The sequence below is a fragment of the Anoplopoma fimbria genome, chromosome 12, assembly GCF_027596085.1.
Source record: "Anoplopoma fimbria isolate UVic2021 breed Golden Eagle Sablefish chromosome 12, Afim_UVic_2022, whole genome shotgun sequence".
Taxonomy (NCBI): domain Eukaryota; kingdom Metazoa; phylum Chordata; class Actinopteri; order Perciformes; family Anoplopomatidae; genus Anoplopoma; species Anoplopoma fimbria.
Genome location: NC_072460.1, coordinates 10,441,558 through 10,585,736, shown reverse-complemented (window position 1 = coordinate 10,585,736; position 144,179 = coordinate 10,441,558). Strand labels below are relative to the sequence as shown.

The window sequence follows — 144,179 nt, the reverse complement described above, 5'->3', positions numbered from 1 at the left end:
TCTTTTAGGTCAACATGTCCTTAGTTTGATTCAGCAAAGGATTACATTTTGCTGGAGGATTAGATAAGAGACTTGTAAGTGGTGTGTGTGGGTGGAATAATTCTCACCTTCCTATCTTAGCCCGGGGCCGACAAAGCAACAACTTGGCACAAACCACACAATCCACACATAATACGAAGTCAGCTCAAAGTCCCTGCGACAGAGCCATCTGAAAAATTGGCATCCTTAACTTGCACACAGCTAAAGGAAAGTAATCAAAAATGACTTTCCTGTTTGTTCACGTTTGAACATCGCACCTGCTCTTCCGCAGTGATGTTTTTAATGTTATTTTTAGTGCATCAAAAATTACAATTTTCAAACATTTAAATTGGTCTATTTAAAAAACAAATGTCAGAAGACAAACTGCTGCAGAGTGTGTTCCTTTAATAATTTGTCTGTGTTGTCACTAATCAGACTCTGGTATTGTACAGACAACCAACCCCACCAAAAAGACCAACCTTACCGTGATATTCAGTTTTAGTCTTATTAAAGTACAAAAAGGCTGGCGGCGGCGGCGAGAGAGAAGTGGACACAGACTGAATGCATCTCCTGTGCCTCACAAACTAATCAAATGGGTTATTTCAGTTTGCGGATGTTTGTTAATGAGCAAGTTATGAGCAGTCCTAGATATCAAACAGAGGAGAGAGACACTCTAATGTCAATTTTTATTTTTCCAAAGCAATTCTTTTTCTATGAATTTGTTCCTGCGGTGCGTTTCTCGTCAACCACAACTCCTGAATTATTCATTGCGCCTTCATTAAAACACCTCCATTTGCATAACACACAGGGCCGCATAAGATGCATTAAGGCTTTTGATCCTAGTGTACATGTCAAATAATTTAACACAAAACCGGACCACCAGAAAGCCCAGCAACACGGACGACTTCAATGTCTCAAAATAAATGAATAAACCTATACTACCTATCACGTATAGGTAGTATAGGTTTATTCATTTAGTGCAATAACCCACTTGAAGAAGTAAATGACATTTGATAAGGTATAATTCTGGAGGACATTAGTGTATCTCTGGAGAAGCTCCAGCCTTGTGATTCATTGCAATAATTATTTTGAAGGGGGCAATGACAGTTTTTTGTCAAATGCTGGTTTCCAGATCTATCTAGAGCAATTGTTTGTTCAATTTTAATTTCAGTCACATCAGTTTGCAAATCCTACACTGACTCAACACACACCCATCTGAACATCCATCATTTTTTAAATGCTTTCCTGGTCGTTCCTCCTCGATTGCATCAATCAGGCTAATGAGCACAGATTGAATGATAAAAGCTGCATTGGAAAGACAGGTGTAACCACCCACCTCTGTGTCCAAAACACAGTTACAGCTGAACTTCATTAATACTGGTAGCTCCAACTGGGGACATGTCAAGTGTAAATTCAGTTACTACACGCACACACAAAGAGCCATCTTCTAAACAAGAGCCATGTTCACTTGTGTGTGTCTGTGTAGTATGCATCACTGATTCCACATGTATCTAATAAGAGTAGGTTTAGTGGTTAACGGGGGGCTGTAAACTGGGAAACTTTATGCTTTTTTACGAGGTATGTTAAGCACACCGCACAAATGTAGCAAGTTCACATCAACATACTGTATGTGTGAACATGTTTTGCATTGTGATTCATTGATATGCTAAGGAGCATAACGTGTTGATGTAATACAATTTAGAGCGTTAAGTCGGTCATATGCAGTCATGTGAAATAGTGAACTTGAAAAACAAGCCGACGTGCCAAAGTAACTTGTTGATCTTATGTTGTGTGTGCTGCTGTGTGAGCTGAAGAGCAACTGTCAGTGGATCACCAGATAAAAATCTATTCAATAGTAATAGTCCAGCGAACACCCAACATTACCACCCCTAAAGCCAGTCTCTACAGTATTGATACAAGAAAATGCATCACTAACTGACGAGCAATACAATTGGGAATGGTAGTTATTTCGACAGTCCAACATCAAAATAATTGATTCATAACCAATGTAATGTGTTAAACTAAATACTTTGATACACCCTGAAGCAGTCAACTACAACAATGGGGAGAAAAATATTTTGCATGAAAAAGAGCTTTAATTTTGATATCCCAGCCAGATTCCCCTGTGGTCTGAATTATTTCTTCTTTCAAACACACTGATGATGTGATTTTGTGTTCTGCTGGTTAACACTAACAAAATGTTTCTGGTCCAACATCTCACTGTCCTTGTGCTGAACTCTGTTATAGTGGAGAGATTGCATTGCTACGACTGCGAACAAAGTTGCCCACGGACGTCAGATTCGTCACACTCTGAGATCCGAATTATGAGAAAAACAACGTCTGATTTGGACCACTTTCACCCGCAGTGTGACCATATACAAATATTTCTTTGTCAGATTTGTTTACTAGTGATTCCTCCCCGGGCGGTCCTTCTTTGGCTGTTTGCAAAGCAGAAATGTTACAGCCATGGGCGATACCAAATGTGCTTTTGTGAGGTTTTAATGTTTTCCCTCCCTTTTGTTGTCCTTTTTACATCAGCGTTTGTTGTAAAATGTTGAGAGGGAGTAATGGATGAAAATGGCAAGTAGAACTGGTGCAAAAGGCATAATTTGGCCAGAAGTAATCACACAATCAACTCTTAAATCCTGGTGATGACATGAAAACATGAAAGCCTGCATATTTGGTTCTTTCAATTCCACTCAACGCAGACTGATTACTGTAATGGCTTTGTCCTGCTCTACACCATGAAAATACTTGATCCTTTTGCATGCTGTGTACCATTACTGCTGAGCATTCCTACACAAACACAAGCGCATGCACACACTACAGCAATAAGCGCAGATGGGAATTATGTGTTTAGTGGGGGTTTCTATCTCTCACTGTCTTTCTTTATTACTATCTTTATTATAATCATGATGTCCCCTGAAGGCACAGTTCAAATACTTTTATCTCTTAATAGCTCAATCTGATAGTGGTAGCAGTAGCCTGAACAATGTTGTGCTGCAGCACAACAGCATGGATGTTATTGCATTGATGATACCGTGGTGACGCCAACTCGGACGGCGAGGAATCTGGGTGTGACCCTGGACGACCAACTGTCGCTCTCAGCAAACATTGCATCGGTTACACGCTCCTGCAGATTCCTCCTCTACAACATCAGGAGGATTCGCCCCTTCCTCACTGACCAGGCTCTTGTCATCTCCCGCCTGGACTACTGCAACTCACTACTTGCCGGAGCCCCGGCGTCGGCCATCAGACCTCTGGAGCTTGTCCAGAAAGCTGCAGCTCGTCTGGTGTTCAATCGCCCCAAGTTCTCCCACACAACTTCCCTTCTCCGTTCTCTACACTGGCTCCCTGTAAGAGCTCGCATCCAGTTTAAGACTCTGGTGCTAGCCTACAGGGCAGTGAAAGGAACAGCTCCTTCCTATCTCCAGGCCATGGTCAAGCCCTACACCCCCGCCCGACCACTTCACTCTGCTGCCTCGGGGCGACTGGTTGCCCCGTTGCTCAGAGGTCCCTGTGGCCGATTGACCTGGTCACAGCTTTTTTCTGTCCTGGCCCCTCAGTGGTGGAATGAACTCCCCACTAACGTCAGGACAGCAGAGTCGCTACCCATCTTTCGGCGCAGGCTGAAAACTCACCTCTTCAAGAAGTACTACCCTGAGCCTTCCGCTTAGCATTTATTGTATTCGTATGAGTTTGTTGCACTTATTGTATTCGTATTAGTTTGTTTCTGCACTGCGCTTTTGCTCTGGTTTATGCTCTTAGATGCTTGTTTAAGAAAGGAGATGCACTTATGACTTCTGGTGACTAGTAGTTCTCTTGAATACCTATGTTGAATACACTTATTGTAAGTAGCTTTGGATAAAAGTGTCGCTAAAAGACTGTAATGTAATGTAATGCATAGACAAACGTGTGTCTTTGGTTGATTTCTCTCTAAAATGCTGCTGCACTGCTGCGACATGTTGACAATAATTACCAGCTGTGACAGCGTGTGGCTGCTATTGTTTTCACCTTGTGAGTCCATGCGTGTGTTTGTGTTTCATCATGGCTTAATGTGGTCCTTGAGACATCTACTGTAGCAGGAACTACAACAGTAGCAGTTTTGAGTACTTTCCCAGACAGATTATGTGACCGTGATAGCGTCACAAACGTACAGAATACCAGTAACGAAACTTTTGTTACTTCCGTTGACATCAAAATGAAGGTTGGGTTTGAAGATAAAGGCCATGGTCCAAGCAAGGGTGCGAGAAGTAAAGGGGTAGGAAGTAGGAAAGGGGCCACTTCCCCCCTCCCCTCCTCCCACACCATCACTACTTTAAGCCCCCTGGTCCGATGTGGCAAGCATGATGCCATTGCAAGATGGTCTCACTGAATGAACTCTCATATAAATGGCAGCAACAGTTATAGTAATTGGGATTAGTTTCAGAGATAATTTGTTGTTTAGCAAAGCACTGGGGGATCGGGGATACACTTGTGTCAAAATGTTCTGTTACAGATCATGTATATAATTCAAATTAGTATGTTTTTATTAACCAATTGGCAAAATGTTACACTACAGAACAGAAGTATCTTCTCTACATCCGGGATTCTCTGCATCTTTTCTCTCTGTTGGCTTCATATAGGCTATTGTTTGTGTTTCCATTCACCTGTTTTAATAGTCATTTTTATTGTGGCCCTGGTAGCTCAACGCACTGCAAATAAGAAAAACACATGCAGATAAACAAACACGAGCAAATTAAGAAAACATCTTTACAAATTTGACAGTTCATCACTGCAATTACCAAAACACAAACACACTGTTTCCAGGGGTAACTTGAAAGTGATGCATGTCCCTTTGACAGGCGTGCTGTTGTGCTGTTTTTGCTTATGATGTTGGAAAACATTGGATAAACACATTTCGTTGTCTGTATTTTTCACAATAAAAGTCCGCCGTTATTTTTTGGCGCAGATTGTGGCCGACTATGCAGTGCACATGCCTGGTTCAGACAGGTGAGTACCACAACAAACTGACAGTTGTAGCTCAATGTACTCAGTCAACCATGAGTACATTGACAACCATGCCTGTCCATCAGTCTGTGTTCTCTGTTTTGTTGATGTTTTGTTCTGCTGTTGATTCTATATGAACTGTCAGGCTATTTACTTTATGTGTGTCCACAGCTCTTTTTATTTATTGTCTGCCATTTTTGTTTTACTGTCTGAGTTTTGGTCCTCTTCTCTGATTGATTCTTGTGAAGATATAACGAGGAAGGTTTGTAGATTTCAAATTGATAGTCAGGATATGCTCAGTGCCTCAATAGACATGGAATTATTTGTTGGTTTGGATATTGACCCTCGCTGGTATGGGGGTTTTTCATGCCATTTTTATGTCTAAATCTAACAAAACCTTATCATAGCTGTGTATCATAAGAAAAGTGTTTCATATTTGCAAAGGTTTGGAAGGCACCAACAAGGATCTTATTCTCTGAATTTCTTATGCTGGTTTTATTTGGTTGGTTTTAACTTTGAACTATTATCATCCTCTGTGATAGGCTGGCGACCTGTCCAGGGTGTACCCTGCCCTTCGCCCATTGACAGCTGAGATCGGCTCCATTACATTACATTACATTACAGTCATTTAGCAGACGCTCTTATCCAAAGCGACTTACAGGAAGTGTATTCAACATAGGTATTCAAGAGAACTACTAGTCACCAGAAGTCATAAGTGCATCTCCTTTCTTAAACAAGCATCCAGCATCCCCGCGACCCTTAACTGGATAAGCGGTTACGGAAGATGAATGAATGAATGAATATTATCATCCTGTTTTTGGATTATAATAAAAAAGAATGTTGTATTTCTCCTTATTGTTTAAATTATCTCTTAATTTTTCATATTTTCTATTTCCCCAACTATTGCTGCCCCAGAGTGAAAAAGAACATTTTCTGTCTTTGCATTTATTTTCACAAGGTTTTTTCATTTTTCCTCCCTCATGTGTTTTTGTGGTCAGGATCTGTTGCCGTTTGAACCTATAACGCCCACTGAGACATTTTGGGACTTTAGAACTAAACCTGACTTGACATTAATATGCGCTAAACACACACACACACACACACACACATTCAATGACATATTCATGTCATGGCTCACCCAACACTGTTGACATTGCGTGAACTTGGTGGAACTGGCTTACTTGTCCAACTTTACCTGTAATGTTAGATTTGACATCTCAACTGTCCATGATAAGAAGTTAGGGACACAGAGTTTGACTTGTCGGAGCCCATAATACCTAAGTTCTTATAACTTTTCACACTCCAGTGGTTGCAAGCCGCGCTAAGGAGCTGTGTCCTCCGCATCTTTCAGTCTAAATCACCTCATTTCATTTGCCTCCATTATACTCCATCACACCTTATATCTCCCGTATGGCTTCAAGAAACCTCATTTGCCCTCCATTGTCTTGGCGACATGTCGTGAGACAGAGCAGGGGCGCCTCTTCCTCAATTAGCGGTCAGTCATCCTCCTCTGGAATCCATCACGTCCTGCCTACCTCGTTTATTCGCACATCACCCTTCTTCTTAACTCATAGACATTTTCTGCCTGAGAGAAATCTCTCCTGACATGCACGATTACTAGAAAGCCTCTCACCGTCCTTCCCCATCATACTTATTCAGCTGTGATGGAGCCTAATTCTGCTCCATAGAAGGCGGAGTGTGAAATTCACTCTTTTTCTATATGTCATTTGCTGTACGTAGATGGACATATTTGCACGCCCGAGACAGCAATTTTCACTCAGTCAATCATTTCCTCCTCACTCTTTATTCATCGGCGCGTAGAAAAAAGGGCCCCGAAGAAGACTGATGAGTGTGTATAAACAGTACACTTAATGAACATGATATTTTTTTTGTGGCTCGGCATTGGTTGACACACATAAACTTTCATGCAAGACAAACAAACCTTCCCATAACGTGAAGGAAGAATCATGAGGTCACTTGCTCCAGTAAAGAACTCTACTCTCACACCTCGTTGGTGTAATCTTTTTCCAATGTAATTTTTGATGATTCCTGCTTGGAGGGAGCGCATTCAGACACCATTCAAAGCTCCAGGAGAAAAAAAGGCACTCGCTTGGCATTTATGTGTCAGTTGCTACCAGCACCTCCACAGGGTCATGTCTTTGGAAGGAAACTTCACTGTACTCTCCACCTTTTTTTTTTTTAGTAACAGTACATTAATGTTGCTTTTTTCCCTCCGAGACCAATTTTCTCCTGTTTGCCGTTGAGTGCTGTAGGAGACAAGAAGGGCTACTGTGGTGGCATTGCTCTCTGGAACCGCACACTGAGACAGAGAAATAAGCCCAGTTTGCAAAATATATTGAAGTGCCTATTTTGTTTTATTGTGTAAGCAAGCTGTATGTTTGATTTATTGTACAACAGGAATATTTGTTATACAGGAGCTTTGTTTCAGAGGAGTTCTTCAGAGATTTTTGCTGTATAAAACTCACAGAGGAACTCATAAGGAGTATATTTTATAACTCTTCAAAGACTGAATAAGTAGTAGCCTTGAAGTACAACTGCAGTGTAGCATCCTATTAAATGTAATGAATTACGAGCTGCCTTACGTAACCAGTATTCCACTAGACCTGGTGGGCTGGTGAGGCTTTTGGGTTTGCTTATTCCCAGTATCTTGAGGATGGTAATGAAGAAGATGAATGAAGATGGTAAATCTTATTGTCATTTCTATTATATTTTATTGAAGGACCATGTGTTTCTCTCTCTCCAGACAGTAGGTAGCTCAGCGGTTTATACAGTTTTTGGAAAGCGTCCATGCTACTGAATGGAGTATAATCAGAAAGGAACACAGCAGGTCATAAAACCACAACGCTATCACAGAGAAATGTGTACTGTACTGTGGTGCTATCTTTTCTGTTCTACAGAGTAGAGAGCAAACTTTCCAAAGCCTTCAATACAATTCCATTTTCATGACTACTTTCGTCACAGGGGCATTCACGAAGTCCTGCACATACAGTGACAACAAATTATATTGTTAGTGCAGTAATTTCAAAATTATACGCTGAACAATTGACACATTGTTTATGACACAAAGGTCTTTATTTCTTTCCATCTTATTACATTTCTCCCTGCAATATTTTAAATGCTCAGCAGTCAATAATTTCACATATGAAAATTCATATTCATATATCATAATTCATATCACTGTCAGTGCTAATCTATGTGACAAATGCACTGCTTGAAAAAAAACAGACTGCAAATAATATAAAAAAACAGAGTTTGATTTTATGAAAATACAACAAAAAATATCATTTTAAGTCTGTTCTGCATCTGTTAACAATCAGGCTTTCTGAATCTGATGATTGTACTCAACATATAAAGCTGATTTCTTAACTTTAGGTCGAAGACTACTTACTGCAAATAAGATTTGTTAGAAATAACTGTTTGCTTATATCAAAGGGAAGAGAAGCAAAACATTTTAAATATAATGTTAGGAGAAATCTTATTGAAGATGAAAGTAAAATATTATCTTCACCCAAACTAAGTATGCTCTTTTTCACTTTTGAAGTGTAAATTAAAAATGAAAGAGAAAATAAAGTAATAAGAAGAATCAATACCACAAGCTATAATGTAATCCATGTCAGTTGTTCTGCTTACACTCAATTATAGACTACAACTAAAGTTGGCTGCCAACATTGCTCATTATCTGCCCTTATGTGGTAAGTTATTGGTTTGTTTATGGTCTATATCCTGCGGTAAATTGTGGAATTACCTGTAGAAAAAAGCCTCTGGTTGATCAATCTTTTAGTAAACAAAGCAAACAAGTAGGTTAAATAAAGAGGAAATGCCCTGCAGCAACAGTATGTATTTATTCTGAGTTGTTATTTCAGGCTTTTCCAAAGGCATTATTTCCAAACCTCACACTCTTGGATTGGTGGAGTGTGCAATTTCCGCTTGCAGTGCGACCGCAGATAGGGGGACCTTTTTCAAAGGGTGACAAAGCACAAATTTCTTATCTGAGTCCTCTCTGTGACATCCCACTTTTTAGACAGAGGGAATTATGGGTTGTGATCAATCGCAGAAAGAGAAAGAGAGAGGATGCCCTGATACAACAGAGGCGACTATCAGAGCAACTGTAATTTCAAGCATGCATTATTCAACAACGCTGTAAGATCTGTGAAGCCTCAAGATTATTTACACTTTGAACAGCATTGGCAGGGCAATTGGAGGCATGTCCTGTGGAGCCCAGAAGTAATATTTCAGCATTTACATATATATCTATATATATATATATATATATATATATATATATATATATATATATATATTAATTATAGAGCTTTTCCAACATTATTTCTTTAAAACACTGGCCATGAATAATATTCAAAATGTAAATAAGATGGCAAAATTGAGAATAAATCTCTGTATGCCACATATACACAAACCTGACTTGTCTCATGTTTATTTCAAGAAGACAGCAGTCAGTATGATTCTTTCGGAAATGATTGTGGGCTATTTTTTTCCGTAGTCTGTGTGTCCAGGCCTTTACATTCATTATGGTAATTATCCATGGCAGCCAGCGATGACTCCTGCATTCTGTGTGTCCACTGAGCTGGCGTCACAAGAGTGCATGGCCCAGGCACTGTGGCTTGCATTAACGCACACTCGGCTGTCTGTGTGTGTCTGCGCCCGTGTTTATTTGTGTCAATGTGCCCCTGCTACAGGCATTGCTTACGAATATAACTCAAGCCTTCTGTCCTTCCATTTCTGAGTATTTCTCTCGCTCTCTTTATCCTCTCTGCCTCTCGTCTGTGTCAGGGTGCTGGGTGTGATGCTCGGGCTCTGTAGCTGTGAGCGTAAACATCTCTCCATCACCACATGAAGACAAACAGGGCGGCATTATCAGGCAGAGGGACAGACCCTGCATTCAATCTTCAACTAAAAAATAACCTCCTACCACCTCCTCATTGATATTCATGAGGAGACAGCACCTTGGAAAAAGAACAGGCAGGCTGTTTGCAGTCTTATTCGTCTCATTTGTTTAATCAAACATCACTGCATAGAATTTATCACACTTTGTCATTCTTCCTCTCCCCTCCTCATTCGAGCTTCTTTGCACTGGACAATTCAAACTGCACCTGTTGACTTTAATTCTTCACATGCTTTTTCACTATAAACCGCATGAAGATTGTCAACTCAAAGAAATAGTTTGACATTTTGTCATATCTGTATGATAAATACAAAGCGATACAGCAAAAGACCTGTTAACTGAGCACAACCACTGGAAATGATGGAAAACCGTTTGCCTGGCTCTGTCCAAAGGGATCAAACCATTTAGCATCCATTCATAGTAGAAGCCTGACGCTGACATACATATATTTGTGCAGTGGAAACAAAAGGGTGACTTCTCAGGAGGAACATATGGCAAGCCTGGATCTATGTTTGTTAGCTGGAATGTTGGTTTGTGCATGACTCCTTATGCAATGCACATGTCTGAGAGATAACAACTTTGGGCCAAAGCACAAAGGAAATACAGCGTGCACTCTACTCGCAGGTAGAAGTCACATTTATGATATGTGGTTATTAAATGCTCAGGGATTCTCTTTTTGTTACAACAAATGTGTGGTATCACATCTCTTTCTGTGGTGTTAAACAGGCCCTATTATGCTATTTTCGGGGTGCATATTTTTATCTCAAGTTACAGTTACAACATGTTTACATGCGTTAATGCTCATAATCCGCCTTGTTTTTCTCATCCTGGCTGTCCTGCAGACCTCTTCTCACCCTCTCCCTGAAATGCTCCCTTGTAGCGTTTGCTCCTCGTCGGCTCTGATTGGTCAGCTAGCCCGCTATGTTGTGATTGGTCAACATTTCACATTTCAAAAAACTCTTCCTCTGGAGCTTCAGCTCCAGCTCTCTCTTTTGTTGTTTAAGGGCGAGTCAAAGTAGCCGGAAGGAGTTTTAAGTCACTTCCGTAACATTATGACCTCAGGAGCTTCTGAGGGGGAGGGTAACTCCTTTTAGGCGTGGACCTCAGGTTTTACTCTATGGACCTTTTAAGTGATCAAAAATATATATAACACACTAAAGAAGAGGGAAAAAGTGCTGGAAAAGCATAATAGGGCCACTTTAAAGGGAGTTTAATAGTTCTAGTCACACTGAATATGAATCCTAATAATAATCTAAATCCATGCACACACTAGATATGGAAATCTAAGCCAGAAGCGCAGAAGACAATAAGAAAAACTAACCTGCAGAAAGTAACTTCTTGGAAAATAAAGCAAAATGACATGTTTATGATATTTATATTTGTATTATATTTCTGAATTATTGTGTCCCCTTTGATGTCTTTTTTTTAATTGTTTTTTTATTCAATGTTTGCATTGTACAGCACCTTGTAACTCTGGTTTCAAAAGGTCTACTTATATTTTATCACCCCCCCCCCCCCCGAAAAAGTCATATTTTCGACACAAACAATCAAAGATGTGTTGCTGTGGAAACTGTGAATGTCAGTGTGTGTGTGTGTGTGTGTGTGTGTGTGTGTGTGTGTGTGTGTGTGTGTGTGTGTGTGTGTGTGTGTGTGTGTGTGTGTGTGTGTGTGTGTGTGTGTGTGTGTGTGTGTGACTGAAAGTCTGTCTTGCGTGGTCTTGCAGGCACGATGGTTCAAACATCATTCTGGAGCTACGTCTTATCAAACCAGTCGCTTGTTAAAAGTTTGTGCCACTTTTGTGCCTGATCTCCATTCTTCTTCTCACTTCAAATCAATGTGCTTTGACATTTCTTTTTTACCCACTGTGGAACTCATAGACACATACGATTCTTAAAGGTCCGGGGAAAAATGTGTCAATTACCCATTTTCCAGGTCGTGCACATAAATTGTCTCTACAATTCCTGCTGTTGCATAGATGGCTTACTTGTTTTTGTTGATTGGATTGGTGATGCAACAGTTGTTTTTTATTCTGCTTAGCCTCTAGACAAATTCACTTATTTTACTGTTGCACTTTCTGTATGTCCACAAAAGAGTCTGCCTTAATTCAGATTTGATGTACGCCAGAGAGTTTAGTTTACTCACATAATACAGGATAGTTATAGAGCTGATGCATAGCTGCCTCCGCAGCTCAAGTGAAGCTGCTGCACATGCTTTCATTAGAGTGTGACTATTAACGGCATCTAAAACGACAGCAGTTATTTGATATTTCACAGATACTGGCATGTCATCTTGATATGGTTTAGGATGACCCTAAGTTAATTAGCTCTGATATTACCAGCCGTGTATATATCATCTCAGAGATATATACAGTGCTGGGAAGTTTTCTGCTCTCCTCAGCAAAGGAAACCTTGACTGTTGGCGCACAGAGATTTGTCTGACAGTGAATCAAGCCAGCTGCACCATGAGCTTCGGAGTGAGAAATCACACAGAGGTCTGATAGATAACAACATCCCAGGATGTTGCAGCAAATCTTTTTTTTTTTTTTTTTTTTTTTCTGTATCAGCACACAGTCCTCAGTATTGGCTATTCGCCCGCATACATCACTCAACTTTCATGTGGCTTATGAATCTGTTTAGCGGATCCTCGCCGCGTTGAGAACACAAAGTCTGACCCCAAGACACAAAAAAGCCACAGCATTTTATCATTATTAACCTCGGTTTACCCCAGAGGAGATCACATCTCTTCAGGGCTATTGTGTTTCCTGCTAACTCCTGCTTGAAACACAATCTTCGCAATGATAAGCTGTGAAATTTGCTACCTGTGAATCCTTGGTCATGCAAAATTAATAGGGGATAGTATTGACCTAGGTAGCATCTGACTTTGGAGCATGAAGGAATGATTCAGTATGTAAAGATGTAATTAGATCGCTAAACCTCGAGTGTTTTGCTCACACTTTTATTTTTTTGACATTCTCATTTTCATTGTTGCTCTGCATATGTTGGGGAAGAAAAGCTCCTTTTGTTGTTTTTCTCACACAAAAATAGCAGTTCTCATGAATAAGAAAAAAACACATTTTTCATGAATACATCGTATTCATTATGAGTACCCCGTTTTGCTCTGCAGAAATAACTCAAACATGAAAACTAACAACAGGAAACAGAAACAGAACTTAGAACAGACAAAACTGGTATGAGGATAGGAGCAAAACGCCTTTACGCTGTCTGCTTTTCAATCTAAGCCACTTTGTTCGTCTGATTTTGTGAGAAGCAAGGTCAGAATTCCAGAGAATTCTCTCTCCTCTATTTGTGCGTTTGTATTTTTGTCAGGTCTTTGAGAGTGGATGACTAACAACACAGAAGGATCGACAAGCCGCAGCCCCAAGCTATGAGAAATGTATGATTTATCCCTGTTATTAACCTGTGCCATTTTCCTGAACACTTATTCAAATTCATGACTAAATCCATCTCTTTCCCTTTGCCATTTTTTCATCAGTGTGCGTTTGCATTCTTCCTGTTTTTGATCTATATTCCAGGATAAAGATTTGCTGTTTATACAAAAGAGCCATTTAGATAGCACCTGGTAGCGTTGGAAGGGGAATGGATATGAATCTCAAATGACAATGTATTCGATTAAAAGCAGCATGAGGTGTGGGCTGGAGAAATGCATGCACACAGGCAAGTCTGCTCTAGTTAGGAAGCTTACGTCTGGCAAGCCCCAAACCACACAAATATTAAATAATCCCTTTTCACAGCAGCCATTTTGACTTGTCAATGCAGGGTAAACACAAGTGTAATAAATAACATTAATAATGGCCCTGTTCCATTTAGGTAGGCCAGGGCCGGTATTCTACATGCAGGCTCACTGGAATGACTGTGACACACTAAATGGGAACCAAATGGGACCACAACACATATGATCAATTACACCTGTGTTAACCCTGCGATGGCATGTCGAAATGGCTGCTGGGAAAAGGGCGTTTTGGCTCACACAAAAAGCCACAGTTTTGTTTAAATTGATTTCAAGTCTTTATTGCTATGATTCTCCGCAAAAGCCTGTGTCAGTGGAAAGACAAGCATTTCTGTTTTGACAGGTACAGCAGGTCAAGATTTATTGTAGCTCTCGCTGGGAGGCGTATCAATACCTTTAACGGTCTGTCACTCTCACTACTGTTTTTTCCACACTATACTTTCCCCTTACTAGGAGCGATCGGCTCTTGGATGCATTCAAACCTTTGCTTAGAGGTGTCCACTTGTGATCTGATCACCAAAGATGCTTGTTAATGCCCGGTCTAAACATGGCCTAAGTAATGTAATGTACTGTGTACACTATGGGAAAGCAAGTTTATTTGTAGAGCACCTTAGAGGCAATTCAAAGTGCTTTACATGAGGAGAGGAAATGCATCACAACAACATTCAAAAACGAAAAACTAGGCCAATTAAAATGGAGTACTAAAAGACAAAAAGTATATGCAGTTATAATGCAGTTACACTGCAGTAATAAGTTGAATCAATTAAGGGGAATAAAAGTACAGTAGAGAAATAATTTAATCAGAAGCGCTCAAGTATCAATAGCTGCTTCGTATTTCCATACTGAAAATTCTGGATTTTAATCACAAGGCATTACATATTCATAGTTTAAATATCCTATATCATATTTATCATATCATGATTTCCAAAGCCTGTTAAAAAGAGACCAATGGAGAATGTATTCACATCCTTTACTTAAATTGAAGTACAAATACCATAATGTCAAAAAAGTTCTTTACAATAAAAGTCATGCATTGTAAAGATAATTAGGAAAATGCACTTTAAGTGTTAACGTTCAAGTACTCAATGCAGGGAAAAGGGTTACTGCTATAAACAACTAATCAGCATCTGCATACCCCTTCTTTATTAATCTGTTGTCATATTATTTTGTTTGTAAAACTTGTAAATAGTGAGGAATGCTCATCACAATTACCTAGTGCCAAAAGTGACACCTTCACATTGCTTGTGAACTTAAACGGACAAAAGTAGACTAAAACTATAAAAAATAATTACAAGGGAAAGCAGCAAACCCTCACATTTGAGAAGGTAGAACAGGTTAATGTTAAGCATTTTTTGCATAAAAAAAATAATTTTCTGTTAAACAACTTATAGATCAAATAACTAATTGTTTTAGCTCTAGTCGTGTCTTCTGTTGGATCATATGTTTTTACCTTAATTCATGAAGTAAGTAGTAGCTAATGCTGTCAGAAAAATGGAAATGGAGTAAAATTGCACATGTAGTGTGAATAAATGTTGAGTACATGTACTCTGTTACATTCTGCCACTGAAAGAGAAAAAGCATGAGTAGTTATAGTAGTGAGAGAGTCATTGTATAGCCATGCAGCTCAGAAATTATTACTGACATTAGGAAATACTAATATGCATATTTTATTGAAGATAAAACTGTAATGAACACATTTAAGCTACACTATCAATAGATTAGCTGACAGCAGACTGCTAAAGACTGTTAAAGTGTATGTACTTTTTATCCCTTCCCATCCCCAACTTTAGAGAATCCGACAGCGTATAATGTGTTTTTACAATGTCTGGGCTTTTGGAGAGACAGGTTAAAAGAATCATAAATCCAGCTGTGAAACCAGTGGTGATATCATACATAGTTGTTTTCTGCTGTTGTAGGTGAAACAGCTCCATTTCTCATCCAGCTCTTGGCAGTTGAAGTATGGTCTCAGTGACTGTAACAGCCAGAAAAATCCATTGCAAGCATGACCTGAAACCAAAACAAGTCATTCAGTGCCCCTAAAAGATCCTGGAGAAACTATATTCGGTTTGGGACTTTATTATTTGAGTTGCACCTCTCTGTGTGGGTTTATTTTTCACAGTTTTTCTCCTACCTTTTTTCCCCCGTCACCGCAGGGAAAAAGGTCAAAACGCGACTGTCCAAGTCCAATGGGTATGAGGGCAAAGCACAGACGTTAGCTAATAATGCTGACTTTCACAAGTGGCCTAGATGGGTCGTGTGATTACGTCCATATATGAGAGGAAAAACAATGTGGGGGGGGAAGTCAACCACAAAGGAAACATGACCTTGCCACAGTTATATTTATAAATGATGCAATTTCTCACTGGAAACCTTTTCAAAGACTGTTTTTGAAGCCACTGTATACATGCAGTTTAAAGCACGGTCTGCTGAAAAAAACTCTTGAATCTTTTATTAGCCGCAGAGATATTGAGTAATTACTGTGCACCTTCTTTAATACGAGTGCCCGAGGACACAGCTGGACGCCTGAGGAGTCTACTGAGTGAAAGTTTACTGAAGGTGAAGCTGCAAGTTCACAGCAGGGGCTTTCTCCAAACCCATGTGCTCATATAAAAACAAGACACTTGTTTTATATGCATCCTGCAGGGTTATGCAAAATCAACTGTGAGCATACTGATTTCTAACCTAAATTATAAATTCTGTTTTTAATCATTCAAAAGTATTTCATTAAAAAAATAAAGGCACAGCAAAGAGTAAATGCTCCACACACAGTGAGCAAAACTAACAATGCAGAACAAATTTAAGTTTCCAAGATCAACCCCTTAGAAATTATTTTAAACTCTTTGGAGCTCGGAGGTTTGAAAGGGGTTTTGACAGGCATGGTGCGTTTGCAGAGGAAGCTAATTGACTTGCAGCAACTAATTAATTCAAAGGTTGCAAGGTTGTGATAACAGTGTAATGAGGGAAGGGGATGTCAACACCAGTTGATATTATCCCTGCTAACTGTAGGAGAGATAATGTTCGACAGCTTTTCCAATGGGAAATGGCGTTCCAGATGTAAAAACAGATGGCGGTGACACAATGTGGAGGCAACAGATATCTACATGCTGTAGCGCTACGACAGGTTACAGGGTGGTGTTAGAATAGATCCACAAAATACAGGTTCATGGGACGTTAAATCAAAGATTAGTAGCAGTATTTATACACAAACATTTGGAAAGTGCTGTAAAGAAATAAAGGCTCACTATTACAAAAATATATTGCAAACTTGTCATTTATTTACTTTTTAATTAAGTAAAGACATAATTGAGGCTCAAACCCATCTCTTGATAAACAGGTCTTGTTTACCTCAATGAAATTTAAAGTTACTAATACAGAAAGTTGTGTCACTACTTTTCTTCAACAAACACTAAATTAAAACCCAGAATTCTGCCATCTGGAGTTTGTCACCCTGACTTGACATGCAGTAGGTGGATGTGGCTCTAACATTGGTTGTAATAATACCACCTCTCTGCATGGACTACACCCACCCATTGTAATCCAAACTGTCAAAACCCCTGCTGGCTTGTCTCAGTGCAGAGGCAGGCATTTCTACCTGAAAGGCAGCGAGCCTTTTAATAATCCCTTCCACTGAAACCTGACTATTCAACAGTCAACTTGTATTTGAGAGTTGGAAGATCATGGAGATTCACCAAGTAGGATGATGACCAAAGAAAATTGTTAAAATTGTGACACTTAATTTGAATAATTCCTTGTTGTTACTGCATCATTAACTGGTTCAAGATCTCCCCTGAGAATTTGAACGTGATGAAAATAAATTTCACATTATTGTCAGAAGCAATTAGGCTGTTTATATGCAATTAGACTTAATATTATATTTTACTCTATACCGCATATAGAAAACAGAGAAATGATGGCCAGTGGTATGAGATAGATTACTGCCTTTGGTGTCTGAAAACAACAACAACAACAAACTTAATTGGTCTTTCTACTCAGCCAAACAGGAATCAATCCATTGTAATAGGGACAGTTTGGGCCCATTTGGGTGACCATGCAGCAAAGCTGACCTAATTGGCATGTCAATGTACGTTACTAAGAAAACCACAACTTGTCTCACTTTAAGCCAAGAGAAATACTCAATGGTAATAAACTATGGCATGTTTTTAAAATGGGAAAAAAAGCTAATAAAAAAGAAACCAGATGAACTACCCCCCCCAAATTAACTGCTGCTTAATAGATATTGTTCCCTGACTGTGTCTTGGAAAACAAGTGAAGCTGAAAACCTCGAGAGGCATCTTAGCTCAATCATGTTTTCCTGAGCTTGAACATATTTTCTAATTATGCCATGTCCCCTTTGGCTGCCAGAAATGTTTTGTGTGCAATAAAGTTGTGACATTTTAATTTGAGGGAAGTCAGACAATTAAGGGTTATAGTAGTTTTGCGTCCTCATGTTTGACCCTGAGTTGCATGATGGAAGGAAAGCTGTGCTCACATTAAAAATGATACTCTTAATTCATGCCTCATATGTTTTTTCTTTTTTTTTCTTGTGCTAATGTCACATCAGGTGGGGATTAATTTTTTTGTCAGAGAGTACTGGGGTGAAAGTGGCATATCACGAGTCTTAGGCCACATGACAAAATGTCAAGTTTCATGGCGAGTTGAAAAATACCATACAAAATTGTGATAAAATGACATAAATCGATATTTTCACAGTTGTTGGATTTTTTATTTTTTGACATTTTGGACATATGTGGATGTAAACTGAAAAATAACAGTTTGGAGGGAATCGCGAGGCATACATTCTAGATTCAATTAGCTGTCATATGCCTTTCTTAATGTGGAAAGAAACTGCAATCTTCTTATTCCACTTAGTCCTAATTGCCAAATCTCCTACAAGAAAACGTGGAGGAGAACTATGGACAAAAAAACAGACAATCTATCATCCCATCTTGAGACGGTGTCAGAAAGTAACACCCATCCGCTGCCTCCTTTTCAGCGGCTGCATAAATAGCTGCTGAGATTGCTGATTGATAATTATCCTTATCTCCAAATGTCTCCTGTTACAAGGAAACAAATAAGGGGGAGAGCTGGCAGGCAGAGGTCAACGGGAGGACTTCTACATTTCATCCGGCAAACATTGAGAGATGGAGGTGCCACAGAGTGACAGTCTCCGACCCCTAGGTGAGATCTGAAAGGGATGATAAAGGCAACTGACGGAGAGAAAATTGGCAGATAATTACAAAGGCTAGAGGGGGACATTTTGTCTCCTCCTGTCCCTTTCTCTCTGTCATATAACACACACACACACACACCACACACACACACACACACACACACACACACACACACACACACACACACACACACACACACACACACACACACACACACACACACACACACACACACACACACACACACACACACACAGACAAACAATGCAACAACAGTGACAACTCAGTGTGAACACTGTGCAACATCCACAGGTGGCCACTGAAATTACCCGTAACTCCTCTTACACCACCAGCTTGTTGTTTACTTTGGCTTGTTTTTAGGAAACACAGGAAAAATGTTTTATTTCATCATCTCTCAGAGGAGATATCCTCCATTAAAAGCATATTCTGTGTATCTATGCTGGAGGTGTTGACAAATTGGCTCTCTTTATGTGGGGGCTGCTGGTTCAGATTACATCAAGGATAGCGGTGCATTTGATTTGATGTCATGTTTGTGAGTTTGTTTCACCTCATTTTGATCTGCTGAGCATGTAAGGTGAACTCAGACGTGTTATTTACTGAAGTAAGAAAGATAGACCGCAGTGCCATTGTCGGACAGGTGCAACACAACACGGCAAAGTGTTATACTTTTAACAAAAGCAGATAGCAGCTCCATACCAGACCTGTATCCCCATAAGAATGAAGTCCATAATGGATTATTCCACACCTGATCTACATTCAATGCAAACACTAAGTACCAATCCAGGTCCACCGCCTTGTACGTGTAACCTCTCGGACCGGGGTTCACGTCCACCGCAGACCAGCATGTTATGATCATGTTTTTATCAACTGTATTTGATTAGCCCTAACCATACTTAAGAATAGTACTTTACTGATGTAGCATTGAACTACAACAATATAACATCGTCTCTTAATGGACAGTTAAAAAAAAAAAAAAAAAAAAGAATCAAAGTATATGCAGCAGAGCCAGAGATATTGCCTTTTTTTTATCCACACAATCTTCTTTCTTGTCAAAACCTGACACCTACATAACCCATAATGCAACTCAGCCATGCTAGTAGTGGTTAATGTAACCTTGAGCTGCAACCCTTATGCAGAGATGAGAAGTGGACTACAGAGGACCCCCTAGTACTCTTCAGTGCCAACCGATGCTGACTTAAGTGACATTTATCAAATATAGCGTAGGTACCACAAATAGCTTTATACAACTAATTTCTTATTTGCAGCAGTACTCTCCAAGACCTGTCTGCCATATTGCCATTTGCAGATATTATTATTACTATTATTATACCCACTCAAAGAACCAACCATTTATGAGTAAAAGACCACATTTATTTATTACAAAGTATTACAGTAAAAAGATACATTTTAAAATAAACTAGAATTAGAAATCTTTCTTAGAGGTCATCGTGCAAATCTGCTGAGGGACATTTTCACCTGTACTGACATTCACACCTGTTCATTTAGCCTCATTTATTATTTCTTCTAATGCGGTGTTTCCTTTTCTCCCATCAACCACCTCTGTTGCCCATTAATCATGTCATGCGTCTCTCACTGGATGAACCCTGAGGAGGGCTGAGGGGATAAGGGGACTGAACTGCACTTGAACTGGAAAAAATGCACCATAGCAACGACCAGCTGAACCAAAACATGTGTTAAGAAAAACGTGTGTGTGTGTGTGTGTGCGTGTGTGCATGCGTGTGTGCATGCGTGTGTGTGTGAGAGAGAGACATTAAAGTGCTGTGCTGTTGGCTCACTAGCAATACAGACCAAAAGGATATGACTGCGTTTTTAGTATTGTTATTCTTTCTGAACTAATTCTTAATCCCAAACATTTTTTTCGTCTTCACAGCCACCCTCGCTGATTCAACCTGACAGACGCAAAGTGGGCGCAGATTTATCACATTCTGTTTCAGAAGTGATGCTTTGCTACATGCAGTCTTCAACCAAAATGTGAGAAAACTGGCAGAAGGCATTGTTCTTTTTAAACTTAACGACATGTAGCAGAATAAATTGGAGGCATGTGATCTGTGGGTGCCTGAGCTGTAAATCTTTACTGACTCAAGAGCTGAGTCGTCTCACTGGACTGCTGGGAGTTAAATTTATTGTTTCGTCTCTCTGTGCTGTTTCATGGAGGGAAACAAATGAGGGATTCTCTACTTGTTTACATGATCAGATTAAGATATGAGAGTCATTGCCATACTCAATTCCCAATTCTGAATGAGATGCAAAACTCACACAATGAAGACTTACACTAACATTTTGGAAAATGTGTAATTTCGCTCTCTTGTCAAAAGTGAGATTAGAGGATCTGCACCAGTTGTGTATCTGTCTGCTGTAATATGATGCTACAGGCAACAGGCTGCATGCAGCTGGTTAGTTTATTTTAGCCTTTGAGTGGAGCTCAAAGGATTAAAAGATACAGATTCAGTAAATGTCAGTGGTGTTTCAGTACATTAACTTTAAAGATTAAGTACTGAACACCTTATGAGAACATGAAGAATGGTCAAAAACAGTGGATAGTATTGTAATCCACCCTGTTTTATGGCATAGATCAGCTAACTATAGAAGGCAGGATCTCTTAGCATTTTAATAAGCAGCTTAAAGGACTAGTGTGCAGTTTTGTTTTGGCAGAAATTGAATGTAATATTCATAACTATGTTTTAGTAGTTAGTTAGTGTATAATCAAGAATCGTCAGGATTTGTAAGCTCAGAATGGGTCCTTCATATCTACATAGTGATTGGGTCCACTTCATGGTGTCCGCCCTGTTTCACTGCCACGTTTCTACAGGAGCCCAGAAGGGACAAACTAAACCCTGGCTCTAGAGAGAACCTATTGTGTTTTTAAGTTTTGTCTTCTAAACGCTCGGAGAGGGAAGGGTGAGTGGAGGGGTATTCAGTTGAAAGCAATCTGCAACCTCACCATTAGATGCCACTAAATCGCAAACACTGCTCCTTTTAAGTTTTAATGCTCAATTTCACTTTAAATAAATCATGTTTAGAAACTTACATTTTTAGAAATGAGAATTTTCACCCTTCCACCAGTAATTCCTGGATTCATGGCATGGTATGCAAAATATCTGGTCCATAATTCAGTCCATAAATACAATCATTTGACACTGATCCATCACCACATCAAAAGCCTCCAGGTGAGCCAGCATTGCTGTAGCGACAGAGGGCTTGCTCCATTATTCTAAACCAAGGACGAGGGAGGGGGAGCCCTAATTGTCTAAACAACACACACCACATTCCTCATTTGATGTTGCATTGACATCTAACATATTAGATTCCATGCTGGAGCAATCAGACCAGGATTTCAGCATTGGGGCACTCCTAGACATGACCAGGAGCCAGGATAATTAACATTTATTGATACATGACTGCTGTAAGCCTGTTTGCCCAGTGAATTAAACCAGCTCATTACAGGCTTAATGGTGGGTAGGGGAGATAAATAATAGATGCCAGTCCACTCACAGGCACTTTAGCATGCATCAGGAGACCCCCTACCACTGCCCCCCCCCCCCTTCCACCATTCCTGACATCAATTTGCCCTACACAAAGTCAAGACATCCTCCCTAGAAACCAAAACTGACATCACCACTTCAATCCAATCAAGTGGTCTCATGTGGGCTCAGTTGGAGGTTTTAATGATAGCAGTTGTGGCTAAAGATTAGGTTGAGTTGGGTACTAAATCAGAAATATGCACGAGTGCAGATACATTTTCAATAAAGTGAGAGTGTGATAATAGCAGCGTAAATGTTTATGTTGCAACTCATGGGTGTTTTTTGTTGCACCCCCGGGAGTGTTTCATGGTAAAATCACAGACGTCAAGACAGAGAGAAAAAGTTATTTGTAGATGTCAACACCACAACCGGGTGTTGCTCTATTTCGCCCTCCCGCTCTGCTGCCTTACTTCTGCAAGAAATGAAACATGAGAAAAACCCATCCATTTCAGTGGAGCGCTACAGCGAGGCATCCTGACAAACACATGATGCTTTTTGTTGTGCTTCTTATCTTCCGTGCCTCCCATGTCCTTTCCAATTGCCCCCCCCCCTGACAACATAACTTTCACACCCCTGTTCTCCAACCTCTCTCCTGTAACCCCACATGAAATGCTGCCTTATCGAGCTTTAACCCAAAGCACAGTGCATTTTCATCTGCCGCTCTGCCTTGTTAAAATCCCAATTCAAAGGCTCACAAACACTCAGTGCTTAGTGCAAGGATGTACTTTGAAAGGAACTAGTCATGGTGGGAACAGTGTTTTATTCCTCCATACCACTGCCAGATCCAGCCGCATCTTTTTTGCAATAGTTCAGACCATCATTGGCAAATGTAACAGTAAAAAGGTACTATGCTTGTTGAAAATATCATGCAAATTTTTTTGGCATGAAGAATTTTCACCCTCAAGGAATAAAACTTCTGTTGATGAATACATTTTAACATTATATTTGTATTACACTAAGATTTTCTCAATATACACTATCTTGTACATTGTAACACAATAAGTTACAATGGGAAGTTTTAATAGTGATGTCGGAACATTTTGTCTTGGCAATGTAAGATATGCATTTGCATTAAACTGAACTAACAAGACAAACATTTTTTAAAAAGACATCTGAAAATGACAATCTACAGTCATTAATTGCATTTTCATTAAGAGGGGAGGGTAATGGAAATCAGAGAATGTAGACACTTTCCTATTTTATATTGTAATAGCTATACTTCGTTTGTTGCTCTTTCTTTATTTAGTTTGGCAACATTTCAGCAAATATACACTTTTGATTCGTCCTACAAGACAAATTGATTTCAATTACGTTAATTTATACGACCTGAAACTTATTTTGAAGTTTGCCCATTGTTTATCCTTTCATTGAAACACATGTTGCCCATTTTGCTTGAATATATAAAAGTTCAAATGTAGCCCTTTACTGGCATCTGGCCCGGTCTAATGTGACGGAGGCTGTCTGGGTCGGTGAGTGAATTGTGATGATATTGCAGCTGCTGTGTGGGAGAAGACTCTCTGTCTGCTGAACAATTGCTTCTGTTACTGTATGACAAGGTCCCTACTCATTTTTGCTGGGGGTCATTATTACTCCATAAATTTTAATAAAGGCCTAGTTGTTTGATTCATGCGCTGTTGCCCTTATGCACTTTAACATTTCAATCTTTGGAGTAGCTATTTGAAAGCTGTGCTGAGAATATATTTTATTTTGTCGATACATCAAGTATTCTAAAAAGAAATGGAGCTAAAATCCACCCCCTAGCATTGGTTTATATGCAAACTGTATATGCTCCATAATAATATGCTGCATAACAATTAACCCTTGGGTACAATTACAACTTTGTTGCATGAGAGAGGTGCATTTGTTTTAAATTATTGTATCACAGTAGACATAACATATGCCAAAAGAGTTTACAAACAAGAAAAGGATTTTGATGAAATTTTACATGCAGTATGTTTTCTAGTCATTGTGAGCAGCTTCAAATGGTAAACATGAAGACATTTTTCAGATGCTAGAACCAAACAGGACCGATGAGTGATAAAGACACACACAGGAGCTGTTCCCCAGACTATGAACGTCTGACTTTGTAGACTTGTGGAATGTTTTGAGCGTTTATACCATGGGAATCCTATTTCAAAACAGCATACAGGAGCGCTGTGGCAGCACCTTAATGGAGTCATCTTCCACATGAATTGTAATTAAATTGGCGCTGGAGCAGGTCCAGGTTGTAATTATCCATCATGGCTAAGATGCACTTGGTTCGATTTTATATAAAGATCTGAACCAGGAATCTGTCATTACACTTTGTTTTGTTCCCTTTGCTACAAAGTTGCACAGGTGAGGGGATGAAATTCTAACTCTCCGACCATGTCTCATGGACACAGACAGCATTCAATGGATCAGTTGTAAGAGACGTGCTCTCATTGTCCTCATTATGTCACTTCTGTCATTTGCGATGCTTTTGCTAGTTTGTTTGTTGTGGCTTGTAGGAGGACTCCTCCGGTGCCACCCATGAGGGTCTGTCAGAATCAAAGCAACACATCAGGAACCTGACACACATCACAAGGCTTTCTCCAACACTGCCAGGGCTGTGCTTGGAGTACACTGAAGTCTATGTGAAGCAGCCTCTGGTGAATCATATCCGAGGGATCTCAGAGCCCTCTTCACATACACAGTTATATGGTGCAAGTGATCATATATATGTGAAGGTACAAACAACTGTAGGGAGTCAGTTAAGAGAATAGAAATAAAAATACAGTTGGCATTTTGTGAGTATGCAGCTGATATAGCCAACGTTTTAGAAATGTTAGAACTTTTTTTTCTATACACATATGGCAACCTTTTTAACAATGCAAATTAATTAAATTGCTACTTTATTTAAAATCCAATAGAACAGATTGCAGGATATATTTGACTTCAAAGTCCATGCTTATAAGGTTTCTTGAAGACTGCAGCTACAACAGCTGTCGGTTTATTAATTAAATATATACATAAGGAGCCCTTCTGTAAAGTCTACTTTGTTATGCAGGTCTACTGTAAGACATCGTTTTCAATTTGTGCTTAATGTGCAAAGTCAACAAAAAGTGGAAATATTGAGACAACAGTGAGGTCGAGAAGTTGGTGTATCTAAGAAGCAAAGTGTGTCTCAAAGTTATCTCACTGTGCCGTCGTCTTCTTCCAACTTCTTGAAGGGAGAAAATTAGCTTCACTTTAGTTTTTTGGAGGCATTAGAAGGCTAATCATCAAAAATATTTCGGGAGTGGGGGATAATGTTGGTAGTGAACATTCCCTTGTTTTTCCTAAAACTCTTCTTGAATATTTGCACAACCGCCCAAATTTGGATGGAAACATGGCTTAAGAGTGGTACACTGGCCAAAGTACACTGCCATTTGTATGATATCATGATGGTGGTTTTTGGTAGTACTGTGATCAAACACTTGACTGTTTTTGTACAGCTTGAAAGGTGCTTTTTTAGAGCCACTATTAAGATTAGAACCATTCAACCCCTTCAAATGGATCTGTTCTGCTATCTGAAGTATCAGCACTCAGCTATAGGGAGCATTACAGGACCATGAGGCTCCTCAGTGGTTGTGACTTTGACAAATCCCAACTCTGACAGGCCAAGATGACTTTTAGAACTTGCAGCACAGTGGTATCACCTCAATGTTTGGAGCAATTTAGCCATTCCAAGCTCTATTGGAACCATCACTGCTGAGTCTCTGTAATATTGCCTATGGGTGCATGTCTGACTAATGCTTCCTCCCTTTTTCTTTCTGTCAGTACTATAACTTTTTTTGTGACCTGCACACAGATGCTTTCCCTATATTACCATCTGTCCTAGTAATCTAAGAGGTAAAATAAGATGCTTCTCTGTTGCCATAGCAGTTTCTTCAAAGGGAATATAGGGAGTTTTTTTTATGCCAGGCCCCCATCCACATCCACAAATACCTGGCTCCTTCCATATAGATTTTAAATTGACACCAGCAATAAGCCTAAATTATTTACTTGCAGAAATATAGGAAGTTTAAAATGAAAGGTGCTTGTATCGAGGGAAATAATAAATTTCAAGAGTGGATATTTGCTTCTCTATTTATTTGCGTATCAGTCCCCCCCGAAGAAAAATAAAAGCACAGTCAGAACCAAAAAATCAAGCAACACATACAGTATTAAGCTATTTTACATTAGTTATTTATGTTCAGCGGCAGCTGTCAAACCCAATGTAGGAAGTTGCTCGATACTCGTAGTACAGTGAAAATAAGGGTGTAAAAGTCAAGGTGGTGGAATGGCCAATTAGCATTTACTTTTAAACCTGGCAGCCCACTTTTGTGTCTCATCATATAATAGTATAACCTCTGAAATCATCACATTAAAATCTCCCATTAATTTCAGTGATGATTTAACACTGAAATTAATGGTAATGTTGGTAGTGAACATTCTCTTGTTTTTCCTATAACTCGAAAATCCTTTTTAAATTGTATATTATTTGTGGGACACAAAGCTGATCTAGATGAGTCTGTAGAATATACCGCCTTTCAACATTTAACCTCTCTTTCCTTCTTATAAACAATAATAACATACAATCCTTGTCATTCACACACTGTACAGATTGGCCAGAACCCATTAAGCCCCGGGACTGGCTGCAGAGCTAAAGAATTTGTTATTATTTAGATTTAGATTTCTGTTGTGTAAATAACTATTCCTGCTCACAGGAAATCACATAATTATGGTATACTGCTTTGCTTATAAATTATTTTAACTCAGATTTTTCCACTGAATTAAGAATCAATTGATACTGCAATGTTAATTTACAAAGCAGCATGTGCAGCAAAGGTAATAAGTGCATAGCATAAATACACTTTAATCAAGACAAACACATTCAAATTCAGTATAAGCATTTAATTAGCTAGCAATTATCACTACATAATGCCACGATATGGTGTCATTCTATTATCGTCCCATTCCTAGTTAAATGTGTTCAAAGCATTCAAGTACAAATTGACTGATTACTTATTAATAGCTAATTGCGTGAATATCAACAGTTCAAACACATTTAATCCTTACACCCCTGTTTTTGAAGAATTAGCTACGGTTGTTTGTCATGGAATTATAAATTAAAGGGAGGGAATTGCTCTTAACTATAGCAAGGAAACACTCAAACACAGCATGAAAGTAGAATACGTTGTTGCCGCCTACTGTCCCAGACTGCACTACTAGTTTTACCCATGAGGCTAAATTATTCTTGATTAAGCTGATGGTGGTTACAGACAAAGGTAAAGTCCCAGAATAAATTAATTTCACCTTAACCAATGAGCTTCACCTCATTTAGCCAACGTTAACAGCCACGATTATTGCTTGCAGAAGAACAAATGTAAATTATAATCAAATCCCGCATTAGCCATGCTTCACTGATTTTTAACCGCACAGAGGAACAGATGGAAACTGGCAGCCGCGTTGAATCAAACTGTTGTAAAGTCATTTTCAAGAGAAACACTGGTCAATCTGTGGTGAACAGCAAAACAACATGTGTCCAACAGCTTTCCATTTGGAAACTAATGGAGCTGTTGGTTAGAGATGTTGGAAACAAGTATACCTGAATGACACCGAAAAACAGCTGGTGAGGTGTGATGATGGTTAACAACATGACACACATACAAGCGTACAGACTCTTGGACAATACACACACAAGTACAACTTACTTGCCTCTCAAGGGAGCAACTCCACAACCTTCTGTGATGTTTTTATCATTCGGTGTTTGATCCTACTCTCCTTCTCCGTGTGTCTTCCCCTCAAGCCCGGCCAATTCAAGTGGCCAGGTGCAGCAACTTCAGAGTAGCTAACACAACAGCCCTCCAACCACCACAATCATATGCGACAAGTTTTTCCGCTTTTTCACACTACAGGGTTGAAAACATCAAATCAGCAATCCAATTTTTCCTCTTTGAAATTTTTGGGACCGGCTACTGCAGCAGTCACACCGACATGCAAGAGACCCTTTTCCTCTCAATCCTCTCTGAGAAGATATTTAACGAGGCTTTATACGTCAGGTAATTTGATACACTTATGAAGAAACCTTTTTTGCAGCAAGCTTAGGGCGGCTGTAATCCATATTTTTTATAATAATGTATCCAATGTCAGGGGTTGTTTGTAGTGATGCTGAACCTTCAGCTCACCTTGGATTTACAGAGCTTCATCGTGGCTTCCAGCTCATTGTTTCTCTGATGTTTTGAGGTTAGGGCTAAGGTGTGGTCAGAGGATTTTCAGTGGGTCAGAAAAAGCATTGTTCACCATGATATTGTTGGGTCGAGCCACTGACCCACAACAATGCCTTGGGGCTATCCATCCCCAAGTCTGGGTTAGCTAACAGTTGATGAGACTGAATGGGGTCAAAAAGTGAGGTTATTGGGATGAACACCAAATCAAAGTCAAGCTGCGGCCTTTTGTCTGCGCCGTAGTGTGACCTATGACTACGCTGTAGCTGCGGCTGAACAGAAAACATAATAGGATGCATCTGACATTTCCAACAGCCAGACACAAATCCAGTAACAACCAGTATGCCACGACATCGCTGGAGTCTCCAGCCAATGCATTATACAATCACAAACATCTGTTTAATTGCATACCATTAAATCATTAGCTGATGTTCATATAATGAGGTCATCAGCAGAGATTGTAACTGCATAATACATACCTTCTATCACCACGCACTCGCACTTCACAGCCAGCGTTGGCCCGGCTCATTGTACCACCCTATCTAATCAACCCCCCCCACACACACACACACACCACCACCACCTCTCTCAGCCATTCTTCTGCTCCATTGGGTACAAAACCACTCGCACCCCTCTTGTTCTCTACTCGAGCAGAATCATTGGCAGTGACAAACATCATTATAATGTTCCTCAATGAGCGCTCTACCTTTGGCTGCATGTTGTAGCCCGCGGGGGGCTCTTCTCCTGAGTGGATCTATGTGCTGACCCGTGTTTGCATGCTCGCAGTTTGAATGTCCACTCCAGTGAATAACACACCCAATTCACTTCCCCGTCCTCTCTGCTTTTCAGAATAGTATGCATTAGCTGGATGTTTTTTAGGGAAAGAGGACTGACATCATGTGGCATTTATTTTTTTTAGAAGTTAGTGAGGCTCTGGTTACACTGACATGACTTGCTGATTGCTGGGAACACAAGTTACATTTTTTTTATAAATAGATCATTGTTTCTCCTATCACATTTTTAGAAAGGCACTCCGTAGTGAGAAATAGTTTACATTTTACATTTACAGCGGGGGCATTGATGCCAGAATACCTGATAAGTCAAGATGAATGGGATGACTGGTACTCTCGAGATGTAGCTCAATGCTCTACTCATATAAAGTAGGCTAATTATATGAATGAATGCATATTTTTGAATTACACATATTTGTCAATAGATGATGGGCAGTGGCATGTCTTGCCAGCAGAAAAGAGGATTTAGGGAGTAAGCATTACATTATGTGGAATCAAAGCGTTGAACACCTTCTGCTGCTTATTCATCTTCTACCCATGTGGTCTCTGCAATTTTTGCTGATATGATAAACTAGTGGGTGAACTGCCTTTCCAACATATTCTAATATTATTTTAATGCAGAGGCAATAACTGCAGTATTTACATAGTATGTGCTTACAGTGTGTGATTATGTTAACTCAATCGCATTTCTCATCTCATTTATTGGTGTTCTGCTTAATGTAAATTACAAAGACTTTATAATTTAAGGATCCTAATATGCATGAATTATTAATCCATAGTCTATTAGTGACATGCTGTCATAGAATCTGGTGAGGGCTTAAGTGTTCAAGTATTAACGCTTTGTGTCTTTTGTGAATTTGTCATCATACTGAGCTATCAGGAAAAATCAGACATGTCCATGGGCAGGGTGTTTTTGTATGCTAACACTTTTATTTTCTTGATGATTTGTAAAATATTACTACACATGTAATTCTGACATCCCCATTAATGTATCTTAAATTCCAGATATGAAATTTACATTGAGTCTCAACAACAGAAACACAACATGTCCTTCTTTTTGTTTATGCATCTAATAAGAGGTACATCAGTAATCTGGCCCTGGTTAGGAGGCATGTGGTGACTTTGACCTTTCCTAACCTTGGCAAGATGATGCTGTGACCAACTGTGAGGCCGGCTGTCCGTCTCTCACTGGGCCCTTTTCTTTAAGAGACAGGCCTTGAAATGTTGCCAACACATTCCCTTTTTTCCCTTAAAAAAGTCTTTAAAAATTGGGCAATGCAGTCATTTAGTTATTATGTCAACATCTTTGTTGCCAATTTAAACCAAATGTTTTAAGACCCACAAGAAAATGAAGACCTGCGGAAAAAAAACTTGTTTATGCTGACGTTGTAACTACCTTGTTAGTGCCATCAAATGTTGTGGTTCTGCTGGTCCTTTCTGGGACAAATCATGAGGAACAGATGTACCTGTTGTCAGGGATGGTAGCCCCTGCAGGGCGGTGCTAGCTCTGTGCTCTGGGATCATGTGTCCTCTCTGTTACCGCGTCCAAAAGGTGTGTGTCACATTTGTGTCAGCTGGATTGCCAGGTGTCCCAGTTGGTGGCCAGGCTTTCATGTGCTCAGGCCCAGAGATGTTTCCAAGCAAATGCTAAAGTGGCCATTAAAGTGTGGATGCAGATTTGAATTGACCAGTGGTAACCGGTGCAATTGTCTGGTTGTGTGTGTGTTTTCAAACCCCTCACCACAATGCTTATGCTCATTTTGGCTTTTATCATATTCAGCTCATTGATTTTCCTCCCAGAAAATGATTACACTAAATTATATGAAATGTGACCAATGGCATCACTTCAGTGAAATCACAAACAGTATGGTGCATGTTTCTGTAGTTCCTGAAAAGTAGCTGCATTTGAAAGGTTCATTCTGATTATTAATGTGAAAACAGCTCCCCATTAGAGGCAGGGACAAACTAAGAGGCATGCAAAGTAGAAAGGTGAGTTGACTCCTGAAATCTAATGTTACCCTGAGTGTGTGTGTGTGTGTGTGTGTGTGTGTGTGTGTGTGTGTGTGTGTGTGTGTGTGTGTGTGTGTGTGTGTGTGTGTGTGTGTGTGTGTGTGTGTGTGTGTGTGTGTGTGTGTGTGTCGGTATAGGAGGCAGTACACCTGTAAGCCCAGCACTCACTGGAGCAAAGCCTATTAGAACAAGCATAAGACATATCCCTCAGAATGTGAACACAGACACACACACACACACACACACACACACACCCTTTTCAGGCAGACAAGATATTGTACAACGCAGGCATGAATTACCATCTTGATCATACCCACAGCAGCCGCAATGTCATGCAAATGTATTGTTCAGTCTAATGCTGAGGTCACCTTCAATAAGACAACAAGTCTCGGTGTCTGCCACAGTGATGCTTTGTTCTAGCCACGAAATGAATTTTTCTTTTCCACTGCAAATGCTTATTCATCAATTGACAGCGGAGAATCCAATGACTGTCAAGGGTAAACTTATTCTGCCCCCTTAGGTTGTTGGGTTCGACTGTAAACACAAGGTGTCACACTCTAAAGTCTATTTAATGCAACAGCGATCCACGTCCAAAATTTATATCTAATCCATTCTGAAAGATTAGTCATTCCATTGACAGTCTTGCTTTTAGTATCTCAGGCTGTTTTGTTCATTTTCCAATATTTGGTGCAGATTAAATATTGATTTCTATGCATTTTGGAACACAGTGAAAAATGTTCCCTTGAGTTGGATTATATGAGGCGTTCATTTCTCTGATTCCTGTATTTTTGACTCAAGAGGTAAGATCATACCATATACTTTGCACTGGTGGCCTTTCAGTAGTCAAGTTATTTGAGTATTCTGCAAGCCTTTGTGAAACCACTTAGTCCATTGCAGTGATGAGACTCCACTAAAGTTACTTTCCAGTGTGCTAAGTCCTTTAAGCAATCAAGGAAGGGGAGAAAATAGACAATCTCCAAGAGAGTTTCTCATGCTGATTTGCTCGCCATGCTTATCCAAATAGTCCTTATCAAATTGAATTGGTTCATTTAAATGAGAGTGAAGTCCCTTTCGGTCAGCAGAAGATTAATATTGATTTAATCTGTAATTGTTAAATATGGGACAGATGGCGACAGTAGAAAGACCTTGAATTCTGAAACCGTTGTCTATAATGTACTGTTTCTTTTTTTGGTGTCTGTCTTCTTTTTTGCATAGAGACATGGCATGCGGAGACTAAAGCATGTTCTTAAGCGAGACTCTAGTGAGAAATAACCATAGTCGAACACCTTTTGTAGCTCTTAACACTGTGTGACCAATCATTTTTCATGCAACATTGAAACTGGAAAATATGTATGCTGCGCCTGCAAAATGTACCATAATAAGAAACTGCTAGCACCCAGGGGACTCCAGTAAAAGGTGTACGACTTGATGATCTAAAATAAATGTCTGTGTGAATACATGTTGTTTTCCTGACTCTAATATTTTACAAATTAATAAACCATTACTGCTCTCATCCTTACTAATATGCTGCGATGATTACAATAGAAGCATATAATCATTTCTCATGGGTGAGTGATGTTACCGATTGTGAAAAATGAGAATTGGTTGGTTCCACTGTAGTACAGAGGCTGTTTCAGCATCCTTGTCCGCCGCTCATTAAAAGCTCTCTCCTCGTGCCAGTAGATATTTACAAAGGATTTACTGCGAGCCCTCGCCACGAAATAGGGTAAGTCTCATCAGGGCAAAGTGTCGGCTACCTGTTCTGTAGGTGATCACAGCGAAGTTGATACAGTCTCCACAGATCAGGTTCAACTGAATATCTAATTACAGATATCATAAGCACCGTGATGACGTGGCCTCTGCTTTCATCTGAGCGCCAGGTAGTGAACTCCAGAGTATCCACGAGTGCACTACAAGCTTGATGCCTGCCTTGTTGTTATTCTTTTATCCCCCTACCACACACACAGGAGCAGCCTTTGAGCCTCTGCAGATGCTGGTGAGAGCTAGGAAATCAATGCACTCAAACAGGGATAAGAGGGACTTGGTTTTAGATAACTCAGGATGTCATAGTGTGCATTATTCATTAGGCAGGAGAGACACAGTTGCTGCCACTGCAGAGGTGTACTGGAGACAAAGCATATGAAAGCTTAACCATATCATTCCCTGAATCTCATAGCACAAGTGCTGCAATTCCCGATGTTTAGCTTTCTCTCGCCTCCTCTGTGTTAGCAGGTACAATACAGCCTGTGATGGTAAGGTAAACCTGCATGAAATGGAAAAAAAGGGCAAAGACCTTTTCTGTGGCAGGCATGCAGCACTTTGTGGTTTGCTAATGTGTTACTATAAACACCGTACACATAATCTTAATACTAATTACTGCATGACCAAATGTCGACAAGTGAAAAAGTGGACAGGCAATCACTAGCATAACGTGGTTTCCACATGAATCATTACAAACAATTAAGTCTCTAATTTACATCTGCCACTGCTGATATACTGTTTTCAAAGCATCTTTTATGTGAGGAACTGCAGCATGTGTGAAACACTATAACACTAAATTAATTTGTTATAAATTCTCCTTACAATGTTACACTAGCTGAGATAAAGGGAGGGGAAGTTGCCCTTGATTTTAAACCCCTCTGCAGTTAGGTAACTTGGCTATTCCAAGGTTTTGCTGGTTCTGTGCTTACTTTTAGTCAGACTTAGAGGCAAGAGTTTGAAATAATTCATTCACAATTCATAGTTTTTTTGCAGGTGCAATTATATACAAATGTTTTCTCTAATGTCTGCATGTTCTTTGATTTTTCACTGAATGTAGGTGTCATCACAGCAAATTTCAATTTGCATTTCACTCAAAAAATAAATTATTTTCAAGCTCTGAGATGAGAGCGATGTATCTAATGAAAAGCAATGTATAAAAGGATATTCATCACTGATCATCACAACAGTAGAATAACGTAATGACATTCATTTTTAAATTACCCAAGCTCAGTGTATATATTAATCATGTTGCTAAACAAATTGTACCCACAATTAGGTGGCCTTCGTATGCTCTAAAGGATTGACATACATCCATAAGAATATATGAAAAGAAATACAGAATAGCAAAATAATAGCAAATCTCCCATACAGCTCTCGTATACAAATTAGTGAAAAGTCCTCAAGGGCATGCATTTACACACACATTCACACACCCACACTGCAACACACAACACACACACACACACACACACACACACACACACACACACACACACACACACACACACACACACACACACACACACACACACACACACACACACACACACACACACACACACAACACGCGCAAATTCACAAATCAAAATTCAGAGGGAACTTCTTCATGCAGGTTTTGCTTTGATTGTGTTACATTAAGTGGGTGATTTGCACATTCCTTCATCCCCTTTCACATTGCGCTCTGGTTGCATTGAGACAGCTGGGTACATAGGCACTAAATCATACCCACAGTTTTATAAATACATTTACTGGCAGCAGAAGTTTACTTTGGATCAGGAATAGTTTGACAAATTAATTATGCTTATTTGTAATCACATCTGCTGTGTTTGGACAGGTATGCCATCCTGGTGTCTTTTTTATAACGCCCATATATCGTGTGTCCAGTGTTTTAAAATGATATGTTGGGAATTTATTGTGACACTTCACAATAATGACAACTTCGACGACTTCATTAAATGGCATTAATTGATTAATCCTGAAGTAGTCTGGGTTGTAACCTCCTTTCAGAGGGACAAGTAGCTCCATTTCATGGTTCAAGAACTCAGCTTTTCTAAGTGAGAAGACAGATTGGCTCAAGGTTAAATGCTTTGGCTAGACAGTAATTAGTGTGCAGCAAGTGAAGGCTTGTGGAAAGAAAAAAAACCTCTTGATTTTTCCGTGAGATATCTCCTACACAGATAATTTGGCCTGTAGAGCCAGAGTCACAAGTCAATATAAAAGCCCGGAAGTTGTGACTATTTCAAACTAACATGAGTAATTAGAAAAAAAATCTAAATAATCTGTGAAAATATTTCTGAAAGCTTACTTGGTATAACACCTGTGTCATTAGATAATGGGTACCTCTGTCAAAATACTTGTTTTGCTTAATTAAGCTCATGTCAGTTAAGCTGCTTTCGTGAAAACTGCTACTGAGCTGAAGATACTTTTTTTGCTGACAGCTGGCAGAATCTATGATATTTCAGTATGTAAATATAATTATTGCACACAGCAAGAATGTCCAGATCAACTTAATTATTAAGTATATTGTGCAAATGTGCAAACATTGTGGATTCTTCATGTATGCTCATCACATGATCAGCTGCATGGTAGAATTGTAGAAGCTGACATAGTTAGTGCAGTTACAAAATATAGAATCTTATCCAAATATAATAGGCAGAAGACATGACAGTATCAGGCATATGAATTAAATGTCATACTGACAAAATATGGGGAGGGTGGGCAAGGGAGATCTTTGTGTCTCAACTCATACTAAATTAAGCACAATTTCATGCAAATACAAAAAAAGAGACGTATTATTTTATCATAAAAATTGACAGAAATCTATTACCTCCCTTTGACCATTTGTCTCTACATTATTGAAGGTGTACATAAATCCATTATATGTTTCTCTTTTCATTAGCAGTTTAATGATGCTGCCTCAACTTTGGGAAGATAAGACTATTTTAAACCAAGAAATTGAGAGTTGTGGCTGACCCAAATTTCTAACCATGTCTAAATTATGTTAAACAAACTTCTGTCAGCAAATGTGGTTTATAGGAAAATGTACTGCCACCCAGATTATGCTCATTATCAACATAATGAGGAAACATTTGGAGTAGAACACAAATGGAAACTGGTCACAGCTATCACAAGATGTTCCTACTGAATTTTTATGCAAAGAATTGTATTTTTTGTTCCCCAAGAATATCCCTTTTTTGAACTCATAATGGGAAGTTTTTCGAGAAATGACACCATTTTTATTCCACGTCATGCAACTTGACAGCCGACAGTTTGGTTGGAGATTCATGTGTGTTAGGCTACAGTAGTAGGTAGCAACGATTGTAGCTTTGAAGCATGGTAACCTCACCTCTTTATAGCTCCTTTATACCTCCAATGAACCTAAACAGCGCTTAAGCTTCCCTCAAATATATTTGGTGATGGCATAACCAACATTTCTATTTCTTATATCTGCTTTATATCATCACCTCTGCTTTCAACACTATTATCCTGGACCTGCCACACAGCAATGTGTTGAAGCTCGACACTGCTCCCTCAGTGAGTGGGTGGATATCGGACTTTCTGACAGACGGAAGGCAGCTACCTGTCAAATCCAAGGCTTCAAGCTCAAATGTACTACACACACTGAACATCTGTGATTGTATGTCCTAACGTGTCCATCAAGCTTTTTTAGTTTATGAACAACACTTGTCTTGTGAGCTTCAGCTCCGTGAATCTATCACTCAACACCCTTGAGATGAACACACTCGTATGTAAGCTGTGGAGAAGAGAATTCACTCTATAGGGACAATAGAGTTACAACTAACGATTACTGAATTGTTATTAGTGATTCATTTACTAATCAGTGAGTAATTAAATGTCCATCACACGCTCCCAGGGCCCAAGTTGATGTCTTTGGATTGTTAATGCTGTCCAACCAGCAGCCCAAAACCCTGAGGCATGGAATTTACTATGCTATAAAAGTGTTATAAAGCCGCAAATAACCACATTTCAGAAGATGGAAAGAGCAACTAATGAATTAATCGACAAATCATTTCAGCACCCAAACCTTGGCAAAATGCCTGCTCCACTTTGATATTAAATGGGCACTGTGGATGTAAACATATTACTCCTACTCCTCCTTAGTCCATTACATGGATTCATTTCAATGTCAGCCATAAAACATGCCAGAACCCCACACTTTCAATTTGGCTTTGTTGTTTCTTTTTCATGCTTTTGACAATTTTTGGTAGAGAGGAATCAATCATGAGTTTAATCATTGAAATTAGCAGGTCAGTGCAAAAGGGGGATCTCAATCTCATGTATTTTTCCTGTATATATTTATACAAACAGCTTAAACCAAGTGTGGCATTAAGTCACAGTTTTGCTCCATTTTTGACAAAATAGCATGTCCTTATCAGGCTCTAAGGTTCAAGTAGTGGATGAAAAAAACCGTAATGTCATTCCTGGTCCAGGTTTGCAGGTCAGAAACCACAGGCATCAGCCACTGGTTTGGCGCCATATCCTCCTGTCCTAAGGATAAGCTCCAGTGTGCTGTCTGCATTGCTGAGTAGGCTACTGAGCTGCCGACTGTCCTTCATTTGATTAAAACTGAATGACACCATGCAGAGACAAGGGCAGGGAAGATTGCCCTAACTCAGTCAATGCACACCCAGGGTACCATCTGTGCCAAAAAACTGTGCTCGAACAGACCATTCAGGTCCAGTTTATTATCAGACGCATCTCACAAGCACCAATTAAACCAGTCCCACCAAAAATGGGGAAAGAAAAATGTAAAATTCAGTAGTAAAAAAAAACGTTTTATCTTACTGTACATGTTTAGGATTTAGGATTAATCTTAAATTCAACATGTTAATTCAGCTACTATACAGTGGAGAAGCAGCTACTGAGTCAAGATCAGGGTATTTGAAGGCTAGTTAGCTTTTTGGCTAATAACTAGTTCTTGCCTCCTCTACAAAGAAGCTACCTATTAATCGCAACAAGCACATAGGTAATATGTCAACAGGACTGACAAATTCTGAAATGAAAAAGTCAGTCAGTCCATTTTTAGTTGAAAATTAAATTATGAGATATATAAATAGAGGATTACAAACTATATATTTCTCTTAGACCTACCAACAGTATGATATAAACAAGTTAGGGGAAATGTTTGAGATTAAAGACAACATTTTATTTAAGATCATCGATTTAAATGTGTCTAAAAGAGCGTGTGGCAGTGTGACACCTCTGCAGAGTACCCTCTCTTGCTCTCAGAGAGAAATGCTTGTTTTTCTGACTGTAGGTGACCATTGCTCATTTCAGCATCTCATTTACAGCCTAAGGACAAACGTAATTCATGTATTTAAATGACGTCTTCCAAACAACAATCAAAAGCTCTTTGTTGCATAGGGATGATTGCATGCAGCTTCTGCAGAGCAGAGGAAATGAGCAAAGCTGCATGAGGCAAAATTCTGTTAGTTTTCCTTTTGGTTGAAATCATCACAGTAAAATGATAAGAAAACTTCCCTCCAGTGTTCAGCGTTAAAAAATTCATGAAATATTCAAACCCAGTGGCAGTTATTTGTGTTTAGGATGGCTATAATATTAAGTGTTCCTGAGAGCTTTGATGTGCCATTATTAGCTGTGTGTTTGGGTGACTATATAAAATGTTCATTCAATAGGTTAATCCAAATACTCTTTTTTCCCCCCCTTAGCCTTTCCAAGGCTCAGCGGGGCATTCAGTGATTTCTGCTGTAATTATCACTCTCCCATTGGCTCAAACATGTAGATTCTCTTAAATCCCACTCAACATTATGAATGGATTATGAGCCACAGGCACAGTGCATATAACAAGTTCTCACTCTTTAAACTTCATGAGCTGGCAATTTCGTTGAGTAGAAGAGGGAAATTATTGAAACAAATGCTTGATCACATTCACCCATTATACAGATCTGTTTCTTTCTAATTTTGTGGTAATATGCCATACCACATGCAGTGGGTGGGCAAGAATTGTTAACACCGCATGATAAATTGCTGTGAGTAATTTTTGCTACAAAGGTACAAGTTATTTAAATTGTTAATACCTTAATCATCACTTTTTTGTGTGACTTTTAAAGCAGCAGGAGGCAAACAACCAGGAGGCCTATGTTACCAAAAAAAGCAACAAATAGGCAAGCAGACAAAATATAACTTGAGTAACTAAAACTATAGCTGTCAAGCATAGTGTAGTATATGTAAGTATACTTAGTTACTTTCCATAACAATAATAAGGTGCACAGTGTAAAGATGTGAGATTACTGTATAGAGGCTACTGCTACATCTGTGACGAAGATTTGGTTACTTCAGTTTTAGGTCTTTTGAATATGTTTTTGGGGCAATTTGCTTATGCAAGTATTGCTTACATTTTTTGACAGTGGCATTAGACTGACTGGTGTATATTGTTGAGTCACATTATGTCACTAAACTCTATATATTGTTAGCTTGATAGCTTAGTACAGATACAGTACAAGGGCAAGGAATATGTCAATCACATACACCGGCCTACACACTCCTGAGAAGAGCTCTAATCAGACAACATCATTGAAAACACCTGTGCGTGTGTGTGCGTGTGTGTGTGTGTGTGTGTGTGTGTGTGTGTGTGTGTGTGTGTGTGTGTGTGTGTGTGTGAGTTGCCTATGGGTGTGTAAGCAATAACGTTTACTTTTTGACATTTTAGACCACATGACACATGACAATAAAAACATGACAATAAAAACCTGTGCAATACATTACACTGTGCAATAATAGTTAAAATAGTTTTTTCTGTCTGTAAATATTATATTTCAGTTATTGTTGTTTTTCTACTGTTTTTATTGCTTATTTATAATACTTGTTTTTGTTTATTTTTCATTTTTTATTTTTATCTTGTCTTTCTTTACTATGTCTCTTGTGTGCACTTTACTCTACGCTGCTGTAAGCCTGCAAATTCCCCCGCTGCGGGACTAATAAAGGATTATCTTATCTTATCTTATCTTATCTTATCTTATCTTATATAATGATGATTACTTTTTTTTTTTTACTTTTTACGCGATTTGTATTTTAAATGCAGGGCTTTTACTTGTACCATATTTATCCACATTGTAATTTCTACTTCAGGTAAAAACATCCTAATATTCTAAGAAAATAAAACATGTTTAATGCTTATAGTGAATATCCTTATGAAGAAAAGAAACAAATCAAACAACATCAACACACATTTCAGATACGGAAGCTCGTGTATAGCCTCGTTAAGTCTTCGCGTCATCTTGATGATGGGACAGTGAGGAGCGCGTGCTGTGCACCTGCTCCTACTGTACACCAATCTCTGATGCCCCACGTGCCACTGCCGGTCCTCATCCTACGGACTAACCGGACGCTCGGACAGACACTTTTTGCTCCTTTAAAAAAAAAAAAGAAAAAAAAAATCATCATACACCGTCAATTAAAAGAAAAAAAAAAAAACCCTCCACACTGCAGAGCTCCTTTGCTGTAAGCCACAGCTGCGGGGCTTAGTTCGGATCAGCCTGGCGGCGGTGCGAGCGCGGCTGCCGGGGTGCCCTACATGAATGTGCCGGGGACTGGAGTGTGGAGAGCAGAGGACCGAGCTGCTAGCGACTACCCGGACTCTTAAAGGGGTTGGAAAGAGTGATCGCTGAGTGTTTAGGGTAGTCTGCCTTCCGAAGAGGTGAGAGGAGGAGAGGAGAGTTTAGGGGATCCATTTCTGCGAGAGCACCATACCCCCCCCCCCTTTGAAGAGACGAACTTCAGTGTCGCCGTGGACTCGACGCCGGGAGCTGCCGGGGCTGAAGGAGTGAATAGATGCGCGGTATAACATGGATATCCGAGGAGGGGTGAACAGCCGAAAACACCGCAGGGAGCGTAGCCTACTCGGGTAAATAACTACAGCTATAGAGCTTTTCTCTATTTTCTGTGTAAACTCTCATTTTCAATATTCCATCACAACACATTATTGCTTATTTTACGGTCTGTGCGATCATCAGGCGGCTCTTAACCCTCAGTCTACTGAAACTTCTGGCATCGAAGATAAACAAGTAGAATTGTGTAAAACCTTTTTATATTTTAAATATTTACTGCAAAATATCAGCATACAGCCTGTCATGTCCTTGGTTTTCTTTATTTATTTCTCACACCCTGGACATGCTGTAATATGTGTATGCTGCCTACTATTCACTATAGTCATATTGACAAGACTAACAGCTTTGACATCTCAATTAAGTTGTACAATTTCCATACAACCTAATAGATATAATACCGTTTTGTGTGTCCTCTAATTGCCGTGGCCATCATTTATACCATGCATGTTTTCTGTAGGAGGGCTCCAATCCACCTATTAATTCATCCTAGTTTGAAACCTCTGGCAGTACTCATTCGTTGTCAGCGATCAACAGGGAATTGGACTCAGTCCAGTCTCATCATCTCATCCCTTTCTTTGATTGCATCCAACTCCGTGCCTGATTGCAGTTCAGATTGTCTAAAGTCCTTTTAGTGTGGGACTCCGTTGAAAATAACTCTTCTTGCAATCAAGTGTCCATATGCTTGAGAGGGGCACATTATGATTCTGCTATTTAGTAAATTAGAGGTGTCTGGGGTTACTCCTCTCTGTTCCAGAATGTTTACAGTTTGTGTCATTCCCCCCTTTGTTTGCGGGAAAGTCTCTGTGTTGTGAGCACTTTCTTTTGTTTCATGCTGACATAATGCCAGCCGGATGTGCCCTGCAAACTGTTTCTACCGAAAGCTGTGGTTTAATTCCCTACACAAATACTGCTTGGGACAGCAGTTACTCTTCTTACCTTTAGTATCCAAGTGGTTAGAATAGTAGATCTACTACAGTTCTCCTTGGGGAAGTGTGCTTATGGCTGGACACATTTGTGGTGATGTCACTGGCTCAGAAAGAGGAGGAGGGTGGAACATGAAGTTCATAGTACCCCACTGAGCGGAGCCTGGTCTGCATAAGAAGTATAAAACAGCACATAGGCTGACGAAGGTTGATGCAGGCAAAATGATTTGCATTCTGATAGGTGAAAGGAGGGTTTGCCATTTTTCCAATGTGTCTTTGTGACTCTTTACAGTGATTCTATACAACAAGTAAGTGGAACAGTTTCAGCGCTTAACTGAACCCATTGCTTACCTTTTACCTTAAAATGTTAAAACCCCATTTGTGAAAATCAGATTGCAGATCCTGTTCCTTGCACCAGATATCAGTCCATACTCAGTCTTTTGCTATGTGTTGTCTTTTTTTCAATTTCTCATGCAGACCAGCTCAGTTGGGTAGTAAAAAAGTCTCTAAAGTCCACGTTCCAACCTCCTCCACCTTTTAAGTCAGTGAAATCTTCAAACCATCCATAAATGTAATTTTCTGCTTGGAAATAAATATAGTGTAAATCATAGATAAACGATGACCTCTCCTCACACGTGTATATTGTGTTAAGCTGCTGTTCAAGTGATGTTAAATCTATTTATATATAGAAATGACAGCACACAAAAGACGAAATCTCTCAATTTTTTAATGTAGTGTTGATGGACACTACAGCTGGAAGTTTTCAGGGAGAGCACAGAAAACATTAAAGTAAGGGAGTAAACATAGGAAAAGCATTGTTGCTTGTTACTTGTGAATTTTTCCCTTTTGAAATTGAAAGTAGCATTCTCAAGTTGCAGTTTGATTAATGTGCACGTCTGGTATTATTATTTTTTTCACATTAAAAAAAAGGAAATTAAAATATGAATGAACTTCTTGTGTTGTAACTGCAAAACAAATATTACGTAAAAACATCAGACCATATATACTATGTTGTTATGAATTGGGCCACAGTTTATATGATTTCCCGTATCAACCTTCAATTTCTTTGTGATCAGCATTCTCCCAGATTTGCTCACAGTTGCTCGAAGTTTGTCAGTGAAAGGATCTTTCCTTCCTCACAGTGATAACAGATTACCCTCTCTTTGTCAAGGGCTTAAAATTACTTCCCATGATAACTGCTGGCTTCCACCAAACAAAGTGTTTGACCAAAGATCTAAATCTGTGTATTTAAGGAACTATTAATTCGGCAGGCTTTTAAAACCTAATGGGATTCTTAATTAGTACCTTAGCAAAGGCAGGTGCACTGGAATCATCAACCACTTTTAATCAGAGCTAGCATCAATTGTAAGACAATTTATACACACTATGTTTGCTGCAGGTGCATAATTAGAGTAATTAAAATCTAGGCCACTCCAGTCACATTTAGTTTATTTCCAATAAAATAAAAAGTCACAGTAATTTATCAGTTCACTTACATCTATTAGATATTTTAGGGTATTTACAATGAGTGAATGGCTTTAGGCTTAACCATTCTATGGATAATACTTAAATAAAGGATTTACAGAAACTTTGATGAAGTTAAATTATTACCATATTCTGTGCTCATTATGTAAAAACTTGGGCATGGAGCATGCGTGCAAGCAGGGAGAACCTTTCAACAAGCTCGGCTGCTCGTGTCACAGGGGAGATGGGATGACTGCTTTCGTGGAGCGCCCCTGGTGTGGTCTGGAGGAGTGAAGAAGCTGGCATGTGTTATGTCATGCCTGCGGCTTGTGTGCTTAGATCAAAACACCATTAGTCTCTTTGTCTTGTGCCACTATTTGAGGTAGAATCTTGGCTTGGGAATAAATTGGCGCTTGCTTGACTCCCGCGGTGTGCCATTTGTGAGTGAAAAAAAAAAAATGGCACGCATAAAAGCTTCGAGGAAGCTTTGAGCTTATTGGTTATACGCGCATAGATTCTTGAAGAGCGAGATTGGCAGAGGGAAGTTTACCCCATTGAGCTCTAGAAGAAGGGAGCACCTTTTGAAATACCTTGGGAAGTTCTGTCTTATTTTTCTTGTTAAAAGCGGGAAGCAGTTTTGGGTTCAACAGATATAAGGCCGACACATAACAAGAACCATGTCAGTATGATGAGGACGAATTAAAAAATTTCTAAACCTTCAAAACAAAAGCCGTGTAGCCTTAGTCACTTTATATATAACTCCCACGTTCAGGAGAATATGACTATATAGTACTACTTCAATAATTGAATATCTAGTGAAAAAAAAACAACTACTAAACTACTAATATTTGATTAGGACTCAATATCATTATCACCGCCACTCCTCCACAGAGCTGCCTGGTAAATCTTTGACTCATGTGTGCAGTGAATCAAAAGTGTGCAGGATTAGGAAGGAATTTCACGTTCCCTACTACGAGTCTCAACTCGAGCACCAGCAGAAAATGAATTTTAAATGACTAAAGGCACTCAGAGCTATGAGATGAGCCTCGCATGCAGGAAAACACTGATCGAGCTGGTGTCTGCAGTTCAAGTGAAGTCACAGCTCAGGTGATTAAAGATGCAGCATTGTATGCTATTTTTCCTGGTCTTGTCTCGTTCCTGCAGAGTGTGAGAGTCTGGTCTCATTCATGATTCAGAGCTTGGGGTGTGTGTGTGTGTGTGTGTGTGTGTGTGTGTGTGTGTGTGTGTGTGTGTGTGTGTGTGTGTGTGTGTGTGTGTGTGTGTGTGTGTGTGTGTGTGTGTGTGTGTGTGTGTGTGTGTGTGTGTGTGTGTGTGTGTGTGTGTGTGTGTGTGTTGGGGGGACGCTCATGTATTTTTGTGTGAGTTTTATCTTCATCTGGATTCTTCAACCAAAGGGACCTGGAGTACCCCTCTATTAATACATTTTTGAGCCCTGAAAAATTGATGGCAGCGGAAAGATCGACTATAGTGGAGAGGGTTGAATCAACTGACATCGCTGTCAGCTTCTCTGGCTGACTGAACTGCAATCTGTGGTTTATCAACTCCAGCTTGTGCTGTCAGAGAAGAACAGGAAAAGAGGTGTCACTTTGACAACACGGAAATTTGGAGGAGCGCTTTGTCTCCACAAATCTGAGGCTCCCCCCAAAGCAGCTGCATTTCCTCAAAAGTCATATTAATTTAGTATATCCAAGCTTTTTGCTGTGTCAATACATGGTATTGATTCAGTATGATTAGATGAAGTCCAAGTAGTACACTGATAAAATGAACCGTGACTGCCTCTCTGACATACAGTGCAGTCTACAAGGAACTGATTTATCAATAATTTGTTGAGTATGAAATTTCTGAAAATGGTGAAAAAAGCACATAAAAGTTTCCCAAAGCAAGACTAACCTAAAGTGAGGTCCTCTTATTGCTTGTTTGGTCTGACCAACAGTGCAAATCCATAACATATTACATTTACAATAAATAAACCGAGGGAAATAGCAAATCCTCCATTTAACAAGCGCAAATGAGAGACTGCTTGGCATTTTGACCGCTTGATAAACAACTTAAATTATCAATTCATCATCAAAATTGTTGTTGAGGAAAATGTGCTGTAATATTGATGTCTTCGTATAAGACACAACATCATCTGGGATGTTGGGTATTATGAAAACGTGACATTTGGGCATTTCCCATAATAATTATTATGGGAAACGTCATCCACAGTTCATCGAGTGAGAGATGAGATCTCTGAGCTGCCCCTGACATATTGCAGATCTCCGCTCATCATCATGTGTTGCTTCTAATTAAAATGTTTAGACCTCCCAACACCAATCACCAGCCGTCCGGCCCACTTTCAGTAAACCAATGTGAAAGCTTTTGAATTTGGAAGATACCGTTTACATTTCCTCAAGAAATTAACCAGTTTGTGTAAGTACTTTAGCGGAAATGTCAGTTCCATAGGTAGGAATATATATGAAGCACTTGACAGGGATAATGCATTGTAATATGTAATCTGCATTTGTTAAATGGGAGGCTGAATTCCTCGCCGTTTAAATGCAGCTGAGTTTGTGCAAATTGGGACAGGAAATGTTTAGGCCAGGACTGTCATTCCAGCCTTGATCTTATTCCACTTTTCAGCTACTGGCTTTTTCCAGATACATGAAAGAGAGTGGAACTTGAAAGGCAAAGTTTGAACGCCATCCCTATCATTAACTTTCATCTCATACAGCAAACAAATGAGAGAATCAATTTGGGATGAAAGTAAGTCATTGGCCTTGTCACTACCACTTAAGGTCACAAGGGTAATTAATTTGTACTGAAGAGGAAGTCAAATACTGCTTTGGACACTTCCCGACTCCCCCAGCCATCATCTGAGTGCTGCGTTTCTTTGGATCAAAAGGCTGTCTTTTATCCCCCACGAACCCGTTGTCTGATGTCTCGTGTCTCATGGTTTGCTGAGTAATAGAGATCAAGAGATCGCTGTTAGAGGCCAACAGATACCTGCTTTTATGAATGGGGTGTCTCAGGGGTTCACGTCCTGGTTGTGTTCGCTTGCGGTGGTGTCAAGGCAGATAAATTCATTTAAGATGACCCGATAGTCAAACATTAACACAATTATGAAGAAAAAAGTAGGGAGTGCTGCACTGGGTCGAGAAACTTAGTTTTGGTTATCCATGGATCAATAAAGCATTTTTAGCTTACAATCAGTGTCATTGATGCTTTCTAGACTGCCAACCAACACCAAGGACTCTCATCAAGCTTTAATAGCTTAGGTGACAACATTTTTTGAAAACATAAAGCAGTGATTGTGGAATTGCAGCAACAGCATTTTAGTCAAATTAAAACTAGAATTTTCTAATTTAGTGTAGTGGAAATTTTAGATGTTAACCATACATTTATACAACATAGTAAACGTGTGATGTTGAAATCTAAACTTTTGTTGAATTTCCAGGCTCCTCTTTTTTTTTTTCTGTTAAAGACATTTTTTGGAATAATTTATTCAGCGCATCTCTCACAATTATTTCCTCAAAGAAGAAGCACTCCAAAAATTTCCAGGAGCACAAGAAGGGATTCAAAGTCACTCTGTTTTATTGTTAAAAGCCAACGTTTACTCATGACATTTGCATCCTAATAAATGCAAGATAAGCTGCTAACTAAGATGACACTCTAGACCAAATCTCTATGATGAGATTTATCGGGGGAAGTGTTTCCTTTAAGTGGTTTAGTACACGCAGAAGGACGAGGAGAGTAGGCGAATGTGTCAGGGTAGTTGATATATTCACATAAGCATCAGTATGCTCTGTCATGCCTTTCAATGGTGCAAAGATAAGAGGCGCAAAGATAACTGGGAAACTATGAAAGTGTAATCTCTCAGTTGTCTCTCCTTTTTTTTTTTTGGCACTTGCCTCTTGATAGACTATACTGTATGTTGTTAGCCATTTTTTCCTCATTAATTTCAGCATGCTGATGGTGTGTAGTCAGAGGAAACTGTGCCATCAGTCAGTTAAATGTACCAGAGTCAGTTTGAGCAAAGACGATGGCTAATTTCCTCTCTTCATCCTGTCTCACTCCATAACCAGCCTATCACACGCAAACATTTATCTGCTGCTTCATCAGAAAGGATCATAGCCATCAACATGTCGGAGGGCGTTCGAGTATTCAGACAAATAAATACATCACGGTTCATCAGTGACGGGAGGAATCCGTCTCATTATCATTTCACAACTTTTCTTTTTTTTGGGACTTCATTTGAGTCTAAGCAGGGATAAATTACGCTTCAGTCCTTGAGAAAATCAATTGTGTGAGTCTCCTGGGGGACTGAAAATGGGTTTGCCCTGCCTACAGTCATCTCTTCATGTCAGAAATACATAATCCCTCCAGCTCAGATGAATTCGAGGAGCCAGGACAGTGCTTTATTACATGCCAGGGAAGTGTCTGACAACCAGCTTGCTTTTTGTTTTGTCTCAGCAGGTTTGAGTACAAGCAATCCCTTTACGTTTCTCTTGCAGACATGATCCCTATTATGCAATGTTAAGCACACTTAAGCAAGCCCTGCTGCACAAGTGTTTTGTAAGTGCTTTGCTTGGACAAATCATTTTCAGTGTCTGCAATTCAAAAAAGAGCTGCTATTGTCAACTGTCACCCTGACCTGAAAAGTGTTCGCAAAGATAAGATGTTATTAGACAATATATTTTCTTTTTTTTTACCATCCTCTTGTGTTTTATATCATAAAAGTAATTGCCTAGCAAACACGGACAATTACCATCAACAACTGTTGTGTCTAATGTCTTCCCCCTCCCTTTCTTTTCATTTGACAGAAGAACGGGGAAAGTGCTGGAAAAGACAAAGCCAGGATTCTACACACCTGTGATTTGATGTGAGCTTGTATTGACCTGAGACTATTAAAATGGAGTTGCTATGGAAACTTATACTTCTGCTGTCATTGGTGGAGTGCCTGGCAGGTAAGCCCCCCTAAACAAGCATTTTTTTCATGTCGTTAGCATAGGAGTTATGAATTGTTATTTATAGATTTTTATTTTGCGAGGCATACAGAACAGATGGCACTTAAAAGTAACATGGAAAACGAAAAATATTTTATGGCAAAGAGCGCCCAAAGCTCTCCTCCAATTTTTACAAATGGTAGGAAAGGTTCACCTTGTTGTCAGCTCAAGGCAGCAAATCAACATTCCTTCAGTTCTGCATAGCAATGATCTCTTTTTTTTCTTCTTTCCCACCGTCAGTGCATCCTGTTGAAAGAAGAATACGCTTTCTATCTCTGAAAGACAGTCCCTATCTAGCCGTTGAATGTGTAGTCATTCATTTTAAGGAGACCCTCAATTGTTACTCTAATTGAGATTGCACTGGCAGTAGTGCAGAAATCTTGTCATTGATCTTGCTTTTAATGAGAGACCTAATTTTCCTTCCTTACAAAACATTAAGGGTCAAATGCTAGTTCTCTTCACAATGTCAGAGTCTGAAGATGAGAACAAGATGAATAAGGGCTTTGTCGCATGAGCACAGTATCTTGAGGAATGAGTAATCTTTCATGTTGCCTTGCTCCAAATCAGCAGCCCCTCCTCACAGCTGGGACCTAAAATAATCAGTGGATGTCTAACAAGGCCTTCCTCATGGAACTGTAACTCACCATAGGATTAGCATCTACACCACGAGTCTGGATCACATATCATGTCCAACGTTAGCGTTCTGTTAAATATACAGACAAGAGAATGTCCTCAACATCGGTGGAATCCTGCCATAAACCTGACAGTCTTGATCTCAGACGGACAGCTTCAAGGACACAATTCAAATCTGCAATCTGAACAAAAGATCCCAGTCACAAAATGTACTCTTGCAGCCATGAGGTGCAGAAACCACATTCAGGGTTATTTATTCAATGCAAATTAGTGCTTAACTGAGGGGCGGAGGGAAAATGGTTTGTGAAAAGCATTGTGTTGCACAGCCCTTGCCTCACTCTTGAGGCTCACACTAACAGTTGGTATAACAGAGTAAGTTAGCATTAATATTTAGTAAGGGGTTACATTACATATGCTCTGCTTGCAAGACAAGCATGGCGCAATATAACGATAGACCTCGAAAGCCTCTGTGTTCTTGATAAGCATTTTAGTATGCAGAACTGCCATACTGGGGGGCGAGAGCTAGTGTGAGGAAGTTAGATCTGTGCTTCTAGGTAGTTTATTTATCCGGACTCAGACACGTTTTTGTTTTCTTTCAGTAGGCATCGACTGTGTGGGAGAGCAATAGGGCCAAGAGGAAGTCACTCCCATAGCGAGTTCATCTGAAGTTAACCAGCTCTCCCCCCATTGCTCCCACAGGGTCTGAACGGCCCGAGGCAGGGGCGTGCTCTGGATGTATGTTAGTGTGAATGAGTGGGTAAGGGAGAGAGAGAGCGAGGGAGCAAAGAAGACACATGTACAGCTAACCTTCACACAGAAAGCCAATTCCAGCATTGGGTCAACAGTCAGAAGGGGTTTTGTCAACCTGGTTTGTAGAACTTGCTCACAAAGATGTATAACCAAGAAGGCTGCTTTTATTCTTAGAGAGTGACTCATTGTCTGTAAAGACTGGAGAATGGAGATTGAATTTCTGTTAACAAACTGCAATATTGAAAAAAATAAACTCTATATATATATATATATATATATATATATATATATATATAAAATACAGTTTACAGCAATAGGTCATAAAGGGAAAAAAAACCCTGCTGTTAAGCTTGCTGTACATATTCCATTTTACTACACAACCACTTGCTAAAAACTTAAATCAGTTGATGCAAAGATTTTGATTTCAAAACATTTTACAACAAGCTCTCTGAATTTAATAGCAGCTGCAGGAGTGCAGTCCAAGAAACATCTGTAGTTTGCATCCAAGGGCTAAAATTTAGCGACACTGGAAACAGAAATTATTAAACAATTCCAGTAAGATTCCTGCTAAGGGTCTAAACATGCAATCAAATGTTTTGTGCTTTGAGAACAATTCAGAATTAATATGGGAAAAATCTACCATGGTTAGTTAAGTGGTTGTCAACAGTTTTAGTAGAGAGTAGATGTTCTTATTGGCCAATCAGAACTAATTATTCAACAAGTCACAAAAACAAAACAATAAAATGCTGGTGTGACAGTTTCATTTCATCATGAGTTGAGTTTTTGGTTGTGCAACTGGAATCCTGTATGCCTTAAAGGATAAATCCACATTTTATAAGTCTACCTTAATACAATACTGACATGACTACATGCACACTATATGCCTTATTTGTCACTCTTCGCTGTAGGCGACCATACAGGTTGTGAAGATATCCTTTCCTAATGTAATACAAATTAATGGAGGACAAAATCCCAAGTCTTTGTTCTGATTAAAATGGATTTTGAAAACTGTACTTATGGTGGTGCAAGTATATTTTTAGGTATGACTTGTATAAATGTGAACCTGTCCTTTTTTAATATGACACAGCCAGTGGTCACCCCAAATAAATACTCACAAGACATTACTTAGAATTTTCCATCCCTAAATTCATTTTAATGAAGGGCTGCTTCTGGCCAGCATTATAGTTTCCTGGAACTACTTTTTACTTTTTCTGTGTGCATCCCAGAGACGATGGGCGTTTTCAAATATTGACTTACTTGATTCATCAGAACATGGCAAAGCCTTTTAGGAATCCTTAAGCAAGGATTTTATTGCGCCTTTGAAGTTCTGTATATGTGAAGATGTGGAATATTCCCCAGTGAATCTTCCTCCCATAGCTGGCTGTGTTTTTGCCTTTTCATCCAGGGTTGAAAAATCCTCCAATTTAAATGTGTTTGTGTAGAGTATTAATTATAGAGCTTTAGTAATGAATCTGTACTGTGTAGTTTTTCTTGTAAATACATCACTATCAATTAAACAGCAGTATATACAGTATTAGTATCAGGATACATCCCTATAGACTGGAGAACTGCTGTGAGCTGCTTTTACTGGCATATGTCAGTGTCTTCTGATGTTGACCTTATTATTCTGTAAAGATTACTTAACGATAATTGACTCACAGTAGCTTAATAAGAGAGGGTAAAAGTGTGTGTTGTGGTGGTTGACAAAATAAAATGATATTTTGGATAGTATTTATGGGATCTATGTTACATTGGATAAGAGATATTTTTAGTGTGAGAACGATTAGCTGACTAATTGATTAGTCAATCAACACCTTTTTTTGATTAATCGTTACTGAGAAACTTTTGGTGCAAAAATAGCAGAAAATGCTGTTTTCAGCCTCTCAAAATTGGAGATTCACAGTTTTTTTTTCTGTCTTACATGATATTAAACTGAAAGCTTGGGGTTCTGGCCTGACAAAACAACATCACTTTGCATTGAAAACCGGAATGGACATTTTTCAAAGTTTTCTGACATTTTATACCAATTGATTAATCAATTAATTTAGAGATTAATCGGCAGATTAATCAAAAAAATTCGTAAATTGCAGCCCTAGTACAGGAATCCAAACTGCATTTTCAAGGCAGGAACTACTAATGGTCAAATAAAGCATTTTGTAAGTTACTATAGTTGGAAACATGTTACAGTTCTAAACCATGATGAATGTTTCCATTAGTGCAGACCATAGCAGTAGGTAAGTGATAAATAACCTTCTAACAAATCTTGAGGAGGAAACGGTTGCAATATTACTACAATTAGAAGACGAATGGCATTCTCAGAAGCAATATGTTTCTGGGTTTATGTAGACATTCAACAAGAAATAGCTTTAATTTGCCTTTCCCACAAATGGAGTTGAATCAGTTATGTGTTTCCCCAGTGAACATGGGATTGGATACCTTGGATACAAGAGTGTTATTGAATTTCAGATGCACTAGCTTTGATTAGCTTGAGAATGGTGTGACACGGTTGGGAATGTGTTGGCCACATTCCTCTCCTTACAGACTGTGGCGCTGAAAATGTAATTAATTTAATTAACGAGAGTCTGCAGTACTGTACAGTACACCCTAGCTGATAGTCATAGCAGTAAAGAATGGGATAAAACATTTTGTATTAGTTGTGCTATTTTTTTATTATGTGTTTCTAACATATCTTCTCACGACTTCTTAAGTACTGGAATCTCAATAATGTGTCCACAAATCATTATTTAACCTTTTTCTTTTTTTTTTTTTTTTTTTTTTTTTTACAACATATTAATGGTTTTATTGCTTATAGTTCAATTTTGCTATATTTCAAGGGCCTTCAAAAAAAGGCTCCACACATATTTCAAATATTTGGAGGATTGTGATTGAATCCATACTTTGCTCAAAACAACCCAAACATTCCTTCTGCTCTGGAGTAACATTTTCTGCCCCTGAATGAGAGACCTTAAAGGTGCACCTTATCGGCCTGGACAGAAGGGAAAGATGCTTTAAAAAGCAAGATTGGCTTTTTTTTTATTTGATGCATAAAACCCTGAGCTGAAACGAATGGATTTGGGACCTCACAAACGACCGATACCTCCCCCACAGCCGACTCCCCATGTGCCTGTTTATTCATGCTGAGGTAAGCTGGAGGAATTCATTTGCTGTCAGCTAGTATTGAATTTGAGATTAGTTTTTATTTCAGCCTCCTAAACAGCTCCCTCTGCCTTGCACTTGTGCTCCGATGCTGAGTCTTGTGTTGTCTGAAGAGCCTTCAAAAAAACGGCTGCATCTGGCAGCAGGTGACAGATATGAGTGCAGGCGGCCCACTTTCTTTAAAGACCCTTTCATTATGACCTCCATCTCTGCCCTGCGCCATTGTGCAGTCAACTTTCTGTTCGGATTCTCGATCAGTATACTTCTCTGAACTTTCTTATCATTATTTTGCTGTCTGTGCTCTGGGGTGCTCAGTGTTGGATCTGCCATCAGATTCTGATATTCTGATTTCAACATAATTTCTTGATTCCCCCCAATCTGTCAATTGGAGTGTCCATGTTGATTTAAAATTGTAAACGTTTACCAGATGTCTTTCCAGTATGCATCTACTGTCTGGTTAAGGTGACGGTAAAGCCACCAAAATTTGAAAATTCCTGTAAAAAGAAAAATCCCTCAATGTCCCAGACCTGTAGATCTCAGTCTGACGTAGTGTGTTGCACTGTAACCACAAAAGCAAGCAAGAAAATTATTCTGCTTTTTTTTACTGCATCTTACGTTCCCTCCTGTGAAGGCAACGAAAGAGTTTCAGAGAGTTTGCATCAGTTTGAGCTGAGCCCCCAGGCACAGCCTCCAGAGCTCAATCCCTTCTCATTATTCTGACACTTAGTCACCATTATTATAGGCTAACAGTTGCCATGGTTCTAACCAAAGATCAGGTCAGTTCAGTGCTGCCATAACCAGGAGTATTGGCTGCAAGCAAATATCTATGTTGATTACATTTGTATTACAGCCTGGGGAGAGGTTATGTCTTCGGTTGCTGTGTTTGCCTGTGTGCGTCTGTACGTCTGTAACGGAATCAGTGTGCACCTTTTTTATCTCTGTTCAAGGCTATTCTTGCAAGCTGCACAATATTTGGAATGGCAAGTTACGGCTGCATGCTCAAGGACCTCTCTTGGTTGGGGTAACTCACACCTTCTCAGAACAGCTTTTATAGCCTGTTATATACTGCCATTGACTGCCTGCTTACGCCTCACTCACAACTATTAACTGACCCCTGGCCAGTAGGGGCCTCTAGTGTTAACACAGCTCAGTGCTTCTACGACCCCCAACCGCTACACTGTCCCCTGAGACACAGTGGGGTGAAAACAGTTTGAACACTGTTATTGTTTTGGAGGATGTGTTTGGCTAGCATCTAATGGAACTACCAGTTAACACTACTGAGTACCTCTCAGCTGCTGCACTGCATTGGTTAACCGCTAACAGCTAATGGAGCTACCACTGCAGTGTTTTATACTACAATTGTGGTTGCAGACACACCTGGTGGAGATCTGCACTCTACTCAATGCACCTTTCTAGTTGAAAGGTGCATTGAGTTAATAATAATAATAATAATAATCAATCCTTTATTAGTCCCACAATGGGGAAATTATTTCTCTGCTTTTAACCCATCCCGGAGGAGCAGTGGGCTGCAATGAAGCGCCCGGGGAGCAACTTGGGGTTAGGTGTCTTGCTCAAGGACACCTCAGCATGTTGCCGGTAGAGGGGTTTGAACCACCAACCTTGTGGTTACGGGACAAGCGCTCTACCTCATGTGCCACAGCCGCCCCGAGTTAGGTTTCTGCAATGCAGTCGTTTTAGGGATTGATTGTTAGTGCAATGCACACCAAGGCAAAAATGTTCTGACAGACATGGTTCAGCATGATTAGGGTGTTTGCTTGTGGTTGTATATATAGTAATGCAAGTGGTTGTGTTGAGTGGTTGTTTGTGCTTTAAGCATAGCAACAGCAGGGCGCAAGTGATAAGTGTGAGGTCCAACACATTAAATAAGCACCATGAATCACTCACTGCTCTTAAACACTATTTTTGCCATATTCTTAATCAGTTGGTCATAAAAATAAGTTGAGGATGAGCCAGAGCAGTTCATTTTCTTTTCAGTTTCCATGCATTCATTGAGTTGCCACAAAACTGCTGTAATAACCCTGAATAATACAGCAACTATTCATAAAACAACAACAGTATGGCAATTGTTTACAATAGAAAACAAACCCATTTATTAAAATATTATTACTTTTTCAACCAAAGTTGTTACTTTTATTATTGCTACACTTGAACAGTGAATTGCAACAATTGTGCCATATATACAGTAACAATGCAATACAATGCAACGCAACTCCTTCAAATATGTGAATAAATACCTTTTTTAAAGATCTCATTGGGTTAGAGACATCATCAGTCTTATTCTCTGTAGTAAACCCCTTCCTTACATGATTAATGAAACCTTTACTGTTTAACAGGGTTATCCAAACACTGAATTGCAGGGAAGGCAAGATCACCGTTTGGGTTATATGCACATGGGAGATCAAACTCACAAGATAGAATGGACACACAAATACTGATCTGTTTGTGTAAAATTGATTAGTTAATATGATTAGTTAAAAATCTATAGTTATTTGGAATATGAAACATACATTTTGAATCGAATGATTTGTCTTTGGGTTCTAGCTTTTGAATTGTTGTGACTTAAAGTGCTAATTAATAACTAAAAGGCTGGATAATGTTTGAGGGTTCCCAGCTGAATTTAAGCATGTTTAAAAAAATACATACAATGCAGTATGCAAATGTTTGTGATTTGATGACTGGACTCATTTATCAACGTAATAAGGCACAGCAATTCATCTCATGTTTATTGCAGGCTTAATCATCCAAGTTTGTGGACAACAAGTGTGAAGATTTGTGTTTGAGTATGGAAGAGGTGTCTTCTGATAATCAATCATCTTTCAAAGCTGCTTCGAGGGACATGCTTCATCTAACAAAGATTATAATTAGGCGGCCTTTTATTCTGTGTAACTTTCTGAGAGGTTTATCCTTGCGGAGAGGAACAATCAGCGTACAAGGTCCCTTGTCAAACATCCCCACCCTCTCCGAGAGTTATTTTCAGTCTTGAGGATAAACCTGTACTCCCATGGCGCCACAGACTTGAAAAGGATACCTGCCTCTCATATACATTTGTTACCCTACCTACAGAATCTTCCCACTTCTTTGTCATTACAGAAATGCAAATGCATTCTGACAAATCCATATTAATTCTCTTCCCTCTCAGTAAGAAATGTTTACTTCAGCGAAGAGTTGACTTCCCCATGGGTCACTGTTACTGTGGGCTTTGCTTTCACAACAGACATTCTTTATTGTACCTTGGTAATTAACAAGGAAACAAATGTCACACTTGACATGCTGCTGTCTTTTTTTTTGTTCTTACAAAGACAATGAATCAACAATGCTATATATCACTCATAGTTAGAGTTATGGTACTAGTCTATTTGCTGTGCTATATTGTATTTCTAAAAGTATTTCTTCCTTGCAGAACATCACATGATTGTGAGTTGTTAATAATCTCCTGTATTGCACTGTATAATTCACTGTATTATTGAATTTGTAAGTACTCAGTAATATTCATAATGACTTGTAACAATAATCACATTAGAAAACATTTTATATGACTAATTATTAGCTGGTCACTCACTGACATTTTTGTTGATGCAAGGATCATAGTGTATTATAATTCCTATAGCTTTAATACATTATATTAATTTTATAATGCATTATAATAATTGCTTTAATGCATTATATCGGATCAAAAGTCGTCATTGTAAAATAATGTTAAATCTATGCAAGAACAACACACGTTTTGCTTTACGTTTAACATAAAATTACCACGTATAGTGACTTATTATCACATTATAATCACATTGTAATCACATTATAACAGTGATTATAATGCATATACAACTATGGGAAATATAATATATGATTCTTGCAACGACAAAAAATGTCAGTGAATGACCAGCAATTATGAAGTTGTGGTTGTGTTGTGTGCTGATTTTATAAATATTGTTATAAAGCATTGTGCATATTTATGAGTGCTTCTAACTAAAATGATAACGTGCTATAGGTAGATTATAACATATTATAATTGTGTGTTTTTATTTAATTATAGACATGGCCTTCAGAGAATGTGTTCCCCAAACGTGCACAAAAACAATAAGTAGTAGGATGAAATTTAGAATAAAGGGAGTTTGTTTTTGTTCTGAGGCAGTGGAATACAAACTATTTGGAAAAAGCACAATATTTATATTTTTGTATTTCAGGAATGATAACAACCCTTCTCTCAAGCATTTTTCCTCCAATCTAGGAAATCATTGGCTTTTCTCCATCTGAGTCACACAGGGCACCATGTAGATGGCTCAAATGAGAGGGGCCGATTTAAAATGAGACCCTAATACTATCAGCATTTGTTGTGGCATTTAATTTCAAATTTCCTATTGGATGACATCCCCTGGGAAAGTGGTGATAAGTTTGAAGGGTTTAAATTAAATTTTGCTGAAGCGCGGTGTGCCTTTGACAAGTCTGTACATTCAGATGTTTGCATTAAAGTTTTATGAAGGTTACCAGCTGATTATGCAGTTCTTGGGGGATCTCACAGCTCTTTTACGACTAATATGAAAAATGCTCATGGGCTCTGCTCACATGGATCCACACTGTACAGAGATGTTATAGTGATTCAACCATATCTTGTGCTGCACTGTTTTTCAACTTGCTTCCTTCCTGTCTAAGCCTGAGATATCTGCTTGCCAGCAGAAAAATGTAAAAAGAAAGAAGGTTTTCATGCTCACAAGGACATCAAAGCTGATGTAGTTTTTGTTGGTTTCCCCATCCAGGAAGCGGAGTCTTGCTGAGGCCTGTGTTCACCAAACAACCTGGCAGTGTGGTCTTTCCCCTTCAACCTGGTGAGAATCGAAGAGAGGTGGTGTTTAGCTGTGAGGCCCAGGGACACCCACCGCCCTTCTACAGGTAATACCTCCAGGCATTGCTTTATGCACACAGGTTATGTTTTGCAGAACTCTCTCAGAGCTTTCAAGTGCAGAATTTTTACTAAAAACAAAGTGGATTTGTAGGATTTATTGCCTTGGGAAAACTGGAGATTTGTGGACCTTATGGCTCGCTGCTGCTCACTGCCTGCAGCACTTGGCATCCCTGTCAGTCATGCTTAATTTGACAATGATGAATTAATTGGCCTCAATTGTTGGTCTATTGTATATTCGCCTTGGCGGGTGGACATTGATCTGCTGTAGAATTCCCTTTTATAGCTTCCTGTCATCAGTATCACTGACCATTGGAAAGATCAAGTGACCCAAGAGAATCTTGCACCAAAACTCTGCTGCTATCATGACATAGATCGAGTGGGGAGGAAAAACACTAGTGGAGTGTATTTCACATACCAGAAATGATGTGGCAGAAGATGCCCTTCCATATCATAGCCTTGGGACAGCTATTGTTACATTTTATGTGCGGCATCACTGCCCACGGCTGCACCCACATTGCCAAAAGGGCATCTGATTTGGAGGTTATCACAACACATGATTCAAATCACTTGATGGACTGAGGTGCAGAGGAACTGCTGCTCGTCATTGTTCTTGCTCAGTACTCTGGCCCTACAAGGCTGAGCGGCAATGTGTCAGAAACGAGTTGCTTAGCAGTTCCTCTGCTGCTGCAAAAAAAGATAACAAATGAAAACAAACGACAAACAATGATTCGCTTTAAAGTGCATCAAGCGCATAAGCTATTAGTTTATAATCTATCAAATGAGGCCACATAGCTGTTGTACTCCTGTCAGTGTAATTAAATGCAAATTGGAAAGCCAAGCATTTAATGTGTAATAGGTTGAAACGATCCTTCATAATATCAGCATATGCAGCCGTTAATGTAGCTTGAAGATCCTTGGTGTTATGCCTAATGGGCACAAATTGAAATGAATGTTCAAGATCTTATCACTGGGATCGACTGGAATACTTATTAAGCAATCAGTCGCTATTTCACCATCTGGATAGTCCTACTTTTTCAAATGAAAACCAATTCACAAGTTCATATCTGCAAGTTTTTTTCCCCCTTCTGAGTTCAAATTCTGAGAGCATGTCCGACTCCTTATCAAATCAAATTTTGCTTTAATGAGCTCTTTAATTACTGCGAGTGCCAGTTGATATAGCACATTAAGAAGGGGTTTTCAGATTTATCACAAGCTGTTATTATATCATACTTTTATCCCTTTTAATGATGGGCCTGATATTCAGATGGACATACTGCAGTGTTGTTAGTTCCGTCAGCATACATCATAGGCCTGTCATCAACTTTGCAATTTCCTTTATTCTAACCAAAGGTCACTTGTGCCAGATTTGTAAAAGAGTTTAGGGTCTTTATGAGGTCCAGCAGCGGGACAGGAGGAGTGGCTCCTCACTGCTCCGACGAAGGTAGGTCTATTTCAGGGTTGCCAAGGACAAATTAATTTGCCCAAGACTACCCAATGACTGCTACCGCATAAAGCCCCCACTCCAAGTTGTCACCATGCATCCTTGATTTGTCTCATCTGGAGCTCTTGGACCAGTTCCAGCTGCAACACCAAATCACTAAATCAATCTAATCAGCCAATCTGCCGTTGAGCACCGCTCTGCTGCATATATCCCTCCATTCCCTCCCTTCAACCCTGCCTGCCGCTGTCTTTGTCTTAATCCTTCCCACTGAAGAGAGAAGACGAAGGTCAGAAATAGGAACCCAGAGCCTGCTTTTTCTCTGAGAGCTTTCAAAATCTAATCAAGACCAAGGAGCTAACATTCAACTAAATTGTGCCTTATTTCCCCGATGAAAAGCTGCTTCTTGAGTGTCTCCTTTTGTCAGTGACACTTTTCTTGTTTGTCTTCTTTTCTCTCTTCTTTGTTTCTGCTCATTTTCTTTCCTCCCATTGACTGTTATTGGGTTTGAGAAGAGTTTCATTTGCCATTCTCCTGGGTATAATACAGACAATTTCAACAACCTATTAAATTGATGAAATCTATCTGAATACATTTAGAAAGTTGTCTGCAAAACAGGTTTTATTCTTTGCGGTTTTTGTCTTGACAGTGACTAGAAACAGTCTTGCAGTCTACATAATAGGAGGTTAATATAATCACATGCTGCATTCGGTTGAACTGACATCAACAACTCAGCAGGTTTTCTTGGACCATAAGTGTTAATTATGCAAAGTGAACAACATTAAATCTCCTAAATCAAGCCACCACAGACATCTTGAACAGTAAAAAAAACTGATTGCTGGCAATTTGCATCTTCCCGTTCTCTCTCTCTCTCCGTCACAAACTTGCTGGACTCCCATATTATTCAAAACAAGAGGTTTAATCAAAAAGTATGTATATATATATATATATATGTGTATATGTATATACATTTTGTTGGAGCAGTCCTTGTGCCAGATGTATAACGATGTGTACGCACAAAAAACAAGCCTTTTCCCCACACAAACGGGTATTTACAGGGGAAGAATTAGCATACCTATCACATACTTCAGACCAGGCATCAACAAGGCTAAGCTGAGATAGCAGTGGGTGATATGATAAGGAGGGGATTAAATATCATTGAGAGACCGGTACCAATGTTTATAGGTTATTTGAACAAATTTACTGATAGCGTGATTATCGCAGGCAATGCAACCTTCTGTACAATGTCAATCTAAGGTGCATTTATAAACTTGATTTTAAACTATTTATGAGTAATGAATTTCAATATTTTTTTTATTTTACATTTGAGCCATCATCTCCCTGTTAATGGTTGTTTCATTTTATCCTGAAATGTGAAGCAATAAGTAAAATCTGTTTCAATATGAGCCCTAAGAATGAATCATTGATCATCGTAGACGTGTAATAATATTGATGATTGAGAATTTACTACAATGATGGTTTGCAGAAATGTGATGAATAAGCAGTATTGACGCTACAAATAGCCACAGTCGTGTGTAATAAGCTATTGGAGAAACTCACCAATGCGACACAGTCGGTGAAATTGCACTCTCGTTGCCGTATTTCTCATCGACAGGTCTAATTATTGATATGCAAATGGCTGTTTCTACATCCATTTCTGGCTAACTGTGAGTGTGGAAATGAGGCTCGTGCAAGTGCACCCAGTTCCACAACTATTGAGATTTATAATGCAGGAGCATGCAGCTTTCTGAATCTGATGAAAGGAACGCATATACATATTTCTGTCTTCGTGCATACACACAGTTTTAGTCGTGAATCTGCACAGAGTTGGATGAATCTGCCCCCTGGTGCTTGGCCCCCCTGTCTGATAATCACTATGATTGGAGGGGAGGATTTTGATAGTCATTAATGGACAAACAGGCTGAAAAGACAAAGGAAATGTCAGAAGAATGTGGAGCATTTGACTGGTGAGTAAGAGATGTGTTTGAAGTGAGAAAAAGCCTGAAAAGAAATGAACAGTCTTTGGAAATGACTGCTGCTGATTACTTATCCTTTTTAGTTTTATTAATTTGGGTTTTGCTGCAAAACACATCAGACTGCGTTACTTTTGTCTGCTTTATCCAGAATAGGGCTGTTTGATCACAGCTTCTGGGTTTTCTTTATTTTACATTAATTGGACTTTTTGCAACAGCATCAGTTAGTCTGAACAATAGGTAAGGCAAAATACAGGGCATCTTTACTCTCTGTATTAAATATTTTTTATTGTGTATCTTATGCTTACATTCACAGGTGGAAGCTCAATGGCTCTTTCGTCCTGCCCGGGCCAGGGTCACGTTACTCTCTCATGGGAGGAAACTTACACATCAGCCATCTGAATAAAGAGGAAGATGTTGGCATCTATCAGTGCCTGGCATCAAACTCTTTTGGCACCATTGTCAGCAGGGAGGCCAGTCTGCACATTGCATGTAAGTCCAATCTATTTTTTACCAAACAGTGTGTAGTATCAAAATGATTTGTAACATGGACGGATGATCATGACCACAGGCCCAGGACACAAAGTCACAGCGGACTACTATCTACATATGCACTGCGTGTGCCCTCCCCAAGCAGCAAAAGTTTGCGGCCCGTAGTTCTATACTTGCCATGTACAGCAAAGAATATTTTTACATGTGAAAACACACCTTGATTTAAATAGAACTCACACAACAAACCACAGTGAAGGAAACCACCGGCTTTCTTCTGGCCTTCTTTGAAGAAAAGTCATTGATCAAGTCGTCTCTACTTCATTACGTGAGCTAATCAACTAATTTACAAAACATTCAAACTATTTCATAATCGTACTACCTTTTTAAAACAATGGTTGCTCCAGTATCTTAAAACAAAAATACTTTACATTATTAAATAAATAAATAATATATCTTAAGGCCAATTAAGTGCCCCTCAAGGCCCTGCGCAGATTCCCACTTTGTTCATGCGGTAAGGCGTCTATGGTTTTTAATAACCAAAAGCAAAAATACAACACTGTAATAGTTTTGTTTGATTGTCTTGAGCAAATTGTGTTATTTTTAGTTTTGTTATTTCACTTCAGTTGGGTCTAGTTCACCTCAATTCAACCACAGTTCTTTTGAGATCATGTCAGTCTTTGTTTGCCTTTGAAAGTAAAAGTTTCATTAAACATCAGACGTTCTGCTTCACTGAAAGTATAATGACCCAGTAGGATTCTCTGGAAATTGTTTGTCAGACCTGATCTTCACTAACAAAAAAAAGAACCAGCAACTAGAGACTCTTACAGTAGGCTGATACTGTTAAAGTTACTAATGAGAAAACACAAATTAACCGGACATGTTCCTGTCATGCTTTTATTCTTTAACCCTGATTAAAGCTCCTGTGCTGGTGTTTACTTTATTAAGCTTCTCACACCCCTGTGATGTTTGCGTGGTGGGCCTTGACAGACCAGTATAGTTGATGCTTTACAGCCTTCATCCATCACATTTTTTAAGACCAGAGTCTAAGCCATCTCTGATGGCAAGGTGAACTTGAGGCCTCCACTCTTGATGGGCAGCCCATATCAAATGACAGCCCTGATATCTGTGAACAGATGGTGCAGCTAGATTGAATTTTGATGTCTGTTTCTCTGCCATAGCAGGCACAGAGATGATCCTTGCCAGGGAGAGCACAGAGGTATCCATCTACTCGTGATTGGGTGCTTCTTTGTCACAAAGCAGCATTAAATATTTGCAATATAGTGTAAATCGATGCCCTGAGTTGCCAGCAAGCTGTTGATCATATTCACATCCATCAATTTTCGAGGCCTGACCTGCACTGTATGTCATTGTGATTGGTCTCATCCATTGCCTGGGCCTGACCTGGGATAAGCTGCTTTTGTCAACAGATGAGGACAAACATCAGTGTTGATGTGTCATACATCTTATTTATTGCTCTTGTTTAATTTAATTAAGTCTTCTCTATGATTGAGCGGGTCTCAGGTCAAGGGAATAATTCATGGAGGAGCAGCCTGTTATAAAAGTCAGTATTGTGTCATTTGTAACAGACTGTGACTCAGAGAAGCTCAGTACGCTCTTTCAAACACTAAGGAGCTTGCACCTCTCACTCTGTGAGACAAAGACCAAATCAAAGGCCTTTAATAAAGAAAACACAAGGATCTACTATAATGTGTAGCAGCTAATCTTATTAGGTCTGGTAGTCTAAAGCCAAGGCTTTTGGGCACTGCTGCTAAAAAAAAAAGCAGAACAATGAATACAGCATTGTCATTAACAAACAATACTGTTCTGCCTTCTTTACCAGTGTTATCTATATTTGGGGATTTATTCATGGTGTCCTTGCTGATATGGCGAACGAGATCAATGTCTAAGATTTGCACCAACTAATGATGTCACATAACATCAGATTTGTATTGCATTGATGTGTAATGCATAGCCTACATGTTTAATCCTCTGGAGGATGGATGATATAACAGTGTCTGTTGCCATCTGGTAGGAGTTTAAAGCTCTAAAAGTATAAAGGTTCTTGATCCTGTTGACAATATAGACTTAAATGTTTAAAAGGTTGCCCTTGCCTGCTGGGAGTGCAGGAAGGAATAATCTAGTTAGTTATGAAGCCAGATTGAATTTCCTAATCTCCAAGGGATATTTTTGGTGTAAATTTAAGGATTTTCACTGACGCAAGATGCAACATTATACAACAGATCCAAAGGCCTGCAATATGAACAAAGTGTACAGGACGCCTGACCTGAAGAGGGAACATGCTGCATTCTAAATACTGTGCTGCTTATAGAGCCACAAGGGTAACGAAGTGTTTAATGAAGGGTGAAATAGCTGTATTTATGAAACGAATGGGGGGTGTGACTCCCTTGTACCTTGGTTCTCATGATTTCTTCTATCAAATTCAGTCCTGTAATTGCACATAATTTGCATTTTTTTTCTTACTGACTCTAGTCTAACCTAACTGCCTTATCTGTGTAATTACTTTGCAAGATTTCTATCAGGTTTTTTTTTTCTTACCACTCTCATTTTCATCAGCTCTGTGCTCTTTATCCATTGCTTTTGCCTTGGGTGACAATTAAGTCTGTTTTGAGCTGGAGAGCATCTGAGCAAGGGACAATACCATTTATCATCAGCACTGTGATGCAAGGTGCTCACTCTGGACTTCAAATCCTCTTTAAGGGAGGGTGGCAGTAGGCATATCCTGAATGCAGCACTTAACAACAGTGCTATAATTGTCAGGAGACATCAGCAGTAGCGCTCTGTAAGTATTAGGCCCCTTTGATGCTTATCATTCCTCAAATGTCATGCGTCACTCACTGTTAGGGGTTCGCTGCATGATGCTTCTCTGACAAAAGAGGAGAAGTGAGTTGAGGGGAGACGAGAAGCAGACATAGACACAATTATCCATTTATTTTTTGATCTTCATGAATACAACATATGACAATTTATTGATTTCAGCTTTTTTGGTGACTTGCATTTGACTTTAATTATTTATGTCACCGGTTAGCTTTACTTAGTGATTAGTATCCAGTCCCCCTTCACTCTACAACCACAGTCAGTTTTTCCAGTAGTCAAGAAAAGACTAGATTCTACATGGTAAGAATAGTGATTTACCACTCTATATAACTGTTTAATAAGTATAGCATGTAAAACAGTTAGCTGTAAATTGCAGCTTTGAAAAATAGAGAAATGCTTCCAGAAGTAGCCACACAACTCTCAGCATGGTAAAGCAGAATTCAACTGGCTAAACATTTACGCTGTCAATCAGTTCCACAAAGTATCTTGTACATTGTGAGGTTTCAATGCAACATCACACAGATATTGTGTACTTTATGGGAATTTTCTTCTCAAATTCGAATTTTTGAAGGTTTACCCATTAAAAGAAATAATTAAACATGCTTCAATGAAAACGTGTTTTTTTGTTTTTGAGTTGTCAGAGTTATCTTTTAGGACTGCATGAACATTTTTTGCTGTTCCCCCCCTAACCACGTTCTGTCTCTTAGATGTTAAATATTTAATGACAAATCCAATGTGTGTTTTTTTTCAACGAAATGGCAGAAATATTATAGATGAATAAAGTTCAGCAAAATCTTGCAAAATGTAGATAAATCATGATCTTGCCTAATTAAAAGACATAAAAACGTGATCAAGGCATGATTATGACAATATTGATAATATTTATATCATTTGCATACAAAAACACCATCCAAAGGTGATAAAAACAATAACAAAAAAACTAAGAACAAGGGTAAAATCCAACATAAAATCTGGTGGTAGCGTGACAGAGCTGATGTATTAGACACAACAGTTGGACAAGAGATCCAAGATGTCCTTGGCAAAACACATAACTACCCCATGCCTTTGCACCAATTCAATTAAATTAAATTCAATTCAATTCAATTCAATTCAGTTTATTTTGTATAGCCCAGAATCACAAATTACAAATTTGCCTCAGAGGGCTTTACAATCTGTGCACATGCGACATCCTCTGTCCTTCCCTCACATCGGCACAGGAAAAACTCCCCTAAAAAACCCCTTTAACAGGGAGAAAAAAGGAAGAAACCTCTGGGAGAACGACAGAGGAGGGATCCTTCTCCCAGGATGGACAGAATGCAATAGATGTCATGTGTACAGAATGAGCAGCATAACAGAGATACAACACATTCAATGTATATGACATAAATGATTCATATAATAAGACTACTTATAATAACAGCAGCAATTATTACAGTAGAATTATAGCCATGAAAATAGGGATAGTAATGTGACTAATAATAATAATCGAAGTAGCAGTGGGTGTCAGTCGGCTCACAGCAGGAGGCACGACTACGGTCCAGGTACCACAACGATTCATGGAAACCTGCAGAACGAGAAAGCAAAAGGGCTTCAGGGTGGAAGTAAAGCTAAAATGCTTAATGGTACAGGTAATAGTAATAGTAATGTGACTAGTAATAATAATAATGGTGGTAGCAGTCGGTGTCAGCAGGGCCGTAGCAGGATGCACGTCCACGGTCCAGGTACAGCCACGATTTATAGAAGCCTGCGAAGCGAGAAAGCACAAAGACTCCAGGGTACAAGCAAGTCAATAAGCGTAATCGTACAGGCAATAATAATAGTAATGTGACTAATAATGATAGTGGTAGTAGTAGTGGGTGTCAGCAGGGCCTCAGTAGGTGGCACGACACCTTTATCATTTGATTAGGTGGATTGGCACTTCATGTTTTTTTTTAGTAATTCAGGAAAAGTAGTAGGTTAGGTAGAATGCTTTATAGAATGATCGCATTAGATGTTGACGATGAAAAATCTATGAATGTCATGACATTAGAATTTTCTCCAAGGCTCTTCCCATTTGTTGTTTGTCATCAGCTAGGTGGGAGGTGACTAACTCACTGGCAACTCACAGACAGCCTTCAACTTTTCAACTTGAAAATGACAAGAATGTGGGAGATGGCTCTTTTAAATACTACACTACTATGTTTTTTACATTATTTGTGTTTCCTTTTATTTCATTAATGTATGGATGGCAATGTTAGTTTGCCATCCAATTCAACACTTTGGTCCAGTGTCAAATATTTTCATAGGTTTTAATAATACCCTTATATTTCAACCTGAACCCCCACCTGGTTGCGTTTCTACTTAATCACAAAATGCATTAGAAACCAATGACCAAATTCCTGTCAGCTTAGGTTGTTATTACAGTCTTATTAGACTGTGGGGATGAAAGTAGTGATAAAGACATCCTCTCACAGTAATTAGACAAGTTTCTACTCTATATTTTCTGAATATCTAAATATTTTTTAACTAATCTTACATAAACAAGTAAACAACTTATTTGATTTTATGAATGAAAGCCTAAAGGTTTGTATTTCATAATTTTGTTTATTTAGCTATCTGTATATTATATCCAAACTGGTCAGCTCACATCAGAAATACTGAATAACCACTGAATGGAGGCAAATTATACCATAGCTGGAGAACTTTAAATAAAGGCCACTTCTGGAAAGTTTTTAAAGCTCTTTATGTCTTTTGTCCAATGGTTCGGTGACAAATGTTACCATATCACAAATTGCCCTCGAGCTCACACTCCAGCAGAAAGGCTTACATTTTTCTTCTCTACAATCACCTCTCATTCATTACAATGGGTCACATTGATGAAGCTAACACAGAAATGCAAATTCACATCCAATTTCATGGATCTGAAAGCACTCAAAATAGGCTGAACCCTGCCATGGAAAAGCACATGGAGGTGCAGAGCCGTGATGGGCTTGATAAGATGATCCACGGGGTGCAGAACAGCTTGGGTTGTCAGGCATTGTTGGCTTTCAGTGTGTCTACCTCATTTACGCTCTGCCATACTCGAAAGGAATATTGATCAGGAGAGCTTCACTCTCAGTGTGAGTTGAGCAACTCTGCTATGTTCTAATGTATAAGTCTGATTTTAGAAAGGAGTTAAATCTAGTCCTGTATGTTGTGCCTACTGATGGACAGGGAATGATGAGCAAAAGGCCCCATACATCTGGCCCTGTATTTCTCTGTACTTGATAGATACAGTATTTGATTTGATACAATGTTGCTCCCTACAGCAACCACGCACGCACGCACGCACGCACGCACACACACACACACACACACACACACACACACACACACACACACACACACACACACACACACACACACACACACACACACACACACACACACACACACAGATGCTTGTTTGGAGCAGATGGCTCATGTGAGCTGTTTCACTTAGTGGTAAAGAGTGGATAAGAGGAGTTGTTGCATTTATATTGTGCAAACAGTTCAATCAGAGAAGACTGTTTCATCTGTGAATGAAGCTGAGAACCGTCTTTAACTGTGCAGCTGGTAAACTGACATGAAATGAAAAGTCTAATGTATTCATGATTTAGGATTTCTCTAATGCACTTGTAATATGTCTTCCTTTTAGCGACGTTTGATTGCTAAAACTGCCTTATTGACGATTACGACCAATTAAAACATGTTATCCCCACATGGCACCCAGTATGTCCCAACTCATGTAAATGTGGTGGCCGGTCTAGCAACAACCTTGCATTTAAAAAGATCAGCAGACATAAAGTAGGCGGTGATCTCTGATCGTCTGGTATTGCGAGAATAGAACTGCATATTGTTAAATATATGGGAATATATTTATACATATTTGTTATTTTATTTTGTCCCTCATCATTATTTGATCAAACTATTTCACTTGAATTATTATATTGCCTTATGCCTGCCCTTTGTAAAGCACTTTGTTATTTTATTAAATTCAAATTTGTTATAAAAACCATAAACTCTGCAGACTCCTGAAGCCAGCAGACAAACACAGGGCTAGGAACCACACATATCATACACACAAGAAAATAGCATAACATTTTTGGCAGCAAATCTGAAACCACAGACAACCAACAGTGGCTAGTGTATTATTTCTAATCAGCATTCAGATGACAACACTGTGGAGAATATTAACTCAAACAATATAATACATAACATCAAACCATTCAGAGGTAGTGATACTGCAGCTGCTGGGACATACCGTCTGACTCAGCAGGTAGTGGCCCTTCCAGAGCAGCTATAGTTTAATATGTTATCAGATAGCTTGTTTGCCCGCTCACAAAGCCAAAAGAGTATGTTGAGGCAGTGAAAAAATGGAGCCACTTAAAAAGACTCCCTCATTTTGAGACCCGCTAGTGGCGTGGCTTTATGGCAATGTCGATGTGTAAGTAATGTTGGCTGTTTCACCATTTAATGGACTGTTTTGATATTTTGAACAGAAAGTCATGGTCCCCAGAGGATGATACTTACAGACTTTAGTGATCCCTTGCATTTTTCTCCAGCGCCACATGGAATTTAACATTTGTGATTTTAAGCGCAATGTCCCAACAACTATGGGATTTTTTCACAGCGGGCATTTTGACATGTCACAGTAAGAAAAACACAGATTTAAATAATACAATTAATGATGGCTGAATTCAATTCAGCTGCCTCAGTTTCAGGGTCCTGGTATTTTGCATGCTAGCTAAATATAAGTATGATCGTTAAAGGTATTTAGGGACCCATGACGAGAAGATAAAATAGATGCATGCAGAATGTTTGATTGAAATAGCCAATAGCCAATACAATTCATTTGAATGGAATAAATTAATTGAGATGTTATTTAATTAACTATATGTATACTAAAATGACTAGAAATAACTAATGTTTGTAGGTAAAAACACAATAACACAACCTGGACTAAAGATCTATTGTGCTGGCAGAACGGAATAGATAATAGAACTGCTGAAACTAGAATGTATCTGACTAGTGTGCAACCTACTGTTATAGGGCATGGGTTAGCACTACGACAATGACTGTGGTAAACATTTTACCCACCAAACATCATCATGTTAGCATTCATCACAAAGCACTCAAAGTGCAGAATCACATAGATGCAATTGTGGCTGTAGACTCTTTAGTATTATTTTTAATCTGTTTGTTAGTCACAATATATTAAAATAAAACAGATGAAATAAGATGAAACTAAAATGTTTTGATCAGGCAACGGAAAGACAATGTTATCTCTGCCGCTCGGGGATTCAAATGCTGGTTGTGGATATCTGTGAGTGATGGCTTTTACTAAGCGTTGGATATTCTGACAGTCTCAGCTTCAATTTGATTTCAGTTGGAAGTTTGGCTTTGAAAGCTAGATTCAATTAAACATTGAATTGATTGATTAAACAAATGTATAGTTAATTTTAAATTAATACTTTTTCACACATTCACTTTATTCAGTTTATCATAGGGATCTTCTGTAAAGATGGGTTTCTGGTCCTGAGGGACCCTAACTCTGCTCAGTCTGTTCATCCACTGAGAGGCTTCATGCTATTGTTACCCATGGATCAGCCATAGATTTAGAATTGGCCACTGAGCCGTCCGCACAATCTGTCTGCACCAAACGATCTACTTGTTAATTTGTGAAGTCATACAGAAGCTTTCCGCTAAATCATTTGTGAAGCCCCCAAAAAACTGCTTTCAATTTCTATAATGTACATGCTGTTCTGCTGGATGCAGTTTTCCATTACTCACAAGGTCTGCAAGGATCACGTACTGTATTTGTTATGCGGCGGCTCATCCTGCTGTGCTTGTACACAGGAGGTGTCAGTTTTGCATTCATTCTCCCTGTTTTTGAATTCAGTCTTGATTATGTCATTATATGGCAGCCGCATATTTGGCTGCACTGCTTGCGATATCTCCAAGAGCCACAGCAGGCAAGAAAAGGCAGAATGTTCAAGGATTGCTGTCTCTATTTGCTTTTTCTCAGCAGGTTGTCAACAAGTAATCGGTCTCCATACAAATGATGTTTCAGTCTTAGTCATTTAATTGTTACTGGTCCGTGTGCAGTGGATGAAAAACAGAAAGTGATAACAATTCACAGTTCCAATTAAATTCACTCATGTGTGACTTATACTTGAGGAATTGCTTTCTGCTCCAGTCAGAAGTGTTTAGGCCTTTACAGCACTTTGTCTGCATATATGCAAACATATAGCGTGCTTCATGGAAATATGCAAAAGTTTTGCATCATATGGCACTGTTGAACTCTGGTCTGTAGCTTTGTTCTCACAAGGTATGAAATTATTGAGCAGCCACAGATTTGACCCGTAGTGCATTTTTACCTCTTTAAACAACTCGGCATGTCTTGTCTGCTTACGGCTTTAGAGAAGAATTAATTTATTATTTTGCTGTATTGCTTTTGTGGTGTTGTTAACAGACCTGGAGAACTTCAAGACACAGAGGCGAAGTCCAGTGAGGGTTCGTGAAGGTCAAGGAGTGGTCCTACTGTGTGGCCCTCCACACCACTCTGGAGGTAAGACAGCCTTATCATTTTATTTACTACCTTACACATTCATTTGCGCTGCTCCTCAACAACAACTTAGCACCAGTGAGGACTGATCTACTCCGTGTTTATCTGGACAAAGTGGAATACCTGTACATTTGTGATCTCACCCTTGGATCTTCCTGCTGTTTGTTTGTGTTGTTGAGGTCAGTGGAGTGAGTAATTTTTACTTTGGGACACTCACTTTGGCATGCAGACTGGAGAGGCGGTCTGTGGCTGGGGCCCTGCCAGGCTGAGTAATAGAGCTTCTCTCTGAAGGTGCTTTGTGTGCTTCACATCAGCCCTTTGCCTCCATGACATTATCATTGGGAGTTAGCATCCAGTTCTATTAACTCCTACACAGGGGTCTGGAGATGGGGCTCTATTCTACCAGAGAGCAAAGCTGAATGAAATTCTCCACTGTTGTAAAATCCAGATGGTGAGGTGCCATTATTTCTAAAGATCAGTGTAAGATAGTTTAGTGATAGTGTTTTTACTGTGGCTTAGTCCAAAGTATCCTTCTCAAGTAAATTTTTCTTTTAAAAAACAGTGACTCCTATATATCTTTTGGCAATCTCTAATGGGATTTGAAAAGGAAATGGTGTTAAAACTCAACATACTGGTATTTCCAGTTGACTTTAATCAGATTTTTTATATTGTGTCAAGAAGCTGTAGTTACTATTATTGGTATACTATTATTAAGGCTTGGAAATTATTAAATATTATCTTGTACAAAGTTTGTTGAAATCCTATCACGCTGATTTGATCCCATAATCTCATTCATTATATTGCCCAATTGAATCTTGATTTTATCACCTTTATCACCTGTGATGTTGATTTTTCCACAAGGCCCAGCCCAATAAGGACATGCCGTAAACAATACTATACAGTATGCAATTTATGGGCAGCTAACAAACTGAAAAACAAGTATTTAAAGCTTCTGCTGCTGGATGTGATTTGTAACATAATGAAATTATTGTTGGTGTCATTTCGGGAAACTTAAATCCACTAATTTAGACTGTGTGCTACTGTGCAAAGCGAATGCTGTTTGTTTGACAATAGGATGAGATGCTTTTGTTTTTATCATTATCACACAGTCACTTGAAACCCTATGACACTCACAGGCTCACATTTGTAGTGCTTTGTTCAGTATATGTTATAATGAGACATCTCACCTTGTGTTTAAAAGAAAAGCTGGGACAATGAGCCACATGCTTTCATTTGGCAGCCTCGTAGTATAATGTTGTTGTTTTTTAGACACATCTTTCGGTGGAAAGTGTCCAAATGCCAACACGCGCTCCAGCCAGCTAAAAACAAAACAGCAGCCTTGTCAGGAGTGTTAGGCTGTAGTAGCAGTATCACGACAGTGTCCAAAAAGATTTTGAAAGATTTTGGCAACAACAATTCAAATGTAGGAGTTAATTCATTATTCTTAAGGAAACAGCACAAGTTTAGTCTTGGCACTGTCACATATGCAGAATTCCGTCTCATTTATTTTTAGAAACTCAATGCACGGCTGTGAAGGCAGAGTGTTGCACTCCCTGGCCAACCTTTTGGGGTTTAGTGATGAGCTCAGAAATGATTCGACGTTGACTGACTTATCCTTGGAAACATTTCATGTTCCAAAATGTTTTGGGTTATTTGCACACATACACAAACTTGCTGGAAGCAATGATGGCAAGCCAGTCTGAAATAGGGGAGATATATTCGGTAACCAAGCATTCATTTATTTGCTTAAAAATGTAGTGATGTAGGGCGGCTGTGGCACATGAGGTAGAGCGCTTGTCCCGTAACCACAAGGTTGGTGGTTCAAGCCCCTCTACCGGCAACATGCCGAGGTGTCCTTGAAACACCTAACCCCAAGTTGCTCCCCGGGCGCTTCATTGCAGCCCACTGCTCCTCCGGGATGGGTTAAATGCAGAGAAATAATTTCTCCATTGTGGGACTAATAAAGGATTGATTATTATTATTATTATTGAGTCTCTTAACTGCGTGTTTTAATGAATGCTGAAGTCAGCGTACTATATACATACTGTATATTGTAAACATTGTTTATATATATATATATATATATATATATATATAATATATATATATATGTAACCTACAAAATAAATAGGGAAAGTGCAAAGTGGAGTTACAGGTGTAAAAGCTTATATTTTCAATATCTACTGCTGTTAATTGTTTCTAATCAGAGTTAATTTCATGTTCTTATTGTGTGAGAACAATCCTTGTATCTTTTCTAAACTGAGGCCAGAATTAAAATGATGATGATTTAATCTTAATTCAAATGTCATTTTTACAGGGTATGCCAGCTTCAGATTGTCCAGCAGACAATGTCAGTTTCGATTTTTTTCCTAATGGCATTTATGTGAGGAAACAATGGCAACTACGTTTAAGAACATATAAGTATGGCACTAGTACAACACATTTTTATTTAAAGATTTTGCATTGCATTCAACAGCAGTACCAAGAGGCACTCGCATCAAACCTCAAGAATTATTCAGGAGTGCTGCTCCTCTGCTCTGGAAAGACTGGAAGTGTAAATGGAGTAAAGATCACACCTGTAGTTCATAGCATAGAAACACGTCTGATGATGAATCTCATTTTATTCATGTAACAGCAGGTAGGAGCTTCACCCCTGTGAGAAACATCACACCTTTGAAACTCACCTCCTCTAATCATGTGAATCTGACTAATAAAGGATTATCTTATCTTATCTTATCTTATCATCTCCATGCTATTATTTTTTCCCACACATACTATAGTGTGTTACTCCGTCAATGTGACAGCTTCTTCCTTTTTGTTTTATTTGTGATGAAATGTATTGTTTGACCTTTTAACCAGCAGATGGTTCAACCAGCAGCTGTTTCTATCTTTAATTGCTATACTTTCATGCAATAAGGGGATGTCAGGACACCATTTTATTTAAATTAGCATTAAAAATGTAACAACTCTCTTTATAAACTAATTTTCACAACATTCAGAAGTCCCCCAATTTCTGCTGCTGTACTTTGCTCAAGATCTCCAGCTGCTTTGTTGTGACTGCGATCTTGAATATTTGACAGCATCACACTTCACAGATGTTTACTAAGATGTATGCCAAAGTGTGTTTGGGTAAAAAAATGACTAAATCATTGGAGGTCTTGATGTTTTTGTCTGCAGGGAAATGTAAATAGACTTATTCAATAATTCTCTTCAATAATTCATGTTCATCTTGTCTGTCATTTGTTACGAAAATGTACTACTTTCTTATTTAGACTCCAAACTCCCTCTGGACCTCCCTCCAACATGACACTAATCATATGGGACTAGAGTACTGGAGGGGTTGTTGTCAGCAACCAACACTGTTACATTGCACCTGGCCCATATCTGTCACACCCAGTATCATACAAAGCCTTTACCTGCTCTTAAAAAGGAATGATAACTACATCGACGCTGATATAAAATCTGTAGGATTGAAGGTTTCACACAAAGGGCAATCGAGAGTAATCAATTAACCGAACCTGCATATCTTTGGACTGTGGGAGGAAGCCTGGAGAAAGTGGAGAAAACCTACGCTAACATGAGGGCAGGACAAACTAGCCGGAAGGAGTTTTACGTCACTTCTGTAACATTATGACCTCATAAAGTTACGGAAGTGACGGAGATAATTCAATGGAGCCGTTTCAGGCAGCTCAGGAGCTTCTGAGGGGGAGGGTAACTCCTTTTAGGCGTGGACCTCAGGTTTTACTCTACAGATCTTTTACGTGTACAAAAATATAACACACTAAAGAAGAGGGAGAAAGTGGAAAAGCATAATAGGGCCACTTTAAGAGCTATTTATTTACACAGAGCTTAACAAAGGGAAATCAACCCTAATCAACTCACTAAAACCATCAATAATCCTAAACACAAACAAAGCTGAGATAGTACTGTCAGTCATTAGGTTTGCACTGCTACAGATTAAAGTGTAAATATGACAAATGTTGTAGTGTCACCCTCTTTCTCACAGACATAAAGTTGTTCTTATAATAATATTCTTATTTTTTTCAACATTAACCAAAATAAGTATGGCAGTTTAATGAACATTTAAATGCATCCATCTGTCTTTTTCCAGGAACAATCGGTCACAACAAACCACTAACAGACTCCTTGATCATAAAAACAAATTCTTCTAAATTTTCCTTGGAAATATTTTGTAGATTATAATAAATCTTCTCGGTCGAATTCATTCAAACTAGGTCAGTTTGCTCCCCTGCTGCTTTTCTAATAACAAATAAACACATACAGAGCATATGCTTTTGTCTGACCGTCTATTAACGAACAGACAGCTTTTGTTTACACCAAGCACCTGTCAGTTCCTTCTTGTGGATCATAGCTCTTCTCTGGAAACCCTGCACAGTGCTTGCAATGATCCATTTTCTGACAATATTTTTGGCAGCTGTCATCATAGATTATGTTTATTGATGGAGATGTTGAGGCTGCTGAAATGGGCTGTAGGATGAATTATCTCAAATTTTCTAACATCTTTGCTGAGTGGCTATAGCCTGACCATATCTGCTATGGTAATAATGTCTAGTCTAGTTTTATATACCCACACACTTAACAATCACATCATATTGTCCTAAAGCCCCTTCCTTAGACTACATATATGAATGGCTAAACTGCACCTGGTCACTTTAATCCACAGAGTTATTTTTAAGAAAATCAAGCTGACGATTATTTTCATTATTGATTCATATACATACTATTTTTCTTGATTAATTGATCGATCATTTGGTCCCTAGAATTTAAGCAAATTGCTAAAAAAAATGTTCCGATACCAAATTATGACATTTCATTATTTAATTGTTTTGTCCAAACAACAGTCCAAAAAAAAATGTGTATTATCATAGAAGAGTAATACAATGTCTGTTGATCAACTAAACAAAAATATGGACTTATAGTTGCAGCCCTGTAAAAACTGTCAAGAAAAGTAAAATGTATATGTAATGTTATAATGATGCAATTATAAATGAAAAACAATTCTGAACAAGCTTCATACCTTGAAGCTTAAGTATCAATTGGCAGCCAAATTTGTTTTCATCTGTCTTTTAGTGTAACAGCCAAGTTTGATCTTTTATACATTCATGAAACAAATATGGATACATAAGAAAGTTGTGGCAAATAAATGACAAATGTTCTACTCTATTTACAGCACTATTAATGTATTGTTGCACATTTGAAACACAGAAAGGCCTGACTGTCATTTAAATAGACTCTCACAGTGTTGGAAAAGTGAGAAACGTGCTCTCATGAAGTAAAGTGTGACGGGACATAATTCATGATCAGCGTAATACTGCCTTAGACATGGATCTGCCTCATCTCCCATTTAAAGGGTTTCAGGATACCATGCATGATTCAGGAAGCCATTATTTCACTTTAACGATGCCTTGAAACCCTCAAGACAGCTGCAGGAAGTAGTTTGTTGTAGCCAGGATGCTTTGAAACTGTAAGGCAGTGTGAAGTTGCACTTAAAGACTGACCAAAATATTGTCAAGTGCCAAGAGGAGCTGCAGCGGTTTTGTTCCACTGCAATGTACTGTATTTGCATGAGATGTCATTTTGTGTCAAAATCTGCTTTGAGAACCTGAATGACTGTGGTTAGTCCGGGACCTAATGCATCTGACCTCCTTTCACTAATGGAAACGGGCCTTTTAGATTTACTCAAGGCTGAAATCACTTGTTCTCTCTTTCCTGCGCATATACCTCAAAACAAAGGCTGCTCGCTGGCCAGCACAACACATAGCTTGCAGGGATTTTGCCCATGTGCGTGACCTAAGCCATTTCATAGAGCGAACTTGTTGTGTTATGAATACAGATAGGTAGCCTTGGTTTATGGCTGTTACTTTCTAGGGAACAGACTTGCGAGTATAACTTTGACACAAATTGCGCATATACTTTTCTTTGATACAATACACACTCGTACAAATACCCACTCTGGATCCAGTATGTCCTTGGCCTGTCATGTTGCATTTCTCTTCCCTCCTCTCAGATCATTAAGGGGGAATTGATGCTGCCTGTTCATTATACAAGGGCTAAATGGAACCACAATGAAAATATGCCACTCACTGTCAGTCATGATTGCATTATTCCATTACCGCCCATCCGCAGGAGGCTCTCAAGTCAAATCATCAAATACAACCATTGGTACTTTCCGCTTCCTATTTCCTGCTTCCTGTTTCCCACCATGAATCTTTAACTGACCAATTAGTAACCTCTTATTTGCTTATTGTTCCAGTTTGTCATGCCCTGCACCTTTGGAGGATATTGTTTCAAAAACAGGCATTAAATATACATGACCTTGTGATGATGAGGATTGGGATATATAATTTAGGGGAGAGAGGATATTACAGCTGTTTACATCCTTGATGGATTGAACCAAGAAGTTGATACAAATGAAGGAGGCTAAGATCAACTTCAAAGCAGTAGAAACCACAAGAGATTAACACTGAAATTGAAATGCCACTCTTCTTATACTTATCGCACATCAGTCTATGCAAGTCACTAAAGGAAACTTTTTGGAAAACACATATTTGCCTCCTTGCAGATAATTAGAAGACAAGATTAATACCACTCTCATTTTATTAAAGCCAGGAGACTGTTAGCTTAGCTTAGCATATAGACTGCTAGCCTTGCCCTGTCCAAAGGTAAAGATAAAAAAAACTTTGAAAGTTTATTAATGAAAGCTCACCAATTAATTCATTTTGTTTTGTTTGTTACATTGGTATAATGGCTAAAGTGAAAAAATAAATAAATCTTAAAACATTTACAACAGGAGTTTCTGCTGGTTGCCAGGCAACCACAGGGTGACAGTAACCCTCAAGGAAGTTACTGCTTCCGGCCAAAAACTAGTTCAGTAGACGTATAAAGCTAATAGCAGCGTTAGATTGTAAATACCATGCAGTTATCACACACATTATAACTTTCAAATGTGGCATGTTGGAAAGCAGAAAACAGCGTTTGGCACAAAACAGACAGACAGATGTGATAACACTGTGTGGTCCAAGTTTCAATCTCATGTTGTGTTCTTGGGATGATCACAAGGTCACCTCTACCAGTCGAATCCACATAAAAACACTCACTCTGTACTTGTACTTGTTGAAAAGAAGCATTTTTAAAATGTGCATCCAAGATCTCAATATTCTTTGCAACGTTGTGATTTGCAAGGTTTGCAGTGATACGTCAAAGCCCACACTTCCTCTTTTCCCCTAAAGAGCGAAAGTGAAGAACACTGAGTAGATGAGTGTCCAACTTATCTACTGACTGTCTCAATTATTCCCTGTACCGTAGTGCCGAGTCATCGCTTAGACAAGTTTTTACCAACGGCCTAGATTGCTTTTGGGACAGGGATGCAATATGGTCCAGAGCAATCTATCCTTGTGTCAATATGTCAAAACACCATCATTCCTTTTTAAAATGCGGCTCATTGTTAGTACAAAGCCTCTCTGACTGAACTAATTTGGTTGATAGTACCGGGAGTCTCTCCCAGAAGTTTGTTATCTAGGATGATGAATAGTATGGTACCATTCTGAATAACATGATCTGTAATACATTGGATTTATTGGGCATTATATAGTTTCTTATGCAGGCTGTGCAGCTTAAGGGTTGATTTAAGGTCTCGCGCTGCTACACGACAGCCACAAAGGGAGATGCTTGTTGTTGGTTTTTTATGTACAATTACTGTCCCTGTCTTTTCAAATAATTATTATATAATTATATATATTATATTCCTTTATTGATCCCCATGGGGGAAATTCGAGTGTTGCAGCAGCTCAACTACACAGACAATAAATACACATACTATATAACAAAATAAAGATAGAACAGAAATAAGAATAAAATTAAAAATGTACAGTATATCCACATGGGGGGGGTCTCTGCTGGTCAGCATGTTGACAGACTGTGGTCTCTGCTGTTGTTGTACAGTCTGATGGCAGTGGGCACAAATGAGCGTCTGAAGCGCTCCGTCCTGCTCTTTGGCAGAATCAGCCGATGGCTGAAAGAGCTGCCCAGCTGCCACAGTTCCTCATGGAGAGGGTGAGAGGGATTGTCCAGGATGGCTCCGAGTTTGGCCTTCATCCTCCTCTCACCCACTGACTCCAGACTGTCCAGCTCCAGACCCACCACAGAGCTGGCTTTCCTCACCAGCTTATTAAGTTTGTTGGCATCTCCAGTCCTGGTGCCACCACCCCAGCACGCTACAGCGAAGAAGAGGGCGCTGGCTAACACAGACTGGTAGAAGAAGAGGGCGCTGGCTACCACAGACTGGTAGAATGCCTTGAGCAGTTTATTGCACACATTGAAGGACCTCAGCCTCCTCAGGAAGAACAGCCTGCTCTGTCCTTTCCTGTATAGGGCATCAGTGTTGCGTGTCCAGTCCAGTTTATTGTTTATCTGCACCCCAAGGTACTTGCAGGACTCAACCCTCTCCACTTCCCCTCCCTGAATGAAAACAGGGACAGGGGGCTTCTGTTCCTCTGGTAGTCCACCACAAGCTCCTTGGTCTTGCTGATGTTGAGCTTCAGGTGGTTGTTGCTGCACCATGTGATGAAGCTCTCAATCAGTCCTCTGTACTCCTCCTCGTTGTCCCTGGTGATACATCCAACAATGGAGGAGTCATCGGAAAACTTTTGGAGGTGGCAGGAACCAGAGTTGAAGCGTAAGTCCGAGGTGTAGAGAGTGAAGAGGAACGGTGCCAGTACAGTTCCTTGGGGTGCGCCGGTGTTGCTGATCACAGACTCAGAGACACAGCCATCCACCCTGACGTACTGTGGCCGGCCTGTGAGGTAGTCTGTGATCCAGGAAGTGGTGTCGGGGTGCAGGTTCATCTCCAGCAGCTTCTCTCTCAGTAGGGAGGGCTGGATGGTGTTGAAAGCACTGGAGAAGTCAAAGAACATGACTCTCACAGTGCTTCCCAGCTTCTCCAGGTGAGAGAGGGCCTTGTGCGTCAGGTAGATGATGGAGTCCTCCACCCCGATGTGTGGCAGATAGGCAAACTGTAGTGGGTCCAGGAAAGCTGTAAGCTGGGTCCTCAGGTGCCGCAGAACCAGTCTCTCCAGGGTCTTCATGATGTGTGATGTCAGGGCCACAGGTCTGTAGTCATTAAGACCGCTGGGACGACTCTTCTTCGGCACCGGGACAATGCAGGACGTCTTCCAGATTGTGGGCACCTTCTTCAACTTCAGGGAGAGATTGAAGAGGTGCCTGAGAGGAGCTACCAGCTGTCCAGCACACACTTTCAGCAACCTAGGGCTGATGTCATCAGGTCCACTGGCTTTGCTTATCATAAATTCTTATTAGGTACTAAATCCTGAGAAGAGAAAAAAGTAAGGTAGATGAAACTAAATGTACGAAATGAAATAAAACCGGGCATTATTGAATGATGCAATGGTTATACAATTACAGAAAAGTAAATTTAAGCTTAATTTACACTACAAATACAATGTTATCTCACATTTACTTACTACCAGAAAGACGATGAAATAGGATCAAGGAATGTTGATTTGAGTATTACATCCAAGTGTTTTGGTAGGCTCACTAGACTCCGAAACACTAGAAAGTTGTAAGTCTTTTACAACTCTGGAAATACATGACTGTAGCAACCAAAGTTTCCTTCATTGTGATAATTGTTTATGCAATCATGTCTGTGATTGTTGACCGTAGTGTTTTTGCTGGATAATGTTGCCTTTTGTTACATCAGAATTTGAGCCAGGTTCAACTGTTTTAGACAATCTTCTATTCTTCTTTTGCTGTAGCACTCTACTTCTTGACCGTAACTTTATAAAGGTAGTGGTCACATTGAAATTCAAGAGAGGGCTGCTTATTTAACTTTTTTTTTTCACTTAGGCTGCGAGGTCAGTGTTAACATGGCATTATCCCGGATGTCACTGAGCAGCATTACTGGAACAGATGGTACTTAAATACCTTGGACAAGGGTGCTTTGTTGGTTTTAAGAAAGGTACAAGCGTTAGTCATTAAATCACCACCACACTCCTCATCTTAATACAAGCCTGCCACTTCAGAAAGACCTCAACATTTCTGCAGTGAATGTAAATATGTACCTCCCTGAAAGTCAACCATTCATATCCACGGCATCGTCACTACAACATAGGGAACCTGTTTAACTTATCATATCATATCATATTGAGGGCATTTATCCGACAGTGAGAAAGAGTAATTGCTCTTCAATTATACATTGTGTTTTTAATCATGGAAGGCTGGCACTCAATCCAATCCACTAATTGCTTTATCCCTAAAGGCTTCCACTCAGACTGAAGTGATAAGACTGCTGATGCAGCACACATTATCTTTACATGGCTATAGATGATTGATAAATACAGTATGTGTTTTTGACTTGTGCCCTGTGTGCCTGATTTTGTCCTCAGAACTTACCTTCACGTGGATCTTCAATGAGTACCCATCATTTGTCATCCAGGACACACGACGATTTGTGTCCCAGAAGACAGGCAACCTCTACATCGCCAAAGTGGAGCCCTCTGATGTCGGCAACTACACGTGTGTTGTCACCAATACGGTCACCAAAAGCAGTGTTCAAGGTCCACCAACTCCTCTAGTACTGCGGGTTGATGGTATGACAGTTTTACCCCACTTACTATACATAGAGTACAAAGAAGGGGAAGAGTGATAAATACTTTTTGTTTCGAAATCTAAATTTAGCGCAGTGCAACTTTTAAATTGCTGGTGTAGTTGCTTAAATTAGCAATAGCCTGGCAAGTGAACAAGTTTTTAGAGGTAAGAGTTTTGACTGGCAAACATTGATTTTGCTGCCTTCTGGCCAACTGTTACCAGCAAATTCAATTAAGGAGGTGTGGTTCTGTTACAATAACTCCAAAAGAGTTGTGAGTCTCTTGGTTTAACAATCTAGCTGATCAAATCATCAAACCTTTCTTTGAAGTGGACTTTTATCTTACTGACTGGTTTTGGAAAAGCGGACTGGTGTCAACCTCACCAGGCCATTGTATCACTTCATCTGATTCTTCTCATGTTGAAACAAGATAGGTTTGTAATTATGATTTGTAGATTAGATGATCTGTAGACAACCACTACAGGACTGGTAGTGTGATTTATAGAAAAATAGCATAAATAAAAATAGCATGGAATTGCAGTAGTTGTCACTGGTCGGAAAAATCTAAATAAGATATATTTCCTTAAGCCGTTGGACACAGAATGGTGTCCAAAAAAAGAGTCTTAATTTATTTTAGCTAACACAGTCGTGAGTGACCTAAAATGTGTTTCCATGTGAGCTTTTTAAGCATTCAGCTGAAATAATTACCTTTGTCTTTGTAATTCCAGGTGTGATGGGTGAATATGAGCCAAAGATCGAAGTGCAGTTCCCCGAAGTTGTCCCTGTTGCTAAGAGCTCAACTGTCAAACTGGAATGTTTTGCACTTGGAAAGTATGTCCCACTGTGTATTATTATACCACAGTCGTTCGTTGTTTACTGTATCATTCTAAGCTGCATGCTAATGTGTGAGGACCCTCGGAAGTGATTTTGAGAGCAGAAGATTTCACATTTTAATGACACCTTCTTTTGCTAGAATACACAGAATACATTACATTACATTACAGTCATTTAGCAGACGCTTTTATCCAAAGCGACTTACAGTCAGTAGTATATTACATATCATTCACCCATTCACACACTGATGACAGAGCTACCCTGCAAGGTGCCACCATCAGACTCTAACTAACATTCATGCAACATCCAGTCCACACCGATGGCAAGCCTTCGGGAGCAACTTGGGGTTAAGTGTCTTGCCCAAGGACACATCGACTGCCGAAGCCGGGTATCGAACCACCGACCCTCTGATTGGAGAACTACCTTGCGCTCCACTACGCCACAGCCGCCCCAGAAGAAACATTCACTAGTTAATGTTTCAGATTGATTAAACAGTGAAATGCTTTCTAAGTGTTTTTAAGTATTCACTTGTATCATATATGTGTATTAGCCTGGGATACATTTGTAGATAACACTATCTTCAGGAGTATTTTTCATTCCGTGGCCTTTCTGTGTGTTTATTTTCATACCTTTAGTCCAGTGCCAACCATCAGCTGGAGAAGAGTGGATGGAGCCTCCTTTGGGAGGAAGGTGGACATAAATAAAGCCAGCGGAGTGTTAGAAATCCCTTACTTCCAGCAGGAGGATGCGGGAATATATGAATGTGTGGCTGAAAACAGCAGAGGAAGAAACTCTGCTAAAGGAAAGCTCTCTTTCTATGGTGAGTAGGAGGATGGTTTTGCTGACTTTGATCTAAAACTGATTTTGCTTTACACTTCTTGTCTTGGGAACAAATAATGTCTTGTGCCTTCAACCTCTCAGTCTTCTTCCCAACATATCATGTGCATTTATAGACTTTTACTAAACCTGCTACCTATTGATTCATGCCCTCAAAGCTTCACTGCAACTGAGGCTGATTGAAAATCTTGCAGAATAAAAGTGTAGCTTTGGTGTATGTCTAACAAAAAAGTGATACTAGTTGTCCTGCAATCTGTAGCTTTTACTAGAAACCATATATAATGCATCATATAATGGAAGGTAGTAATAAATTAACCTATTACCAGTAGTTCATTTCTGACAAGCTCTTTATTGTGCCAGCGGCTAACACAGGCCCGTTGCGCCAACAGATTTATACTACCTTTCAGAGAGAGGTGATTTTTCCCTCACCAACACTGGACCTATGGACATATTCTGAGAAAGCTTTTAATAGCCCTTGATGAAGGATTTTTATGGTTACTCTCTCCATTATTTTGCAGTTTATGCATTGATGATGTCCGCCCACAAGGCCCCGTAGGGATGTGCTTGAGTGAAATCATCAAATCCAGATTTTTCTTTCCTGTGAAGAAGGGTGCCTTTGATATGATAATGCGGTAGTATGGAGTTTTTCTGTGGCACCTGTGGGTAAGATGAAATGCTCACAGTACCTGTAGGTAGGCTCAGGATTAAACATGTTTTACTTTAAAGTGAAGTGCCTATTCGTAGAGCAGTGAATCGTCTCACTGCCTGGCTCTTTATGATTTAGAGGCACTAAAACAATGGAAAAATGGCATGATCATGTTAAAGTAATTTTGTAAACAAGGTCATAACTTTTCACCAACCTGTAGCTATCACTGTCTTGGTACTTTGTTGCATTGCCTCTGTGCATTTTCTTTGCTGTAGTTGTGTGGAAGTCATGTTTCTCCTTGTAAGATTTAAGTCCTGTCTCATCTCAAAGCCTCGCAGACTGGCCAGCCGCCAGGTGATAAAAATCTGTAATCTCATTTTAAACTCCCATAGACGGGAGCTTTTGGGACATCCATCAACTCTATAGAAGAAAAGGAGAATCAATATGGGGATGTGGTGTTTGCGACACCCAACCAATGCGGGCACAGGAACAATAAGGGGTGGCCTCTCTTTCGATTTCCCACCTAATTGTCCTTCTGTAGTTCCAGGGGATTTATGAAATTAAATCATGGTTTAGCAGATGACTGCATTTGAATGGGCTTAGACATGATCAGATTGACTATGTATAGAAGCCGCTTGCATCATGTCTTCCCTTCCATTATGTTATCTCTGACAGTCTCATTTGTAATATTGTTAACTGGATGTCATGCACAATAGTGTTTGTTTCTGTATAGTGATGCATTTTCAATTCAGTACAGCTTGCTCGTTTCCAAACGTATTATGTGCTTTTTTTATACAAAATACAATCTCACTGTTCATATTGGGGCTGCCAAACACTTCCTTTCTGTAGGCTTTTTCTTATTCAAATACTAGGAAGGGAGGAATTTGTGTTCAAAATGAAAAAGAATTGGCTGCCAGACCTTGAAGAACTTTCAAGAAGAGCCCTGGATGATGTGTTTAAGTTGCTCATGTTTGTGTTATGCCATTACCTCCTTCACCCTGCGTTTATGAGATGGTCTGGCCAATAATCTGTAGCCTCTGCCTGATTTGTTGATTGAGTAATTGCATCTTGTCAGGCGCTACAATAAAGATAGAAATCAGAGGGTTATTTATTTATCTTTGCTGTTCATAAGTGAAAATGTTTTGAAAAGTCCAGAATTTAGTTAATCTGTGACATGCCCAAAATTTATGAATAAATTTGCCTGGCTCTTTAATGTGGGGCAAGTTGGGTCTGACCCTAGGTACTTTTTAGCCAACCTAGTCCTGCACAGATGAAGCCTTTGGAGCACCTGGATTTGCAATAGGGATACTAAAGTCTGTCCTTAGCTGTTGAAATGAAATAAAGACACCATCTTTGAAAAGGTCCTTTACTCTCTTCACCCTGGACTCAGGTTAGGTAGTAGGGGAGAAGACGGGCAGCTGAGTTTTGGATGTATTGTTACTTGTTGAGGATTTTGGTGGATGTGCCATATAGGATGCTAATGCAATCGTCAATTTGTGGGATGATGAAGGCGTGGATGAGCGTTTCAGCAGCTGAGGAGGAGAGGAAGCGTCATAGAGGGGCAATGTTTTTGAGATGAAAGAAGGCTTTTTGTAACGTATTTGACGTGAGGGTTTGATCAAAGATGAGACCAAGGTTAGCAGAACAGGCTGAATGCTTTACCTGTTGTACTGCCGCTTGCAACCACTCATCCAAACAACTTCACACTCAAAACTGCTGTTCCTTTGGTCCTCAGCAATACCCATGCCATGACATAGTTGCACCTACTCAGAAACACGGGTGAAATGCAGTCCAGTTTACAGAAAAAAACACACCCGGCTCCAGAATTTGCTAATTTACCCAATCCATATGTGTAGGTGATGATGGTGTGCCAGATGAGGTGACTAGAGAAGGGAGAATGTGTGTGGTGTAGTGGTGTCTTCAGTGCACTCAGTCGGGTTCAGTGCACCGATTTTACAAGGAAAATTATATTAAAACTGAAATTGTACTTGGTGATATATACACAGCATTAGAATATATGATTAAAAACAACTGTCACTTTGTACTGCAATTCTTTAATCCTATTTGATTTTGTCTTGGATTTCTACAACCGGTGATAATAACTAATCTGCTCTCTGAGGATGTGATTTTGAGAATAATATAGAATATTAATTTGTATGATAACGAAAATGAAAAAAAATGAAAATGAATTAAAATGAGCTTTATTGGTATGGGAGCAGCCCACTGCTCCCATACCTGAGGAGCAGTGAGCTGCTAAGAAGCACCCGGGAGCAACTTGGGGTTTGGTGTCTCGCTCAAGGACACCTCGGCATGTGAGCTGTAGAGGCCAGGGTTCGAACCACCAACCTTGTGGTTGCGAGACAAGCACTCTACCTAGTGGGCCACAGCCTATAATTACCATTTGGTATTAAGTGAAATTAAATGTGTGAAAAGCATCATTATATGATTGGTCAGAGTCACAGTGCGAGTATTCTCCTGTACAGTTTGATTTTATAAATCAAAGCTTTGGCATGGGAAAGTGGCGTACGCGTGTTTTAGACCGCGTTTTGTATGCGCGCTGCTGTTATAAATGAGACCCCTGGATACAACAGTCAACTTCCCTCCAAAACAAACTGTCGATCTCGTCAGGAATCCACAGAGCAAATCATGAATGATTTAAACAGATTCACACCAGACCAGCCACACTATGACGTAGTGATGGTAGAGACTGTATTTTGCATGGAATACCCTTGGTTTAATACGCTGTGTGTGGGTGAATATTTACCCTGCTAAAAAGTCCTTGACACTGAATGTATCATGGATACTGTTCCAGCTTTAACTGTACTCTCATATCCCTGGAGAGAGATGAGATGAAAGGCTATTTCAAGCAAGAAAAAATATTCCATTATCATGATTATTATTATTATTATTATTATTATTATTATTATTATTATTATTATTATTATTATTATTATTATTATTATTATTATTATCATTATTATTATTATTAACACAGCACGCCAAGCAGACAGACAAACTAAACAATCTCGTTCTCTTGACCCTAGCACTGTGTCATGTATTAATGTTGGTGATTCAAGGGGCCATAAATCTTCTGACTCTGTCGCTAGAGATACGGTGCTAGTCATTTATGTGCCACAGGACCACTATCATAAATAAAGAGCCCTTTTCTCTATAGATTTCAGATGTTTCAAAAACAAAAAAGGAATATAATCTCTGTTATTAACAGCATTGCTAAAAAATACAACCCTTCCATTGTACTGTATGTATCGCATATGTTAGTAAGAGTTAGATCTTCATCAGTGTAACTTATTCAAGCTGTTTGTAGTAAATCCAATAAATATTTTAAGGCTTTTAACCTTACAGTGAAGGGTTTCAACTAACCTCTTGAAGTTAATGCAGTTGTTTTATTGTATATATTTTCCAACTGGAGGTGAGCGTTGGGTTAATTAGAAGTGTATTTATGATTTGTACCCTCGGATGCGTCTTTAATGAACTAATTGCCCGCTCGGTTGGTTCATTGATTTATTTCTAAGCTGCTTCGTACTGGAAATACTCAAGCATTGGTGTAGTGTGAAAGTGTTTATTTACAGTATTTGCTTTGTGACCTCACAGCTGCACCTCACTTGACTGAGACTCCTCAAGATGTTCAGAAGACCATTGATGATACTCTGGTGTGGGAGTGCAAAGCCAGTGCCAAGCCCAAACCCTCATACCGCTGGCTGAAGAACGGAGAACCTATGGACCCCATGGAGGTAAGTGATTTTTCTTGATCAGAGCTTTTTTTAATTTCTTTTAATGAAGAAAACCAAAATAGAAACAATATGAATGTGAGAATGATACATAGTTCCCCCCATCATGCAGCAACACACAATACCACAATAGCAACCACAATAGCAACAACAAGTGAACAAAGGCAAACCAATCAATTATCAGTCAAGAGCATCCCCTCGCTTTCATGTTGTTGCAGCAAATAATGAAGTATGTCTGCTACAATAATCAAATATTGACTATGATAAAGCAAGAAGCCATCATGTTACTTCCCAGACAAACGCGTGTACCTTCAATAAAGCGTACATCTGAGTCCATGAGGCCTGTGCTTGGTAAAAAAACAATAGATGCAAAAAGTATTAATTTGTGCTCTCCAACTTTATCCACGGCCAGTCTTCTGAAGGTTTGTAACCTTCTTTTGACCAACAACATGTCAAAATGTCTGAAAGCTGCAAAGCTCAGTCAGACAGGCTTCTATTTATATTGTAATTGTTAACTGAGTGTCGACATTTGTTTTCATTTCAACAGCCCTTAGGCAGTGGATTGGATGTAGATAAACATAATGTGTGAGATGATAAGATTACAGTAGATTCAGCAGCATCTTACTTTAAGGATCCACAGTGTTACTTACTGCACTGTTTGCTGGGTTCTTTTTGCCGAGGAGCACATGATGGTTGCAACTCAAAGGCTTGTACTTGGCAACAACATGCTACTTTGAAATGGCTGTATTTGCTTGGGACTAAATTTGGCATTAAAAATGTGTGCGCGAATGTTGGGGGGGGAGTTTGTATTTGTGGTGCAAAGAAGCCAAACTGATGCCATTTTCTGCCTGTCATCAACCAGGGACTCAACAATTTATCTCTCAATCCGTCCTATCTGCTTCTCTCAATTTTGTCATTAAGTCTCTTCTCTCTGGGGAAGGTGAAAATGCCTTATCATCCAAAATACATTTCACTTTCAGGCAATTTGCCTTGTTTTTGTGATTATTGTGCTGCTGTAGAGAGTGTACTTATGCTTTAAAAAAGAGCAGCTCCCATGAATCTGATATTGTCAGTGTTTGGATTGGGCAATGATCCCAAAACCAGACTGTTATTGTTTTTTTGGACATATCTTGAAAGGCGGGAGGTGGGTTTAGTTTCTTGTTTCTCGAATTAAAAGCTGAGAAAATATTTGAAAATTGGGGCACTTAAATTGAAGAGCTGAATCACAATTCACACAGTAAAGAAGATTGCAGAGTTTTTCCACTCTAAATAGCACAGAGAGGCACAGAATTAGTTATCTATGTCCTGTAAAATCCTGTATATGAAGCAAGTGGAATTTTAATCCGTACAAATAAGCCTCATTGTCATGAGCATTTCCTCTCTCCGTCATTTGTGGCTGTTTAGTGACAAAGGTCACTTCCTCTATTTGCCACACATCCTTAACCACAGGAAACCCTCATCACTCCACCTGTGCATCTCAAGTATTGATTTGTAAATAACATTATAAAAATTCCTTTGGCGGTTGGCCAGGGTTACATTTTCTCTGTACATGTGGCTATATTAATAAGGTGGGGTGTAACCATTTTCAAAATGCCACCGTCAACAGCGGCAACAGTAAATCAATTTCCAAACCAAAAGGTCAGCGATGTAGAGAGAGGGAGGGAGAAGGAGAAGAAGGCCAAGGGGGCCATTTGTTATTCCTCATTAGAATGGATCAGTCCTCCTTCTCCCTCTCTCCCTGTCTCTCTCGCTTTCTCTCTTTATCTCAACATCTCTGGCGCTCTCATTCTTTTTCTTATGCTCTCTTCATAGCTTTTTTTTCTTTCTCTTTTCCCTCTCTCTCCAACTCATTTTGGGCCACCTCCAAGGGACTTAAATGGCGCAGAGGAGGGCTGTCACTTCAAAATGTCATACCGGTGAAACAAGGGCCCACTCACGCTTGTATTTTTCCACTCTACCACCAGCTCCTCTTTCAGTTTCAAACAGGAGTGTGTTTTTGAGATTTCTTTTCTACCTTTGACCTCCAAAGTCAGATAGATGCCTCCTGAGGAGTCACTGTTGTTGAAGCAGACATTCAGTGCACCTATTGAAATCTAGAATAGGATCATTACATCACCTGCATACAACAAAGCGCCCCTGATTTGCTTTTTCACAACTCAACTTTAAACAGTGCTGGTATCAGAGAAAAGTCGAGAATAATTAATGATGCCATAAAGCAGACGAATGCCACCATTTGTCGTGATAGAGCCACCACTGAGTCTCTCAGGGTTTTTTAACAGGGCACTGGGTACAGAATAGTGTAGTGGGGCACCAACCCATGCACTTACACAGATCTCTTTCATCTCTTTCTCCCCCCTGGGCCCCAGCACTATACAACCTAAAAAGGACCATCTATCATCTATTCAAAGGCCCTATGTCTCTCTCTGTCTTTCTCTGTCTCTCTCTGTCTTTCTCTCTATCATCCCATTGAACACACAAATAAGCATCCAGTAAAAACCCAGGGACTTGTTGTGTTCCATTTGGAAACTGCTGCTTACATCCTCACCCAGGACCCCCTCTGGCGGTGGGTTTTAGCGCCAGGTCAGCCATGTGTCCATCGTGTGTCCGGGCCTCAGAGAGAGCCCTATTTGATGATCCTCAGCAGTGTCCCTGACTGATGTTAAGGGACAGTCCTTGTCTTTTCAAGTGGCAGTGCTGTAATGATCCCACACGACAGACAGACTGGCGGCAGGACCCTCTGGACTACTTTGTCAGTGACATTAAAAGGTCTGGCTGCACTCAATGGAAAAGATCAAGGGCAAGAACAATGAGTGCTGCCACACTTAAATTGACACAAGTATAAAAAGGGAGCAGAAAGTAGTGCCAATCCTTGTAAAGGTCAAACGAAGCGGGGAGAGAATGACTTTGTTCGGTGTTATTATTATTTGTACTCTTTGTAGGCGTTTTTAAAATTGTATACATTTATTTTTATACAAACACCATCTCATGCAGAATTTTTTTTTCCTCTGCCACCTAACACTCCATGAGACTCTGTTGAGTATAACCAAGCAGCTTGCTGCAGCTTATTCCTAACTAATTCCGCCGAGATTTGATTTCAACCACCGTTTGATAATGTCTTAGTGCTATGTTAAGCAGAGGGGGGTTACATCTAGACACTGCGGGGCCCTCAAGACCACAGAAAATTAGCAGGGTTTCAATTATCAACCCCCCTAAGGAGAGAAAAAGTGTGGCTAAAGCTTGAATTAGATCAGGTCATTCATCAAAATGAACGCAGCTGGCATTGTGGTACTTAACATGTCCAAATATAGCCCTAATTACCCACCTCAAAGCTGTTTGAGTCCAGCATTTTCATATTAACACCTACTTTATGATGCTGTTATGGCATTTATTGCGGTGTTTATAAGCTTTCCTAAAAGCAGATCAACACATTTTTTTATATAAAGTTAAAGGTAAGTCTTTAAAAGAAAAAAAGAGAAAATAATGTTTATTCTATGTTTAATGATTCTTGGTTCAAAAGTACTAGATTAACTGTGGCTTTTAGGTTGGTCTAAATGTAGATAAATGCTCCAGATGCTGTTCCAAACAAGACATATGAAAAAGCTCATGTAATACTAACCTGACCAGCAGAACCATCTAAGATCTGTCTTTGGAAAATGTTTGGAAAAGGGCAGGCACTTTAGCAGATTATTGAATAAACCATCTGTCAATCAAATTCCTGCCTTAGCAAATCCAGAGAAGGGCAAAAACATCTTTGCCATCGAGAAAAGCATTCAGGGTCGTTCTTTGCTTTTCTTACAATGAGATAATGTTCTCCAGTTCTGATATAACTGTTCCTCTTCAGGGGCCGCCATTGTAGTTTTGAAAAAATCGTTGCCTCTGTATGTCGTCGCACAAGCCAAAGCCACTTCTGTAGCTGCCTGTAGCTCCTCGCAGGACGCTGATTGGTCCCTGCTTATGGTTAACCTTACTAGATTTTCATGTTGTGATCCAGCAATTCTCGCATGATCTCATGACATCTTGAAATCAAGCTGCAGTGCAAAACATATTACCTGAGAAATTATAGAATTTACAGTCACGTTTTTTTTTGTGTACCAATTTTACATAGAGACATAGAAAACGATAGAACAATAATATACTATTTAGAATATATCAAACCACATATTATCAGTCGAAAGACATTATACAATGCATAGTAAAGAAACCTAAAGCAAAAATGCAATGGTAGTAATATTGCTGTTTTTTTTCCATTCTTTTTCTTTTTTTAAAGGGCAATCATAAAACGAGTCAATCTGTAATTGCTACATAATTGCTGGAAACTATCATCCTAAATGTTTATCAATAAGAATCTTTAACAGGTATATTAACAAAAGTGTTTCATTTCCTGGCTTTAGACATATCATTTGAAGGAGTTACATACTTAATATATGTATTACATAAAGAGAACTGGCTTGTGCAATTGAAATGCTTTTGTATATCAGAAGACCTTGAATCTAGTATGCTTTTACTCTGTGTTCTGTTTATTTAATGGAAATGTTATATAAGAGGTGTTTGTCCTTTTTAGGGATTAATATCAGATTTGCTAAAGGATCATCCACTGAGGTCTCTCAGACAGCATTTTAAGGGCCAGAATGGCTGATGTGAATCCGAGGCTGGTTACTATAACCTGTTAATATGCTGTTTGGATGAAAGCTCTGAGGTTTTTATCTTCCTTTTTCAACAGAGGCTGATTAAACTCCTGTCTTAGCTCCACTAATCAATATTTTTACGATAGCAATGGATCCAATGACTGGAAGAAAGGTGGGTTACTGTTGTGACAAAATCACAGAGATTTGTCATTTTCTGTGCAATACCGCCGCAGAAACAGCAGACAGCACAGTTAGTGAGTAGCTGGTTATAAGGAGTCAGTTTAGATAAAAAATATGGTGAATATTGGATCCAGGTGGCCAAAAACATAACTCCAAATTAATGCTACAGTTGCTCTATGTCTGGTGCATGTACAAATAGGCAGTTGTTTCTAACACGTTAGACATAGAACTGATTCATATGCCATAAGGTTTGCAATATATATATATATATATATATATATATATATATATATATATATATATATATATATAGTATGTGTGTGTTTTGTTTCTTAGATGTTTGTTCCTCTTTCTGATTGGTGTAACCTTGGGCTGTACTTGGAGGCAACCGCTGTTTAGTGTTTGTTGACAGGTTAGCGCAGTAGATTCCATTTTGAATCGTGATGCTAAATGTGTAACTCTCTTTGTGTGTGTGTGTGTGTGTGTGTGTGTGTGTGTGTGTGTGTGTGTGTGTGTGTGTGTGTGTGTGTGTGTGTGTGTGTGTGTGTGTGTGTGTGTGTGTGTGTGTGTGTGTGTGATGTGTATACATGTGTCTTTAGCAGGACAGGGTTCAGGCGAATAATGGAGTGATGACGATCAGTAGCTTGAATCTGGACGACATCGGCATGTACCAGTGTGTGGCAGAGAACAAGCATGGCCGAATCTTCACCAACGCCGATCTCCGAGTCATAGGTAAAATCAAACACAGAAGAATTTTTGGATTCCTTATAAATACATTCAGTGGGTTTGAGCACATGCCATCGTGTCGCTGTTAGATGGTGCATGATAAACACTTAAGATTGGCAAGATAATTTTATGTACAAAAGCTGCAACAAATAAATGCCATACTAGTCAGCCTGGTAGGGGTGGGGTATGATTTACTAAATGGTCTCCTCCTCACATTGATATTCTGTTCTGTATTAGAAATCATGGTATTTATCTGACAGTCTACCTGCCACAGAATAGGACCAAAACACAGTGTTTTAAAGTGCGTTTGGGCTGCAACTAATATTTAGCTATTCAAAATTGTAAAAGAAATGCCCATTACGATGTGTCAGAGCCCAATGTGACATCTTATGAATGTATTATATAGATAATGAAAATTGAAAATGAATGACATATTTTGCAGATAATCTGCTAATCCCTGAATCAAGAGTCATGAAATATAAAGCCAAATGGCAGGCTCAACTTTTATTGTATAGCTTTAGTGTTACTATTATTGACAGTGTTGCTATACTATTCCAATTTCAATCCTTATATATGCCACCATCATGATATCAGGGTGTTATCTCTTCATTATACAGTTGGGAAAAAATCTCTCAAAGAGAATACATAGTGTAAATGTCTCACTTTGTTTAATGGCCCCCTACAGACTAGAGGATCTGTTTAAAGTTTGCGACATTCATTTAATATACATGAGGAGGAACAGGTCTTATTGAAACTACAACTCCTCCAACTCTGCTTTAAGATATGAAGTCATCTAAATTCCTCTTATGTGTTATGAGAAGACAAGTTTGACAAATGTCTGTTGTTAGAGGAAATAATTGTGAGATGCCATGTGTGTATGATTACACATGTATCATTGTGTCTGTTGCTGTGTATTGACGTGCACTGGGATGCATTGGCAGGTGCTCAGCCATGTCACTGGCGCCAAGCTGTGTATTCACTTTAAAGAGCTTTCTGCTGAGTCGGTACGCATACAAAACAGCTCCAGACGACGGCGCCTTAGTAATTAAGGCCTAGAGGAGCAGCAACAAAGCCTCCCTCTTGTTTTACATTCTCTCATTTCTGCCTCGGAGACCCACTGCTTAATTCTTAATGCATTATGTCCTCCTAAGGAAAATTCATGGAATTAAAAAAAACCTTTCTTTCAAGTAAAATGTCCTCTTAAAAATGATGCAGCAGGTTTGTTCTCCTGCAGTCAGTTGTGGATGTCGGCGTGTGTGCAAACAAGTGCATATGTGTGTAGAAAGAGAAGGATGTAAGAGCTGACCTACCTAATGGATAGAGTGACCTGCATGTTTCTAGGAGGCTCTTTCAGGATAATTTCCTCTCTAGCTCTAGCCTCTTTGCTCCACTGTCTCCACTGGCAGTAACTTAAACCTCTGCTCTGTTTTTTTTTCTTCCTCTCCTGTCTCCCTCACTACACTCACATTCATCTCTTTCCACGCTTCCTATCAGCCATCGCTCCAGACTTCTCCCAGAACTTGTTGAAGGCCCAAACTCTTGCCCGACACGGTGGCGACGTTCTGATCGAATGCAAGCCCAGGATGTCTCCTCGGGGTGTAATCTCTTGGAGGAAGGGGAAGGAAGCCCTGAGAGAGAGCCACAGGTACCAGGTTTCTTTGTGTTGAGCAGTTAGTGCAAGTGTTTTCGGGACCACAAGTGTTTCGTTTTGTCTGCTTTACTTGCAGAACCGTGTTTTATCGACTTATTTTATTTTTCCCTACTCTATATTCATGGCGACAAACTGCAAAGAACAGAACCACAGTGTGGCACAATACAATTTGAATTGCATGACACGTTCTGCACTCCACCACTTTCCTCCTGCTATATCTACATTTCTCCCCTCAACTCCATTGTCCTTTTCTCTCCTGGCTGTGCTCAGAGCTGGTTTCTGCGCTGTTTACTTGAGGTAATTGGCCGTTCCTAGACTGCGGCACTTGGATCAATGCGCTGATCCATCAGCTCATTAGCAGCATGTAAAGCCTGGAGGGTCATTAGAGCAGAAGGCAGACGATGATACCATCAAGACAAGGAAGAAGCAGGTGAAATCCCCGAAAGGACTGATCAATGGCTAGCCGCTGACAAAACATACATTCTTGTGTGATAGTGGTGGTGACACCAGGGGAACTAGCTGGACACCTTGTTTATTTAGAAATCAGGTTGAGTGCAGATCAATGCGATGCCTCTGTGTGCTGAAGAGGAGATGAAAAGGAAAAACAAATGTTAATCAGTCAAGGAGAACCAACTCCTCCCCAGTAGATACAATGCTGGGCAAAGCAGCTCTAGGATACCAGTGATTGATTAGGACTCATACTGTTACTTCTCACATGGCAGCAATCTGGGGAAATATGCACTGATGGTAGACTGCACCTTCAAACAACATGTCCTTCATATCTTTAGCCATTGCTAGAACTGATTTGGACATATATGTTTGCTCAGCTTCAAATGCACAGTTAACTGCACAAACAACCAATTACAGGATATAGTCTGTATACCTCTATGTCTCCATTTTCTGAAATGTCACCATTTGATGATATTTGCACTGTTGCAGTTCTTACAAGCTCAAAACATTCAACACGTTTAAACTGGTAGAGCCAAAACGCCCCTATTGCACTTTTAGTTGTTGCTCTGTCAGGAAAACTTTTTTCGGAAAGCTTTAATTTTCAGGTGTGCTTTCTTTGTATAAAACACAGTGTTGTCTTCACAAATCACTCAATGATGCAGTTCCACATTCTGTTTGATAACATCTTTATCTTGTGCAGGAATGTACCAGCAGGAGGCAAAGCCCACCTGTCGGCACATGTGCTGACGTAGTGGGGGTCCAGATTACTCATTTGATATGGGATTAATTGTTCACCTGGCTAAGCAGCTTTTCCACACATAACCTCTGGGATATCAATCACCACCACAGTGGGACTCCAGCAGGTTTAGTTCTGTCTCAACTCCCCCTGTCAGACAGCATGTTTGGGAATCTAAAGGTGTGATTTAATTGTTAGTAAAGATGCCAGGCTGAGACTATTTGGTTATAGGATAAGGATGTTTTTTTGAGGCTAGCAGCAGAATCATCATAAAGTATGTGTGTTGCAAACGCATGCTAAATGTTGGGCTCATCTTGCAGATTTATCATCCTCTTAACTATTGGAAGGAAAACGCATTCAGACTGCAATGTGCAATTCCTCGCGCTCATAAAGGTGAGATTTCCCATTTGAGATTTAACGTTACAGCCCTGCCCTGAAGTGGCTGAGTTGCATACGAGATGTTAGACTTTGATATTATTGCAGCATCTCTCACAAACCTATTCCCCTGTTCCTGGGCTCGTTAGCATTTACTTTCCTCCATATCGAAATGGGGGCTGCTACCAATGCTATTAAAGCGGTGGCACAACACTAATCCATCCCACTGGCTCAACTAAAATACCCATAATTCCTTCTAATCTTCCAGGGATAATGTTTTCAAGGATCTAGAGCAGGGGAGAACAAATCAACTAAGAACAAGGCAGGATCTGATTAGTTAATGAAATCACGTTGCAGTGATACCTATATCAGCTCATATCCCAGGCATGTATAACAAGATTGCCTTATAACAGGGTTGCTGTGCACTTATGCAGGCAGCTACGAGGTTAACGATAAAGCGCTTACCCTAATTTAATTTCACTGCTGACCGATGCCAGCAATTGTTAAACGTATATAGGAAATAGCTCTCAGGAATATAACCTTTAGATTGAACCACTGTGTTTAAGATCGTTACGCCAAACAATATGTATTGCTTCATCATGTAATGTGAATCAATTTATAGTCCTGCTAATAAAACAGCAAGAACTTTTCTGGATGTGCTGCCAATACTGAACGTGCATTGCTGACCAATTAAATAAGCAGTTCCTAGTAATACACTGAGTTAATTGTGCAATCCCTCTTAAGTGGTTAAAATAATGTTTTTTCATTTACAGCCTGGCCCTTTTAGTTTTTTGTTACACCATGGAGAGGTAGAGCAGGCTTTTAGATTACATCCAATAGCTCACCCTAACACTGGCCAATAAGGTTGAGCTAAAGGGCTTGTTTACTATATCACACTGCTCAGGTTTAATGTACCCCACAACTTCCCCCAATGCCTTAATGGCTCCAGGGCAACCTTTGAGAGAAAAGGGAACAAAGTGAAAGCATTTCAGACAGATAATGCACCTTACATTGCATTGTCCCTTTTTGTGCTTTGGTGAGGAGGAAGCCTGACATAGGCTACTGCACAGTTTAATGGCAAGTCTTATCCCTGTGACATCTCATATCCATAACTCTTTGTTATAGCCCATTACAAACGAAGGCCCTCAGTTCAGTGAGGAGAATATACCCCTCACTCCACAGGGATTGGTCACTGTAGAAGAGGCTAATGTTGTTTAATTCTTCCAGCCCTTAAGGCGATGTAGGTCATTTCTGATCATTTTGGGGAGGTCCAGGCTGCCTTTTAAGGGATCTTTTAGAAAGTAGGGTTCAAGTAATACTTTATAACCAGTTATATTTTAAACGCCGTTACACTGTTGTGCAGTTCAGAAGATGAGATGGGAGCATCTAATGAGGATTTGCAGGGCAAGGCATTTATCAAGTAGGTAATTATTTCTTAGGAGTCCAAAGTGGTCAGGAAATTGTTCTACAGTACAACCACGATTGACAGGCAGTATCAAAGATTGGTGGAGTACAATTCGATCAACTGGCATAACTTTTCTGACCAAAGAAATTAACTGTAGATAGATTTTCTATCGTGGCTCGACTTTGTAAAAGAGGTGAAGCTCTTTGTGCTTTGCATCAATCAAAAAAAAGTCAATAACACATTGCTCCCACAAGCATTGAATGTTTACCCAGTGTTGTATTTTCTTTCTTTGACAAATAACTCTTCAAGACAGACATTAGATGGCAATGATCAGGAATATCCTCCCTTTGTTTGTTAAACTGTGGCATCAAAATGTAAGTCTGTTTCCAACTGTTTCCCATCATAAAGTATATCTGCACACGAGGCTTAATGGTTATTGCTTGTTTGTAATAACTTTGATAACACAAGGCCAAATTAATTATAAGCTCAACAAGCAGTGGCTGTCCTGTTAGCTCTAGGGAGTCCATTTTTAACACTACGATATATCATGATCACTGCAGGGAATTGTATTCATGCCTGCCCCCTTTGGGGAGATAAAGAGCTGGTAAAGGCTCAGTGTTGCTTTAGGACATCTCGGCAAGGCAGATTCTTGACTTCATTGTGACAACTGAAGGTTGAGCTATGTAACAATATATATATATTCTTATTTATATTCTCTAGAGATTTACAACAGATATTCAGTGATAATCAGTGAGGGACATTGGCTCCAATGTGTTGTCAGGGCTGCAAGTACACTATAGTTCTGTACTTAAGTCATTATATTTATATCCCTATGATGTTAAGAGGTTTTTAGATTTTGCACTTCAACTGAAAGTATTTAGTAGATCTGCTTCGCCTTATCTGACACTCCTACCTGTTAGCAAGTTTTGCACATTTGAGTCATCAGAGAACAATTAAATGTATTAAATTGCATAAGAAGTCAAACGAGATGGGAGGAGGTGTCTTACTCGTATTTGTGTCTGTTCACAAAGTTTTTTATAGACAAATAGATAACAGAACAACTTAGTCTGTGATTAGGACCTTTCTTTTGTATATCAAAACCCGTTCAATTTTGACAGACAAGCAACATTAAGACACCTACCTCAGCTATAATTAGTACGGTTAACAAAGCAAATGTAGCTGGATCCTGTACAATTACAGCTCACTGCTGATACCTTTTTATCAGGACAAACACATTAAGTCAGTATTTATTTCAGACTGTTTACTTTGAAAGACAAGATAAGGGAAAAACAGTGATTACTGCCACCACAAAGCCGGATAGAAGCACTGGGAAACTGAAATAGGAGGAGGGTGTAGGAAGTAAAAAAAGGGATGAGATAGATTACATCCAGTAATTACAGAGACAAAAGAGAAAGAACAAGAAAAATGTGTTTTTTAAACTAGCAGAAATGCTTTGATAACATGATAACATGATGATCTGAGCAGGTATTGAATGTAAATCATATTGTCATACATTACAGTCAATACAGGCTAATATAATTTATATCTGATCATTAGTTGATGAAAGAAGGGTTTAAAATTAATGGATCTGTTTCTTGAATAAATCCTTTTAGCTTTTAATCGGAGCATTTTGTGCAGCTGTGGCCAGTTTTTCACTAAAGCGAGGGAATGCTGTTTTGGCATCACAGTAAATAGAATTTATCAAACTATTTATTTTTATTTTTTGTGCCTCAGTCAAGTGACCCTGCCATTCATTTCACTTTTATAAACTAGGTGTGTGTGTGTGTGTGTGTGTGTGTATCTCACCAAACAACTTTCACTTAAATTATTTTCTTTTATCCTCTATCCTTGACTCTGATGAAATTGTACTAAAAAGGAAAAATGAATGTCATGTTTTTTCTTATATTTTTGTAAACACTGTATTCAAGGCCTTGCTGGTATGCTTTTAAGGATTCACCCCCTTACACATTTTCAACAGTGGCCATCATCAAAGTTTAGTTTTTTCAGGTCAAATGTGTGATTATGTTCAAGTGAGTGAAATGAGAAACCAAGCTAAGCTCATGTATGAATTTGATCGTTCCTGTGGGATGAAATAATAGTCTTCAGATGAAATCTAAACATGGACGACTGGAAGCATAAGCACTTTATTCAAACAGTGCCTTGTAGCTGACCTATCTTTCATATTTGTCACTCAAGCACCTCGTTGGCTGGTGAAGTAGAGGCAGTACTCTCTCTCTCTCTCTCTCTGTCGGAGGAGGAGGAAATTGTCAGGCTTGACTGATGACACCAATAGATGAAATGAGAGTCTGGTGCAATCTAAAACAGTGGTTCAACTTATAACCACTCAACTTGAGTTTGTTGCTCAGCTGGTGAAAGTTTACAGACATATGCAAGACTCTGTTGGTTTAAATCCAAGAACTGTTTGGTTTGGATCTTAGTAGTAGTACTTTTCGTTGTTTGCACTTAAGCTGTTTACTCTTTTTTTTTCTTGTCAAGGTTAGAAATGAACAGCTTTAGACCTCTTAGCGGTCATCGCATGTCGTTATGTATGAATTTAACAATAGTATGAACTAAAAAATGTCAATATTGCTTGCTAAAAAATCTGAGTTTAATCTTCTCATTTTGGACTGCAATTCTGTTAAATGTTGTTTTAGGCACAGTTTTTTTTATTGGGTATTGTGGTGCATCTACCTCTTTTCTTAACGGTGTATTTAGGGTGAGGTGTCTTAACCATCATGTTGCACCAAACACACCAAGAAACCTGGATGAACTGTATTAAAATGAACACCTTTGCATGAAGTAAAGCAAATGTGACAACCAGAGTTTTTTAAGTAACAGCCTAAATGTTTTGAAATGTTTCCATTGCATCTTAGTGTATTTATGTCTGCTGAAGCAATATTTGGAACGTAACATGTAACGCTTGTACAGTATGACTAGAACTAAAACATTGAGTTTTGTAGAATCCCTGTTGACATGCCCTTGAACTCAAAAGGAGGATTTTCCTCCCACAAAGTGAGCCTGCACTGTTCTTATCAACTCAGTGCTGAGAAATCAAACTGTAACTTATCACAGTTTTATCACTTCTCCTCATGTCACGATAAAGCACAAGAAGCCAATTAAAATTCCATCCATCCATCTTCCGTTTCCGCTTATCCAGTTAAGGGTCGCGGGTCCAAAATTCACTGAGATAACTTCAGGCTCAAGTAGAAATGCTTTAGGACACTGGACTCTCTCATTTAGAATAGATTTTAATGCATTTTGAAAAGATAAGTCAGTTGGTCTAATATGGTGATATTTATGTATATATATTTGTTTTAACCTACAGAGTGACTGTGTTGGATAATGGCAGCCTACGGATTTCCAATGTTTCAAAAATGGATGCTGGACTCTACACGTGTGCAGCCAGAAACCAGTTTGGAGTAGCGAGCAGTGCTGGCAGCCTTTTGGTTAAAGGTAAAATATTATTTTCTTGACTTGGCTTTAAATATCAACCCTTGTTGGTTTACTGTAAATGGCAGCTGGATATTGTTTGTTTAGTTTTTATGTTATCCCCAATAGCTGTTTCCTTGGTAACAACTGCTCCTACACTACACAGACAGTTAATAATACAGCAACAATCTCCATCTATTAAGAAAATATTGCTATTATACCAAACAGTACAATTACATCAACACAAAACATGTAAGATATTAAACATTAACAGCTTGTCTGCTTTTTGTCATGTGTTTTATGAATGGGATTGGTTGTTATGTTTAAAAATAAATTAAATAATCCATTTGAACATCAGGACTAATGCAGCTTTATTATCCAGCCCTTTTAATAAACTAACACATGTTTGTCAGTCTTTTGGAGGGACCCAGAACAAATATGTGGCACAACCGACAGGCGCTGCATTCAAGATTAACCAACACTGACCCTCACTGCACACTTGATGAACAAACACAGCGAAGCAGAGTTGCTATTAAGACTACCCTCTTCTCACCTGACAGATATACAGTCCAATTAGTTGATTGGCAGTGGCTAGAGGAAGCGAGACATGAAGCTCATTGCATTCATGCGCCTCTATGTTTAATTCATACTTTTTGCACCGCGGCTCATAGCCATGCTCGGTTTGTTTAAGATTTCAATCCATTTAAATCACACACTTCTGCAGAGCAATGCATTTTTCTAGGTCTTTCTAAAGAGCAGAGTCAACAACAGTGCTCTATTAAAATGCCTTTTGGTGATTCCTCTTCACAAGTTTTTTGAATTGCAAATTGGCTTGCATAGAAGCACAGTTTTGCTCTTTTTTTTCCATGTAAGGAGGCTTTACTGTACATGTACTGTACTGGTATACAGTGTACTGTATATTTGTATGTGTGTAATAGTATTGGTCAGAGTTGAATGATAAATAATATATGTATTCACATACTATACTTAAGTGTGAATTCAAGAAACTGCAAAAGCATAGTACTTTGTAAGAAAGACAAAGAGAGACAGAGTGATCTACTAAAATGTTAGTCATTGTGAGTTTGATCTAGCCACTGTTATGTTACCTACTGCTTAAAGGTCAGTGTATCAATGTTAATTATTAACGCTGAAAGGAAACATTATGAACAATACATTTTGTTTTCTTTATTAGTGCTGCCACTACAGAATATTTGCATTATTGATAACTCTGAAGATTATTTTTCAATTAATTGATGAATTGTTTAGTGTAAAAAATGTCATCACAATTTCCTACAGCCCAAAGTAACGTCTTGTCGCATTTTGATATACGACAATCCAATAGACAAATATATATAACTTATAATAATAATGTAACAGAGCAAGGCTAAATTTGTATATTACATAAAACAGTTGATTTTTAACCAACCAAATTATTGAATTTTGAATTAACTGATAAGAAAAATGTAAGTCAACATTTGATCTAAAAAATCAACAATTTAATATATTTTAAATATATGGGCATAACTACACATTCCAGCAATTTATATGCTAATTTAATTGGAAACATTAAAATCCTGCAGTATCCATACCATAAAACCATGGCCATGCTCGGAATACACTGAAGGGAATGAGGGAGCCAATTTGTGATTTTCCTTCCAGTCATAACAGGAAATGAGCGTGACAGCTTAGCAATCAGAAAGCAGAAAGTTTCACCCCTCTCATTTTGCATCTGGTGCCAAACTTCCCTAAGACTCACCTGGAATGCACTGCCATGACCAGTCGGTTCTCCTTAGGGTAAGATAAACAAGCGGGCTTGTTTTGACAGTGCTGAATATAGACCTTTACTCCCTCTGACATGCTGCATTGGCTTTCCTGTCCATTAGTTGCTTATGACATGCATGCATAATTCACAGTGGACTAGTGTATGGGCCTCTCAGCCTGTGCTATATTCTGTGCACCGCTGTTGAATGAGACATCCAGCCGAGATGGACCAAAGATTATGTTGATGCACATCACGCTGAGGATGAAATAGGATGGCTTTTTGTCTCAGCACAAACAGAGCCAAATTATAGACTCTGATCTGACCTGCTGTAATGGTTGAGTTTCTCCTTTTGTTTGTTTATTTTACTCTGTTGTTGTGCAGTGATACATCAGACCATACTCTGATTTATTAAACTCAAAGAAAGAGATGGAATATAAGCTCACTGGCAGACTCAAAAGTAATTTATCTTGTTTATTTTAACATCCAGGACAGGATTTGACAAAAGGGCAGGATTTGTTTTTGAGGGTGGCATGTTATTGCATTTATTTCTCAATGTTCAGGGAACATAAAGCAGGAGAAAACAAGCTTGCTTGCAGTCCAAAAAACTGTATTACCATACATACAGCAAACTGTCTGAACAGTCTGGAAAAGGTATATCTACTCTGTTACATGCCAACCCTTTCTAACTTGGGGCTCTCTGTTTACAGATCCAACGGTGATCACCAGTCCAGCAGGTCATCTGGACGTGACCGTGGGTGAGAGCATCGTGCTGCCCTGCCAGGTCTCTCATGACCCTACGCTGGACCTCAAGTTTACCTGGTTCTTCAATGAGCAGCTAATCCACTTTGGTAGCCACTGGGCGTATTTTGAAAAAGTTGGCGGAGTAAGTGCAATAGTGTCTTTGTTGTGAAGAAAATATGAACGGAAATATATGCTGCAAGAGAACTGAGCTACAGAAATCGTATACACAAGTTTCTGAGTTGTTTAAATTACTTTTGAACACTTCATTATGGAAGAACTAAAAATAGTTTTTCAAACACCAGATTCTTGTGTCGGCCAAGTATTGGACCTTTTGGTTGGCTGGTTCTTGCCCTCGAGCCATATGTATGACACCCCCTTGTTTAAAGGGACTCATAAGGAAATAAGATATTTGAACTCCATTAGAGTAATCGCTAACACATTCACGTCTCATTCCTCTACAGCTTAATTTCGGCTTCATCATTTAAGGGGCAAAGTATTGTACACATGTCATGATAATTCATACAGATGAGATTTTTCTCTTTGATGGTGCAAAAAGTCTCTGTGTTTGCCTGTTTTGCTTGTTAATAACACTTCCTCTATTGACAAAACCAAGGAATTCATTACCCAATGTCCAGCCATGCATTACATTTGATCATTGAACAGCAAATATTTCTTTCTCCTTTAATTAGTAAAAGCAATTATGAGGTCTTTGCTTCTTTATCACCTCTTGTTTTTTTTGCATTTGGCACGATAACGACAACAAGAGCTTTATAATTGCATTTAGCCCTGCAGTTCATCCAAACACTTGACTCCTTCGCAGCAAACCCACGGCGACATGTTGAGGGAGGGAAACTTTTGAGATATTGATAGTAGAAGGTCACATTACGTTTCTGATCTATATAGAAACGTTTTGGGCAATTCAACATTGTTCAGATATTTTCTTTTGAAGCAGACTATGGCATGCTTTTCACTGTTGAAAGAGTCTGCTGTAAAACTCAAGGAGATTAAAGTTTGTAACATACAATAGCAGAGTGTCATTGGCGTATATCTAAGGTGCAGGAATCTGCGGGAATGTAACAAATGTAAGATTTAAGTACTGCTCCCTAAATGTATGAATCCCAGTGTTGACTTTAACATACTTTGAAACATTTTCTATCTGTTTCAAATACAGATGAAATATGCCTTCTCTATCCAACACAGAGTAAACTGAAGAATATTAATTTTAAGAACCTCAGTGAGGCATATCCTAATACCTTGTAATATTGTAATTTTATAACTTCAGTAAACATCAAACCACAAACTTTATAGTTCAATAATAGAAACAGGTTTGGCACAATTATATTTTCTGGACTTGTGTTATTTTCAAATTTACTATTGAAATGATGAAAGAGTATTAATATTAAAAATACCTGCAAAAACATAATTTAAGTCTGCTGGTATAAGATGTACTGTATCCTGCAAGTGTTGAACAATATGAAAATGATATGCCCCCAGCATTTTGCAGTTCCAAATAGAGATATGCTCCTTGCATGGTGCAGAGCTTATTGCTACTGCCAGAGCTTCAGTCACACTACTGCAGTGGCTGTGATAGATACAATGATGGGACTCATGGGGTCTAGCCAGAAATGAAAGAGATGTTTAAGAAAAATAGAATAGAAAGAGTGAAATATACTTTTCAGCAGAAATAAGATGCTGAATATTTTTGGTCAGATGTGAGATTATATTACTAAAGATGAAAGTAAGGCAAAAAGGCTGACTGAAGGATGTAAACCCCAGTGAAACACAGTCAGCATGTTCAGTATTTAGTGGAAAAATATAAATTAAAAAAAGAATGTTACTGAACATCTTTGTAATTATCAGATTTTTTTTCCCCATGTAACTGATCACATCATACATTTTGACAAGTCAGCATTAACATAAAGCAATAGCACTGCCTTTTAGATACAACTTAACCTGCAATGGAGAGAGAACGCCATTTAAACTTTGTATTCGATGTCTAGAAGCCACACAACATATGACTACTGTCTTTTGCAGGTCTTCTTACAGTCTCACTTGATTTAATAAGCAAGCTTAGAGGTTATTATTTTCACACTGTATATAAAAGTTGCCAGACTGATTTGTGACCCGCTCCATCCCTAGTTATATCATTTTAATGATGGCAGTGAGTTTCAAAGAGTGAATGACTTGCAGCAACTGAATTTGTATCTTTATAAAAATTATAAATTATACATCAAAGTAATTATCGAGTCTCATAGTGTTTCACAGTCCCTTACTTTCATAGATAAGCCATCAATGTAACATTAGTTCTAACTTTAAAGTTCAAAGCTAATAATGCATTTGGCATTGAATGGTTGTCTCTAGATTTAAATTGAATCAGAAGGAATAAAAAGGATGAGGCTGAAAGAAGAAAGAAGAGCTTTTTAATTTCCCACAAAGAGTTATCCTCATAAATGATTCACTCAGTATTTTGGTGCATCCCTGGACTTGTGTTGTGCCTTTCCCATCCATAATGTAATAAATTGAATGCCAAAAGAAATCACTGCGACATTGCACTCTTTTCTGCTGTCCTTTTAGTTCATTTTGCAACATTTTACTGTTTTTCTACTCTACTTTCTTATTCTTTTTGTCATCTTTTTTCCTAATTTGTGCACTGATAGCGCTCGGCTGGTGACATCATGATCCGGAACATTCAACTGAGCCACGCTGGGAAATATACGTGTGCTGTTCAGACCAAGGTGGACAGTGTGTCTATTGCCACTGATGTGGTAGTCAGAGGTAAGGATGTCCCCCAAACTCAAACATGTTAGAAAAGAAACAAACCTTAAAGTCAGATTTGTTGTTCTGCATTAAGAAGTTATGGCACAAAGACGGTGTTTACACACAACATCACCACTATGGCTACATTTAGCAAAGCCATGTACTATAAGTACTATAGAAAGTACTATAGTACTGACTGGATGGCAGTAGTTTAAAAATGAAACAAACAAACCTTTCAAACTACTGTATATCACAAAGTGAACAAATAAATGTCTACAAAGGCCCCCTTATCACAGTTAACATATGTTCAGTTGTGAATTTGTGATTTTCCCTTACAGTATCCCTAGATTGTTTCATTTTAATATTTAGAAAACGTTTTTTTTGCAACAGTTGATTATGTTTAGATATTTTCTGTCTTTCTTCCCCTACTGATAAGCCTCTCTAAATTAACATGGAAAACCACCACGTGGGAACCCCTGCTGTAGGGCATCTTCTTTGATTGTATTACAATAAACTGCACTTCAAAAAAACACAAAATTGTGTTTTTTTCCCCACTTTTCCATTTTTTGCTCTTTTCTGCTAGTAGTGTAAAATATATCACGTTTGGACTGTTCCTAGTTTGGTATTGAACTCACAGCTGCCATAATACTCTCTCTTATCAGTTTGTAATATCTTCTCTATTTATGGCTTAAGAACTAAGCATCTCCATTCTGCCTCTTGTCTTCCTTAATCTCTATAACATATATATATTCCTGTGCAAATTATCTCTAACTAATAACCCTTCCAGGTCCCCCAGGCCCCCCTGTTGACTGTCAGGTGACTGAGATGACAGAGACCACTGCCTCTCTATCCTGGGGACCCGGGATGGACAATCACAGCCCCATCCATAGCTTCACCATCCAGGCCAGAACGCCCTTCTCCCTCGGGTGGCAAGCCGTTACCACCGGTAGGCTGCTTTCATCTGGCAGTCTGGCTATTGGTTGTGTGAATGTGAAGTTATTAGATGAAAAAAGAGTGAAGGGGATGTGACTGGTATCCTTTTCAAACACCACACATGAAGTGACAGTAAATAACACATCATCAGCTTGGCTAACTTTCAGAGGCAGATCTTGCAGGGATTTGATGAAAGGTTATTTCTGTGATGTCTCTCAGTGCCTGAGCTGCTCGGGGGGAAGCAGCTGTCATCCTCTGTCATTGACTTGAGTCCATGGGTGGAGTACGAGTTCAGAGTCCTGGCAACAAACAGCATAGGAACAGGAGAGCCCAGCAAACCCTCCAAAAAGGCCCGCACCAAAGAAATGCGTACGTATCAAAAGCTCCTTACATTTCCTCTGCTGCCAACAGTGGCACAAATTGTTTGCAAATTATGCCCAGGACAGCAATTAGGTCCCTTCAAATAACTTTATTGTACCAGTGTATTTCAGAGAATCCTACGCTTCTTCAGGGCGAACAGCACATGAATGAATGAAGTACAGAATAAATATGTTGACGCTTGGCAGCTCTAGTCACACAGTTTCATCCATGTGTGTGTGGAGAGCAGGCAGTGCATAGAAAATACTGATAGATAGAGTACATTTGGTTCATAACCAACATGAATCAAATCTAGTCAACAGGATGGATTAAAAGGAGATTTAAAATGTTAAATTAAAATGAACTATTAAATTAAATTACTCACCATGGATTTATAAATAAGTAACCATACATACAGAGTTTTCATACATAACTGCAGGTGCATGCACCTACATATACAGATGACTAGATACACATATACACACAAACACTTATAAGGATAAATATGAAAACATACGGCAATATTTTTCTCATAATGACCAACCCATTAAAAGACCCTCTAACCGAGAGCAGTGCAGTACTTTATGGCTTCATAAGATGTTTGGATTTAAAGTTGTTGTATTCACTGTGCTGCACATCAAAATGCAAATTCAGATTTTACACAAAGTCTTTTATTAGGTCTTGTGGAGTTTTACTGCATATGTAAAAAAATATATATATAAACTCTTTTGTGGGTCCAGCGGAGGCTGCACTAAACCTAATATGTCACAGTGATGTCACTGTGCAAAATTGGTTGGAGCAAAAGATTACGAGTTTGAATAGGGAAAAAAAACATTGGTATGGAGTTAGAAAGAAGTGAGCTCATCAGACCTCTGGAGACCACTCCTCATCTCTGCTTGAGGCCTGTAGCTCAAGGCAACGATAGCTGCTATCTGAATCTCTGACTCAACTCTCTGCAGTTAAGTTGCATTGTGGGTAATGTGGGTGCCAGGTTTTAACAAGGAAGAAGAATGCATGGAATGAAAACAATATAGTTGTCCATCATGAGTCATACAGTCTTAGATCAGTGCAATGTGAAATTGATGGAGCACTCTTTAAAGTCTAAACTTAAAGTTCTAACTCTCGAAAACTTTGGACATGCTCAATACCTTTAACTAATATATTTTAATGATGAGTAACAGAATACTTTTTATTGTCATTTTCAATTGCAGGTAATTGAATATACAAACTGGTCCTTCTAACACTGTGGTTGATCTGTTAGTTCCCAGGGTGACTCCGTCCAGAGTGAACGGCGGCGGTGGGGGACGTTCAGAGCTGGTCATCACTTGGGAGGTAGACTTTTATTTATATATATATACACACAAACACACACAGTATTAAACATTACGATAATAGACTAAATGTTTGTATATTTCTGATACTAATTTATTTTAATGTTAAATTGAAACATACAGTTATGATTTTATTTAATTTTTCCTCAGTATAAAACCACTTAACCAGAGATAAGCTCATTCAAGGCTTGCAAGTACAGTACCACCCTCAGCAGTATTCCTGCACTAATCTGTGCATAGCTGCATTTCTCTTAGGTATTAATGTTATATCTGTAAGATCAGACATCTTGAGTCATCCCTCTGACTCATACCTCCTTAGCCTGTTCCGGAGGAGCTGCAGAGTGGTCCGGGATTTGGCTACGTTGTGGCTTTCCGCCCACTCGGAGCGCAGGGCTGGATGCAGGCTGCTGTCACGTCTCCGGAAGCCTCCAGATATGTCTTCAAGAATGAAAGCATCCCTCCCTTTTCCCCTTACCAAGTCAAAGTCGGGGTTTACAACAACAAGGGAGAAGGCCCTTTTAGTCCAGTGACCACCATCTACTCAGCGGAGGAAGGTGTGTACTATTACAACCTTACAGCCAACTATGTGTTAGCTTGACTCTGGGAATGTACTGCACCTTTTTTTTTTATCGGTTTTTACTTTGATTGCACATTAGTTGTTGTCATTTTAAACACCTCATGGCACAAAGCCATGCATGAAAAACCAGTGGACCAACAACTGTCAAGTAAACACTTGTAATTTTCAAATAACTGTCACTAAAAGTTAACTCTGGAAAAATGTTCTATATAACATAGAATACTGTCTCCTATCGTCTTGAAAGGATAAGAAAACATATTTTGTCATACAGTTTTATAACATGATTGATTTGTTTCCATATGAACACAAAACATTTCTACCCAAGTTAGAATTATGGTTAATTATTTATTTTCACTGGGTAGGAGGGGGCTGGGCTCAGATGATTTTACACATTTTCATGCACCAATTGGGATTCAGCAATATGTAATCTGACATTTAATATAATCTGATCAAACCACCCCCACACAGTCTGATGAAGTAGATCAAATGTGTGTATAACAAATTATGTTTTTCTGAATTTAAAGTGAAATTCTTTCACATTTATTCATGAATATTTAATGTTAGAGAGAAATACGGATTAGGATTTAACTTTTTAGGGGCTGTAATTTTGTATTCAGTAGATCTTCCAGGACTTAATAATGGAACACTCACTCCTCCTCACACAGTGATATGGATGGATTGGATGGAGCTACAGTATATTCAAAAAGTCATTCCTTAGACGTGGGTGTAGTGAATCTGTGTCTTCCTCCTTATCCTGACTTTCCTGTGTGCCTTTCAGAGCCCAGCAGAGCACCAGGGAGGCTGAGGGTTAGGAGTGTATCAGCGTCCGAGGTAGAGGTCACCTGGAAGCCGCTGGCCTGGAGCAACAACCGCAGACGCATCCTGGGCTATGAGGTCAAACCAACACACACCCACACAATAGGAATTGGATAAATGTAGTGGACAGTGCCAAAAGCATACAGTACAGATGTCTCTTCTTAACTCTCCCCAGCCACCCCCTTCACAAACAGTACTACACTCACTCCCACACAAATATTCCTAGAGTCATCGTTCACTCCTAACAGTGGGATGATAAACTGATAATGAGAACTCTCCTTCATGCTGAGTTGACTCTGGACTTTACTGTTTATTGATGCATGTGCACAGATTGTAAAGCCCTCTGAGGCAAATTTGTAATTTGTGATTCTGGGCTATACAAAATAAACTGAATTGAATTGAATTGAATTGAAAAGCCAGTGGCATATCTTGGATAACAATCCAATGACCTTTTTGCATCAGTGTCTATATGATTATTTGTGCATTAAGTCAACTAGAGTATATGGACATGATTAAGCCCCCCAGGATTTATGCCCACACTGTTACAGTTACAGATGGAAGTATTGAGTAACAAATCAGATGCAAGCTGTAAAAGTATAATCTATGTATTGTTGTGTGTTTTTAGTTGCAGTACTGGGGTGAGAGGAAGAAGCCGGACACAGCCACTGTGATCAGGACAGTGGGGAATAAAACTTCCGTACTCGTCAGGGATCTGGAGGGCAGCAGTACCTATCACATGTCTTTGCGGGCCTATAACAGCGCTGGAGTGGGTCCTCAGAGCATCATAGTCAATGTCACGACCAAGAAACCACGTAAGGGCTCTCAACACAGTCTTTTTGTGCATGTTTTTTTCCTCAGGCTTAAGGTGCATGGTCCATTTGGTATATATTTCATTTCAGCAATGATGTTTCACCAATTAGAGTGAAAGTAGGGAATAGTCACTACACAAGAGCACTGTAAAGGTACCATGTGGAGGATTCTACTGCCTCGCGCCACGGTTCAAGTCCTGGCCAGGGGACCCTTGTCTCATGTCATACGCCTCTTTCTCTCCCTACATGTCTCAAAAACATGAATAGTGTGAAACTGAGGACTGTCATTTAGCAATCACTTGTCATTTGATAGATATGGCAAATGTTTGATGTAAGTGCCTGTTTAATTTACGGTCACACTGTGTGATTTGACATGCAGGCCTCGCTGTAGCGAGTGGTGTTGTTCACAGGGCTCTTACAGATGAGTAGCACCATATGTTCATATAGGTTAAAGATATAATATTTCAGTTGTATCTGTTTCACACTCAAATGTCTCTTCTTAACTCTCCCCAGCCACCCCCTTCACAAACAGTACTACACTCATTCCTAGAGTCATCGCTCACTCCTAACAGTGGGATGATAAACTGATAATGAGAACTCTCCTTCATGCTGAGTTGACTCTGGACTTTACTGCTTATTGACCGAGAGCTTGTTGTTTTCCCCCCTCCACTTCCTCCTCTCCTCTTACTCCCCTCGTCCTCCTCCAGCGCCCAGTCAAGCCCCGGTTAAAATTATGTGGAACACTTCCAACTCCAAGGTTATCCTGAAGTGGGACCAAGTACACGCTCTGGAGAATGAGTCAGAAGTTACAGGATATAAGGTAAGAAGCGGAGAGTTTTACACTTCTCCACTACAGAGTGCTTTAACTGGACTCTCTTTGACGAGTGAATGGCATTATAGGTTATAACTTAACAGAGAATGACAGACAGTCACTTGCTCAATTTATTAAATATGAGAACATCTTTTCTTTTTCATTGGCAGTTTTGACTGCACTCATTCATGGATAGCATACTCTGATTTTGCTGATAAGTAAGGAGGCATCTAAACTTATCACTGTAAAGTTCACTGCATTTAATTTGGAAGTGGATCACCACAAATTGCCTACTCTCCTAAAATAACATTCCCTTGATAGCCACAACGCCCACATCCTATTATTTTGCAGCCACATAATTTCAGCAACAGGCAAAGATCCACAACCTTCTGATTGTTTTTGAAGAGGGGAGTCATGTGCAGGAAATGTGCTGTATATGTGCTACCAGTAGATTGACTGCCATCTTCCCAGATTGTGACCTTGTACTTGTCATGGCAGTATCATATGCATCATACATATTTTAATGATTACTTCAGAAATTACATTTGAGGTTAGGAATCCTCCTGAAGTACCATTTGGTTTATCAATATAAAAAAATAAGGTTGAGACATTAATTTGCAGTCACACACATTGAGAATATGAAATTATGAAATCGATGTTGTAGTCACCTGCAGTCGCTGCATGTTATTCTTAGTACATAAAACGGGTCGGCTGAGAGTGGGGCTTGCGGTAAAGTAAAATGGGTAGAGTCATCCACAACCCAAAGTCAAACTGTAGATGACTTGATTGATGCAAACCCCACATTCCCCTTATCTCTGCTGCACCCTCTCCTCTGGTGGTCCATCACAGCCATGTGCAGCTATCTGCAGTAAGATTAATCTTGTTAGTTTCAGTGGAAGCACATTACATCTCACAGAGCTGTCTGAAAGAAACACAGGCTAGAAACTTAGATGTTCTTGTCGGTGCATCAACAGGGACACTCTGAGACCCCTCATATGATTCATTGTATCTGAAGTGGTTTCATGCCATGCCTCACACTGTCATCATCTATACCTCTCTGCTTCCTGCAGGTGACGTACAGCCAGGACAAACACAGCCGTCCCAGTGTGGTGGAGACAAACAACACCTCCTTGGAGCTGTCGCTACCGGTCAACCAGGACTACGTTATCCAGATTAAACCCTTCAGTGAGGGAGGGGAAGGCAGCAGCAGCAGCCAGATTACCATCCCCAAGATAGCAGGTTGGGACAGCGCTGAGACATGAAACATGAAAATGAATTCTGTGTCCGTTTGTTCAGTTCAGTTCAGTTAGTTGTTTGAGTCTGCAAACACCCGTGAACTGGTGTTTTGAGCACACAAGATATGATTTTGTGTCGTCTTTCCCTAAACTTATTTTGTCTACCTCTCTCTAAAACAAAAAAGACCAGTTTGTGAGTGTAAAAGATGCACTGTAGACTCTGTAGCTGCATGGCATTATGGTCTTTTCAGGCTGCTGTCTTTAAAATGTTCTAAATTGGTAACCCTGACACTTCTATGAGATATTTTTCCCCCACCATTAAATGTTGGTGCAAAATGGGTCTTGTTGTCTCAGCTTTATAAAAACAGTCTCTTATCCACAGACTGAGAAATGAACATATCATCAACAACAAAATGGGCTCAGACATGCAAAGAATATTGGCAGTAGCTGTGTTTTTAAGAGTGTATTTCTTTTTTTATAATCAAACTGTCTGCTGCTGTGCCCACTGCACATTTATACAGCCTTCTCCTTGGACGCCATATTTGAGCATAGCGTACCAGTGCCATCTATTGACATATCTGTGTACTCACACCACACTATAGTCCTTTGTGCTGAATACATTTTATATGATATGCTTGCTGTATTTTTTTACTGTGATAATTATCGTGATACCTTCACGTCAAGGCTTCATACTAAAACCATGTTTAAAGAGCATCATTTTTAGACCACACCAGACATATACTTGTTGAATTTTGATTTGTTTTGTGTTTTTCAGGCTCCATAGCCACGGGAGCAGCCCCAGAGTCTTCTGCATTTCCCTCCGTCAACCTTGCAGTGTTAATCCTCACAGCCAGGACTGTACTATGACAAACATCTGCACCAACCAGGCACTACAGCTGCTCATTACAGTAAGAGGAGAAACAGCAGGTCACAGACAACAAGAGGCTGGCAGCCGCATTTTCACCTGCTCCCTTCCCTATCCTACTGTGTCTTTCCTGTTTTTTCTACAAAGATCTCTTTGTGAGGAAGAATCTTTCCCTCCACCTTTCTAAGAGTTATTGAAAGGAACTGGCTCTTTCAGAAGTTGCTTTCATGGCAGTGAAAGGACAGCGTGACTCGACTGCAGTCTCTTTGAAGATGTTTCTTTCTTTGCTTCCTTCAAACCAGTGGATATTCTCATATGGTTTTAACCTTGGAGGCCCAGCAGTGTGTGATGCACAATAGGATGGGACTGTGCAGGTTATTTTAAAAGGATATCGTATGTACCTCCGGACTTTTCTTGAATGCTGGGATTTTATCTAAACTGGGTTTGGAAGAGACTTTACACAGCTCATGTTTATGTGAGTGAAGTTATGTTGAAGTTAAAGACAAGCAATGGATGAAGGGATTTCCCTCCTCTCTGTAGACTGTAGCCTTTGGAAAGCTTCCCGACCTGTCTAAGAAGGATGACCAAGGAGTTAAGCCTCATTGCTTTATGACAAACCAGAATTTGGGACCTTTGTAACTTTACCTGGATTTTATTTATGCTTTATGTTACACCACATTACATCGAAACCTCAGAGTTGCCATGTAACTGACTGTAACCAAAGGTATGGAGCAAACTTAGTTCAATACCACCTGTTGTATCATTGTGAGAAAATGCAGCGCCTACACTCCCAATATGGCTTCCATTGTAAACAGCAGACTTGTGTTGATTAATTGATGTCCTACCTTCCTCTCTCATTCTTGATAAGTCTGTCACGCTGAGCATTTTGAGCCGCATTGTTGTACACGTCATGTATGAAATCCTCAGGTCCCAAATGAGCCTTAAGTCTTATGTTTATTATCCACGTTGTTATTATTCAAGAGAGTTTAATTTATTTGTATCCTCTGTTTATTTGCATTGTATCCTGGCTCACTCATGCTATCATTTATGAATAATCAACCTTGCTGTATGCTATGTTGAGATTTTTCACTTTTGTTACTTTTTAGATCATATTTTTGGGCATTTTGGGCTCAGAAACAACATGCCTTTCTCCTAAGTCTTCATGATGCGCATTGTAATACAGTACAAGTGGCAGTGATTACTGACTTTTCTAACGTAGCTTATTTCAAAGTAGGGATGGTATTTTACTTACTAGTAAAATGCTGTTTAGCTGCTGTTCGGCATGAGATTGGTCAGTGTACGTACCTACGTTGCTTAGGATGTCTGAATGGATCAACCTGCTTTTAATAAACATAATGCCATTTTCCTAATTTCTTTCTTTGCTGTCAAAAGAGGCCAAAAGATACGGAAAGACTGTGTCTTATCAGACCATGCTATGTGGAGTAAAAGCTCTTTTGGTCTTACTTGGCAGATGGAGTTTTGCTCTGAAGAATTGCTAGTAACTGGACTTTGAGGTAAGATTTTTCAAGAATGAACTGTCCCACTCATTGATACGACATAGAGGTAATACTTTCTAAAGTGGTTGAAGTTGATGCTAAAAATGAACATTAAACTCACAGAGTAACGTTACTTTCGGTTTATATTACTGCACATGAACCTCAACAACAACTTCTACTAATCTGACTCACAATTTGTAAAACAAAGTCTGTGAAACCCCTAGAATATCTTGAATTACATGGTCGGGTTTTATTCTAGTGGTTGTGATAACAGACCAATTTAGGGTAATCTCAACAAGCAAATCATATGTTTACATCCCTTTGTGGAAGATGCACAAAGCATTCACAGTTGGGGAGACAAATATATATAAAAACTAAAAGAAACTCTGCAGTACTGCCTTAAACTAAACATATCCTGAAGCCGTGTTTCAGACCTGCAAAATCTTTTCTGCCCATTTCTCCTCTCAAGAACTTATTCAATTCTTTGTTAAGTTTGGGGTTCCTTGGATAGAGCACTTATTTCAGGTCAGGCTTCAGTATTCCGTTCAATTAAAGATCAGGACTTGGTAAATTCAGAATTTAAATTTGAATCTCTTTAAGCCCTTTTGTTGTAAATGTATCTCTGTGCTTGGGTTCATCTCCACACTGTGTGTCCCAACACCTTCAAATAACACAAGCTAGAGAGAGAAGGACAAGGGCTTCTTCTTTGTTCTCCCTCAATGGATGCTCCTGATTGATGTTTTGGAAATCAGATACTCATATGTGCAATCAATAGCATATGTGCAATAACTATACCTGTAAACGGTGAATGTGTTGCCTTATTGAGCTTTGTTTGTTACTCTTTCAGTGATCTCCACACTCACTGTCCTAATGCGGAGGTGAGCATCAATGCTGAGTTTCTTCATGCCTCTGACATGATTGGATTATTTTAAACACAAAAAATATTTGTATTGGATTGCAGGAACTTCAGTCTGTAAACATTTTTTTTTTTTTTAAAGACAAACTGCACCCACTATGACCACTTGGAAACAGCGACCAGTCACACTCACAGTCCCATTCCAACTCCCCCTTCAATGATTGGCAGTCACCAGATTGGGGTCAGTAGGAGAATAACAGATTATTTGAGTGTTTATGCTGTTAAATTACTCCCAGTTCTGTTAGCATCAGAGTGGGTGGAAGATATGGCAACAAGTAAAATACTGTTCCTAGTGACTCAGTGTCAGTACTGTCAAGTTTTTAAAATAGAATCAGCCAGAAATAAAGACCTAGAAAGCCTATACAAAATATTGGCATCATGTGGTAGCATGATTGGGAATCCCCTGATTGAGACAGTAAACAAGTTAGTGAGGAAGTAAATATTAAACTTTCAAAGTCACAGGGGAAAAGCCTAGTTTGGAGGGAAATAATTAAACAGTGGCAACAGTATTGGCATGGTGCAACAAAAGGAAAGATGGTTACATGAAATACACAATGTAAGAAGTAGTGGAACTAACAGAAAAGAACAAATTATTATGAGTAGATTTAGAATTGGTCGCAGCAAATTGAACATTACACAATTTTTTAAGAAAATAAGACAATATAGCACATCCTAATTTCATGCAGGAAGTATGAAGAGGAAAGAAAGGCTGTGATTGCAGGACTACAGGGACTATGCAAGGTGAGGCCAGGAATAGATACGTGATTGACAGTTGAGACACAGGAAGGGAGAAAAAGAATATTTTGGTCTTTCAAAGCAATCTGACTACTTAAAAGGCTGTAATACAGTTGATTAAAAGAGGATGTTTAAAACCAATAGGAGGCAGTATTATAATTTAAAGGATGCCAGCTGATTGAATATGTCTTCTAATGAGTGAGCCATAGAAAATTGCTAACAATGAACAATTGTTAGCTTGCCTGATATCTAAATGAAGGTATTGAAGTTGGAATTGTCTTTGTATCTTAAGCAATTTCTTTTTTATTTATTTATTTATTTATCCTGCTTCTTATCTTATAAGTTGGAGCAAATAACATAGAGAATGAATGGAGCATATGGAAATGAGAATAACTTAAAATGTTTTTTACAAATCTAGAATTTAGTGGCATCTTGTGGTGATGTTACAGAAAGCGTCCAACTGAATACGCCTCCACTCACCCCTCCCTTTCCAAGCCCGTCACAAACTAGGTTGGCCTTAAGGTAACATAAAAACGTAAACGGCACTCACAGTGTTTGGTTTGTCTGTTCTTGGTTTCTGTAGAAACATGGATGTTCGTGCCACGTGGCGCACTGCACGGAAGAGGAAAAGCTCCCTATATGAAGAGCTCATTCTAAGCTAATGAAAACACAATGACTTTTAGTCCCAGGTCATTATACACTAATGAAAACATAATTGAGAGTATTATATTACATTTTTGCTGATTAAACCCCCCCTTATTTCTACAAACTTTATTTTTAGTAGTTATATTTTTTTATCTTTTTTAAAGTATAAAGGCAATATTTACTCTTCACTTCACATGTTTTGCTTTACTGTGTCTGTATAAAATATCCGCCGATGACATATTTGTATTGAAAAGCCTCTAGGCTCTAGTTGTATTAAAACTATTTTGATATTCATAGTGCTTTGAGGTGTATGGCAGATATAACGGCACAATAATTTCAATTTTGAACTAAATCCAAGCAATAGCTGGGAAATTTCAACATCATCTCCAGGGTGATTTTATTGTGCTCTTTTTATCCTATGGGGTGAGTCAATTTATCAATTTTATCAGTTTTTGCTGTAGTTTGCTGTATTGTAAATATTTTTGTTAGGATCATCATCATCATCAAAATTATGAAAACCTGGTTGTGTTTTGTTCTATCTTCGGTTGGGCCCTTTTGAGGATTCATGGCTGTATAAATAACTGTCGCCCCAACCTTTGAAATTAAAATTCCACCCCTGCTTGCAAACAATCTAAAGTAGGCAAGTGGCATCTTAAACGCATTGATGAATTTGCACTTTTCCTGATTGAAAAATACAGCAGCTGCAGTTCATCATTGGGCCTAGAGGACACCAGCTGTAATAAAACAAACACATGAAGAAGACATCAAACAGGAGGATTCCCTTCTCATCTCTTTTTCTCTGTTCTTTATTCATTTCGAAGGAATGCGAGTACAATGTACAGCAAAGACACGGCACCAAGCAACGGAGAGCAGAAGAGATGAAGCTGCTGTGGGGGGGGGAGTCTGTGCAGAGAGGAGAGGGGTAGGTCTAAGGGTCAGCCAGAGGTCATCCAATCAGACTTTGGCACCAAGATGCCTCTGATTAATCACAGTCTAGGTATTATTTGTCAGCCTTCCATGGGCAGGTGTTTTTTGGACAGAGGAAGATAGGTTTGACCTTTCAGGTTGATCCAAGTGTGATTTGGATAATGTTGGCCCTTAATGAATAAAGGTGAGAAGGATTTCAAAATTTCAAACAAGGATGTTTGTTTTTGAAAAAGCTCTCTTTTTTGGTAACTGGTGCCCCCTAGTGTACATCAAACCCATGGCCATTAACTACTTTACATCTTCACATCAACCAAACAGCACCAACTATACAGTACAAGGTATGCATGTCTGCATTTTTTTTCACCTTCCAGTTTTACACCCACATCCATGATTAACCAAAATATGAAATACAACGGGAAGTACACTACATTTGTCTGAAAGCCAAAGTTATACCTCAGTAACACCCTCAAAAACCTGACATGACAGTTTGACACTGTTTTTCTGAATTAATTTTGATGCTGTATTGACTTACACATAAATATGACTCTTGCAAGGAAACAGAATAATGCAGTAATGTTAAACACGCCATTACTTAAAGGGAATCCTTGCTATGTCAACTTTATGCATTTGACTCTCTAGCATCTATGTAATTAAAAGTAGCTTCATACAAATGTTTTCATATAAAATCAGAGTTTGTACAATTTGACTGCTACCTTAATTGGCACCATACATGCCTTTGGCATCCCTCTAACATTCATGTACCAAATAACACACAACTAAAATCAAAGACTCTGCTCCTACTGTATATTTAATTCATACCACTGTACTTTGCTTAAAATAGTTGGTTGAAAGAAACTCTAAAGGGCTCTGATGCATACCATTTCTACACAGAATGTTGATGATGAATATGTGTTTTACAATAAATAGCCATTTACAGGGAGATTAAATTAAAAGCAGAGTGATATGTAGAATAAAGATACATAACAGCACCAGCGGCTTAAATTAGATGAAACTGTTAAAGGGTTGTAACTGAAGGAAGAAACTGTAGACAATGTACTGCTATGGATTTTGGGAATAACATAACTGAATGTATTGTGTGCTTGATATTTCCTACTATTTCTTATGAATACTTTATTTCCCGTCAGGAAGTTTAATTTCCCTTTTTGCTTGTCAACGATCAGATTCAATTTCAGATTGTGAATAATTCGGCCTTAATATCTTCATCATCATCATCATCATCCCTCTTATGAGCAACTACCCATATTACTCAATTACAATCAAATAATGCAAGAAATGATCATGCAAACATTATCTCAAATACTAGTTTTACTGACGCAGCAACCCGTTCTGTGACTTACTGAACAGAACAGCCTTCTTTATGTTTTTACTACACTAAATGGTTAGAGTGGTATTATATCCAGCTGAACTCTGAAAGCATATCTAAAAGCTGGGAAAGAAGAGGAACTGGGCTCATTCTGAAACATCAGCATGCTCAGAAACTACATTATCTTCATTTGAATAAATACAACTGGTACTCTGCGTATTAACAGATTCTAATGTCCAGACACATATGCAAAGAAAATCTCTAAAAGTCCAATCAAGGTCTATCATTATGCAGCAACTCACACATCATCGTCAAATACATTCTACAGAAGTAAAAATCTTTAAGGTGAGACAGACTAGATCAGACTAGCTCTGGCTTTGGTCGATAACAGACACTTGAATAAACACCACCAGAGGACGTTGTCGGCTCCACATGATCCGTTCTTCTCAGTGCCTCTTCATCAGCCAGAGGGACGGGGTTGTGATAAAGTTCATTTATAAGACAAGAGTGAAAACTCAAAGCAGGATTTGCTCTGCTGTCACTAAACCCTGCTTAAATGGATGTTCTAATAGTACTGGAGCTACATGTAATGGATAATTTTTCTTATTAAGAAGAGTAAGTACACACAGTAGGTTTTTTTCAGCACTCACAACAGGAATCTGATGATTTTTTTTGTTATTCAGTACAGCAGCACAGACATGTAAATTACACTCCTAGGTGCACAACCATTTTTTTTTTCTATTTCCAAATAATACTTTCCGCATGGAATTGCACAAGGCCTTGGGTTAATCCACAGTGTGAATGAGTGCACAGATTCCCCTTTGACCTTTGAGAAATACTTCAAGAAGTGGTTTAAATATTGTGGCCCTGAGAGGTTTGCAGGGAATTTAGGGTTAGGGTTAGGGTTAAACCCTAACCCTGTCGACCAATGAGTGATGTTTATGATATTTTAGTTTTTTTCCAGCATGAATGCCAAATCTCTCTGCTGAAGATTTATGATTTCAATAGTGAAATGCTTGAATAACAATAAAACATAGGGATTTTAAAGGAGTCCCGTTTCAGCTTTGAGTGTTTGTAAATGTGTGCAAGAGTCTCCATTTGAGCGCCACTGGCAGTAGTCTATCAGAAGATGGGCAGGTGGCAATTTCAGGTCGGGCACTGACACTTTTTGTCCAAACGGGGGTGCTCTCCTCTCAGAAACTCACGACTGCGGGTAAAGAAAGAAGAGACAGTCAACCTTAAATTGCTTTATCTCAAAGGAAGGTTGTGAGGCCAAATCCTGGCTAGATATGATCGTTTGGAGTCAAAATGGCACCATACCTCTGATGCGCCGTGTCGATCCTCAGCGGACGATTCTGTTTCCCTGACAACAACGGCCTTGGTCACCTGCATGTCTGGATGCTGCTGCTTGGCTTCCTGTATTGCAATAGCGAGAGCCTGCAAGGAAAGAGTGAACTACAATATGAATAACAGGAACAAATTTATAACTTTTGGAAAGAGTTTTCTTAAACTTCTTATTCAGAAATGCAAAAGAGGTGAAATTCACACAAAACTTAATGTCAGTTCAAGAAACACAGATTTTTCTACATAAGGAAAGACAATTTCAGAATTGTTGACACTTGCAAATAGAGCTTCATTTTTCAAGCAAAAGTAGTGAACAAATGGCAAACATTGGGTTTAAACAGGCGTTTTTTTCCTTTTACATTTTAGCCATATTATAAATAATGAAAATAATTTGTGGCAGCCCTACTTGAAATTAATGTTTTTTTTATTTTGTGCTGATCTCATTTATTCAGTTGTATGTATTGTATAGTATGTCTTTAGTCAATGTCTGAAATAATTGAAATAGGGTTGTTGATCAGATCTGAGACAGGCCAATAATTGCAAAAAACAAATGCATGATATACGGTGTGCAAGAATCTATGACTTTTTGGCTTGGCGATGATTATTATTATTATTATTATTATTATTATTAAGTGCTTCCATAAATACAGGTTATAAATAGTCCCTAAACCAACATATAAGATAATCAGAATAGACAATTAGAAGGTACAGTATTTTATACCTGGAAATATGCAACATCTACAAAAAAACCCAGTTAATTTCAGCTCACCTGCTCCTGGTCTACATCATCGTCTCCTGTGATTATGATCCTCTTCTCAATCCTGGTCTCTGAATATCCTCCTTTCACCGTCTGCAACACACAATGGCTTTTCTTTTAATATCCTTCAGAAGAGTTATTTAACTGTATTCAGACAAAAAAGATGAGCCCACTTTATCATAACTACACATTCAATTGTTCATTTGTAAGTTATTAGAGGGAAAACACCACCTAGACTAAGAATTCTATTGTATATGTTATTTCCATGGCCTCGGAAAGTTATTCAATATTTCAATAGTCAATATTTGTGAACATGAGCTTATCCCTCTCAAAGAAGAAAAAGAAAATTCCACCCTGTGTCATCAAGTAATCAAGTATAAAGTCTGGAGCTGCTCCAGAGACAATGAATAGAAGACTGATTTTATGGGCCGACAGAATATTTGTTTTATTTGTTATACCCAAATGAGCTTTATTCTATTGTAGTGTCCTCAGTTCTGAAACATAAAATGTACCCATATACTCAGAACATTCCCCTGCGTCCTTTCAGTGTCATCTATGACGTCCTACCCAATGTATTGTCTATGGAGCAGACCACAATTCATACTTGATGACATCACAAACTTGAGTTTTAGCCCTCTAGATTTTTTTTTTGGAGAGAGAGAGAGAGAGAGAGAGAGAGAGAGAGAGAGAGAGTTGTTAATGGTTATTAATATTTTTGGAGTGTCATGCAGGTCTTGGTCTCAAGCCCGGCCTCAAGAAATGTTTACTTGGTCCTATCTGGGTCTCAGACAAAGAGGACTCAGGATTTTAAGACAGGTCAAGACCATATGTTTGGGGTATCACTTTATTGCCTGTGCATTGTCTAAATGTATTTGTCAACTATCACTATTACAGTGATTGCTCATTAAAAAATAAATGAAGGAAATTCCCCACACATAAAAATCACCTCTGTAATGCCTTTTGATTATTTTATCAAAACATATATGACAATACACTAATACATTTACACATATACAGTATATATGGCAGTAAAAGAAGTGAATGAAGAGGAATCATCGGGAATCTCTTTTTTTCCGTGGATGATTTTATGGGAATGTCGATCAATTTTAGAACGGCCTTCGCATAATCCCAATTTGTTCCCCATTGTATCGTAAGTGTGTCATGCAGTGTGGAACTGGCTCTGGTCTGGTCTTGGTCTTGGTCTTGGTCTCAACCCCTCAAAGTCTCTGTCTTGTCTCGGCCTCGATTCACTAAGGTCCTGGTCATGACTTGGCCTCGGTTTCGGCGGTCTTGACACCAGCAATCATGTATGAATTTTTAAAATGGGCCTAGTTCCCCTTTAAGCTTCTCTACCTTGGTGACGTGAGTGGTTGCCGAGGTAACATTTTCAGCGACAAGGATGGGCGACCCTGACGCCTCTCTTCCAAGACAGCTCATATGCACCTGAGGAAGCAGAACAGCTGGCGGCATTAGAAATTACTTTAAACACACACGCATATGTACAAATCATTACAGATTAGAAGTCAATATGTTTGGTACTTAATGAAATCCAGTCAGGCTTATATTAATAAATATATTATTTTGGTCTTTGTACAGTAAGTAGGTTTAAACCCGAGAGAGCAGAAGGGAGTGTGCTGCAGGTCGAGTTAAAATTGGAGAGGTCCCTCTGTTTGTACTCACAGGGGATACACTCTGTCTCGAAGAATAAGAAACATCACTCAGGCCGGTGATACCGTGATCCTGAAACAGACAAATTCATTGTGTGACTTGTGGTTAGTAAACCTTTTGTTCTAGTTGCATCAAATTCTTCTTTTTAATCTACAATTCTTCTCGCTAAAATAGGAAACTAACCTGATCTGTGAACTCCACGATGGTCGTGGTGACCTCTGACCCGTTGGGCTGAGTCTCTGTCCTGACGTCCGTCTTCTTCACTGTCGGTGTGGGCATGACATCACTGGCCTCCCTGCTCAGCGGTGTGACAGCAGAGACGCGACTGGCTTCTCTGTGCGACTCTCTGTCCACTGATAATACCGGCACCGACCTCTTTGGTTTTTTGGGTACTACAGGCTTAAAGACATACATAAGTGACTGTAATGTTACACATAATGAACAATGTATTTTGAGTCAGGGCTTAAGAGATATATTATATACTAGAATTAAGATAAAAGAAGAAAGAATTGATTTGATGATATTCTTCTTTACCCTTCAGTGCTTGATGACTAGCATTCAACTCGAAACACATTTCATTACAGCATATCACTGTGTCCTTTGTCTGCTCTAGATTTCAGGGTTTTATAAGTATAAATATATAATCAAAGTAGATTTAGACCTTTATGTTGTACAGCTTTTTGACTAAACATTATAACACCACCAGACATAGAAAAATAAATTAAAATGTTTGAGTAACACTTCAGGTGTGGTAACACACACACACCATTCTTTTTTTTTTATATATCCAAGCAAGGCTGGTAAACAAAACAGGCATTAACTCATTAACAGCCCACTTTGGTGGCCTGCCATCACACTTTGTTGGAAACTTGGCACTAAGAGCATGATGTGGTGGTGTTAGAGGATGTTGGTTGGGACAAATGGAAATCCAGTCCAACTTCCTGTTGTTTTGGTAAAACACTTGCTTGATTCTTCAATTAAGTTCTCATATGTCTCTTGTTAAAAAACACATGGAGATATAGTTATAAAACACTTTTGTGATTTGCAGCCATTTTTGGGTCATTCATGGTGGAAACCAATACACAGCAGTTTGATTGAGGACACATATTTTAAGGGTGCCGAAGAATAGCATGGTTCTTCTTAGCTGCCTGAACAAATCAAACTAAAGTAGGAGAAGCAACAAACAAACTTGATGTGAAAACTTTGTTTTACCTGCACATCAGGCCTTTTGACCTCTGGTCGGACTTCTTCAGCCTGGATGTGTTTGGCTGGAGGGCTGCTGCTGGCTCCTCTGGACAGAGGGGCTGACACCAGTGGAGGAGGTGGTTCAAAGGGGCCCTGCTGCTGGAGGAAGTCCATACCAAAGCACAGACCGACATCAGGTGACACATCCCTCTCCCCAAGCTCTGTCATGCCCTTGGAGAACTCCTCCATGCCCGTGTGAAGGTCCGTGAGGACGGTGAAATCTACTTCGGCCTCCAAGCTGGACGTAGAGCTGACGGTGATGCTGGAACATTTGCGCTCAATGCCCAGGTGGGTCTCCTTCAGGTACAGGATGTCTTGGTCCAGGTCATCCTCGGAGACGGAGCCAAGACGTCTCTCCCACGGTTCCCTCTGCAGAGAAGACTTCAGAACATCAGACCATGTACACTACAAATACATCGAATTATATAACCAAAGATGTGAGCTACGGTAAAAAACAAAAGCATTTTTGTGTTTCTCTGCTGATTTTTTTCCAATCATCAACAGAATCAGATTTCGTTATAAATTAGATTTAGTTATTGTGTAACTTTAGCCATTTATGTGTTTTGAATTGTGGTGGTGTGTTTTGACTGTTCATTTGAATAGTAATATGTATTGACTTTGCCTTTGATGTAACCAGAGTAGTTAAATTCATTCCACATTTTGCATATGAACACAAAGTAGTGAAAATAATTAAATTGAAATACATGTGTTAATGACAGTTTGTTTACGCTTCTCAAAGCAGTGGCTAAAAAAGAGGGAAGACAAATAGGAGACTGGTAGAGCTGAGAGACGACTCACTGAAGCTTCGTTGAAAAGTTCTTCATGAATAGCCGGTGTGGGAGGTGTATCCTGTAGAAAAAAAACAAACAGGAAGAAAACATAAACATTAAACTAATAAACATGTGTAAAGCCTTAGAAATTACAGCAACAACGAACCATGATACCCGTTTATACTATAGACAAAGAGTGTTATTGCATTAGAAAAGTAGAGAGCTGAAACAGAGCCTGTCTTTGTCACTGCATTGAGATGATGTTAATCCTATTTAGAGAAATTACATTTGCAATGTTCTCTTTTCACAGCTTTTAAGCTAATTGCTTTTGCACTGGGCATAGATCTCTGCATTAATATTTCAAAATGTAATCACTTAATTCATTCACCAACTTCAGGTATTAAGTTAAACTTACACGATAATTACCAGAAATTGTTAAATTTACTACAACTGTCAAAAGCATGCACACAGGGTATATTTCACAGGTTGATATCATCAGAAATGACTGCAAGTGCAATGGTAATGCCATGCACTGAAAGGTTAGATTTTTCCAAATCCCTTTCAGGAGAGAGGTATTCATAATCGTAAATGCAGAATATGAATGCCTTAGCCCTGAAGAGGTTTGGCAGCTCGGCAGCTTGTGGTAACATATAATCGCCCTCATCATTTACTACTGTTGCCACAGAGGTGCCAAGGCAAAACATTTGTTTTAAATGTCCTTCAAAGCCATTTTCTAAAAGGATTTGAAATATGTGAAAAATAGGTTTTCAAAGAAAAATGGTGGAAAGGTCTTGCGCTCCTTGCAACAGCAGCCACCTTTATTCTGTGAGGGTGTTGGAAGGAGAGACCAGGTGTGATAAAAGCCACGCCTGAAGCTTAAGCATAGGGAACTTTGCTTAAAGGCCCGCGGCATTCTGAAATGGCAAAGCAGATGTATTGCTTTGCAAAGGGGGGAACAAGGGAAAGCAATATGCTTTCTGGGCCATGGACGTGAACTGAGTCGGTCAATGATGCGATGCCAAGGAACGTAAACGTGTGCTTTCTCATACACAGCCACATGAGTTCTGAAGAATGTGTGATTGTTTGTTTTTAGATGGTAAAAACAAGATTTGCACGACATCGCCTGAAGCTCATGCAATGCTTTACTTTCCGATGATTGACAAACAGTTTAGGGTTGGGCTGATGGGTTTACCGCTTGCTTCCACTTGGCTGTTTCTTGGCTGGGCGTCCTGTGGTGGATGTGGCTGCTGTCCACGTTGCTCTGTCTGTCTCGGGGCCATTGCATTTTCAGAGGGAGAGTTCGAGGGGGAGCTGTTGGAAATTTGGAGCTAGAGAAGAGATTCTCTTTAAACTCTGAGTTGTTTTGAAAATGGTCCTCATGTCCTCCTCTTGTCCACAGACTTTGTCCTGTAGTGCCTCTGCAGTCTCTGAGCTCCTGTTGTCCAAACAGCTCTTTCTTAATCTGTTGATGTAGTAGAGTTTGCTGGTGATATGACATTGCAGCTTCACTCTGGTATTTGGAGGCCCCTGTATTTTCCTTGACAACATCTGCAGCAGACTGCAACACGGCATTATCATCCACTCTCCTTCCCGCCTCACAGGTGCCATCTTTTGATTTTGTCATCTGTACATCAACAGTTGCGCCAAAGACTCCTCTATCAGACCGACTTTGAGTGTTTACAACACCTGTGTTCTCCTTATTCAAAGACTTCTTTGATCTTTGTGGCTTGAGAGGAACTATTTTGGTGACTTCTGTATGCGAGTTCCCCGTTTTGTTACAATCCTGCGCTCCAACGGGACTTGGGTCTTTTTTTCCCCAAGTCTCACAATGTTTCGCGTCACTCTCAATATCGCCTCTGTTGCCTTTTGGGAGAGAATCCACAGCTACCGGAGTTTCAAAGTTCTTTGGTCTCTCTTGATGAATGTTGTGCTCATATTGACAATGCCTCATATCTCTGTTTATCATTTCACTCCCCTGTTTGTCATGTGGAGATCCATATCCATTTTCTTGAATGGCATTCCTCACTAATATAGAATCGTGATGCCCGTTAGTTGCTACTGTATCATCCCCCGTGTTCATATCCATTAGTCCTGTTGCTCTAAAGTCTGTTTCTTGTTTCGGAGATGTTCCAGGACGACTTTTTAAAGAGTCCCTGGCTGCTTGACAGTTTTGTGTCTTTTCTTCAGTCCAATGCGTCACAGACAATATGTCTCTACCCAAAGAAGAAGGCTTACTCTTTTCCACTTTAGCACAAGTATTCAGTTCTCCTTCATAAGCATCCTGCTTGTCAATCAATTTGCCATCACCGGTCGCCTATGTTGACATAGAGTAGACAGTTGCATTAGCCTAGCTAGATACACTGCTCTTCTACTTGTGATATCATTGTTAGCCCGCATAATAAAGAAAAACAGTGATTTACTGTGGGGGACCTCAAACTTTGATGCATTTTAAGACGCTTTCTTTGTTTTGGCCCAGTGTTTTTGACAGAGAATGAAAAGATCTGGCAAACTTAAAAAACATTTAGAAAATCCTAAAATGTAGGAAACTAATTGTAAAATAGTGAGTATTATAACTTGGGAATAGGACCGGGTTCTTACTGGTTTCCGCTCGGGGGTTCCTCCAGGAGGAGTAGCTGAGGAGAGGCGTTTCTCCCTCTGGGCCATCTTGCTGTTAGGCTGTTTCAAAGCCCTCTTCAGCTCATTGATGCTGGCCTGGTGCTTTTGAAGAACATCTTCTGGCTTATCCAAGAATTGCTGCTTACACAGTAAAGGGCACATCAGGAACACATATTAACATAAATGAACATCATAGATCTGGATCTTATATCTAAATATGGTTACAATGATTTCTACAGCTGATCTGAATGTGGATCTAAGTTGAAAATGAACCTGGAGGGTTTCATTTCAAAATTCTGTTCTTATGACAGCGTGGTGCATGACTTTCTGTTTTCTATTTTGTAACTGTACTGTAGGATGAATCACAGGCTGTCACAAGTTACTGTAATTATGACATAGACCTCATTATTATGCACACAGATTACGAATATTGTCAACACTTGTTTCTTACCTTGCAGCATTGCAGTCAAACGAGATTTGGTTAAAGGTATGGAGGTTTTAAAATATTCTAATAACAGGGTCATACTCTATTTAACAGTATATTTTTTTAAAGTATTTTGTTGTTGCTGCATTTTACAAATTACCCTAGTGTAATGCCTTAGTGAGCACCTAGCAATCTTTGGAAGATTCAGCACAAAGCCCCAAACATGAGGTTTGCAATTATTCCCTGATCAAGGGTTTGACAGAAAACAACAATTACTTAAACTGGAAATAATGTTCAGAATATATGAAACTGATATGCAAAACCATCATATTGCATTTAAGAAAGTGGTGCATTGCTGTTGCCGTTGGCTGTGTTCTAACAGTAAGTGACAGGCACAGTTATGGATATTAAAACACCTGGTGATCAACACACAGCACATGCCAAAAAGAGGCGACAAGCAGTACCTCCTGTTTAGGCCGATGGGTGGACACATCCTTGTGGCCACATCCGAGTTGTGGCAAGTGAGATGAGGTGAAGGGTTTTGAGCAAAGCAGGAGGTTGAGGGTTGGTGGGGGGTTTGGGTGGAGAACAGATGCGTGCAGAGACAAAGAAGTAAAGTGCTGCAGGTGAGTCAAAAAGGCAGGCAGCCAGATGGCCAGACAAACAATTGACACCACCAGGGCTTTTGACTAAGACTGTTAAGCCATTTAATGTTATGCCAAGAAGTCATGGACAATCCATTTCAGTCTCAGCCAACTGATAATTAATAAAATAAATTGATTGAGCATAAGTGGTTAGAGAGGGGGATTATTCCCATACTTCTTCATCCAAAGATATGGTGAGATGGCATTACAAAAAACACAAATGAGCAGACCCTTTAGTGACAAATGCAATAATAACCTACTTAATAATAAGTACTTAATAACCCTAGGAAACGTATACCTGCAGGAATAACACCACCACTTATATCAATTATATAAGTAATATACATTAGAAAGCCAGTGGTGCATAAGAATAAATTATTTAATTCATTATTACTTAAATTAAATGACGCATGGATGCTGGAGAATGATTATTTTTTAACTTGTGTTCAGGTTGTGCACAGACAAAAGCCAAACATTATACCTTCAAAAATTATGCTATTTCTCTCCTTACTGAAGAAAAAACTAGAACTACACAAATTATTATTATCTTTAGCAACTTTAAAGGCAACCAGAATCTGTCAGTAAAAGTCTCTTACTCCGAATGTACGTACATTATATATTTGGAGCGAATGACGAGTGCGCATGGCGAGTTGTGTGTCGTTTCGAAGGATCTGTAATGGCTGTTCAACAGCATGTTTACATACATAAATCAACTTTAACTGACCACACGACCAAGTGTGAGACAGACTGACATGGTGGTGAATTCGCAGCTTCTAGGAAGTGCTGCGTCAGAACGCAGTGCCATTACACACGGACCTTCACTGTGTTTACCTCCGTCAACACCCCTGAAAACGACCCCAGGATCCTACAATACCAGCATGCAGACCTCTACACACATCAGACTGGTTATAACTCCATATTCTACTTTTTTATGAAGGAGAGGTCCTCTTACCAGGGCTCATCATGGCCTTTTTTCACCTTGTTTCTTTTTAGCAATAGCAACGTCTCATGTTTTGTCTTTCAGTGCAAATGCATTGATTACCAAAATATATGTACTATGTATACTATATGACCACGTATGCGAACAAATGATTCACTATTTACAGATCTCTTCCACCCATGATTACGGGACTATTACAAATCTCAGCTGACGTACCAGGAGATTTGCCAACTGGGGAACAACTGATTCACTGAAAAACCAACAGTGCTTAGGGGCCATCTGTTTATCCTGCTAATAAAAATCAATCCCTTTAATCTCACACAGGGACACGGTTTTGACAGGGACAAGATGTGTTGACAAATGAAAAAAATAATGTTTTCTACTGTTTCAGTCACACTCGATGTGTTATGCCTATGAAGAAAAATCTAATATTTTTTCCAAGTGGGCAGACACGAAAAATAGGAAAGAAGGCCTAAATAAATTATGTTAAACATTTTGTTTCTATTCATCTGAAGATCAATTCATGCAGTTTTCATGGATTATACCCAGTGGAATCCTTGAAATCATGACATGAAAAGAAAGAACATTTCCTCCAGAGACAAACAAACTATGAAATAGGTTGTGATGATAGGTTGTGTTTCACGAACACAGAGTACAGGTGCATGACCTACAACAACCAAAACTACAAAATACCTCTGGTTTTGAGTCTATAGGCGAGCCTCCCTCCTCACCCTGCGGCAGAGGAAGAGGTGGACGACAGGGAGCAGAGCAGAGGTTAGAAGAGTGTGTTAACTTTACAGCAGGGAGAAGAGAAGATTTGTTAGCAGCAGGATTCTGGGTTAAAAATGACATCAACTGCAGCAAAGAGGTCAGGATAGACGTTGGTAGGCAGCTGAAGAAATGGAGAGGAGTGCAAACTCATACTGAGAAGTCTTATAAGTCTGCAGAGGAGCATAAAATAGAGGAAATTGGGCAAAGGAGAGAAAAAGTAGGGATGGTGATTACACTCTTAGATGAAAGTGAATGTGAGAGAGAAGGATAAGTAGTGTTAGTCAGAAATTGAATGAGGGATTTTTCAGAGTTGGTGCAAAGCCATGTCATTTTTCAAGTGTGCCAACGGTTCTGTTTTCATTGTAGAAAATATAAGTTTTAATTTATTTTACTTTGTAGCTTTACTTTACTAACTTTTAACATACCTCTTTTAACAGCTATACATTAAGGTAGAAAAGGCTGCAATGAACGAAGGTGTTTGTGTATTTTAATGTATCCTCTCGTCTTGTACCTTGAGCTCCAAAGTCTTCGTTGAGATGTGGGCACCCCAAGTTTGCCTCTGAACCTGATCTTGGTCCTGACCATCATGCTGCTCCTCATGATCTGTGTACTGGTCCTGGTCTTGGTCCTGATAATGGTACTGATCTTGGTCCAAGTCAAGGCTTCCCTCTTGGTCCAGGTCTTCTCTGGACATGAACTGCGTGCGTTCACTGGAGCTCCGCTGGGACAGCTGGTCCATACTGTAGCCTAGAGCTGAGGCTGGTGAAGTGCAATGGGAGGGAAACATCAATCATCTGGACTCAAGTGATAAAGACTTGACATGACATAATCTACAGGACAGTCAGTGTAGGGCCATGTATATATCAATAGACTGTGCTCTAACATGATGCACGAGTTAAAAGATGCATTTATTTCTCTTTTTGCCTCACAACATAATCAAGGAAATAAAGACGGACCCCCCGTGTGGAAGGTGAAATCATCTGGGTTCTTACCTCCATCAATGCTTCGAGGCAGCATGTACCTCTTGCTAACAGACCGTTCAAACTGTGGGGCAGGCCTGTCAATCAGAGCACTGGCCTGTCTGGTCTGGGCCTGGGTCCTCCCGCTGTAGCGGAACTTGGAGCCAATCACCAGGAAGCCCTTGGGAGGCGGCTCTGGGGAAACCAACCTGAAGGAAGGGTTCAGATTGTGTCAATCTACCACAAGTGATCGGATTCTGCCCCTTATAGACATCTTTTACCTAATAGCACAGCTAAGAGTTTTTGACAAGTTTATTCTTCTGGTAATACGTTTCTGATAATTCACTGAGAAGAACTACGATCTGTGTTTTGGTAGAAAATATATGAAAAATACAGACAAAGATCTTAGTTTAGTTGGGCTCTGCCCAAAGCAAACTAAATCCCACAACCAGTAAATCTAAACCTTCTTTGAGATTTGTCGTCAATGTGAGGTTGCCAGCAGAGAAATAAAGGAAATAATCAGTTATTAATGGAATCTTTACACAAAGTGCTGAATTGTGTGCTTGCCTGAGGAAAAATTTCACATGTTTGCAAGTTCAGCTGACCTGCTGTGTACTGACTAAAACACTCTCCAGCTTACAATGTGAATCAATTGGAATTAATTAATTAGAAGTGTGATCTGATCTCACTATTTGACCTATAATTAGTAGCAAATTACCAAGAATCAGCAACTTCTTATGAATTTACAGTTACATAACATGTCTGTTCCATGCAAGGAAATTATACAAACCTGAAAAAAAAAAAAAGAGGATATACTGAAAAAAAACTCAACACATTTATGTCATCAGTTGCATTTGAAGGATAGCTCTATTGTGCCAAGTCTTAACAGTTCATGCAGGGTGCAATGACTACAGTGCAGAAAGAGTGTGTCTGTCTGAGTATCTGTGACTATCAGGTCCTACCTGAAGAAGGTGTGGTGCTCAATGCAGACCTTCCACAATCGCTTCGAGGCCCGGTGGTTGGGCAGTTTGAAGCCTATGGTGCTCTCAAACTGTTCATACTGAGCAGTGAGGGAAAGGAGTGATGTCATGGTGGAGGAGGAGGAAGGTGGGTGAAGAAGAAAAGGAGAGTGAAGGGAGCAAGTGCAGGGGAAAGATGGAGGGATGGCAGCAGGGTGAGTTGTGTTTACTCCACAGAAATGGACAAATCAATGATGTTTTTCTGCTAACTCTTGGAAATATATTCTCAGACTGCCATGTCAGGTAGATTCTCCCTCTCTAACCAACCTACAAATTAGCCGTTCATGCTCTCACTCCATCAGATGTTCAGTAGTGTGTGCAGATGAAAACGCTTTTAAATCAATAGGTTATTTGCAATATAACAGGTCTTTAAACATAAGGACTAGTCCATTCACAAACAAATAATCCTTGGAGACTGTTTTGAATAAAAAGGGTTTTAGAACACAGTGACAGCCCTCCAGGCAAATTTTAAGTGACAGCTGACTTAAGAGGATAGATCTGCAGAACAAAGTATACGCATAGAATGGCCTTGGTATATGCTATAAAGACATCAATGTCAGTTTAAGGGAATATAAAACACATCGCAGATACCCCGAGGCCAAAGAATGAAGGGAAAAAAACAGAAAATTATAATAAATGAAGGAGTTGAAAACCACAGCGAGCATAATGTGGCTCCAACATTTGCTAGTAAAGTCCTTGATGGAAGTGCAAATCCTCTTGGCTGGCTAATCACACTTTCAAATCACCATAGAGGAAGAGAGGAGGAGGAGAGGAACAAAAACATGACCTATCAGCCTAATCTTTAAGAACAGTATCTTTGAGAGCTATAAATAATGTCCTTGGCAGTTGTCAAATGGTTTGCTGCAGATAAATCTCAGAAGCAACACTTTTATCAAACCATGAAATTACTATTTATACTGTTTGGGATGAGTCAAGAGAGACAATGATGTCATTTTAACAACTGTGAAACCATGAAATAGAAATGTGTCCCTCATTTCATTTGCCTCTGCTCTTTTCAGAATGATTGTCATGAGCTATTCTAGTGGGGATATGCTGGCAGTTATTGTTCAGTGAACGCCAAGCAAGGTGCAGAAGACAATGAGACAAAAGATAATGCGAGATTTAAATTACCTCTCCTGGGCGGATCTTGATGTAGAAGTTGCTTCTCTTGTAGGAGATCTTGAGGATCTTTGGCCAGGCGAATCGGTTGATCCTTAGCCGGTCTCGGTAGATGAGCAGACCGTTGGCGCTCACACCGAGCATTATGTCAATTCCTTCTGAATCCTGGTTGACACAGGAATTGAGCATCAAAAAACCTCAGACATAATTGGTCTACCAGATGAACGTCTGTGAGTACCTTAGTTTTATCTCTGTACCTTAGCATGATGCAGGTCCACTCCGTACATTGAGAGCTTCTTGGCATTTTCAAGAAAGTTCACCTCTGCATCTGCTGGACTCATTCCCCTACGACAGAAAATACCAAACCTGATTCATCCCTTCTTTCATATTAATTCAACAAAACAAATATACCAGCATTTGCCATTATCCTTATGGCCTTCAATTACGTTAATGGAGTCATATTTTCTCCGACCTGTAGTTACGGTGCAACTCCATTACTCTCTCCTCCAGCTCACGTGTCTGGTTGGGTGCAAAGCGAAAGTCGTTGACGTAGTCGGGGCCATGTTCCTCGGGCTCGTAGTCTCCCAGCTCGGCCTGGACGGTGTACGAGCCCAGAAGGGCGTGGGTGACAAATGAGCAGGGCAGACGACCAGAAAGGATGTCGTCCCTCAGCTGCAAGCACAGGTAGTACCTAAAGAAATGTGGGAGGTGGAGGCAGAAATGTTGCTGATGTGTCAAGCATCTATATCACCAGGAAACATCTGGAAGAACCACTGCCAGATCTTTAGGTCGCTGTCCTTATTTGATGTTGACCCAAGTTTTTAGCAATGCTAGTGGCATCGCTCTGAGACAGCAATGTCTGTGTGTCTGTCGGAAATTAATTTAGTGTCACCACAGATCAGAATTTAACTCTGTCCTATACTGGTCAGTGAGAAAAAATATTAGCAAATCTTATGACATTCCTGTCATTCTCATGCCTCAGTATTCTATGAAATAAATAGATGGATGATCTGGATCCTAGGACATACAGTATATCCAGCCAATTGATCTACATCTTGGCCTATCCAACAATAAAAGGTAGTTCACTTAAATAACCAAAGTTGTTTTGTTTTTTTAACTAACTTTCTATTATTAAGTTTACTCAATAAATTAGTGTTGTGTGTTAAAGTACCATTCTCCTTGTAAATGTACTAACCTAATTCATCCATAGAAGATCATTTGTTGAACTATAATTTATAATATCTAATTATTTTCTTAATCACAATCTTTGAAACTATTTTCAAAGTTTCACAATTGCCTCCAAAGATGATGTTCTTTCTATAAATCCTACCAAAACAAAAATATCCTCAATACAACCCAACTTATTAGCTTCAGACAATTATGAGCTGTGTTGTTGTTGTTATTATATTCACACCTACCTCGTGATGTCTTCAATTAGCACAGACGGGTCAGGGGGGTAGAACTTGACAGAAAATCCAAAGATCCAGGAACCAACTGTGGCCAAATCACCAGAAAGGTTGTTATTTGAAGGACTGCTCTATGTGTGTGTGGATTTGTATGAGTGTGTGTTCGTTAGCTGCACTTACCCCGAATTTGCTTCTTAATCTCCTTTGAGGGATCCAACCAATGCTGATAAAGAAAGAAAGAGACAATCCCCTTAGAGAATTTCAACCTCAGCAAAATTACCCATATTCACATTTAATGTGCCCCTTTAAGAACTGTAAATCACTGACTGCTCTTCTCCTTTTTAAATCTATTCCCTAGTTGAAAGCCAAATATATTCATACTACAAGAATGGATGAAGGCTTTTATAAACACTGAAAGCATCAATATTGAGGCTGTGAATGCCGGTCGTGTCAAGCTCCCTACGCTTAATGTCACCATGGTGCACTGTAGACCCTGGGCACCCTTTTTAAAAGGCCATACTGTCTAATCACATTTCAAAAGGTTAAAGGTCATGCATGCCACTCTCAGACTGTAAGTGGTTAAGTACGTTTAAAAGGGCAACTGGGGACTCACTGCTTCATGACACCTGGAAAAACAGTCTTGTTAAATGGGCTGCTTGGCTGAAAGGCTGGTTGACATTTGCTCTGAAATCTGTGACAAAATCCTACCACAAATAGTAAATAAACTAAAAGCAGGTATAAAGATAGACAGTAAATTCAATGTCAACACATAGATTTGACCTTGGACTCTACAAAGCTATTCACCACAGAAGGACCTAAATTACCCCAAATTTCATGAGGAATGAGCCCAGAACGGAACAATATTCTGAACAGATGCTCACAACTAAAGTTTAAAGTCACTTTATACAATGTTACCCAATAAACAAGCATGCCTACACACCATAATGGATCCAGAAACACATCGTTAACAAATAGAGCATGCTCGACAGTACCCATCTCTGCCAGAGTACTGTTTTTATTTTATTACATTTTATGGGTAAGAACCTCATGTTATAAACACCCAATGCATGCATGCACCTCCTCTGTGGGTATGTGTCACATTTGTAAATTAAATTGGACTTCACACAAGCTGATGCAGGGTAGTTTCTAATTTGTTTGTCTTAATTGCGGCTGCATTGGCTTCCAGCTATAGAGATTTGGATCTTATAATTATCCAGTTCTAAGAGCCACCCCTTGCTCTACCAGTCAATAATAATACATTTCCCCAAGTAAGATATCTTAATGTAGTGTGTGTGTCTTTGTGTTTCTGTGTGTCAGTGTCTGACCTTGGCGTTGTCCGTGTCCTGGAAAGTAAGGCCAAAGTAGTCTCTCTCCAGCAGGTTCAGATGGCCACACACCATGTCCAGCAGGGTCTGGCCCCTGGCAAATTTCTGTTACACACACACACACCAACATATAACAACACACAGCGAGTGGGCAGGTGACACAGTGCAGGTTCAGGTTGTTTGAACATTTTGTACTGTAAAAGACAAAAAGAAGAGGATAGACCGCAATAATCCAAGTCAATAAAGATGTGTAAGACTGTAGGGCATCTGCTGGCCTAGTCCTATACAGTTCAGCTGCACAGTCCCTGGTTCACCTCCAATAGAGAACCTTTGTTGCATGTCATAGCCTTCTTTCTCTCCCCATATTTCCTGTCTACATTTCCGTATTAGCAAGCTGCTGAAGAAACATTTGTAAACTGGTTTATTCTAAACAGCGATGTCTGTATCTCTGCCTGAATTTAATTTAGCGATTTCAAAATTTTACTCTGTGCAATTCTAAACCGATATTGTTTCATTATATAATTATGCAGTAAAATAAAGCTAGATATTATTTTAGTACATTCTTCAGCCTTTATTCATATTTCATAACACAAAGGACTTAAAAAAAAAATCTGTCACATAAAAAATCCACCCCAACTGTGGTCTGAGAAAAGCTTCCAGTCTGTCCTCTCCCCTGTCGAGCAGGAGGAGCTACACTCTGTATGCCTATATAAGGGGTGGAAATGCATCTTGCATCAGTGGCGTTTCAAAAGACCACACCTATTTTCTGTCCGGCCCTTCAGGACAGAAAACAAGGCGTCCGTGGGATGCGCAGACGGCCTTGGCAAAACGCTATCTCCAAGGACACACAGCAACACACATATACAGAAACACACATGCCAGATTCATCTCCTAGGGAAACCTGGCTCCTATGGCGACAAAGCAACCAAGCAGCTGTTACCATGGAAACAGAAGCAATGGGTCCCTTCTATGTGTGCGTGAGCCCTCTCACTTTCTCTCATCTCTGGTTACTACAAGGCCACGTCAGAGCTTTGTTCAGCTCTTGTAGGAGAAGCCAGCATTACAGACAGCATACCTTTTAAATATTTAAGATAGACTTAATTAATTAACCATTATAAAGTGATCTGTCTCTCATTCAAATTAATAGCAGTGTGTATCCTGTTGCACTGAGGCTGCCACGGGTGAAGCAGTGAGAGAATAATGCTGATTAACAAGCAGGGGCAGAGTCAGGGATTTTTTTGGGGGGAAGCGGCGCATACATTTGATTTTCTTACAAAATGAAATTGTAACACATCTCAGGTGGTCCCCCAAGCATGGCAACCAATTCACGCACAGAGCTGCTGATGAGATTTTGTTACCGCTCCAATTGGCTCCCATCACATTTATTTAGCGAGTTCTTTGGGCTGATTGTGTTAGCAGCCATTTGGTGTAATCCTAGAAATCCATTTTGCTGATCGCCTCGCCCATGCAAACAAGATGAGGAGAGACAGTGTGTGTGCGTGAATGGGTTAATGGCTTGCCGAGGGGAAAGTAAATCCGTCGAACTAAGTCACTTTAAGCAATGCAAGCAGAGGGATAGCACTGTAGATCAAATAACTAAAGAAAAACTTTAGAGATGTTGCCTGAGTCGATGTGGCTTCTATTTTGCAACGGCTTTGTTCTTACAGTGACAGTGATTAACTTTAGTATTAGGTTATTAAGTGAAACAAAGGACAAACAATCCCACCACAAAACAATTTCTGCAGTTAGAGGAGTATGGTGATTTAGAATGGCACTTCAACACAATTGGTTTGTCTGACAAAGACATTTTTTTTTTTAATGGTCGAAATTAAAGCATCAGAAGCCAAGATATCCTGACTTTCAGTCCCTGTCTTGGGTGAAGCTCACAAAATGCAGGAACCTTTATTAGATATCATCTTTCATTGGACCTACTGAAAAAAGCCCATGTCTTTCAAATCCCACACCTTCAGTTTGTATTACAGGCTACTCTGATGACATCCCCGGGGTGATTTTTTTCAGAATTCCGGGAGCTTCCTCCAGAGCCACAAAATACTTCTGACTGTTTTTACAGGATATCTCTCCTTGTGATGAGTAAACGGAGCTTTCTGTGTAAAATAGGTGAAATGTCCTTTAATAAAACAGTGTAAACAAAGTAAAACCTGACACTTGCAATTCACAATCACACTATCTTACTTTTCAGTTGAAGTAAACAAACAGTGTTGCAGACTTGCCACATTACCACATACAGTGGTAGACGTGAATTCAATAAACATTGATATTGTAATACTGGAAGTCCGAGGGACAAAATATATTCTGGTTCCAGAGTAATTTAATTAAAAGCTTTAATTACTTGCACCAAGGTTGGCTTATGCCTATTTGGAAGAAAAAAAAGCCTAAAAAATATATTAGATTGGTTTTGAAGTTCCTTAACAATAAAAGTCCTGTTCGCTCGAAGCATAGCATAGAAGAGCTGGCTCTTAGGATGTAACGCAGTGTAAAGGAAAGGCTGCCCTTCAACCAGACAGGTTGTGCTCCAGTGTTGGCAAGTAAACACTGAAGTTCTCTCGAGCAAGAGACTGAACTCAAATGTACCTTCAGAGGATGGTGTCTACAGTTGGCTGTGAACAGCGAGAGAGACAAATGGAGCCAGGAAACATGTTAGATGGGTGCTATTAAATGGGAAGAAATTATGCAGAATATACTGTAGATAAAGTGATGTTATCATTCTTTAAGCAGGCCAAGCTTAGTCCCAGCATCATGAATCATTTATTTGGTTTTAACTCGTTGACCACAAGAATTTCACATTTATGGTGCTGGTGGTTTTCTCCCAGGAGATACTTTGAATGTAAGAAGACCACAGATTTAATTTTTGGATTATATGCTTACACAGATGTATCTGTGGTCTCACTTTTTACTGCCAGACTATTGCTACTTCTGCATCCCAAAGGAAAATGCAATTATTTGGTTTGGGTCAGAGATATTACAGGTTTGTATTACAATTCAGACTACTTATGTGAAAAAGAATCCCATTCTAACAGTGCCAGTACAAGATAGATATTATTTCCATCACTGTGTGGAAAAAGGCACTTCTTAAATAGCGTAAAATCGTCTTAAAATCATTGGCACAGAATGCTTTGCAGACCCCAAACAGCCCTGCCTCTCCAATAAAGTGAAAACTCACATGGTGACGTGGTTAACCAGCAGAGATGAATGAAGACTGGAAATGAGCATTAGCAATTTAAGGACCTGCAGAGAAAATTCCGTTCAGCCAAAGTTTAAGTAGTTAAAATATTGATACAATGGTCTACTCAGGATTTTTTGGATGTTTCATTCAAGATGTTTTTGGGGAAAGTAATAGCTAGTTGTAAGCATGGTGCTTTAGATCTATTTTAATAGTATGGCATCAGGTTAAAGACTGGACAAATGCACTGAGCTCGATCAATATCTATAATGTTGTGAGCCAAACATCAATAGGAAGCCCCGGCTGCTTCTCTGTGTTTTTATCATCAGGACACGCTCGCTCAGCCGACATCATGACTGTCATTAAAGCAATGATTCCACTGCATTCATCATTGTGTCCCTGCTTGCCTTTTTTTCCATTGCATACACAGTGATATACACAGTACCATTAATCCTACAGTACACAAGCAAGCACTTCATCTTTCTCTCCTCCTCCTCCTCCCCCACTTTCTTCATCCTTTCCTCCTCCTCTTTCCTTCTCCCATTCTATTATCTCCCCGGTCAAACATAAGAGCACTCATCCGTCAACTGTAGGGATTTCCTGTCAAAGCCCAAAACCTCCAGTGTCACTGCCCAGGTGACATGACGAAAGTGTGTGTGCGCGTATGCACGCACATAATCAAGACAGAGGGTGAGATGGGGGGTTGAGTTGAAGGAGAATGCGTGTGTGTGATGCCTCGGCCACTACTCATGACATATTTCTCCACTCAGAAGTAAAATATGTGAGGTCACGTGAGAGGCAGTAAGCCATAAAAGGAATATAGTGACATGAATGAGGTTGAGCCAACAAGATCATTCCCATCACACATCATACTCCATCATCAGCAGCAGCCAATGGGGTTCCAGTGCTGGCTTTAATGTGATTCACTGCTGCTCTGTAAATCCTGGCCAGGATATCCTTGTGGTGTGAAACACCCCTACGACACCCCTCGCTCTACCAGTCATTTCACCCCAGATTAATTCTCTGCAGTGTTCCATCATGATGAGCATGTGGGCTGCTGTGAAATATACCAATAGCTACGCCTGTCTGTTTACAAACACAAAAGGCGATAGTCACAATTTATGGAAGCCGACGATTGCTCATCTGAGCCTTCCATCCCCCACAATGCAGAGCTTGTCTTACCTCGCTCCAGACGTCATTTGCCCTCTCTGTGAGAATAGCAACAGAGCTGCATTTCCAGTAGCATGTATTACCGAGGGAGACAAAATCCCCACTGAGATGTACCGTGTTGTGTTGAGTCAAGGGCTCTGTTTGAATAGCCACCAGCTTCTTAAAATGCTATATTCCTGGTCACCCTGCACACCGAGATATGAAATTTAAGCCGGTGTGCATTTCAGCGTGGAGACACAGCCAAACTGTGTTTTAATTGAAAAAAAAAAATAATGTTTACAGAATTCAATCTTGATGTTTTTTCCCCCCAGTTTATAGGTTGCAAAGAAAGATTTCTTAAATTCCTGTATTTTCATCGTTATTGCCTAAACAAATTTTCTGAGCAGATCTGTAACTGTCAGAGTTTCATGAGATGGCAATGCAGGACCGTGAAGTATGCTGGTATACAATCCTGAGTCAGGATTACAAGTAAACAGTTTAGCTCGATCATCCAAAGTGTTTTATCCGGTGGTAAAGGTTTCCATCCATATGTGGAGCACATTTTAAATCAATTTAAAGAAATTTGCAAAATAGCTAATAAAAGCATTTACAACCTCTACTTTATGATTATATTAGGTGCTGAGTCAAGATAAACAATTGGTGCACTATTTTTCCATTAGCGTAACATTAAGCTAATGTAGAAGAAGGTGGTGCCAGAAAATCATACAATTAAATTCAACCAGTGAATACAATGTAGAGAACATGATGGTAATAAGGTATTTGAGTTTGTTTCATGTGTTTTTTTGATGAATGTTCCAGTCTCAATCTTTTCATCCCCTGCTATTTTTTTTTGACGACATGATATGTTTCCATTTTTAAATCTGTATTTTCTTCAATCAACTATTCCGCCTGAGACAAGTGCAAAAATTGCTTGCAATATTTTGATTTCCTTTTGAATTTCTGGAGTTTCCACTTGTGGTTTTCGGATGCGACAAATGCAAATGTACATAAAAACAGGTGATTGGAAAAGGCACTTATGATGATCCCTGATTGCACATGAACACTGTGTGCGAGCACAACTGCAGCAAGTACTTTAAGTCAACGTTGGAAGGAAGTAGGTTTGTAAAACATTTGGTCAACGTTTCTATTATTTACCTGTTGTTTTGGTACAAATCTATGATTGTCTGACTGCTCGTGCCTTGCCTGTCTCAGATCTCAACAGATAATTTGATGAGAAAAATTTAACTATTACTGATATAATTATATAAATGAATATAAGGCCTATGTTGTATTTAAAACCCATAACCATAGTCATCTTTTTACATGGATCGACCATCCATGTTCTCCATCCTTTGCTGATGAAAAGCGAGTAGCGTACCTCAACTCCAGCCTCGTAGTCTGATCCGTCAAGTAGAGTGACTTTGATGGGGACGGTCTTGGGCCGCTTGTTGCTTTTCTGGGGGGATTTGGAGGCTTTGCTGGGGGTCTTCTCTGAGCTATCATCCATGTCCCCCTGGTCCTCTGGAGCCTTGGGGAGAGAAAATCCTTCCTCTCAGTGTATGAACTACAAATCACCGTACCTTGACTTTTATTTAAATGTCTAAATTCTGAGTCTTAAGAGGCATTATGTACTTGTCTTCCAAAGTGATTTAAATCTTAAATCTTTGATCATGTGAGGCAATTATCAAATGCATGATGTAGTGTGAGCTGCTGCTCTAAGATGTTGAGATGTTAAGTTGCTGGCACAGGCAGAGGGGGCTAGCTGCCTTGCATATCAAACAGGCCTGAAGGCCCCTGAGTGATTGAAAGGCCAGAGTAAAATGATCTACAGCTGCCGTGAGTTTAACAGCACTCCCACCTGATTGGCTCTCATGGTGTCACCCTCCATTGCGCTCTTCAATTCCCCAGCGAAAGCCGTCTCTGTTGTCATAGAAATGGATTGCAGTCCTGAAACAACACATAAACATATTCAGGCAACATCAACTATTTTCCTGTTACAAAAAAAAACAGGAGTTTAAAAAAAACAAGTTTACTGCTGCCATAAGTACAGTCTAGTTGCTAGTTGCTTATCATTGTTGTGCAAAAGACACATGGACTTTGAGCATTGAGGCTTGGCTGTGAGCAGCTCATGTAGAAATCGGCAAGAATGGTCTTTCTTGTGTCTGTGCTAAAACCAAAATGTGGGCGTGTTTATCACGTTAAAGATGGTATTGATTAATCCACGTCATGGCCTAGGATGACCACTGTGACGGTGATAAAACCGGTATATCGCCCACCCGTGGTTCAGGAAGTAGTGAGCATACTACTGGACAAATTAGACTTTATTATACTATA

The 144,179-nt window shown here is 39.4% G+C and overlaps 2 protein-coding genes across 3 annotated transcripts; one reads left to right on the top strand and one right to left on the bottom strand.

Moving 5' to 3' along the window:
- Positions 1-48,350: 48,350 nt before the first annotated feature.
- cntn3a.1 (contactin 3a, tandem duplicate 1) lies at positions 48,351-115,800 on the top strand. Of its 2 annotated transcripts, none has more exons than XM_054608907.1 (22): positions 48,351-48,405; positions 57,759-57,891; positions 61,632-61,807; positions 71,115-71,210; positions 81,629-81,832; positions 82,557-82,659; positions 83,298-83,482; positions 87,758-87,897; positions 93,302-93,431; positions 94,920-95,070; positions 101,368-101,495; positions 103,941-104,116; positions 106,632-106,749; positions 107,519-107,677; positions 107,884-108,033; positions 109,283-109,353; positions 109,672-109,906; positions 110,708-110,823; positions 111,371-111,557; positions 112,262-112,374; positions 113,436-113,604; positions 114,376-115,800. In XM_054608907.1, the coding sequence occupies exons 1-22, from the start codon at positions 48,351-48,353 to the stop codon at positions 114,465-114,467; spliced, it is 3,087 nt and encodes a 1,028-aa protein (XP_054464882.1). In that variant the 3' UTR covers positions 114,468-115,800. The 2 variants fall into 2 exon arrangements, with proteins under 2 accessions (XP_054464882.1, XP_054464881.1); XM_054608906.1 differs by having other exon boundaries at positions 93,299-93,431.
- A 5,794-nt stretch (positions 115,801-121,594) lies between these two features.
- Positions 121,595-143,775, bottom strand: si:dkey-178k16.1 (band 4.1-like protein 1). Its single transcript, XM_054608546.1, has 23 exons — positions 143,704-143,775; positions 143,224-143,373; positions 137,516-137,620; positions 136,371-136,413; positions 136,203-136,278; positions 135,257-135,475; positions 135,042-135,129; positions 134,797-134,949; positions 133,609-133,706; positions 132,680-132,855; positions 132,199-132,446; positions 131,610-131,648; positions 129,797-129,826; positions 128,891-129,046; positions 127,485-128,606; positions 126,321-126,371; positions 125,490-125,891; positions 124,461-124,676; positions 124,290-124,349; positions 123,963-124,052; positions 122,622-122,702; positions 121,829-121,945; positions 121,595-121,715 (listed from the first exon to the last, which is right to left on the bottom strand). The coding sequence occupies exons 1-23, from the start codon at positions 143,773-143,775 to the stop codon at positions 121,710-121,712; spliced, it is 3,798 nt and encodes a 1,265-aa protein (XP_054464521.1). The 3' UTR covers positions 121,595-121,709.
- Between the last annotated feature and the right edge of the window lie 404 nt (positions 143,776-144,179).

What these genes read in the sequence shown, in the direction of transcription:
- si:dkey-178k16.1 (XM_054608546.1), bottom strand. Translation starts at nt 143,775, where the DNA reads ATGACAACAGAGACGGCTTTCGCTGGGGAATTGAAGAGCGCAATGGAG. An exon ending in ACACCATGAGAGCCAATCAG is followed by an intron (nt 143,374 to 143,703) that starts GTGGGAGTGCTG and finishes TCTCTCCCCAAG; the next exon opens with GCTCCAGAGGACCAGGGGGA. An exon ending in GAGTTGCACCGTAACTACAG is followed by an intron (nt 135,130 to 135,256) that starts GTCGGAGAAAAT and finishes TTTCTGTCGTAG; the next exon opens with GGGAATGAGTCCAGCAGATG.
- cntn3a.1 (XM_054608906.1), top strand. Translation starts at nt 48,351, where the DNA reads ATGGAGTTGCTATGGAAACTTATACTTCTGCTGTCATTGGTGGAGTGC. An exon ending in GTGGCAAGCCGTTACCACCG is followed by an intron (nt 107,678 to 107,883) that starts GTAGGCTGCTTT and finishes GATGTCTCTCAG; the next exon opens with TGCCTGAGCTGCTCGGGGGG. An exon ending in TACCATCCCCAAGATAGCAG is followed by an intron (nt 113,605 to 114,375) that starts GTTGGGACAGCG and finishes TGTGTTTTTCAG; the next exon opens with GCTCCATAGCCACGGGAGCA.